Raw genomic sequence first — 106652 nt, forward strand, 5'->3', positions numbered from 1 at the left:
TTTTTACTTCTACCGCACACTTATTTCCAATTCCAATATTATTATCATTACTCTTCAAATATTTAATTTTTCAGATTTTCGAAATTTACAATTCCAAGATCATTAATTACCTTTCTAATTCATATATTCTCATGACGTCTGAAGTAGATTTGACTGTCTGAAGTAGATTTTGACTTGACTGTGCAGACTTCATTCGCAATTCCAATATCATTATTAATACCATTCTTTTATTTTTTTTCTCTGATCTTTTACATTCTAACCATTCTCTTATTTTGGTGTGTTCTTCTACTATGTCAAACTACAACCACACATCATGTCTTCATAAAAGTGAAGTAAATTACAAAGTTCTCATAAGAGCACCTCCGAAGTCTTTGGTAAAATTCAGATATGGATGGAGAGAGTTCTGTCAAATTCATGCATTTCACAAAGGTGATAAGTTGATCTTTGACGCTGGGGTAATCCCTAATAATATTAGGGTATTGTTAGTGTTGTAATACTCAAGAATTTTGGTTTTTTTTTTAAATGTAATTTGGCAATATATTTTTGCTAAGACAATGTCTTCTTTTATTATTTTAAGTTTCGTTCTGTTTTGGTTTGAAGTTGTGTGTTTGGTTTTAATTTGGAAATAAAATTATAATATGAAATTATAATTTAAGGTTTACAATAAAATATAATGTAATAATTATTTTCTGATTCTTATACTATTTATACTCATAATATTAATTTTATCGAAGTATATAATTTAATAATAATTTTATAACATTTATATCTATACTTATGTATAAAAAAAATTATTGTAATTATTTTTAATATGTACAATACAATAATAATAAAATAGAAGTTCGTTCTAATTATAGAAATATTAGGGTCGCATTCATTTTTCATTAAATATTAAGTAATTATTTCATTAAATAAACACATTAAAAAATCAATTTTTGAATAGAATTAAAAAAATAATAAAATTAATTCGTGTATTATTTATTTTAGTTTAGGATTTAGGCTTTAAAAAATAAAAATAAAAATACACATATATGATAGTAGTAAAAAAAATAGAGATATAAAATAGTGATAAAAAAATATAGAAATACACATGTTAATAATCTATATTTTTAAAATACATGTACATAAATTATACTTATAATAATATGAAATTATAATTTAATGTTTACGTTAAAATAATGTAATAATTAATTTTTGATTCTAATAGTTGTTTAAGGTAATTACTTCTTCATTTTTCTTCTATTTCTGAAAGTACTGATAGTATAACCTTTTATGTATGCGTTTAGGATTTTGTCCATTGAAACAAATTTAATTACAATAGTCAACATTTGCTTCCTTTTATTTTTGATAGCGGAGGATTTTCTAAGATTTTTTGGACAATCGTATAATAATAAATAAAAGAAACAAATAAATTTTAAATTAAATGAATATTAAATATAAAGATAAATATTTAAAAGAAATAAATAAATATTAAATATCAAGATAAAAAATAAATTTAAATATAAATATTAAATTATTAAAATCAATTAGATTAAATATTAAATTAAATATGAAATATTAAATAAGCAGGGTATGAATGGATATTTGAATTAGAATTGATTGAAATGACTTGGTATGGGTAATATTTATGTGTATTATGTGTATAAGTGTGTATTGGTATTTAGAAAAAATTGTAAAATAAAGCTATAGCAATAGGTATAGATAAAATAATTACAGTGCAGTGTAAAATAAAAAATAACAATAGTAATAATAAAATAAAAATAAATTATTAACAATATTAATAATGATCATAATAAAAATAATAATCTCTTAGCACATACTATCTTAGACCATGTATAATAAATAAAATTTTAAATAAATAAAAAATTTAAGTTTTTCAAAATTTTAAATAAATACAAAATCTTAAATTACTTTATTTTTAATTTAAAAAATATTAAATGAGTAAAATTTATAAAATTTTCAAAATCTTAAATAAATATAAATCCATAATTTTTTAACATTCCTGCTTAAATAATAATCTAAAATAAATACAAAATCTAAATTTTACTTAAATAAGAATATGGAAAAAAAAAATTTCTAAATTATTCAAAATCTGAAATAAAAAAAATCTAAAAATTTATAATGTAATTCTTAAATAAAAATCAAAAATCAATAAAATTTCTAAATTATTCTAATTTTAACTAAATACATATCCTAAATTATTTAATGTCATTATTAACTAAAAATCTAAATTAATTAAAAAATCTAAATTAATTAAATTTCTAAGTTTTTCAAATTTTTAAATAAATAAAAATCCTAATTTATTTTATTCCCTACTTAAATAAAAATGTAAAATAAATATAAAATCTAAATGATTTAATGTTTTACTTAAATAAAAATCTGAAATAAAGTTCATAAAAAAGAAACCTACATTTTTATTCATTCAATTAAATTTAATGTATTTAATTTTACTTTTAAATTAATATTATTTATTTTACACTAACATTATAAGATTATATTGCAGGAAGTACTACAAGATATATTAAGCCCTCATATAAATGTACTGGACGTACTTGGTTGCTGAAAGACGAATATAATTTTATTATTTTTTAGGAACATTTAATTAAATAGTACATGGGACATTTGAAAATTATTGCAATCTTCACTAAAGAAAATTACTTCCGTTTACTTTGGTTTAGTTATGAAGTATAATAGTAATATTATTAATATGTCAACTATAGTAATATTTTTACTTGAGGTGTTAGTCTAGCTGAGATGTCAAGTAGAATAGTGATGTCTAACATAAAATCTTTTTATATAAAAATAATAATAATAGTAGTAAAATATTAATAATAGTAATAATAAAAATAATAATCTCTTACTACATACTATCCTACACAATCGTATAATAAATAAAAGAATTTTGCACAATCATATAATAATAAATAAAAGAAACAAATAAATTTTAAATTAAATAAATATTAAATATAAAGATAAAGATATAAAAGAAATAAATAAATATCAAGATATAAAGATAAATTTAAATATAAATATTAAAGAATTAAATAAATTAAATAATTAAAATCAATTAGATTAAATATTAAATTAAATATGAAATATTAAATAAGCAGGGTATGAATGGACATTTGAATTGAAATTGATTGAAATGACCATTGTTATTGTTATGGTTATGACGTGTATTGGTATGTGTAATGTTTATGTATATGAGTATATATGTGTATTGGTATTCAAAAAAATTGTAAATAAAGCTATAAGTATAGGATAGGTTAATTACAGTGCAGTGTAAAATAAAAAATAACAATAATAATAATAATAAATATATATTAATAATAGTAATAATAAAATAATAATCTGTTAATCCATATTGGCATAATTGTATAATAAATAAAATTTTAGATAAATAAAATTTATAAGTTTTTCAACATTTTAAATAAATAAAAATCTTAAATTACTTTTATTTTAATTTAAAAAATATTAAATAAATATAAATCCATAATTTTTTAACATTCCTACTTAAATAATAATCTAAAATAAATACCAAATCTAAATAATTTAATGTTCAACTTAAATGAAAATATAAAATAAATTAAATTTTTAAATTATTCAAAATCTGAAATAAAAAAATCTAAAAATTTATAATATCATTCTTAAATAAAAATCGAAAATCAATAAAATTCTTAAATAATTCAAATTTTAATATATTTGTTAAGGACAATGTTCTGCTTATTTTAATATTACAAGTTTTGTTTCATTTCCTTACATGTTATGTGTTTAATTTTATTTTATTTTTGAAGTTTATTTAATTTAAGCATATTAACAATATAGAAATTTAAATTCATCTCTAACATTGGAATATTGTCTAATTTAATTTTTTTATTTTTTTTATAAAAAATTTCATGTTAGACATCACTATGCTACTTGACATCTCAGCTAGACTTACACATCAGGTAACATATGGTCTAATTTAATTATAACATAAATATTTAACCTGAGTATACAACACATAATGAGAAAGATACACAGTAGATCTTTAAAATGATGGGTTATCTTTAATCTATTGTTTTTTGGCAACATGTTGTAATTGTTGTAATCTCTACAGGAGAAAATTAATTATGTTTAGTTTAGTTTTGAAGTTTTGTTTACCTAAAGTTATGTAATTTCATGTTAAATGTTATTATGACATGTTATTTTGTATTTTTTTTATTTCAATTTGTTACTTTATAATTTTTACACTGTATGAACTATTATAATTTGTTTAATTTAATAAAAAATAATTTAAAATTTATAAATGTAAAATACCATAAAATAAATATGTAAGAACTTTGAAAAAGACATAAAATGTGTGTTATTTTTTTAAACAGGAAAGGTCAAGTATAATAATCTAATAATATTATTAACACTATTTATATAAGAATTGAAATAAATGTTTGTTAGCTTTGAAAATGAATTGAAATATAAAAGAATTATGTTGGTTAGCCTTGAGGGTAATGTTTTGTCTTTCTATAAATCATAACAATTTATATTTTATTTGTTTTATTTTTAACTGATATTTACTGTAATTTTTTATATTTGTTTTGATTGTTTTTTATAATGTAACATTTGTTGAGAACGGTTGATTCGTATTGTTTTTTTATATTTATGAGTTTTATTTTAATTTAGAAAAAAAATTCATAATAATATTTTTATATTATTAGACATTATATTTTTTTTGTTTACTTTTGATGAGAAAGGTGGTGGTCTAATTTAATGTGTCATTCACCGAAATCACGTTTCTGAAAAGAAACATGCATTTTTATTTATTCAATTTAATGTATTTAATTTTACTTTTAAGTTAATATTATTGATTTTACATTGATATTATAAAATTATATTTAAGGAAGTATTACACTATATATTAAATCTTCATGTGATGTACTAGACGTACATGCTCTCTAGGAGATAAATATAATTCAATTATTTTTTGGAAACATTGTCCCATTTTGAAGTTGTTGTAATGTTCAGTGGATAAATCTAACTCTGTGGAGATATATAATCCTTTTTACTTTAGTTTATTTATGAAGTTTTGTTTACCTATATTTTAGTTTAGTTATGAAGTTTCGTTTACATACATGTTAAACTTATGTAATTTTTATGTTAAATGTTATTATGGAATATTATTTTGTATTCTTTATTTTAATTTTTAATTTTATAATTTTTCCACTGTATGGACTATCATACTTATTTTAATTTAATAAAAGTTAATTCAAAATTTATAAATATCAAATACCATTAAATAAATGTAACTTTCAAAAAAGACATAAAATGTGTGTTATTTTTTTAAATGAAAAAATGTCAAGTATAATAATATAATAATATTACTATCACTATTTATATAAGAACTAAGAAGTGTTCTTGAAAATGAATTGAAATATAAAATATTTTAATGTTATTTAACATAAAATAAGAATAATAACATGGTCACATTAAATTTGATTTGACTGATGAACTTTTCTGAAAGCATGAAATACAACATTAGTTTGCCAATTCATTTTACTTTTTTAACTCCTCGAATAGTTTATTCATTGTCTTGTTCAGCTCTTGCAGTGGTTCATGTATTGTCATTTTTTCAGCTCCACAAATAGTTCATTCTTTCTAATTTAAAAAAATATTTTTTATAATATGTTAACAAATGTACAAATAAAGTCACAAATTAAAATCAATGTTACTTTTACAAACTCTACATAAAAAAAAACATGAATACTCATTACTTTTAAAATAAAGATGGTTGCAGCAGTAAACATTGTTAATAATGACTTCCACTTACTACATTAAGAATTTATTTATTTGAAAATTTGAATTATTTATATTTAAAAATTATTGAATTATTTATAATAACTAATATGTAATGATTTGTTCACACGTACAATTTATTTAATACGTTTCAAAATCTACACATTACATTATATCAAATCATTCTAAAAAATGTTAATTAAAATTAATATATACAATTTTATACAATTTTTATTATAATTATTTTATAATATTATTATTATGAAGGTTGTAGATGAAGAGAACAGTAACAAGCCTTTTGATGGTAAAATTGTTGTATTATGAGGTATTTTTAAGCAAATTCTATTTGTTGACACGAAGGGTTCAAGATACGACATTGTAAAGGCAATAATAAACTTTTCTCAATTATGAAAATACTGCAAAGTTTTGGAACTTCTAGAGAATGTGAGATTAACAAGTCAGGAATCAGTTGAAAGTGCTGGAGATATCAAATAATTTGTTGATTGGATTCTAAAGATTGGTGATGGAAATATGGAGAGGACTCTCATGATAAGTTTAAACACGTGTCCTCTCCAGAAATTTTCACAAAAAAATAAATAAATAACATTTAATACCAAAAGTAGAAAAAATTCCACCAATGAAAACAACACACCTGGACCAATCAAAACGTGACACGTAGCACTTTTTAAAACTCACTTTTTTCTCTTTCTCATTCCGTTTTGTTTTCCTTCGCTCTCTCATTCCGTTTTCTCTATTCTCTTTCTCTCTGAAACTCTCTTTTATCTGAAACCCTAATGGCAGCCCTTCCACCCTCGCTTCTATCCTTTTCCTTTACTCATTTTCACCATTTTGGCAACTGTGTCACTCTTACAAAACTTCTAAAGGGCTCAGTGATTCACATTTGACCCAAAAGCAATGTCTTCATAGGAGGATTAGGGTTTCGTTCTTCTATCAACAAAGCTTAAATTGGGGTCTTTTTTGCAAATGTGTTTGCAGAACAATTTGTAGAAGAATCATAAATCACAAACAAGGTAATGTTTTTTCAAATTCAAATTTGATTTCGGATGAATTGTGACGTCTATTTCGGACTACATATACCTCATCTTCTGGATTGATTTTGCACTGCATTGAATATCTTTTTTTTTTTTCTGCTTCTCATTCGATTCTTAGATTTCTTTGATATTGATGTTCATCCGGTTTAATTGTTTGAAGTGCACTATTTTCATCCATTATTCGGTGCATTTCATATTGATGTTCATTCTCTTTTCGTCCTCTTCTAATTGCATTCGTCGATTTATTTCATATTCATTTGAACCTCATTTCTTCAAAGGCATTTGATTACAGATATGCATCTTATTATAGATACTATTTCTATCCCATGTATTAATTCTCTGTTGTTTGAGATTATTCCAACTGAAACATCTTTGTTCTATTGTATTCTGCACATTGCATTTCATATGGATTTTCATCCGGTTTAAAAGTTTCTTTTGGTCATGTGCAGAATTTTTCTTATGCAAAACATTTATGCTATTTTGTTTTTTTCATCATATTTGTCAAATATAAAAACTAAAAAATCACAGCTCATGTACATTATTTTGGTCATGTGACATTCATATGCTTTTTCCTCTTTTTATTTTTACTTTGATATATTCTTTTATCCAATCTTTTGTGTTCTATTCTGATGTGGATAGGCTATCAGTTGTTTTATTACTGAATAGACTTTGTGGAAATTTTTAGTCAGATTTTTATTTTGTCTCCCCATTTATATGTTATTGACCGTGAATCACTACCTATATTAAAGTGTAGTGTATGAGATTTTGGAAGAGATCATACTGGTGCAATCATTTTTTGTTCTACTTGGTTGGTACTTACAAAAATTGGCAAAGAAAGGAAGGGAAAAAAATTTGTTGACCATGAGATTTTCTATGTCAGGTATTACCCTGTGGAATCAGAACTGGTAAGGTTGAATCAGAAGTAAAATGTTTGTTTGAGAATCGAACCGAATAATCACAAGAATCAAAAGTGAGGTAAACTACATTGTTTGTTACAACCTTGTTGAGAATCCATGTTTCTAAGAGGATAAATGTGAGGAAGTAGGATGCAAGTTCATTTTCCTATACTACTACTTTCTTCTTTGATTGATTTATGTAATACAATGTATTAGGTTTCATGAGCAAGTTAAAATCAACTCATGTACTTTAACTTTTGTAAGATCTCACTCATTTATAAGTTCTTATGGGAAATTTTATCCAAAAACAAATTGGAGAAAATACCAATTATGAAAATCTCTATGGTGCTGTAGTTGGAATGCAACATATGAAAGTTTATTGGGTGACAACAAGAGGGTCTGTATGACTAACCTATACAAGATTGTAGCAGTGTAAATTGGTTTGATCATTACAATAATTATAGTTCTTTCTTTCTTTTGAAGGAAGAGGAAAATTTGACATACTGCAGTTAGTGACTTTGTATATCTATTGTAACTTCATCTTTTAGTTCACAATGACAAGGAATTTTATTGTAATTTTTTCACAACCTGGAGATAGTTGTTAGTTTTGCAAAATATATGTCCGGTGCAAAATCTATTTAAAGATAGAAACAATAGAACCTCATCAATTGTATCTATGCACTGCATTTCATATCTTTTTTCTTCCTAATTGTTTTGCTTATATTGGATTATGCACTTTAGATTATGTGCTTAATATGGTTTTCAAATTGATAATAGTTCTGTCACATGTATTTTGCACTATATTTCATATGGATGTTCATGGTGTTTAGATTTCATATGGATTTCAGATTATTCTAACTAAAACTACTTCGTTATGTGTAGGTTGCATATGAAGAACACTTTGTAGCCGCTGCTTATTAAATATTATATTTGTAGGATTGATATTAAATTTTATATTTGTATGATTGATACCGGATGAAACAAACATGTAATTGTGTAAATACACATTTTGTATAGTGTGATCAATTTCCACCCCTGATGCAATGTTGTATCTCTGTAAATTTTATATAGTTCAATAGACATATGAAAAGTTGAATCTGAAAAGCATCATTGTTAAATGCATTTTGAAATTCTGCAATACATAAATGTGAAATCCCAATTTTACTTAATTAGTATAATTCAGATAAAGTTATTTTCATAATCTGCACATAATAAAATTTCTAAATTATTTAAAATCCTAAATAAACACAAATCCTAACTTATTTTATATCTTACTTAAATAAAAATCTCAAATAAATAAAATTTCTAAATTTTTCAAAATAACCTAAATAAATACAAAATCTTAAATTATTTTATTTCTTATTTAAATAAAAATATTAAATAAATAAATTTATACATTTTTCAAAATCCTAAATAAATATAAATCTATAATTTTTTAACATACTTAAATAAAAATCCGAAATAAATTAAAATTTTAAATTATTCAAAATTTCTAAAAAAATAATATCTAAATATTTAATGTCATACGTAAATAAAATTATTAAATTATTCAAAATCTTAAATAAATACAAATTTTAAATATTTAATGTCCTACTTAAATAAAATAAGAAATAAATAAATAAACTTGGAGCGAAATGAAATGATTTTGGTTATACTTAAAATAATTTATTTATTCGCGTGTATTATTTATGTTATTTTATAAAATGACTTTTTTTTCATGGGTGTTATTTTTCCAGAACATCAAAATCCGAACACAACATCTTTATTTGAGACAAGCAATGGTTTTATCTATAATTTTTTCTCTAATTACTTTTGTTTTAGTTTTGGATCCTGATGATGCAAAATGTGATAGAAGAAAAAGAAAAAATATACCGTCTAAATTGCGCAGCAGAAATATCAAGTAGAGGAGACTCTCGTAGAAACTTTTGACACATGCCAACACAAGAAAAAACAGTTCAAAATAAAAACAATGCAAATTTAACTAAAAATAGGAATCTTTAATGCATTCAGGAAGTGACAAGTAGCACGCTCCATTGCTTACACATGGCAAAACTCTCATTTTAAAACCCTTCACCATCTTTCCCTCTTTTTATTACTGTTTTCGTTTCTTTCTCTTTCATTTATTCTGACACTGTGTTTTCATTTTTTACATTTCATTACCTTTTTTCGTTTCTCTCTCTTTCATTTACTCTAACGTTGTATGCCCTTTGTCTCTCACATTTGACCATCTCTCATTTCATTTGAGCTATGCTATTCTGTTACAGCCACCGGTACTATGATAGATTTTTCTTTATAAATTTGGGTTAATAAATTCAAAAAATGAAAATACAAATTACATATTAAAGGGGAATAACATTAGAGTTAAATGAGAACAAAAATACAATTTTTTTTCATTTATGAACATTTAATAAAATGGAATAAAATTGTAATTATAAATGAATAACTGAACTTTAAATTTCGTAATTGTATTGCACTAAATCATTACTACTTGAGAAGGGTTAATAAATTTCAGCAAAAAATTGATAAGTGTCCCTTTTTCATTATAAGTGTCACATTTTCATTATTATAATCACTACTCTTTTATTAATTTTTAAAAAATAAATTGAATTTAAACTTATTGTCATGTCATTGATTTATGGCCTTATATGTTCTTTTTGTGTGTTTTCTTCTGCAATTTTATTTAATGTAATTTAATGTTATTTTCTTATTTAATATTATTTTTTTTATTTAATTTCATTCTCTTCTCTCAAGTCCACTAAGAGAAACAACTTGGAAAATATAACGAAGAAAAATGGTATAAAAATAGAGAAGAAACCTATGTTACACAGACACTGATACGACACAGACACGAACACGAAGATACGTAAAATCTCTAAAATGTAGGACACGTGGACACAAATCTATATATTATATAATTATGAATTATATAAATTGATAATAAAGATTTATGTGCACACGTATGTTCCAATTACTTTTTGAAGCAGAAAGATGTTTTTCATGACTGATTTACAAGGATTTGTTTCTTATTTTTATAATCATAATAACAATTTATACAATAAAGTTTGAATTTTTAGAAAATTAATGTATTTTTCCTTTTTAAAATTGTGTTAGAACTGTACTAAAATTGTCAGAAATCTAACAAATACTTTTTAAATTTGACATTTCACGGATACGTGTCCTACAGGTGTTATATGAGTGTCAGCGTATCAGACACCGACACGCCATTTAAGATGAGTGTCTGAGCTTGATAGGAAGAAACTCAATAGACAATAACTATTAGAGTAAAAATGGGAAAAAAATTCCAAATATTGTGTATTGCACAAATCCAAACAGATATGCATATAGCCATAAATATTTTTTCTGATTTTTTTAAAAAGTTAATTAGTAATAAAAACGAAAAAAAATAAATCTGTGTGGCTTATAGAATATTTTATTTGGCATTGTTTCCTGTTTATCATTTAAATCCATTTTTTTAAAACAAAATTTCTTCAAATAAATATTGCAAATACTTTTGTCTATCTATTGCAAATAATTATCATTCTTCTTTAACCATAATCAATTTCAATAAATTGAAAATTTCAGGTACTTATTTTTAGTATCTGATATTATTTGGAACAAAATAATTTTGTCATTATCTTTTTATTTATTTCAATAATCAAGTTCACATTAATACAAAATATTACAACTATGTCTAATTTAACAAAGTATTTCTTAAAATATGTTAACAAATGTACAAATAAACCCACAAATTAAAATCAATGCTACTTTTACAAACTCTACATAAAAAACATAAAAACTCATTACTTTTAGAATAAAGATGGTTGCAGCAGTAAACATTGTTAATAATGACTTTCACTTACTACATTAAGAATTTACTTATTTGAAAATTTGATTTATTTATATTTGAAAATTATTGAATTATTTATTATAACTAATATGTAATGATTTGTTTACACGTGAAATTTATTTAATACGTTCCAAAATCTACACATTACATTATATCAAATCATTCTAAAAAATGATAATTAAAATTAATATATACAATTTTATAGTATTTTTATTATAATTATTTTATGATATTATTATTATGAAGGTTGTAGATGAAGAGAACAATAACAAGCCTTTTGATGGTAAAGTTGTTGTATTATGAGGTGTTTTTAGGCAAATTCTATCTGTTGACACGAGAGATTCAAGATACAACATTGTAAAGACAACAATAAACTTTTATCAATTATGAAAATACTGCAAAGTTTTGGAACTTCTAGAGAATGTGAGATTAATAAGTTAGGAATCAGTTGAAAGTGCTAGAGATATCCAATAATTTGTTGATTGGATTTTAAAGATTGGTGATGGAAATATGAATTTAAATGAAATGAGTGAACGCATAATTGAAATACCCAAACATCTCTTAGTCGAACACAACGATTCACCTTTACTTAGCTTAGTTGAATTTGTGTATCCTAAATTCTTGGATAATATGAGCAATGCTAACTTTATTTATGACGGTGCAATACTTTGTCCGACAACTGAATGTGTAGATCAAGTCAATGAATTTATCATATGTTTAATGCCTAGAGAATAAGTTACTTACTTAAGTTCAGACATACCTTGCCAATCCGATGAACATGAAGACATTTAAGCTGAGTGGTTTACATCGGATTTTTGAAACGATATTAGATGCTCAGGATTCCTAATCATTGCCTAAAACTCAAAACTGGTGTCCCAAGAATCCTTTTAAAAATATTGATCAAGCTAATGGACTATGTAATGACACAAGATTACAAGTTAATGAGTTGGGGAAGAATGTTATTGGTGATACAATTATTACATGCAAAAACATTGGTCATAAAACATTCATTCCTAGAAGGACTTTATTACTTCATATTCAGGATTGCCTTTCAAGTTTCAAAGAAGATAATTCCCAACATCTTTGTGCTTTGCAATGACTATAAATAAAAGCCAAGGTTAAACACTTTCCAAATGTCTACTTTTTTTTCTTGGTCACATAAGCAACAGTCAGTAGATCATTTGTTTTTTAATAACAGTTTCTTATTTGAATTTGCAGAGTAATATTGTTGTTTTGATCATACTTATGCTTCTGCTACAAAATTGTAATAAATATAATGTCTTATCAAAATATTTTATTCCTATATTTGCATTTGGACAAAATAATACTTCTACTTCCTGTTTTTTTCAAAGACTTAATAGTAAGTATGACACGTAGAAAATTAGTTTCTTATCTTTCATATATTTCCTTCCATCAGTTCTACATTTAAGTTATTTGCAACGGTGATTGAAATGTGTTGATATTATAACTCAATATTGCTCAACACTCAATTTATGTCAGCTAAAGTAAGAAAATTATGTTATTCAATTCCCATTGTTTGTTGCTTGGCATGCTTTGTCAATTAGATTGTCAACTAGATGGACTCCAGTTCAAAGGTTGACTTTTCATCTGTTATACGAGGAACCCATTCTATTTAAAGACAACAAAGAAATTGATGAAATATTGAACACAAATGAACATAAACGAACAATGTTTTTAGCTTGGTTTGAGACTAATAAAATTTATCTAGAGGGACAACATTTGACCTATTATGAATATCCTTGCCAATTTGTTTGGATGGCAGAACGAAGAGAATGAAAGCCAAGGAAGATGAATGTTAGAATTGGAAGGCTTACATATATTCCTCCTGGTTCAAGAGAATTATATTATCTTAGGATATTGTTGAATTATAAAAAGGGTGTTGTAATTATGATAACATCAACATTGTTAATGGGGTAATTTACAAAACATATAAAGAGGCTTGCTATGCGATGGGGCTATTGGCAGATGATACAAAATTTACTGATGCCATTATAGAGGCCATCAACCTTACTTCAAGAATTCAGTTAAGAAGATTGTTTGTTACACTGTTGAGAAGATTTTAGACAATATTGCCTGTTGTAAAAAAATGGATCAAGATATGACATTGTGAAGACAATAGTAAACTACGTGGAATTATGAAAACATTACAAAGTCTTGAAACTTACAGAGAATATGAAATTAAGCAGTGAAAAATCAATGCAAACTACAATAGAAATAAAAGACTTTATTGATTGGATACTTCATATTGGAGATGGAGATATGGACTTAAATGAGTTGGGATAAGCAACTATTGAAATACTAGAAAACACTTTAATTCTACATGTTGAACAACCTTTATTCAACTTGGTTAAATTTGTTTATCCAGGCTACATGCAGAATCTTACCTCTGATGGATTTTTTGATGATGGTGCAATTTTATGTCCTACTATAGAATGTGTGGATGAAGTGAATGAGTTCATTTTATCTTTAATCCCGGAGAAGAAGTTAGTTATTTAAGTTCAAACACCCCTTGCCAATCTGATGAACAAGAAAATGCTCAAGCTGAGTGGTTTACAACTGAATTTTTTAATGATATCAAATGCTCGGGAATTACTAATCATTGTGTTAAATTAAAAGTTGGAGTTCCAATAATGCTTCTAAGGAATATTGATCAAGCCAATGAATTCTGCAATGGAACAAGATTACAAGTAATTCACTTGGGGAAGAATGTTATTGGTGTCAAAGTTATTACTGGAAAAAATATTGGTGATAACATATTTATTCCTATAATGAACTTGACTTTTTATGAATCAGGCCTACCTCCTGCCTTTTAAGTTTCAAAGAAGACAATTCACAATATCTTTGTGTTTTGCTATGACAATAAACAAAAGCTAAGGTCAAACACTTATTTTTAATTTGAGTCATAATATTTTTACTTTTGTCCATTTGATATATTCTTAAATTGTTTACTAATAATTCATATAATTTTGATTTATAATTGTAATTGACTCTACCATCATTCTTAATTTTGATGTATAGATTTATTATTATAATATTATTATTTAAATATTAAATATTTAAAATATTCTCATGCGTTGACGGGTCAACATACTAGTTTATATAATTCAAAATTATATAATATATAGATCTGTGTCCCCGTGTCCTACATTTTAGAAATTATACGTATCTCCATGTCCGTATCCGTATCGTGTTAGTGTCCGTATCCGTATTTGTGCTACATAGGTTATAGTTAAAATCAGCACATGGTTAATGAATTGGTAACTATTTGTTAATTATAAATTTAAATATATTTTTCTTATCAGAAACTCTTTAAATTCTTTATAATATTTCTTGAGTTAATTTTCTTTAAATTTGTTACCATAACTTTTTCTCTTGAGAAAATTGATGTACATACTAATAAGTTTTTTTAACTGACTTTTAACTCAAATTATTTTAAATGCTTCAACGAGTGAAACAAAATCATTGAAAACCTTCCATAATAGGACTAACTCTTGCAAGCTTGACAGAGAAGTAGAGAACCATGCCAAATGCTCCACATGAATGGCGATTGAGAGGAATATCAGTAAGGAGGGTGCATGATGTAAGCAGCAACTCTTAGAACTGCGTTGTTGGGTAGAAACCATTCACGGACATTCCTCCATCAATACAAATAATCTGGCCAGTGATGTATGACGATGCTGGTAGGCAAAGAAACGCAACAAGAGAAGAGACATCTGCTGGATCTCCAAGCCGCCTAAGAGGAGTTCTAGAGTACACTTCTTCCAGATACTCTTTCTTGCTCAGCACCTAAAACAAGAGGGTAAACTTAGATATCGTTCATATCAGGTCACTACATTAGAATTCTGTGTATTAGAGCATCCAGAAAGTTCCTGACCCAAATGCAATGTTGTTACATAGGGAATGGAACACTACTGACCACTATTAGAATTTTTTACAAAGCTAATGTGCAGCATGAATTATGGGTAAGGACAATCACAAACACTCTCTTCATGCAGTAACAAAGCCAAAGACAATGTCCAAGACACATTTTTTCTTTGATCTCTATGCTTGAAAATGTAATTTGTAGTGCAAGAGTGCTAGCAGTATGTTTAAAGGAAGGGTTTAGAGAGATTTACTGATTTAGACTCTCAGTCAAATCCCAGGACGGCCCAACTATGGGACCAGAAAAAACGTCTTAAAAATACTTTTGTTGGATATTTGAAAGTATCTATTGTGTCTCTGTTTCTGCCATATTGTCTAAATTTGTTTGGTACAGTGGTTGTGCATTTAGATTCGCATTATCATTGGCATGTCATACACGCTTGTGAAAGAGTTACTGCTCCAGACGACTGGATTCAAGTTAAGTAGCTAGGATAGCAATTCACTAGACAATAAATTCATTACAATCTACCTATGATAGGATAGAGGAAAGAGATTGATTACGTATATCTACAAGTACGAAGATGTAGAACCAATTCTGTGCTTTTGAAATATGTTGTTAATCATAAGGAGGGGAATAGAGATCATAGACATAAGACAAATAGAAAGGAATAATTCTCAGGAGATATCTAGTACTGATTAAAAGATGTAAATGAATTACAAGTAGTCTGACTTATGGACTAACGATGTATAACTACTTACCTAATGGTATAGTCTAACAAAAACTTACAAGGGATGGAAGACTTAAAAATCAGAAGTGGTATGTACCTTGTAATTTCAAAGCTGTTCAGTTTGGAAATAATATTTTCATGCACCCAACCAATTTTTTAAAGAAAAAGAAAGTAAAAAGTGATGGTATTACTATACCATCATTAAAATGACACTAATGAGTGTCATAGGCAGCTTATTCTAACCAATGGATACAGAATAAAGCAGAAGAACAACCTGCTCTACCATTGAAGTTCTGATGTACCAAGGTGCCACTGCATTACTCCTTATATTGTCTTTTGCCCACTCACAAGCTAGATTTCTTGTGAGTTGATTAATTGCCCCTATAAATCAGAAAACAAACTAACCTTCAAAATTTGATAAACTCATCAACATCACAGCATTTGTTAAACAATCTGCAATACACCATCGGGCAGGGAAATTACCTTTTGTTGCTCCTTGAACAGACATTGATTTCAGTGAGACAAAACCAGAAACAGAAGAGACAAACACAACACTTCCCATTCCCGATGCTTTCAAAAGTGGATATGCAAGTTGACATATGTGAAAGACAGATCCCAAATTGGTATCAATAAGAGTGGAAAACTCTGCACTTGTGAAGTCTGTCACCGGTTTCCGAATGTTTGTCCCTACATTGTTTATCTATACATCAAATTTATCAGGTTACCAGGGACATCTACATTAATAAGGCTTACTAATCCAAAGTAGACCTCAAAGTAATCGAGAACCACTGTTGTAACAGGACTAAACATCGAGGGGTGGTAAAATAAATTATCAGTGTGGTGTAACCGATAGGCCTAACAGTTACTAGAACAAACTCCAATACTATCTAATGATTTGGTCGAGCCTTGATCCCCAAAAGTTAGTTCATAATACAAGATTAGTCTCCACTTTTATGCACCACTTTACTCATATACCATTATCCAATAGGTTATTTTTAACAAAAACTTACAAGGATGTTGAGTTTCCCGTGAAAAAGAGAGGAAACAGACTCCATGAGCGCCTCCCTCTGCTTTGGAACTGATACATCACAAACTGAGCCAGTGACCTCAAAGCCCGAATCATTCCATTTCTTCAAGCATTCAGTGAGATCGTGTTCGTTCCTGGCACAGGTATGAACTCTGGCTCCAAACCCCGTCAATTCCTCCACAATGGCGCGCCTTTTACATGTCCCACAAGAATTCACAAGTAAAATTATGACGAGATTAAAAGGGTCAGAACAAAAAATGAAACATGGGTGTGAAAGTTGGAATGTCGATACCCTATTCCGCGAGTTCCACCAGTGACGAGAGCTGTCATGCCCTGAAGAGTCCACCTTTGCTGCGTGGACTGGCTCCGAATGCAATTGGACTTTGATATTTTTCTTACATGATTGAAAATGAGAGAGGTGGTGGTGGTAGTGCGGTTTGACGGCAATGGAAGATACGAAGTTGGATTTATGAGGGAAAGCTGATGCATTTTGTTCTAATTACTAATGCGACCAGGATTGTTCTTTTTAAGGTAATTTGGTTTTCCATTACAGTATTATCTACGACTGGGACAACTTGATTCAGAGGATTCCGTGGGTTTACATGGCTGAGTTTTTTTTTTTCTTTGTGGAAAGTCAGGTGGAAAATTCTTGAAATACAAATTGGTTCATGGTTTAACCAATTTCACTCATGAGTTTGTTAGAAATTTTGTATTAATAACTTTTAAATATAAATTTTAAAGTTATTAATATAAAATAAATAATGTAGTTTGCAATTAATATAAATTTTCTTTCTCAAACTTACACTCATTCTCCATTCGGTAATCTCTCTCAACTTCTGTTTCTCAACTCTCATTTTTTTCCTATTTTTGAGTCCCGATATTTCTGACAACTTCAAATTGGATGTGCCTCACTTCCAACATCTGTTTCAGTGTTTTTCTCTCATTCACCTTCTCTTCCCGTCTTTCTCGTTCGTTCTCGTCTTCGTTGGTGTTTGCAAGCGATAACCTTTACATCCCTTTTCATATTGGTTGGGTGGTGATATTTAAAGGTAATAAATTTTTTATTTATTGGTTTATTAAGTAAAAGATTCATCTTGTTTGATTTTTGTTAGGTGATGAATAATATAAAGGGTATGTTCCTCTTATTTCTCTCCACCTTATGTCTCACCCCAATCAACAAGAACACTAACTTCAAATTTTAAAAAATGTGAATCATCACATATTTTTATTAGGGTCATCACATACGGTCATTCTCTAAGTTGACACTCTCATACCCTTATGCCCTCCAAACACTTCACGAAAACTAACTTCAAATTTCAAGAAAACGTATTATCTTTGGTGAAACTAAACATATTCATCCCCCAACAAAAATCAAACAAGATCAATCTTTCACCTAATAAACCAAAGAATATAAAATGTATTACCTTTGGTGAAACTAAATATAACACTTCCAATGTAAGGCCACTAATAGCACCATCCAATCACCATGAAAAGGGATGCATAGTTCCTACTTGCACAACCCCGATGACTACGAACGAGAAAGGATGGAAGAGAAAGACTATAAGGGCATGTTTGCTTCAAGGGAAGTACGGTTCACGAGGATGAAAATGTAGTGATATTGTTGGGAAAAACGGGTAATTTTCCCACTAAAACAAAACCCTAACAGAGCTACCCGACAAATAATATTGAATAAATAACGGAGTTCGGCCTGTTTAGCCTAATCTCCGAGCACAGCAAAAAACAACTCCCTTTTATTATTATGAGAGAAGATATTACAAATTGGGATATATAACAGTGAAGGAGGAGAGTTTAATTTATAACCCTCAAACCTCCTTCCCAAACAATGAACCCACCGATGTGGGACTTGGGATTAAGCCAAAATCAACAAATCTTCACCTTGGCTTAATTTCAAGTCCCACCTAAAACAAATCTTCTCAAACCATAACAAAAACAAACTTTACAGTGCTTCAAATTTGCGCCTCCGGGCGCCAACTTCAAATGTGCAAGATATTAACCAAGTCTAAACAGTGTTCAAACTTGGTCATTGTAACCACCTTGGTGAGCATATCTGCAGGATTCTCCCTAGTGTGAATCTTCTGGAGAACAATCTCCTCTTCTTCGAGAATCTCACGCACAAAGTGATAGCGAACATCAATGTGCTTCGTCCGTGCATGAAAGACTTGATTCTTTGCTAAATGAATAGCACTCTGACTGTCAGAATATAACTCAAGTTGTTTCTGACCAACTCCCAAGTCTTTAAGCAACCCATGAAGCCAAATTGCTTCCTTCACAGCCTCTGTAATCGCCATATACTCTGCCTCTGTCGTAGACAAAGCCACCGTAGACTGCAAGGTAGACTTCCAACTGACTGGCGCTTTTGCTAAAGTGAACAAATAGCCAGTTGTTGACCGTCGCTTATCCAAATCACCTGCATAATCAGAATCACAATATCCAACTATGCATTGACCAAGTGATTCATCTTGCTCAAATGCCAATCCAACATCTAAGGTACTTTGGAGGTACCGTAGAATCCATCTCACAGCTTGTTAATGACCCTTGCCCGGATTATGCATGTACCTGCTAACAACACTCACAGCCTGTGAAATATCCGGTCTTGTACACACCATTGCATACATCAAGCTTCCAACTGCATTTGCATATGGGACTTTCGCCATGTATTCTCGTTCTTCATCAGTCGTCGGAGATAAACGACTACTCAATTTCAAATGAGGAGCAAGTGGGGTACTTACAGGTTTTGTATCTTCGTGTATACCAAAACGTTGTAGTACCTTCTGCAAATACTGCTTTTGTGACAGCCAAAGTTTTCCCCTCTCTCTGTCCCTGTTTATCTCCATGCCGAGAATCTTCTTGGCTTCCCCCAAATCCTTCATCTCGAACTCTTTACTCAACTGAGCCTTTAACCTGTCAATCTCAACTTGGCTCTTTGCTGCAATCAGCATATCATATAGGAGTAAGTAACTGTAGGAACCATCTTCAAGTCTGCGCAAATACACACAGTGATCATATTTGCTTCTCTTGTACTTCTGATCCTTCATGAACTTATCAAATCGTTTGTACCACTGTCTCGGAGATTGTTTCAGTCCGTACAACGATTTGCTAAGTTTACAAACCCAATCTTCTTTACCATCAACCTTGTATCCTTCTGGTTGAGTCATATAGATTTCCTCCTCCAAATCACCGTGTAGGAACGCGGTCTTTACATCAAGTTGAGCAAGCTCCAAATTCAATTGTGTTACCAAGGCCAACAAAATTCGAATGGAGGAATGTTTAACAACTGGAGAAAATACCTCATTATAATCAATTCCCTCCCTCTGAGCAAAGCCTTTAGCAACCAACCTTGCCTTGTAGCGAACATCTTCTTTATTAGGAAATCCTTCTTTCTTTGCAAATACCCATTTGCACCCAATTGCCTTCTTACCTTTTGGTAATTGTGCCAGCTTCCACGTCTTGTTCTTCTTCAAAGACTGCATCTCCTCTTCCATCGCACCTGCCCAATTACCACTCTCTGAACTCAGAATGGCTTCTGGGTAAGTGGATGGAATGTCATCAACAACTGGAAGTGCATAGGCAACCATATCCATGAAACGAGCAGGCTTCTGAATATCTCGTCTTTGTCTTCTAACTGCAATTGGCGCTGATTGCTGTTGAGATTCTTGGGTAGGAACCTCTTCCTCATCTGACTCTTCTTCTACCATAGGAGAGTCACTTGTGGTATTTCGTGTTGGGATCTGATGACTTTTTACGGCAAGTGCACCGCGTTTGTCAGAAGTAATAATTGTTCCTAAGGACGGATATCGATCCCACAAGGAACAGTGAATTATCAAGTACAATAATCGCTAAATATAGAACAAAACAATTAAAAGTGTATTGAGAGTGGTTGTGTTGGCGATGATCAATAAGAAAACAGACAAAGAATTAATTGTTTCAATTGGAAAAATAGGGATTAGGTTTCATCTCTCTCACTCTCATGTATTTTGATTAACATGTCAATATTAAGTTTTTTAATTGAAATTGATGCCCGTATAAAAATCATTTATATCGATTCCTCGCATATAAAATCCTTAAGAATGTTCCCTAACTATCGATCTCTCGCATAATTATAAGAACAACTTAGAACGAAGCTCGGACGTTTAATAGCAATTAACATTTCAAGTCTATTCCTAGCACTCAAATATGTTAAGTATTGTTGTTTAGGTCCGAACCCTAAAAATACCTCCCGGTCAGATTTAAGATTCTCAATTTGTCACGGAAAATTAAAAGTAAAACAACAATACCAATAATCAATCAAGAACTGAATATTAATATATAAAATATCACCTCAATACATAAGAGTTTGAGCAGATTACTCCCAATCCCAAAGGGTAGAATTAGCCACGCATACTTCTATCACCTTCCATTCTCCCAATTGGGTTACAATTCACTCTATGGTGTTTTCCTCTCAATCTGCCACCCTAAGGTTGAGCCTCTAGCCCTCTATTTATCCTAGTTTTCTAGGGTTAGGTTGTTTCCTATGTCGCGCTAATGGGCTAAATGATAAAACATAAAAAAGGCCCAATCTTTCTTTGCATCTTTTCCATTCTGGGACCTTTTATCTTTATCTTTTTAGCTCAAATCATTCATCTTTAATCCAAATCTCCAATCTTCCTTAGAAATCTGCAATTAACACCAAATTTGGGAATAAAATACTCTTATTCAAATAAAGATCATAAAAAATGTAAAAAGGTATAAATTCATAAATTAGGGATTATTTTATATGTAAATTAGCAATAAATCCTCATAAGTGCCTATATTTTAATATGAAATATTACTGAAATTAGACACTTATCACTCTCCCCAACTTAGAATCTTGCTTGTCCTCAAGCAAAGTAAATGAATATATTTGAATTTAAATATCAAACAGCTTAATTCATTAAACAACAGATCAAATTAGAAACTTATGATGCTTCCAAATTCAAATATAGAAAATTATAGACACAATCAATTTCCAGGATCAAATCAAAACAAATAAATGACAATTCATCAAGGAATATCTTCTCATATGCTCACGGGTAAGTGTTTCTCTATATTTTCACTGAATCATAACAAATCACAGTTGCTTTTCATTTCATCTTCAAATCACAAACATATTAGAAACATGAATCTTGAGGTCTTTTCCAGGGTTGTAATGAGGCTGGGCTTCCAAAAAATATTGGTTTTTCTTAGATAACAAAAGCACATCTTAAAGAAGAAGAACATACCTACAATTCAATTATAGAGAACATATATGTTATCTAATTACCACTTTCTTTTGATATCACCTTTTTCCTCATTTTTTTTTCATGATTTTCATGAAATTTTTCTATCTTTCTTTTCTATTTCTTTTTCTTCTTATGTTTCTGTTTCTTGTTTTTTTTTCTTTTTTTTTTCAATAATAGGAAAAAATTCTTCCTATTTTAAACTTTTTGAACTTTCACAATCAGAACCAACCATTCCCTTTTCTATATGTATTGCATCTATGTTCTCCTTCCTTAGACATGCTAAAGGGTAGGAAATTATATCAATAAAGGTTAAGGTGCAATATTAACAAAAAAATTCTTGGCCCAAAGGGGATAAAAAAATGGAATACTAATATAAAGGTTGGCTTTTTGGCCTTGGCTCCTACTTAACACAAACAAATGCCTCAATCATCTTCATGCTCTTTTATGATGCAACAAAAATAAAAATTAAGCAACCACAACTGTCAATTCATCAGTAAAACTCTCAAAAATTGTTTCAGGTTCACACACTCACTTGGTTTAAATGGTCTCATTCCTTTTTGTCTTGTCATTATTTGTCCTAATCAATTATCCTGTTAAATTTTCATGTATCATAATTTTAACTACATTTAAATAGGGATTCAATCATATTTTCTTTTCTAACCTGTGTCTAATTCATCTCACTACTTAATATTTAAACACAAATTCTTTTTTCCACAATTCAAAATTAATATTCTAGTTCTTTTTAATTTGAAAAAAAAAATAAACTAGAAAACAAACAAATTAAAACTGAAATTTAGTCAAGAAAGATAATTCAAGACTTAAAATTACCAAACTAATAAAACAGGAAATTTATTCAAAATAAGCAATAAAAACAAACCAAACAAATAAGCAAATAAACAGAAAACAAAATAACCGAAAAATAAAATAAATAAAATAAGAAAAAATTCAAATAACTGAAAAGAAAAGAGAATTAGAAAGATAAAACCATATTTTTGCTCAATCCTCTCTTCTTAAGAAATCATCCAGCTTTTTGTTAAAAAATTTATCTACAGTCTTGCTTCATTTGCTGGATCTGCCCCCCTGAATAATAGAACCTGTCCCCAGGTCAAAAATACATAACCTACAAAATGATTAGGAGGCATATAGGATTTTTTTTTTATTATTCTTATTTACTTTTATTTTTTATTTTTTATTTTAAATAAAATCAGCAAAGGTAATAAAACAACATAAAACTAAAATGTGGACTGGGTTGCCTCCCAGTAAGCGCTCGTTTAACGTCATCTAGCTTGACGCCTGTTTATTTCAAGATGGACAACTCTCTTTGTTGCATCATGTTGTATGCATTATTCCTCGTTACAAGAACATCTTCAACCACACGATAAGGATCTTTGATGGATCTTTTTGCCAACTGCATCTTGGTGGGTTGAACCTCCAAATCGCCTAAATACAGTGCAGCCTTGTCCATAGATAAAATGCCTATAGACACGGGAAGATTAAAACCTCCTAAGTTCTTAGAATTTTGAAGCAAGTCCCTTTGAGTCATGATACTGCATCTAGCCTCCAACTCTCTATTTCTCTCTTCAATATAGCTCCTATTCTTCAGAAATCTCTCAAATGTTGAATCTTGCTTCAGATTTCCTGCAAAATAATTCCTAGGGAGCAATTTGTCAAAGAATTTTCTGTCCTTCTCTGTTTTTGAAGGAGGATGAGGATATGATAAATCTTTTTCAAGAACACTTCTCTCCTTATTTTTAATTTTTTCTTCCTCACTTCTTTTCATTTCTCTCTCTAACTCCTCAGTCTCATCTTCTTTTTCAGCTATTACCTTATTGCAATGCTCTTTTGGGTTGGTTTGGTTGTCAACTAAAAACTGACCACTTTGTATTTCTTCAAATTGTTTAGCCACTTTTCCCATTTGGATCTCTATATTCCTGATTGTTGCCATGCTATTTTCTTCCATTATGACAAGCTTTGTTAGGGCTTCTTCAACTTTACTCATTCTTTCAAGCATGAATGGATCCTCAACTTCAGGTGAATTGTTCAGATAAGAACAGTGTCCATTAGGATGATCACCTCCACAAAAATCACACATGATTGAGTGACTCTGGCTTTGAGATGAATGCACAACATATAACTGTTGGGACAATTTAGCCATTTGTGCGGTTAGTTGCTCAATCTGTTGTGTCAGAATTTTATTTTGAGCCAAGAGTGCATCTTCTAACGAACCTTCCTTCTGAGTATTTTGTTTATCATGTTGGGATTGATAATCAGTTGACGCCAATGCAGCAATAATCCTTGTCGCTTGTTCTACATCAAGAGTCATCGTTGTGCCGCCAGCTGCAGCATCTAGGAGCATCTTTGTGTCAGATCTGAGACCGGAGAGAAATATGCTCAGTTGAGCAATATCTTCAAACCCATGATTTGGGCATTTTCTAAGTAACATTTTAAATCTTTCCCATGTCTCACAGAATGATTCATCTACTCCTTGTCTGAACACAGAAATTTCAGACTTTGCTTTGATGTAGCGAGAAATTGGAAAAAATCTTTGCAGGAATTTTTCCTCTACCTCCTTCCAACTAGTGAGACTCTGATTTGGAAGTGATCTGAGCCAATCATTAGCCTTTCCTGCCAATGACAAAGAAAACAAACGCATATAAGCATTTTCAAGATCACTTGATTGAAAGCCCATTGTTCCCACCAATTCATAAAATGTAGACAAATGTGAACATGGATCCTCATGATCCATTGCTTTGAATTGATGAGTAATGATGATAGTGAGAAAATTAGGATTTATTTTCAAGGCCTTAGCGGTAGCAGGTATTGCGATACTAGAATAATGCCTTGGTCCTTGGTACATGACATAATCTCCAAGTGTCCTCTTAGGAGGTGGTGCTTGCTCTTCTGCCATGTTGCTTTCTTCCTAAAACATATTAGTGAGAAAAAAAAAACAGAGTATTTTTTTTTTAAAAAAATAAAATAAAATAAAATAAAAACAAATCTGCAAAATAAAATAAAAATAAAAATAAAACACTAAAATGACGTTAAGAGAAAAATAACAAAAATATTAAAAACAATATATACAGATAAAACCAAAACTAAAAACAGAATAAAAGAAAACATAAAAACAAAAAATAACGTACATAAAAATAAAAAATAAATACTAGGAATAAAATAATAAATAAAATAAAGCTAAACCAGAATAAAACTAAAAAATATAATTGTAAACCACTAACAAAATTTCTAACTAACTTACGTAAAAATAAAACTTAAGACTAGTAAAAATAATAATTAAAACAAATAAATAACAGTTACGTAAATCTAAATAAAACTACGTAAACTAATCCTAAAAAAAACTAAAATAAAATATAATAAAACAAAATCAAAATCAAAACAAAATAAAATAAAAATAAACTAAATTAAATAACGTAAAGAAAAGAAAAGAAAATAATATAAAATCAACAACTTTCTTTTTTTAAAACAGCAAATCTATAATAAAATCAAATCAAATCTAATTTTAATAAAATAAACAAAATCAAAACAAACAAAAAAATAAAAATAAAAATAAAATATTTACAATATTTAGGAAATTATACTCAACAAATCAATTCTGTTCCCCGGCAACGGCGCCAAAAACTTGATGACTTTTTACGGCAAGTGCACCGCGTTTGTCAGAAGTAATAATTGTCCCTAAGGACGGATATCGATCCCACAAGGAACAGTGAATTATCAAGTACAATAATCGCTAAATATAGAACAAAACAATTAAAAGTGTATTGAGAGTGGTTGTGTTGGCGATGATCAATAAGAAAACAGACAAAGAATTAATTGTTTCAATTGGAAAAATAGGGATTAGGTTTCATCTCTCTCACTCTCATGTATTTTGATTAACATGTCAATATTAAGTTTTTTAATTGAAATTGATGCCCGTATAAAAATCATTTATATCGATTCCTCGCATATAAAATCCTTAAGAATGTTCCCTAACTATCGATCTCTCGCATAATTATAAGAACAACTTAGAACGAAGCTCGGACGTTTAATAGCAATTAACATTTCAAGTCTATTCCTAGCACTCAAATATGTTAAGTATTGTTGTTTAGGTCCGAACCCTAAAAATACCTCCCGGTCAGATTTAAGATTCTCAATTTGTCACGGAAAATTAAAAGTAAAACAACAATACCAATAATCAATCAAGAACTGAATATTAATATATAAAATATCACCTCAATACATAAGAGTTTGAGCAGATTACTCCCAATCCCAAAGGGTAGAATTAGCCACGCATACTTCTATCACCTTCCATTCTCCCAATTGGGTTACAATTCACTCTATGGTGTTTTCCTCTCAATCTGCCACCCTAAGGTTGAGCCTCTAGCCCTCTATTTATCCTAGTTTTCTAGGGTTAGGTTGTTTCCTATGTCGCGCTAATGGGCTAAATGATAAAACATAAAAAAGGCCCAATCTTTCTTTGCATCTTTTCCATTCTGGGACCTTTTATCTTTATCTTTTTAGCTCAAATCATTCATCTTTAATCCAAATCTCCAATCTTCCTTAGAAATCTGCAATTAACACCAAATTTGGGAATAAAATACTCTTATTCAAATAAAGATCATAAAAAATGTAAAAAGGTATAAATTCATAAATTAGGGATTATTTTATATGTAAATTAGCAATAAATCCTCATAAGTGCCTATATTTTAATATGAAATATTACTGAAATTAGACACTTATCAGGATCACCACTGTCGGCTCAAACTCCACCTGCTTCCGGGCACACTCCACCTGTTGCGGAGTACTATCAGCTCCTTCTGGATTTACCTTCTTTAACATGGCAGATTCATCAAAGGTAACATCCCTGCTGATAATCGTCTTCTTTGCCTCTAGACACCACAAACGGTATCCCTTCACTCCAGGACTAAAGCCCATGAAAAGAGCTTTCTTTGCCCGTGGATCCAACTTTGATTCAATCACATGATAATATGCAATAGAACCAAAAACATGCAAAGAATCATAATCAGTTGCAGGTTTTCCAGACCATACCTCTAACGGGGTTTTGCCATCTATAGCAGATGATGGCAAACGATTGACGAGATGTTGAGCGTATGTCACAGCCTCAACCCAAAACTCTCTGCCTAACTCAGCATTAGACAACATACAACGAACTTTCTCCACAAGTGTCTTGTTCATACGCTCCGAAACCCCATTCTGCTGTGGTGTTTTTCTAACAGTGAAGTGCCGAACTATGCCACAATCTTGGCATACCTTCAGGAACGGATCACTCTTGTATTCTCCTCCATTGTCTGTTCGGAGAACCTTAATCTTCCTTCCTGTCTGGTTTTCAACTTGAGCTTTCCACTTAAGGAAAATTTCAAGCACATCATTTTTGTTCTTCATAGTAAACACCCAAACTCTTCTGGAAAAATCATCAACAAAAGTGACAAAATAATGCCTACCTCCGATTGACGGAGTCTTGGCAGGTCCCCACACATCTGAATGCACATAATCCAGAATACCCTTGGTATTGTGAATTGCAGTGCCAAACTTCACTCTTCGTTGTTTTCCCAGAACACAATGCTCACAAAATTCAAGTTTGCAAGCCTTCGTACCTTTCAACAGTCCCTGCTTGGTAAGAATTTGCAAGGATTTCTCTCCAGCATGTCCCAACCTCATATGCCACAACTTCGTTGCCTCAGCATCCTTCTTAGTGCTAGAAGTTGTTGCCGCTACTGTCCCCACCACTGTACTACCTTGGTAGTAATACAAATTGTTCTTCCTCACACCTTTCATCATCACCAGTGCTCCTGAAGTTGCTTTAAGAATTCCATCTCGCATCGTCACAACTAGGCCTTTAGATTCTAAAGCCCCCAATGAGATGAGATTCTTCTTCAACTTTGGCACGTACCGTACATCCCGCAAAATTCTGGTGGATCCATCATGATTCCGCAACTTGATTGAACCTATCCCGATTGTCTTACATGGATTATCATTACCCATGTAAACAACTCCGCCATCGAGTTCTTGAAAATCAAAGAACCATTCCCGAATGGGACACATATGATAGGTACAACCTGAATCCAATATCCACTCGTCTGGATGCAATGATGCTGAAAGCGAGACAATCAACACATCACTTTTGCTTTCTGCAACATTTGCATCTTGCAGAGCCTTCCCTTCTTGATCTTTATTTGCCATTACAGACTCACAATATAATATTCAATATTACAAATAATTTCAAACAACCCAAGGCGAACCTTCGGCTCTTGATACCACTTGTTGGGAAAAACGGGTAATTTTCCCACTAAAACAAAACCCTAACAGAGCTACCCGACAAATAATATTGAATAAATAAAGCGGAATAATAAAAGAGATAAAGAGGAAAAAAACACACCCGAAAATTGTTAACGGAGTTCGGCCTGTTTAGCCTAATCTCCGAGCACAGCAAAAAACAACTCCCTTTTATTATTATGAGAGAAGATATTACAAATTGGGATATATAACAGTGAAGGAGGAGAGTTTAATTTATAACCCTCAAACCTCCTTCCCAAACAATGAACCCACCGATGTGGGACTTGGGATTAAGCCAAAATCAACAGATATCCCCTATTTGGATCAAGTGGTGTGTGCGGAAGTGTGAAGAAGGATATCCACATGAACAGTGACAATCATATTCCTCTTATATGCAAAAATTGTTGTAGAAAGACACGTCAGCATTGATAATTTTTTCAATTTACCTCAGATTTTGTTTTGACATGCTGAAGACAAAGGAAAAATAAACGGAACATAAAGATAAAATCATATTACAAAACAAAAATATTAAGTATATTTATAATAAAAATAAAATTATATAATCAATTATGAAAAATATATAATTTCTATAAATTATTTTTTTAAATATTATTATTATTTTAATATTTTTTTATATTTATATTATTATTATTTAATTTTAAATAAATATATTAATTAATTAATTATTTTTTTTAAATATAAGAATAAATTTATAATCTTAATATTTTATTAATTAAAAAAATTAAAATTTTAATCACACTCGTCACATAATTTACAAACTTATTATATTTATAAAAAAATTTCATGTTCAAATAATGATAAGAAACTAATGTTTTTTTTAAATAATTATTCATCGGTATTGAATATAATTTACAAAATTTTAATTAACTTAAATTCACATAAAAATATTTCATATTTCATTATTTAAATATTTTTAAAAACAAGGATAAATTTATAAACTTACATTTTACACTTTTAAAAAAAATAAAAATTTTCTAACAACCATTCCATCAATCACAAACTTCCATAAACTTTCCTCAGAAATACATTTTAACATACCCCAATCCAAACAATCTCATTTTCTTCTCACATCCTCACACATTCACTCCCTCAACTCCTCACACATCCACTTCCCAATCAAAACACCTGATGAGCCTTGAAAAGAAGCTTGAGGAGGAGAGTGAACAAATGATGATGAGAAAACGATGGTACAAAAGTGGAGCAACAAAATTTACACCCCCAAAATGTTTAAACCTAAAATCCAAAGCACCAAAATTTTCTCCATTTTCCAACACATATCGTAAGTCCCGCAAACCAATTAAAATATTATTATTTTTTGCCACATGCACGGTAGTATTCTAACACACCCAATTTTCGATTGTTCAACTAACATTTTTTATTTTGTCTTCTTTCATATCAAATTGTTAAAGAAGAATGAAGCAAAAACAAGTTTTGTTAATTTGTCCATAAAACAATAAGATCGGAATTTTTTTCAATAAACTATATTACGAAATGGACTTTAAGTCTAACTCAACCCCATAAAACCGGTTCATAGGATTGAGGTTTGCACCACTTATATACAATGAAAGGCGTGGGACTATATATTATGGGTGGTTCGATAGCGGCCCGATAGGTCCAACAAATACTCGCTAGGATAAGTTCGAAATGGCTCTGATACCGGCTCATAGGATTGAGGTTTGCACCCACTTATATACCATGAAATACTTTAATCTCTCGTCGACGTGGGATCTCCAACAAACTAAATAATAAGTTTGTCTAAATCTCTTATTCAACTTAATTGATAAATATTTATATTTTAATTTTACTAAATATCGTAATAATATAGGACGCCAATTCTAAATAGAATTAATAATAAGAATCTAAACATAAGAATTTTAAGAAACTATTAGTCAGCATAATAATCTTTTAAGTACTCTTTTGAATATTTATTCGAAAATTATTTTGACTCTTGAGGTACTATATTATAAAAAATTCTAAGTTTAGGAATTCAAATAGTAATGATTTTATTTTGACTTCTAAAAAATTGACATGATTTTATGAATTTAATAGGATTGTATCAATAAGTATTTTTTTAGTCGAAGTTCAAAATTGGTATTTGAAATATAAGAATGTTATATAATAAGTTTTGATTAAAAAAATTTAAGTAAATAGTCTTTAGAAATCCATTTATTTGCATAAAAGTATTTTTTTTATCAAATATAAAAGAATTATGCTTATTTATGAAATATTACATATTTATAAAAAGACTTATATACAAATATATAGAGTTTTTTAAGAAGTCATTTATATAAAATTTTGATAAAAAAAAACTTACTCGTTTTTAAATACCAATTTATTTATTTTTTTTCTTGCACAAGCTCTTACACTTGTATAAGACCCTTCATAAATAACGAATTGGCTCATAAATAAACTGTAATTAACGTGTAACAACTAAAGTATAATGACCTGTATAATCAATTATACATTATCCACTTACGTAGGTTAAAAATACTTTGTTTAACATAAATAATTAATTATTCTATATAGTTTTCAAGAGAAATTATCAATTCAAACACACACTAAATATTAGTATTTCTTTTGATGGAAAACGAAAAAAAAAAATACTTAGGTCGTATCTAACGATGATTTTTATTGGAATTCTTAAAGAATGAAATCTGTTTTTAAGTATTTTCCGTCGTTTTGTAAAAAAGCACTTTTGTCGTTAGAGTTTCTTGATGTGGAAATTAAGTGCAAAATAAAATCTTATAGAGTTAGCTTTTTTTAAATAAGGTTGTATTTGAAATTTATTTTATTTTAAAATTACTTTTCAAAATGCAATTAAATAAGATTTGTGTTGGTGGAGATAGTAGCTTCAAAGTAGCGTGTGAAATAGATAGAGATAGGTTGAATAAGATTGAAAAAAATCTCTTCATTATTTGTTTCTTTAATAATCACAATTATGTTATGATGTATGTTTTCTCGTGGGATTTTGAAATGTCTTTAAGTTTTAATCATATAAATTGACTATGAAACTAAGATAAGATCTGAATCTTAATCATACTTAAATTATTTTTTAAAATTTTTCTAAATAATTTCAAATTTTAATAATATTATTAGATGAGAAATTAATTGCTAAGTAGAATGAAGCCGTTTTAAAATTTAGTTTCTAAATTAAAAAAGTAAAAATAAAAATAACTAAAATATTTTTTTCATTGTCATAATAAACTTACAAATATAAAGATAAAAAATATATAGTAGAATTCACATGAAGTTCTTGAGAATTTTATTATTGCAATGAAAATTGATAGGACTTTCTAAAAAAATTCCTTCTTCCTACCTTTGCACCCTCTTATTGTGGGATAGTTGTAGTTGCTTTTGCTTCTTTTTTTCATTTTATTTTTCAATAGTGTAAGAAACTCTGGATCCATTTAAAAATATCTTAAAAAGTCATAAATGAATTCTTGACCAGATGCTTTTCGGATGCAAGGAGAGAAAAGAAGAAATTTGTGTGTGAATCCTACTATAAAAGTTTCTATCTATGACAGCCAACAATTTACTTAGAAAATGGAGAAGAAAATTATGAAAATAAATTAATTGTTATTTTAACTCAATTAAATATAAAATAATTTGTTACAAGAGTAAACAAATATTTATGTCACATTTTATTCTTTTATTCTTTCAAATTTAAAAAAAATATAAATGTAAATAATGCTTCTTGTAGATCAAGCCCATCAAATAGTTAGTTACATTAATTGTGTTTTTGGTGAGGAAAATAGGTTTCAATAAAGAGGTATATGATGGCAAGGATATGAAACTGTAGACATTTTTTTACAAACTTTTCTGGTTAAATGAAAACCCTAAATCCTTTTGAAATATAACAAACTAAGGATTGTGTATTTGCATTGCAATATACAAAGTGATTGAAAATTTATTAGAGTTTTTATTTATTTTTTTATGTTATTAAGTATTAGACTTTAAATTTAACTCAATCTTATAAAATTGACTTATAAGGTTAAGTTTATGCTCACTTATATGAAATATTTTTATCTTTAGTCGATGTAGGATTTTCAAGACACCTTTTTTTTCACTAGAATTGATTCTAAATGATTTTGGTATTATATTAAGAACTGGACTTTAAACCTAATTTAACCTTATTATAAAGTCAATTTTATAAGATTGAATTAGATTTAAAAGTTCACTTGTTAACTTATCTTAATTTGATTTTTTCTAAAAAAACCATATATTTGAGACTTCTTACATATCACACATCAAAATGTCTATATTAATATTATTTTAAATAAGTGTAAAATTTGGAACATTCTCACTACTGAAGAAGTGTACATAATGAAAATTTTACCTAGATTTCTTATTACAAAATTGTTGTGGAAGAAGTTCCTATTAAGATTTTTATTTTTATTTTGTTTTTCTTCACGTCTTGTTGCATATCATTAAATTTAAATGAGACTATACTCACAACTTGCCATCCTATAATTCATGGCAAAATTGAATCTCCATCCTTAAACCTTTGACTATAAATAGATCATACGATCACATAAACATATAAACATCATTTTATAAAGTTTAGACTTTTATCCTCCAAGCTTTATATATAGTTATCTATTATATATAGGATTAATAAATTTCAATAGTCCAATATCACTCTATTAAAATATATATATCATTATGTTAAAATGACATATAAAAAGAATTTGTATTTTTTCTTTTCATTTAATTTTTTAGATAAAAAAGGTAAAAATAATAAGGATATAAACATATTTGTTCACACTTTCTCTTTAACTTTACTAACTTGTATTAAATTTCATTGTCTAGTGTTGAATTTCATTCTCTAGAACAAGCATGATGGATTACAAAATGTTTAGAGCGTCATATATACTAAACAATATAATCATTATTTTCAACAATTTTCATATATCATTTATACCATACATTACTTTTTATGAAATGAAATTGAAATAGTTAATTTTTTATCTTTTTTTTTAACTTAATAAATATTCATTCTTCAACTTTTTTTGAATCATTTTTACTCTTAAAAACATGAAAGAGACATAACTGAAGTAGATAAATGATTGTTTCACATGTTTGTTTCACCTTCTAACCTTAATTACCTATAAAATATTAACACTTTTGTATTTTGAAGTTTGATGGTCTCAAAAACATTAACACATTTGTATATAAACCCTAAATCCTAAATATATATATATGAAGTTATTGGAAACTCCACGTCGACTAAAAATTGAGACAATTTATTATATATAAATGAGTACAAAACCTCATCTCATTAGTCGGTTTTATAATATTGAGTTAGGGTTAAGTACACTTTTAATACTTCTTATTAAAAGTAAAATTTGAAACTGATTGATGAGGTAGCAATTTCCAAGTGGAAGACGTTCATGGCTGGCTATGGATGGTTTTCCAGCTATGAATAATAATCCTCTGCTTCTTTTCTTTTTGCTTATATATTGGCAACACAAACAACAATTACCAAGTCAGCTTCAAATTCAATGTTCAGGACGGCTAAACACGAAAACATACAAGACTCTGTTTGACTAAAGACTTCGGAAACACCAGTATCAAATTTTAAATTAATTAACTATTATTACTATTATCAAAATAATTATATTCTTCATTTTTAACCGGGATTCAAAATCACTGTTTCTAGTTCATTGGTGTCAACAATCCACACGATCAATATTCTTAATTTCTAGTTTACTTAAGTGGTTCAAGGGCTTACGACAAATATGTGTGCAAACTAAATTGTATTACTAGTTTTGATGAAACTAACTAGTTTTAATATGGACGGGTGAATAAAATAATCAAAATTTCTGACTATTTTCTAAATCAAATGGTCATATATTGTAGACAATTGCGTGATTTCTAAGGTGGCCTTTTCATCTTTTGGAGAGAAACCAATCTGACTTGAAACAAATATTATTTTAGTCTTTCTCCACAGCTCACAATATCTACTGTTCTCAGAAAACATTTGTCATCTCCTCTTAACTTTCTTCATTTGGATCTTTCTAAGCTAGAACAATTATTAGTTTTTAAATTATTAATTAGTAGCTTCTAAACTATTTAAGAATTGTTAAAGAGATTCTTAAACTAAAATAATAATAGTTGAGTCCTTAATTGTGTACTTTTCTTACCAATTAAACTCTCAGAATATTTAAAACTGCTACAAAATATTATTTTCTGTCAGTTTCACTGTCAGAAACTAATCTATCTAGACTACAAAGGACGTTTCCAAATTCTACATGTAAAAGCTACATTCTGAGAAGTTCCTTTGGCAGAATAACTTTTTTTTCTTACATTTCAATAAAAAAAAAAAACTTCTGTTTTGAGACTAAAATCATTGTTTCTTTTCACTTGGAGAAAAAACATGGTACAAGTTTATAAATTTATAATGAAGTTGTTTGATAGTAACATGCATTGCAAGTTTGTGAGACAAGATTTGAATCTAACGTAGGCCGAAAGCCAGAAGCCAAAATGCAAGTTGTGTTGAATATATATATACTTGACCCAGTAGTTTTTGAAGCCTTAAGCTATTTTGTCCTTTGCAACAACTCAAGCTGTAAAACATATTCAGGAAGTTACATTCTCATTACATGCCACTTTCATTAAATAATAATAAGATGAAAGCAGGCCTTTCTATGTGCCACATTCAACTTCAACATATATAAAACCACCCATCTGCTTTTGTTGACCATCTCTTTTCCTATCTACACACTATACTTCATATTCATATTCTTACATATTTCTTCAGAGTTGAAAATAATCAAATGGAATCTGATCATGATCACCAAGCAGCAATATCTGAAAATCCCTCTGATGGGGAGGACCAAGGTGCAACTCACGTGACATCCAGGTCCTACGAGTGCAACTTCTGCAAGAGGGGCTTCTCCAATGCACAAGCACTGGGGGGACACATGAACATCCACAGGAAAGACAAAGCCAAGCTCAAGCAACAACAATCTTCAAATCAAACTCAAGTTCAACCATCTTTGGACAAGGTTGTCCCTCCACAGGATCAGACCAAGTCTGGTGAAGAACGCAACGCACCAAAATGGAATTGGAATGTGTCTCAAGAAGAACATGTACTCTCTTCTGGAGCCACTCACACAAGGCAGCTTCCACTCTTTGAAGAATCACCAACTAGCAGTGAAACACTAAACCCACAAGGTCAAAATACCACTGAAGGAGCTTTGTTATCTACCCGAGATTCATCATTGGAGTTAGACCTTGAACTCAGACTGGGACCTGAACCACAGGATTCATCAGCAGAAACGGGTACAAGAAATTTTTTTTGAGTTCGATCCTCGTCACGTTATTGTTTGTAGATTTCCACGAACCCCTTTTTTTTCTTGGTGAAAAGAGTTCATAAACTGTGTGATTTTGTTCTCGCAAGTTTACTCTTTGAATTGATTTTGAGCATTTCTTGTAATTTATACATGGTTGTAAAATTTACTAGTTTTATACAACATTTTCTGCTTTCTCTGCAAAAAAAAAATATATGTGAACTGCTTTTGATTAGTTTTGTTCTGGGTACAATTTTTTGAGTCTTGAACTAAATTCATTGCACCACATTCCAAATATTGCCTCAAACCCTATATACATCTATTCTATTCATATTCGACTCAGTCCACACAGATAAGCAGAAATTGATATCCCTTTGCCTTTGCCTGATGCATGAAAATTATGGTTTTCTAATTAATATGATGTTGGTAATTAAGGAGTTAAAACATGCATATCATCGCTAACCACAGAACAAATTAAATGTGTATTTTGTTTACATACAAGATTTTATTCTCGATTAGAACCAAGTGATGAACTAGCCTTGTTCTCATCAACCACATAGTGAATCGATAAGAACAAGGCAATTTACTTGCTCTACTGTACAGTGTCTTATATATTTATTTATATATATATATATATATATATATATTTTAAATTCTCTCCATTGACATTTCAATCATGCTTAGTTAATCTACCATTTTAATTTTTCTTCATCCATAGTCTCTATTGGTTTCAATTTTTCCAATAACTCATTTTAAGCTTGTTAACATAGTAAAACATAAGTAATCTTTTGTAACATTCAGTTTAACAAGTTTCTCCATTATCTTTATGATTCCAGAAGTGCTAAACTTCTCGTTCTCTGCATATAGCCAACAATTGTCATCACTTTTCTTTGTGATTTGCGTAATAGTAGGATCTGTCTTAGTGAGCACATTTTGTTTGAGAATATTATTTTAGACCTGCAAAAAGAAATAGTTTACCTAGTGATCACTTGAGACAATTATTTTAGAGACATCAACCTTGTTCTTATTTTAGGGACATCCCAAATAACTTTACCTCAACTTCCAGCTTTTAATTACTATATAAGCACCTCAAATACTACTTAAACGCAATTAGCTTTTCTCCTCACATCAACATATATGATTATTAACTTGATTACACTAAATAGAAGCCAATATATGATAAAGAGAGGAAATTGATTAATTGTTGATAAAAAAAGAAAGGGAATTCATGTAAACCTATTCAACTAGATGATATCCTACAAGTGCAATGCAGTTTAGGTTGTGCAATGCTTCGGAGTTGGTAAATTTAGGGTTGAAGAATATTTGGATAACGGTGATTAGTGAGTTTTGGCGTCATAAGAATAAGATTATTTTTAAATGAGGAGTTTTGGACTTTTCTGAGATATTTGTTCTGACCCAATTGGAGGTTTGGTCTTGGATCACATATAAGTTTCTTTCAGCTTGCTTTTCTTTCTCTGATTGGTGTTTCGACCCTCTAGTATGTCTTTACTCGCTTTAGTTTTGTGATGGAGTTCATTTTTGTCAGGATTAGTATTTTTAATAATTCTTTGGAAGGTGTTAAGTGGTCAGGTCATTCCTTCTTTTTGTATAAGGATTGAATCACCCTGAAGTGATTCATATGTATATAATCTTTATTGTTGATAAAAAAAAATTCACAACAAAAGTCTTTCAAATAGCATTTGTACGAAGGACTCACATCTCAAGTATATAGAAAAGTACTTATTTTCTATTTTTTTTCATCAAATGCAGACATTTTTACTTTGGAGTTTTTATAGGTATTGTAATATGAGATGATCATTGGTTGAGTTTTGTTGAAGATCGATCATCATCATTCACGTGTTTCACTTCACAACAATACATATGAATCCTTAACACCTTTCTACTATGAAGTTGGCAATCTGTTACGGTCTCGTGTAATGGCTGATAAAGAAAATATCATCTAATGTCTTACAGACAAAATTATAGTGGGAGTTGGGGGTAATCTCTTTCATTTTTTCATATATAGAATATTATATAACATACTAATATTAAGCCTGATAAAAAAAATACTAATATTAAAGATTTGAATTGAATTTGAAAATTAAACAATGGTATTTAAATTTTATTTTTTGATAAAATACATAATATTATTTTTTATCTTTGTTATTATTGAGAAGACAATATGTTTTTTACATAAATGTTCTATTTTTTTGTACCTCTTAAAACATTGAGATAATAATAATTTTCTTAATTTTAAAACAAAATAGTAGTCTTTTCTTTTATTATATAATTTTATCACGAATGATATATGAATTAATTTAATTTCATATATATATATATATATATATATGTGTGTGTGTGTGTGTGTGTATATTATAAAGAAAGAAAATTTATCATCCAGTTAATTATAATCAAGCCCTTTAACATTTTTTCCCTCTTCTAAGTCCATATGAAGAATGACATTTTAAGAATGTATATAACTAATTATATATGTTCTTTCCACAAACTTTGTGTTTGTTTCCTGAAATAGAAAGGAGTGAATGTATTATTTAGTATAATTATTTTTTTTTCTTACAGGTTAATATTCAATTTAATATAATATTTTTTTTGGAAAAAATTAATTTGGTTTAAAAAAATTTAAAAATATTCTATTTAATGCTTTATGTTAAGTTTTCACCAAATTGTTGATGAGGTGACCCAAGAACGGTATTGGTCTGCATACATAGGGGCGCTGTGACTATAGTCTTGGGTCTCCATTAGATCTTCACCCTCTTCTTGCTGTAAAGGTCCTCAACCACCTTCTTGATGTGTCTTTTGGCTCTTGATATGGAAGCTACAACGAGCCGGTGACGGTGGAGGATCCGGCGATGAAGGAACCAGTCACAGTTGCAGCTCCGCAGGCTACTTCGTTACCCAATGTGGAGGTCTATGGGCCTTCCTTGAGCTCGGTTCCTAAGTCAGTTGTGAGGAAGGTTTGGAATATTTTGAGTTTGCATTCAAAAGGGATATGCATTACCAATCTTTGCGCTGAGTTGGTGAAAAGTGATGTCCGTTTGGATAGGAATTTGTATTGACATAAAAAGTTTTCCTGCTTTCTGTTGTCGTTGCCATGGGTAGATCTTCGGACTAGTGGTGATGGTCATTTTAGTGTACATTTGGTTCCTTTGGAATCCATGGAACCATGTGAGAACAGCTCTTTGGAATCAACAATTTCTGGTGTTAAGAATGAGGTGAAAGGATGTGCAGCGGCTCCAAAGCTAAATGGTGAGGATAAAGGTAAGGTTAGGGATGTTGATGGGAAATTGTCAATTGCTTCCGTCTTTGAAATGAGTATGGCAAACGATTTAAAATCAGTACAACCAAGGACTTCAGAAGGGAGACTTGTTGAGGAAAATGAGTTGTGGCAACTATGACCGATTCCTTCGTCGCCGGATCCTCCACCGTCACCGACTCCTTGTAGCTTCCATACCAAGAGCCAAAAGGCCCATCAGGAGGTTGAGGACCTTCCCAGCAAGAAGAAGTTGGGTGAAGAATTAATGGAGACACATGGCACGAGTGCAAACCAATATCAGCGTCACGAGCATCAATCTTAACATTCTTGGTGAAAACTTAACTCCAAAGATCAAATTGATTTTTGTTAAAACCATTATATTATATTAAATTGAATATTTACTCCAAAAGACAAAAAATAATTATACTTAAATTAAAAAGAAAAAGAAAATATATATACTTAAAATGAAAAAATATTCTCATCAAACTACAAAATTGAGAAGATTTGAAGAGAAAGTTAAACTGGTCCATTAGGTTAAACATAATAGATTATATATTTAATATTTTATTAAAATTTATCTTAATAAGATAAAATTTATCACCATAAGTATATTCAACTAGATGGCGTGTTACACAACAATTAATCCCTTTTAACATTTTTCTCCTAAAAGACAACAATTAAACTAACATTTTTTCCCTAAAAATATTTTTTATGAAGGATAATATAGTACGTAGATAATTACAAATTTTTTAATTTTTTTTTATAACATTGTATAATCATTATATAGTATCATTTGAAATTTGTTAAGAGATATTATTCTCGTTATTCATGTCCTGTGTTATAGAAATATTTATGAATCTTTAACACCTTTTTAATATGAAATTTTGTAGTCTATTAAGATTTGAGATGATACAAGAATAATACATAGATAATCATTCCTAACTTAATTTCTTCATTTGCTAACTTTAATAGTAGAATTTTTTTAATGTGATAGGATTACCTCTTTGAAGATCTCATATTCAATATTCATTATTTATATGTTTTACTTCACAATAACACCTATTAGTAGCTTTTTAATTTGAAGTTGTGGTAGCAAACTCGCATCCTAACACATTATAATCACTCAATCTCAAACATTTTTTTCATATATTAATTTAACATTAAAATTTTAAAAATATCATTAAACAATTATCTTTTTTTATCAACAAAGAATTGAATAAATAAAATGGAGCATTTCAGAGATGAAAATAAGATCAATTTATAATATATAAGTGAGAATAATCGTCATCTTACAAGCCAATTTTGTAAGGATGAGTTAGACTTAAACTTACTTCTTAATATGATATCAAAATTTATCCTAACAAAATTTAATAGATCTATCATGTCACCCAATTTACAATATATAAGTGAGGACACTCATCTTACAAGTCGGTGTTGTGAGAATAAACTAAGCTTAAACTCACTTCTTAATACTAATTAATCACAATAATTTATCAATAAAGTATGAGATAAATTATTCACACTAATTAACTAATAAGTTAAAAAATAAGAATCATGGTAAAGTAACTTTTTGAAAAAATGAAAAGAAAAATAAGAGTGTCATTAAATAATAAAGTTGTGATAAAAATATTTTAAAATTTAAAAAATACATAAAATGACCTTTGAAAGAGTACAAGTCGATCTCATAACATTTTAATATTATTGTCAGATTATTGATTGACTTGTATGATAGTCTTTTCGTTTGTACTCAAGATTATTGTCAAGTTTGAATTTTTTTTCATTTGAAGTCGAGACTCTTCTACAACATTTTTTTTAATTTCTTTTTTTCTTTTCTTTCATTATTCCTTATTTCTTATTTTCAGCCGTTGATGAGAATGAGAAAGTTCAATGTTACTCTAGAATACAAGTTTTTTATTGAACTATTTATATTTATTCTCCAAGTTGATATCATTAAATATTGAAATTACGATAAAAATACCTTAAACTTTTAAAATTACATAAAATGACCTTTGAAATGTTACATGAAAAACAAGTCAACCTCGTAACATTTTAATATTATTATTTCGCTTGTACTCAAGGTTAATGAAAAACTATATATTGTTAGGTTATTTATAATTTTTATAATAGTAATTTCACTTCTTACTCGAGAGTACAAACTTTTTGTTAGACTATTTATGTTTGTATATTCTAGCTTGAGGTTATGTAGTATTGAATTGTTTGACTTGTATAATAATTTTAATACTAACATGATACTAATCATATAACATCTACACCTTATATACTACAAGAAAAATAGAATTATTATACTAATTAAGCTAATTAAGGATGAATCAAAGCTATTAGCAAGACTACAGTAGTTCCTACTTTTAGGTATAACTATATAATATAATAATTAAAAGAATCAATCAAAGATTGCAGACCCTTAATTAAGAAAACTTAATTGCAATCTAAAGACAACAACAATAAATAGAAGAGACAAAACCAAGAAAATGGTGAACATTCAATACTCTTAACATAAGTGAACTATGATAGGTTCATCACTTATGCTTAATCCGAGGGGTTTGTGTTCTTTTAGATTATAAACCATCCATTATGGTAGCATTAATACCAATGTGGTATTTTGTCCTACACACCAAGAGAAGTTTAGAATATCTGTTCCATTAGATTATTAACCCTCCAGTATGGAATACCAATGTGGTATTTGGTCTTATACACCAATAGAAGTTTAGAATATTTGAGATTACATGTCTAGGATTACTTCTACAACAGAAGAGATTTATGATTCACCGATAAATGTTAGTTAACAACGAATGAGAGACATTATTAAAATTGAGGAGATAAAACCAAGGAAATGACAAATACTAAGTGATCTAGCGCTAGGATCTCATAAGGTTTTGGTTATAACAGAAAAATGAGATTGAAATGATAATTTTGGTTATAACAGAAGAGATAACTCTATTCTAGCATGAAAGTTAATGTGGTCCTAAACGCAACTTTTTCTTACCTCTGTTTAGAAATAATTCGAGACCAAAATCTCGTTGTACATCTCAAAATTTGGTCAAACATGCTAACTTGAAGATAAAATCAATTTTGCCCCCTTTGAATTATGATTTGAGATAACTACAGTCTAAACATGCACAAGTTGTTAATGAAGCAAGAGAGAATAGATAGAAGATAAGGGAAAACCCTTTTATTGTTTTCCCCGAGACCAGGGTTCTGAACCAGTAAACTACATAGATATCCTGCTTCAAAATGTAGAACTTTACAAGACAATCAATACACATGCAACCAAATTATCTACGTCAACAAATACTCAAACAACACAGTTTTATGCCGTGCAAGATAATATGTTCCACTTCCTCTAGTCGTCATCAACATAGATAGTCTCCTGTTTGAACAGGCCACCAAATACATTTCTCACCTCCTTAGCTGTCTCTGCCTTCTTCGGTTTTTCTGGTTTACTAGCAGCTCTTCTCGGAGGAGTTTGTTTAACCACGGCTTTGTTTGGCGCGAGGTTCCGAGCCTTGGCCTGTCCCCTTACTGTGGCTAGCTGAACCTTTGGTTTCTCATCCTCCTCAGGCTTTTGGATTGAAGTAGTAATCTGTGAGCTCAACTTTTCCCAGGAAAACCCTGCACCAAAGCCTTTTGCCTTGTTCAAGAGGTTTTCCACCGAGGCTCCAGCTGCCTCTGCCTTCTCTTGAGCCTCTTGGGCCAGACTACCAGCCCGTGCTTCTTGCTGCGAAAGCTTTTTCACCTCTTGTTCCAACTTCTTTGCTGATTCAGCAGCTTCACTGGCCTTTTCAGCAGCCACTCTTGCCTCCTCCTCTGCCTTCGCTTTTTCCTGCAATTCAGAATAGGCTTTCCTTCTTCCATCCTCGGGAATAGGACTGCAAAGGAACTCATAAATCAGATAGAAAGACCTACTGATCCTCCTCAGAAGGAACCAACTAAAATATCATTGTTCTGCTACAGATGAAAAAGAGACACAACTAGCTATACATCAACTGTTTTACCTAAAAAGTTCATCCACACGCTTCAAAGGGGCATTCGGATCCGAGTACACTTTCACAACCTATTAGATTGAGAGAGAGGTGTATTGGACAACGGAAAGCTTCAAAGAGTTCTTGTTCTCGTAATCATAATTCGCACATTATTAAAGATTGTGATGAAATTACGATCACAACTTAATTGCACTTTAAAAACTGTTTAATATATTCAATGTCTTGAAAACATTAAAATCATTCGATGCCTTCTTTATTTGATGAAAGAAGGAGTAGTATAAAGATTTTATAAGAAATTCCAGCAAACACTAGATGCATAATCCGTAAAAGAATACCTTGTTTTCTGCTACCTCAGTATTGGCGAAGACATCAGCCACCAACGATGCAATCTTGGACTTGGCTACCTAGATCATTTTCTAAAAATCTATTATCCTCAGGTATGGGGAGAAAACGGTGGGGAAAAAAGAAAACAATATCATTCATCGCATACATTACATTACTTTATAGTCGTTCGCACTAGTGGTTTCTTCGCCCAAGACGACCACATTGTAGGAACTCTCGGGTGTGAAATCATCGGTCAAACTTGTCTTGATGAAGGTGTATTTGACGTCAGTTTCAATAACTTTCTGCAGGAACTCTTGTATGCTCAAGGATTGAGACCGGGAGAAGAGATTGTTGAAGAAGGAGGAGAGACCATCCAGTACATTGTAGGTGGAGGCCCCGGCGCTGCTCTCGTCGTAGATGACAGCCACGTGGCTCACTCCTGCCAACTGTGCTGCCTGAACCACTTGCAATGCGTCTGATGCAGACACCTCTGCTGCTGGACCGTTCTCTGCGGAACCAATGGTGACAACCACTTTGCTGGCATTGCCTATGGCTTTGGCTATTGAATCAGCATCGTCAAAGCTTGATTGCACAGCGTTCAGACGCTTTGCCTGCTCATTTGATATAATCTGTGTATTTACCATGCACGCATTAGTTTCCCAAATACACTCCAAATCGAAATTTCATAGAGTAATGATACGCAATTTGGTATAATATTTATGTTTTTTATTTCTCCTCATCGCCCATTTTCTACTTATCTATTAACCAGAAAGATTTTTCCTTTCATAAAAGGTCAACACATGTCCCATTGTGTGCTCTGTAATACTAGTGATTTCTCCAGAGTTTTAGAACTTTCGTAAACCATGAAATTAGAATTAGTACGCTTTCTTGCCACATCACATCCATCTCATTAAGTAATCTTAATATTTTTTTAAATATGTATTTCAATCTAAATATCTTATTTGCAAATTGCATTTTTTATTAGTATAAGTTTACATGGTACTGACCAATTTTTGTGTGTCTGATAGCAACAGAATTTTTGACGTGATGTTCTAAAAAACCGTCAACAATCACCATATTTTAAGATGATGTTGTAGATCATGTCACAAATCTCGATTTCAAGGTGATTTGTATAATGACGAAGTTGATCATATTCTTCTTCTAAGAGTAGAACTACTTATGACAAAGAAATATGTAATTTAGTAGAAAAAAAGTTTGGTAACTGATCCTTGAGACGGTCAGAATTTGAAAATTTGAAATAGGCAATTAAAATTTGAAGTGGTGAGTGATGAAGAGGGTTAACCTTGTATTGAGCAGCAAGACGAGCCAATTCCTGTGCAGAGGCGAGTTCGGGGACTCCAGCTCGTACACTAAAACCTTCCCTAAGCAGCGTTTGTGCAATGCGAATACCAGACTGGCCTGTAGCGCCAGCAACAAAGACTGTGGAAGGATCCTTGCGCCTTGGATTTCCAAATGAAAAGCCTGGCGAAGAATTGTTGGTTGGAAGTGGGATCAAGGAAGTGACATCAGGTATCTTTCCAAAGTCCAAACGAAAGGGGTTGGAATTGGAAGAGGTATCTTTATCTTCAGGAGAAGAATCATCTTTGGGTTTGCCTAGCCCAAATGATGGGAATGATCCGGACTTCTTGGCAAAGACTCTGAGCCTTGGATTCCGAAGGGTCAACCTTGAATGGGGCGTTGTGGCTAAGAGGGATGAATTGGACGTAAGAGTGGGAGTCATGGATGGATTTCCAAGGTCACCCTCACCTTCAATAGGAGGGAGTATAAGTCTTTTGGATTCTCTACTTCTACCTCTACCTCCTCACCCTTTGAATCATTGCTTTTTCTTTCTTTCAATTATCTCAATGGGAGAGGCAACCGGAATCTAGCCAATTGCCTCCAGCCACGTACTCATACTTTATCCCTTTGCGGAAATATCCAACACCAGACGTTCCAGTAGCACAGAAAATGACGTTCCTTTTTAACACATGAATCGAAAATCGTATCCCCTCTAGCACTGTTTTCGTCCATTAATGCAGCACTGTGCTAGTTACGGAATTATTTTACGCTGAAAATTATGGATAAGGGACAGTGTCCCAACCCAATATAAGGTAGGAAAAGCTTTCATATGTAAACAACTATCGGCTAAAAAAATGGTTTCGAAATTTTGTTTTTTCTTTTGTGAACCATTTACATATTACAGACACGTGAATATAGTAAGTTTCGAACAAAATATTGTATGAAGGACTTCACAATTAGTAAGTGCAAAGAAATATGCGTGAGCTTGGGATATAACTAGTTACTTAGGCATAAAGTGAATAGCATAACAAATTTTATTTAAACACCACGATAAACAACATCTAATTGTTGCACTTTGATTTACTTGACTCTGATGTGTATGATAGAGGTAGTGAAAGCATCTCTCCATGGGGCGTGCGTTGAGCTACCGTCACCAGACTAGCCAGATTTGGTAGGGGAAATACGTTAACTCTTCAGTAAAAAGCTTAATATTGAGTATAGTTTAATACCAGTATGCTTCTACGGTTATTTAGTAATTACTCGTAGCCCGAGTAAATTCATATAAACTCCAAATACATGCCATTTAAAACGTTAACCCAAAACCAGTTCTTGTTTACTCGCTCCCTCTTTCTTCAGAACAATAATAATTTCATAATGATGAAATAAGTATTAAACAGTAATTATATTCTGCAAAACTAAAGATTTCTACTTAAAACATATATACCGAATAAAAAATAATTGTATATCTCCAAAAAGATCGCGTTAATACATTTTAAAACACTAGAAAAATTATCTATCACAATACACGGTTAATCAAAACATCGTCTACAATTTAAATGCTACGTAACAAAAATGACCCACTGTTGATCGTTTTTTTTTAACTCCTATTTTCTAGAAACTTCTATTACAATTATTTGACAAGTATTTTTAAAACTAGTCCTTCAAAAAAATAGGCCAGAAAATGCTTTCACAACTATCTACAATATTTTTAAAAAAAAGTTGCATTAACATACCAAAACCTATTTTTAAAATTAGCATACGTGATTCTCGTCATGTGCTCATAACATTCATGCAACACGCGACAACGAGCGTTGGAAGTTTACACAAGCAAAATAGGTTTATGCATTGAAACCAAGGTAAACTGGAAACAAGCACTCGAATCATAACGTAAAAATAAACAAGGCGTTAACGTTGCAACGAAGCGGAGAAATCAAAAGCAAATTAACTCCCTACACGAAGCAACCATAAGACCCACTAGACTGGAATGCTTTTAAAGATATCGCCAACTTATTGCACACAATCACAGGTAAACGACCACACATTTGTACAACAAAGCATACAGCTACATCAACCTCAATGGACCCAACAAATACATCAAGGAAGAATTCCGGGAAACAGCCCAGGAACAACTCCTGAGATGCAAACGTTAATCATGAAAAATATACAGCGGTAAAGAACCGCCTATGTCATATACAACAGATTCACCTATGAAGCTCTTCTAGAACTAGAAAATTGGCTAAAAGAATGAATACTTCACCTGAATTGAAGTTCAAAATAAAGATCTGCACATGGTCTTCTCACCAGGTCATCTAGAGTTGACATAAAATTCATCTACCAATTGACCAGAAAGCTAATTTAGTATAAACCTCATTAATAATATTACCAAGACCTTCAGGATTAATCTGGTCTAAATAGGAAACTAGTCAACATTACTGAGCACATCAATGCCATAGGGATAAATCAAGAAACAAACGTGGAACAAACCAAAAAACAATAGAAGATAGAACCAAGACGCACCACCCAAAAAACATGAAATTCCCAACTAAGGGGAGACAAATATTACCAGTAAATATAGGGCAATGTCTGCATAGAGTTGTACTCAACAGATTTGCTCAGTAAGCGTCATTTATCCATTTCCGCTGCCAGCATTGAAGATAGATAACATCAAACAGTTACCAAAAAATAAACAAACATAACATTTGTAAAGGGTTCTTAAACAAGCTAAGATATTTCTCAAGTTTTTAAAGCATAAAACAACTTAAAAACTCAGAAGTGATGCATTTAATTATTCATGCCCCTCTTTGCTTTGAGGGATTCAAGAGCCTTGTTCCGTAATTCAATCTCAAGCTTCTTTTGCTCAGTTGGTGTCTCTTCACCGTCACTTTGATGATAATCTCGTTCAGCTTCCTCATCGTCTGAACTATTGTTTGTTTTACTCTTCAGCTTCAGCTTCTCTGCACGCCGTTCCTCCCTTCTGCGACGCCTCTCTTCCCGTCTTTTACGCTTATCCTCCTTCCGCAACTTCTTCTCCTCCTTTCTCCTCTTCTTAGCCTCTTTCCTGTCCTCTATATCAGAATCATAACTATAATCCTCATCAGAAGACGCATATCTTTTCTCAGACCTTTTATGCTTTCTCCTGTCCTTTCCCTCTCGTCTATGTTTACCACTTTCCTCAGAAATAGAATCATGTGATGCACTCTGATTGACACGATCATCTCTTCCGACTAAATCTGGAGTGGCTTCGGATTTGTGGTGACGATCACTACTTTTTGCATTGTTTGAACGGGATTGGTCATTGTCATCTGACTTTTTAATATCTACAGCATAAGATTCACGAGTCTTCTCCCTGGAAAAAGTTTCCTTGTTCACTGATGGCTTTTGTTGAGAAGGAAATTCATTGCCTTTTCCAGAAGACTTATCCCTGCCAAAGGAGTTTACCATTATCAGATATGCATGCAGTGTAGAAGCATTCGAATAGTTAGAACAGCTGCAGTAAGCCAACCATATTACCGTTTTATCTCCCGGCCTTTCTTACTCCAATCATTGTTTTGTTCAGAAGCTGGATGACCAGCAACCCTTTCAGGAGAGAACTCATCCTCATGACCATATTTTGCAGGTGAACCTTTTCTCTTACTAGCTGGGGAGTGTTTTAATATCTTTTGTGATGAGTTCATTTTAGGATCTCTCCTTTCTCTAACAAAAAAAATGCAAAGAAAATGAGAGAAAAGAAAAATAAATGAAAAACATTAAACAAATCTATAATAGTAACTTGTATTCAGTGTTATTGATATCAGATAATGGAAAATATCAACGACACCAAAAGCCCTTTATGAAAAACTATCAAAAGCCATAACTGAGTTATGGTGGAAGCACTGCAATAAAAAAGCAATAAAATATATACATATTGGAATTTTATTTTTTTTAAAAAAACAGAAATATGTTTGTAATGCTAAAAATAATGAAAGACAACCATATAATCAAATATTATCATGTCCAGAAATCCAAATAACAAAATCAAATTAAAACATTAGCAAATTCAAGCTCTAAACATAAAGTAACAACAAAATATAAGATAAATGTCAGAAATTTCTAATTATGTGTTGGATGTTCTTAATTTGCCTTGTTCAGTTGCCATTGCGGTTGCTAGAAAATAGGTGATTAAATGTTTCAGATATCTAGAGAATAATTATTGAGTGGAAAAGAAGACAAATAATTTAGAGAGGGTGGGTGGCACTAAAAAACAGAGAATATAAAAGGGAAAAAAAAAGGTGACTGTTGAGGCAGGACAATGATAGCAGGAGACCGGTGGTGGGACAATGACAGTGCTGTAGTGGGACGACAGGCTTTGGGTCGGGGTCGGGGAGGAGGGGTGTGCGTGATAAATGTACTCATTTGGTTTTGGGGGTCCGAGTTGTAAGGCCCAACTTTTGTTTTTAAAAAATGCTATTGGGCTGACCTAATATGAACTAGCCAGAAAACAGAAACAGAAGAAAGAAAAATTGGGGTTTTAAGTGCATTAAATCAGGTCGGTTCCTGCTGTCCCAAGGCTTCTTCGGCATGGTTTGCGATTCACCATAGCTTCTCAGAACCGCTACTCTGTGATGGCCAACACAGACTCTATGAGCCACCGTGCAAAACCTGATTTGGCACCACCATGTTGTGACAACCGGCAATAAGTCCAGCACCAGCAGAATAAAGTCCACCACAAAATTTGCCATGGCTGTTTATGAATAACACTACTTGTGTTCCTAAAATAATTAAACCAACTAGCTAAACAGTTATCTAAATCAATATCAAACCTGGAATAGTACGCTTCTTCTGCTTCATCTCTAGTCTTTGGGCTTTCATGGCTAGGTTTCTGGGTTCTTTGTTTCTTTACAGGACTCAAGCTTCTTTTACTGGCTAACTTTTCTCTTTGTTTCATAGGGCTCCCATGAGGACTAAGCATTTGCAAAGGGCAAAAAGTAAGTGTGCATAAACATTCCAAACAGTGGTGAGATAAGAATATAGCTTGAAGTCAAGAAAAACTACCTTCTACCTTCACTGCTGGTCTCACTCCTTGCTTCTTCAGATACAGAACGATTTGGAGAGTTCTCAGGAGTGGACATTGACTCTTGTGATTTATAGTTTGAAGTTTTGCCTCTTCGTACAGACCCCACAGGACTAGATATGTTCCTGAATATTTTATAAATTTAAATGCAGAACAAAGCATGTCCAAACTATCACAACTTAGTTTTGGAGTCCCAGACAAGATGTGGGGTCATTATAAAATTCCTAAGTTGAAACTTGAAACCTACTTCAAAATTGAATAACCAATTATGTATTTGAAATATGTCTTTTAAAACACTTTAACATTATCAAATTAATAAATTCAAGAACGTCAGAGACAAAAACAGACAGCAATATTACACAAGCACTTCTTAAATGTCACTATACCTGACTCTCCTTATAGAAGACTGCAAGGGACTTCTTTGTTGTCTTTGAGAATTTTTCCTATTTGGGGAGATTGATACATGTCGTATTGGAGACTGAGAACTCCATTCATCTCGAGGAGACCTCTGGGGAGAGATACTGGGAGATCTATTCTTGCTAGGTACAGGTGACCTATGTCGCAATGGGGATGGAGAGTGTGGAGGAGTTCTACTACCATACCTTCTTCGTATGGGAGAGGAAGATTGCATGGGAGATTCTAATCTATTTCGTGCACTAGTTGGTGGAATTCGACGCACTGGAGAAGGTGACCTATGCTGAATGATAGGAGACCTTCGTCGCCTAGGTGAAGGTGATCTCCGTAGTCCAAGAGGTGATGGTGATCTATGCCTATGGCCTGGTGATCTTCGTAGTCCAAGTGGAGATGGGGATCTATGTCTGTGCCCTGGGGAAGGTGATCTATGACGAAGACCAAGAGACGGTGATCTGCGTCGTCGCACCAGAGGAGATCTATGTCTTCTCATAGGAGAAGGAGATCTGCGTCGTCGCACTGGTGAAGGTGACCAACGTCGTCGCATGGGAGAAGGTGATCTTCGTCTCCGCATGGGAGAAGGTGATCTTCGTCGTCGCACGGGAGAAGGTGATCTTTGTCGTCGCATAGGAGAAGGTGATCTTTGTCGTCGCGCGGGAGAAGGTGACCTCCGTCGTCGAAAAGGTGAACTTCTACGGACTGGAGAATGCATTCTACGTCGTATAGGAGAAGGAGATCTATAACTTGAGCGAGATATGGATCTTCTCCTCAAATAAAGTGGCCTCCTATGAGGAGAACGTCGTGGTGAATGCCTGTGAGGAGAAATAGATCGTCTTCGTGGAGAATGGTGAATCTTTTCAGATGAAAGAGAGCGTCCTCGAGCTACAGGAGATCTAGATATACTCTTTGACCTGTGCCTACCACTAAACAATAGACACCCATTAATACAAAATGACAAATCTAAATTAAAATAAAATGCACAGTATTATACTTATTAGAAGACTAAAGGGGTGGGGAATGAAATAAGATCCAATAGCTGGCCAAGTTGCATTTAATTAAGCATCAAATTTGGATACCCGGAATATAAAAGCATACCCTGAATAACTTCGGGAATTTGAAAATGATTTGCTCATTGACCTTGAGGGTGAGCCTCTGCATGAAATAGCAAATACCACATATTGGCAGCCTTCCAATTCAATACAAAAATGAAAAATGTATTTAAAAAATAGTTTTTAATAGTGTTACCGATGAGGTGAAGTAGAAACTGCAGGTGAATGTGGGGACCTAGAAAGCCTATAATAGAGTAACAGCCAATTAGTACTTAAGAATTCAACTTTAAAGATTGAAGGAGGGAGACAGTCATGTTCATGTAGATTCTCTACACTCACACCAACCAAACACTCAATAACAGAGTAAAACTTCGGGAAAAAGTTGAAAATATATGTGCTTGGCATGATTGACATCACTTCATAAACTTTAAAGATGTAATTCCAACCACATCAAACGTAATATTCAAATATAAATTTCACAAATATAAACTAATATTCATAATGCCAGAAGTTTCAATAAATTTATGTAGATTACAAACTTACGTAGATTACATTGCGATTTATTTTAATTAAAACAGGCAAATTTTTTAGGGTTGCCAACTGTCATGATAAAATATGAGCTCTAAAAGGATATAGCTTAGGATTTAAGAATGCCATTTTAAGTTTGTTGGCCTGTTAGACGAGTTTATACTATAAACAGACCTCTTATCAATATGGCGATGAACACCTTATATCTCCGCTTGGGCATATTCATGCAAGGGTTTTAGGTCATAATATAACATAATAATTCAGTGACTGTAAGAAGCTAAAAAAATTAGTTTATATTCTGAAGCCTAACCCACAGGGGAACCATTAAAAAGTAAAACAAATACCATAACATGTAATTATTAAAAGAAAGAAAAAAACAATCCATTTCACCTGCTCCTTGCCCTGACACCATTCCTCTTGTCAGGTTCCTTCCCATCCCGGTCAAATCCTGAATCCTTCGACTTTGAATTTGGAGCTGATGCACTATCATTATCCTTGGAATCAAATCCACCGTCCTACAGTAGTTTGAGGTAAAGGACATGAACCCAAATAATTGCAGAAGCTAGCTGAACGCCATGGAAACACAAATGAAAGTTAAAACCAAAATCAAAGCTCTATAAAATGTAACTCCAGCATGTACAGAGTAGTATTACCATTTTCTTAAACCTCTCTTCCATAATTTCTCTACCTTCCTTATCCTTTTTCCTCTGAATTTCACTGGTTATCCGATCATTTTCAGCCTAAAACATCCACAAGAAAAACCCTTAATTTCAGAAACCCCGAAGAGTAAAGAGAAAAGGTATTTTGGGACAAAATGAATGGCGCATTGAGCCTCAGTAGCACCTTCTTCTTCAAAAGTTCTTCCTCCTTGGCATCCAAGAACTGCTGAGGAACACCACTGGCATTTTTCTGTGCACTGAGAAGAAGTGTCCAAAGTTCTTTCATGAACTTTCCAGTGTTTTTTTCCATAAATCCAGTAATTTGTATTTGAACTTCCTTCCCGTTCACCTCCTGCATTATAATGAATAGAATGTAACCAAATGGAGAAAAAATAAAGCAATATGGCAAAACGTTAGCAAAAAACCAAGACAACAAAAAATGCATGACTATATGTTTATTACTCATAGTTCAATTTAGGGAGGAGTAAGACTTCGAAATCACAACCTAAAAGCAAATAGATGTTAGGTAAATAAATATAATATAATTATCAACAAACACGCATTGTGAGGGGGGAAACAAATTACAAAGGTGAAAACGCTTTTTCATCTATAAAATTAAAAACATGAAATTACCTTAACATCCAGAAGACTGTGTATGAAGTTAATAAGCACTTCATCCTCGAAACCAAGAAGCTCGGTCACCCTTCTGGTGACCCAAGGCTTAATTACTTCCATATTCACCTTCGTCATGTCCACCTACAAACAATGCATCAAGCATATCTGAATTCGAAACAAAAAGAAGCAGAAAGAAAGGAAGTGACTACTAACTAGCGCAAACTATATTTATCAAGTTGACAAAAACAATAACCCTCGTCGTCCCCAAACAGTAAAGGCGTTTCAACAAACCCTACAAAATACGGATAAAATCTAATCAAGAAAACAGACCAGATGCTCCAATTCCGGAGCAAACTTCTGTGATTTCATCAGCTTCGCTTGCTTGTTCGAAAAACGAGTGTCCTGGTCGGCAGATGTGCCCTGAATACAAAATTCAACAAACCTAAGAATCACGCTGCAATTAAGGTAGCAAATAATGGAAGAACAGAGAAGATCTGAGAAATGTTGAGGTAAGTTAGGTGGATTCAACAGGGGAAAGAGTTAATTGCAAGCTCAAAGGCGCTGGTGTACTAACTCGAAAGAAACCGCCCGACATCTTCGGATGCCAATCTTTTCCGAACGGGGAGAAAGTGTGTGACGGAGACTGCGAGCGAAAACCCACACGCGGAGGAAGGTGGATTCGGAGCAGAAGTTAGGTTTAAACTATGGGAGGCGCCGATACAGCGATATAAATAGGAGACAGAAGATGGAGAGGTTCTGATTCTGAACACTGGTTGAGAAGAGAAGAAGAGGACCAAGTTCCAGCGTTCGAGCGCAGACTCGCTATGCTTTCCCGTAGAACTGTGTTGCGTTTCAGAACCTACTGGAAGCGTGCCCTAATTGCACTGACCCAATTACAAAATCATCCTTCCACTGTGTAATTACAGTTCCACCCATCGGTGTATTGTTGCCCTTATACAGGTGCGGATAGATAATTAATTAATTGATTAAATAGAGATGAAGAAATTTGTCTTAATTTCCACACATATATTATATTATCAATATAAATTTATAATTTTTTTAATAAATATGAATATATATATATATAAGATGATATAAAAAAAATTAAGTATTTATTAATATATTTTGATTGAAACATAGTTAACATAGTAGTTAAATAATGTCATCCAAAATTATAACCTATATTTCTATATAGATATGTTATATAGAAGATGGTGCATGAAAAAATAAAAATAAAAATAGTGAAAGGATCGCATTCACATGTTTATGTTTTATTCTTCATTTTCAGCTACTCTTTCTTTCTTCATTCAAACACACTTTCTAACCACAAACTCTCCCACCTTGTTGTCCATTGTCCATCTTAGGATAATGTTCTATTTTCACACTTTTGTTTACAGTCCACATAAAGACAGACACAGAATATAAAATAAAAATCACATCACATTCAAAGTATACTACCATTTGATTTATATTACAAAATCAAATTGTGTAATGTAATGGGGATGAAAAATTATTCTATGTTTCCATTTACATACACTCAATTCTCACTCTTAACACATTATACAATTTGATTTTGTAGTCTAAATAAATTATAATACATTTTAGCTATAATACTTTTGTCAAATATGTTTTTAAAAGCATAGATATAAAGTTATTAAACTATAAGATCTTTAGAGTTTAGGGGTGTCAAGTCTAGTCAACTAGTTAAATACTAAATTTAAATTTATGAAAAACATAAGGATTGCAATGTTTGTATTTAAACAAAATTGTTGTAATATCTACATTTATTTACATCATTATTGTTGGAGATCTCACGTCTACTAGAGATAAAAATATTTTATTGTATATAAGTGGGTGCAAACCTCACTCAGTGAACTCGTTTTATGGGATTGAGTTAAATTTAAAATCCACTTCTTAATAATGATCACAGTTTAGCACAATCACACTACCATTAGAATACAATGTTAATGAACACCGCAACACCTCCACTAATTTATATATTAAAAAAAATAAATAAAGTGACGGTCTAGTTCAACTACTAAAAAAAAATTATAGAAATATAAACTTTAGTAGGCTAATTTAAAACATAGATTTAAAGTTACCAAACTGATTGTGTCTATATTATTTTTATTATTAATAATTTGTTTCCATTTATTTATCATGCATAATAGGTTGTGATAAACTTTTGAGAATATTTAAGATGCATAACTCAATTTAATTATAATATCTAGACTAATAATTGATTCATCTATAAGTAGATTTAAAAATTAATCCTTACATATGTTTGTGCTGGTAAAAAAACTATGAACAATAACACCTATGTGTATTTTATATAAGTAAAATTTCAAAAGAACATTTACCTATAAATATTTAAACAGTATAAGTTTATTAAGATTATTAAATAGTATAATAAATCATGTTACAATTCTTTTTCCACGTAAATACAACCATAATTGTATTTTACATGAATAAATTATAATAACAATCAATTATTGAAATAATCTATAAAATCAATTCATCTCAATCGAACGATCCAACATATACTTGTTCATTCTCTCATCTTAAACATGATCTACTTTTATATTATAGTATACTATTTAAAAAGTGACATTTGCACTTCTCTAACTTTCTTAATTTTAAAATTTTATTATTCATCTTTACTTTTAAGTGTAATTTATACATTAATTCCATTATTAATTATGGAATATGTCAACCATCTTGAACTATCTTGCTTGTCACGCATCATATTCTTAATTGTTTAACCTTTTCAGTCTATATTTTTTCAATTCTAGATAGAATTTTAATAATTTTAATTATAGAGATAATTAAAAATAATCCTACATCACACCTAAAATATATCCATTTAATTATAATATAATTTACATAATTAAAAATATTTATGCATTATAAGTTTAATCATGCAGTAACTTTTGAAGCCAGTGAAGATGCTGAAACATTAATTGTTCTTGAAGATGAAAAAGCTGGAACTAACTCTGCAATTGATTTTTTGGTTTCTTCACTCTATCGGTGAATTTGGAACACAAGCTTCCAAAGTGAATGATTATTTGAAAAATATCTTTGGTACACTGATCGTGCTCCATATATCACTTCACGCTTCATACCCTTACTCTTTCTTCTTCTAGCTGCTCGCATGGCGTCAACTACTCTCTCCAACTTCGGACTCTCCCTGTTCAACCCACTGCACCATCAACGGAAAAAGAGGCCAAAATCTCTCCTCTCATCTTCTCGCACCAATCCACGCCTTGTTTCTTCCATTAATGATCATTTGGCCCTCACACGTGTCACACATCCGCTTCTCCAGTCTCATTCTACTCCCAAGCGCAGATTCCACGTGAGGACTCCCCCAAAAATTTCATCAAAGTTTGATGCTTTTACTCTAATTTGGCTAAATATTCATATGGGCAGGTTGGAGTGCAGAGAGAGTATTCTGATGGGGAAGGCTCTGAGTCGCTTGTTTCTGACGCAACATACCAAGAGGAATTCTCTTGGTCTTCTGTAATTCTTCCGTATGTTTTCTGTCACTGTTTCTACAAAGGAGAGGAGTGACGGTTTGGAGGGAAAAGTGAAAATTTGTCTCTCTATGAATGTGCGGACGAGAAAAGCAACCTATATATCAATTCTACTCAAATGATCAAAAGTTTATAATTTCAAAATGTATAATAAGTTGGTTTCATGCTCCAATTAATCAGAATTTTATTTCACAATTTAGGTTTCTGTTCCCTGCATTGGGTGGCTTATTATTTGGTTATGATATTGGTGCCACCTCGGGCGCTACAATCTCACTGCAGGTAGTTTTGTTATTCAGTGTCTTTAAATTACAGCTTAGTTCTATTTCAGTAAACTTTTATATATGCATTTCTAGAAGAAGATAAGAAAGTAAAATACATTGAACTTCTTCACATGTTAAAATCAACTTTTGTATCTTAGCTTTAGTAAAAGTTAATTGAAAAGTTTTAAGTTGATTTTAGCTTTTTGCGAAAATCACAACTCGTTTTACTTTCTCATTTTTTTCTTTAAGTGTTTATAGAAATTTTTATTCAAACAGGATTAAATTTATCTCTTTCTACTCTCAGTGCAGAAATGTAATCAATAATTTTTCATTTTGTTGATTTGGATCCACAGTCAGCCGACCTTAGCGGAATAACATGGTTCAATCTTTCTGCCATTCAGCTTGGACTAGTGGTATGATTTCAGCATTGAAATTCGAAAACTTATTGCAATTTCATGGAAAATTTATTGTCATCAATACATTAGAACCTAATTGCTGCCATGAAAATAGGTTAGTGGTTCCCTATACGGGGCTCTTCTTGGTTCACTTCTTGCGTATGGCATAGCTGATTTCCTTGGTAAGAGCTTTTACTAATTATATTATCCCACAACTGAATCTTCTGTAGATTGTTTCTTATTGAATCTATTAAGTCTACTAAAACACCAGGGAGGAAGCGACAACTCATTGCTGCAGCACTGTTGTATATATTTGGTGGTGTGGTTACTGCCAATGCACCAGAACTTGGTGTTCTCTTAGCAGGAAGGCTGCTTTATGGACTTGGTATAGGTTTGGTAGGGTACTTTGACCAGTAATAGTTTTTGCAATGTGGATGATTCTTGCACCATCTTACAAATGAATTTATTACAGGCCATGCATGGGGCTCCTTTGTATATTGCAGAGACTTGTCCATCACAAATCCGTGGTACCCTAGTATCATTAAAAGAACTCTTCATTGTCCTGGGGATTCTGGTATTGCATTGTCTTTTATGTCTCTTATCAACTAAAGAATTTACTGTGGTGGGAGGGAACTGATCTTTTATGTTATGCAGTTGGGTTATTTTGTAGGAAGCTTTCTGATTGATTCAGTTGGGGGATGGCGGTTCATGTATGGATTTAGTGCTCCAGTTGCTGTTTTAATGGGGCTTGGAATGTGGACTCTCCCCCCTTCTCCACGTTGGTTGCTTCTCAGAGCAGTGCAAGGAAAAGGTTCTTTTCAAGATTTGAAGGAAAAGGCCATTATTTCCCTGAGCAAACTAAGGGGTCGACCACCTGGTGACAAAGAATCTGAGAGGCAAATAGAAGATACCCTTCTCTCATTGAAGTCTGCCTATGGACAACAGGAATCAGAGGGGAATTTCTTAGAGGTGTTTCAGGGTCCCAATCTGAAAGCTTTCATAATTGGTGGAGGACTAGTCTTATTTCAGCAGGTAGGTCAACTTTGGTGCAACAAGTCTCTTCATACTGAAGGAAATGTAGTGAAATTTCTCTGTTTTTTGTCTGATTAGTCACCTTATTACAACAGATAACAGGTCAACCAAGTGTTCTGTATTATGCAGGCCAAATTCTTCAGGTACATAATCCTTATACTCATTTCTTCTTGCTGTGTTTTGACTGAAATCCGTTCTTTTCCATCTAGCTCACTTCATATTATATTTTGTCATTAATAACCAGAGTGCTGGATTTTCTGCTGCATCTGATGCTACAAAAGTTTCAGTTGTTATTGGCTTTTTCAAGGTATACCTATTTAGATTTGTCCTACCGAGGATTAGGGATCACTTTGTGACACTGATGATAGTTTTTGTGACTGATGAGCGTGTAGTTACTAATGACTTGGGTTGCTGTCCTAAAAGTTGATGATTTGGGGAGAAGGCCTCTGCTGATTGGAGGTGTCAGTGGCATTGTAGGAATTCCATCTCATATTAAACTAAAAGATTCCTAATATACTGCAACTTGTTGTATGCAAATGGTTATTTTGTTTTCTTTAATTTCTGCAGGCACTCTCTTTAGTTCTCCTTTCTGCTTATTATAAATTTCTTGGAGGGTTCCCATTTGTTGCTGTTGGAGCTTTACTTCTTTATGTTGGTTGCTACCAGGTAAATGTCTCCTGGCCAGTTTTTGTCATTGGTCCTGCTGCTTTCATTATCATATTCAACCTGGAGATGACCTTCTTCTGCAGTATTAATTAATTTTAGCTATACATTTTGGATACTAGGACGAACATAGGTTAACATGCATTCAGAGACCTCTGCTTCCAGAAAAATCTCCTGGCCACAAATAAAAATTCTGATTTATTGCTATTGTTTATGAGATCAATTGGATTGATCCAAATACTGTGGTTATTTATGTCAAATTGCATTTGCATTGCAGATATCATTTGGGCCGATAAGTTGGTTAATGGTATCAGAGATCTTCCCAATTCGCACTAGAGGAAAGGGGATTAGTCTGGCTGTTCTTACCAACTTTGCTTCAAATGCTGTAGTCACTTTTGCATTCTCTCCATTAAAGGTTTTAGATTCTTTACTTTTGTTTTATACTTCTATTCAGGTTAAATTTATCATTTTAGTATGAGTGCTCTTGTAGTTTATAATCCGCACTGATGTCTGCTGCAGGAGCTTCTAGGAGCAGAAAATCTTTTTCTCCTTTTTGGGGCTATTGCTATTCTATCACTTCTGTTCGTTATCTTTTCTGTCCCCGAGACAAAAGGCTTGAGTTTAGAAGATATAGAATCCAAAATCTTGAAATGACAGCTAATCTATCTTTTTATGTGAATGCTGTATATTTTGGTGAGTCTCTCACCTTGTGTAAGTGTGGAATTTGATAGCCATGACAGCGTTTTCAGTAGCCAAGATACTCAAATCATGGTTTTAGTATTCATGATTCAATTGCCACGAGGGTTCCCATTCTAATGGAGGACCTATAACTCGGCACTAATCTTTTCAAGACATTACATTACCACAGTGCTAATGCGCTACATCTGTTGTTTCTTACGGTTTCCGTCAGTATGGCTCCCCTCTTTCTTAGTGATGCTATCAGTGTTTATCACTAATTTTATTCTAAAAATTGACTGACAAAATTTATCAATACTTCCTAATCTTCTGATGACGAACTTGTATTTCTTCTAATTTTGGAGGTCAAGTTTGATTCAGGAATTATTTTGAAAAGATAAATCTAGTGTGGCTTTGTTTCTTGATTTGCTTGTGTAATGCTGCTACAGTTTTGATGCTAACTTGCTCTAACACATATGAATAGGATTCAGAACATATACACACCTTATTTTTTATTTTTCATGGCTAACATTTGGTGCGATTTCCACACGGGTAGGACTATTTGGTGGATATCATTTCATTCGAGAAAATATACCGTGGAAAACTCCTTATCTAGCCTTAAATTTCTATTTTCACATGCATGCTTTTTCATTTAAGCTTGAGTAGCAATAGGTTCTATTTGCATACCTAAAATTAAAATTAAGCAAATATTTTGACGTTATGGTTGTTGCAGTGAATGCAAAAGCTGTCCAACAAAATTTAAAAAAAAAACTAGATAGTCATTTAGGGGGAAAAAGGTAAAGAAGGTGAAAGGAAGTTTTAATCCATTGCATTTGAATATACGTGTACCCTAATGAGTCATAGTTAAAATTCCCAGAAACAAGTATTCAAATTCGCAAAAATAGTAATTAAACAAATACTAGTACTGGTGAAGTGAGTATGAAAAGGTGAATACTTTTCTTATTCATCATCATAAGAATGCTCTGTGGCGAAAATGAAACTGATTGTATGATATGTAAGATAATACATATGTACAACACAATTTATTACATACAAATTAAATTTACAAATATACTGAAATTACACACGATTGTCGGGTACATATACATGCATACATACGTAAAAACGCTGAACACAAAAATGTGTCGGAAATACGTTATGGAGGCTTTGGCTTTCAATTTGTCTGAAGAATTCGGCCATGGTTTTCTTCCTGGGCCACTGTATACTCTGCATTTTTAGAACAACAGAGACCAAAGCGTATGATATTAGAAAATTGCATGAAGAGGAGATAAATAAGTAATGGGCTGCTATTGCTATGTTACCTTGCTGGGCGTTGTAAGATACAGGGATTTGAGATAAAGTGCGAGAAACACCGGTAGATGCTGGCATTTGAGACGAAGCACGAGAAGCATTGGAAGATGATGGCATTTGAGAAGAAGCGCGAGAAGCGTTGGTAGATACTGGGCTTTGAGGTGACATACGAGCAGTACTGGTAGTAGTAGCCGCAGTAGTTTCGTCTGCATATTTTGCAGGCTGCTCAGTTCGGAGCAAAGAAGTGACAGCTTCTCTCACCTTCTCCATCACGCCTGCATCACCAGGAGTTCTCCTAGGACTCATTGCTTCAGATATCACCTGAGACAGCGCCTTCTCATCTTCCCCCGGCTCCAATTTGGTCAACAAGTACTCTTTCATGGACACACCCTTATCCCATATCTGCGCGGTGGGGCTTGTGCTCTTCGCACTCAGTGGGGTAGCAGGTGATGGTGCTGGAGTCACTGGAGCTGATGTAGTTCGCGGAGTGGTTGTAGGAAACTGGGAAGTTACTCTTACAGGGGGAGTACGAGGAGCAGAATAGGACAAAGAAGTGTTGCGAATTGTTTTTGGTGCAACTGTTGATGTTGGTAATGATGATGATGATAATGGTGATGATGATGAAGAAGGATGATCATGAAGCTCTGAGGGTTTGGACACAGTAAGACCTTGAAATTTGGAGGTTACATGGGCGGCATCTGGTTTTTCAACTTGAACTGCTGACAGTTTAGGGGCTACTGTTTCAGTGGTTGTCTTGATTGGACCGGAAGGAGTACTAGTATTTCTTCTAGTGTTAATATTAATATTAGAAGCAGGGGTGGCATATGAAGTGGTGGTTGCTATTGTTGCTGCAGGTTGTGTTGTTCTCTTGGATAAGGAACGGGTTAGTGACTTTTCATGATCTTGTTCGACTACATGTTTGTCACTGCTTGATATAACATGCTTCTCAGGGATCACATAATTTGCTCTTGGACTTATAAGCGGCTTTGCATTTGCTTTGTACCCTATAGGTGCCTTCTCTGATTCGTACACTGAGATGTTAACAATGAGACAACAATTTTAGATTTTTAAGGATTTTAGGAAGAAAAGACAAACGTTTGTGAAAAATAATGAATGAGGGGTGTTGTATGAAGATGTATATTACTAGGAGCTCCGAGAAATTCAGCATCTTCTTCTACTGCATCAGCTTCTGCGGCAGTAGCAGATGAGGGACTACTGAGGCTCCCGTCCTCATGCTTTTTCTTGCTGAGGCTGTGGCGTAGCTTTTTGGCCTTCTCCTTGACTTTGGTGAGAACTGATTTCTTCTGATTCTGGGAATGGTCGTCTTCTGAGTCATGAGACCTCAACCTTTGGAAGAAAGGGGAGTTTGGGGAAGACAAGTTGGAGGAGGGGGAGGTTGGTGACTGCCTACTAGACTTGGAGGACTCCCCTGATATCAACTTCAAACTAAGAATCAGATTGTTCCATCTCTCATATTCAATCCGAACCATAAATAGTAAACAAAACACTTTGATTTTTTCATACCATATCATCACAAACTTAACAAATATGCCATATATCACATTCTGATATTGAGTGAATGTGTAAAATGAGTTATACCTCGGAGGAGTTGTTCCATGGTGTGGATGGTAGGTGGAGCTTTTGTAGTTTCAACCTGTCTCTGAGGGCGTTCGAGTTGAGCCATTTATCTCTTCACAATTTGTCTCAACCTTGGAGTAACTCTGCTTTTATATTTTGCTGTATCGGTGGACAATAAGAGGCAGAGATTTAACACAGAAATGAACCGTGCTCATGCAATTACTTCCGAAGTTCATGCACTACAAAATGTTTAATACCCCAAAAACACACCATTGAGTTCCACCAGTGGATTCTCTTTCTACTGAACCTCACAAATAAGCACTTCCTAAATTAGTAATTTGATCAGGCAAGGACGAGAAAAACTATTGAATCTCTTCCACTCTTACGGTAGATCCATCAACAAACACTACATATCAGTTAAATATTTCAAACTCATAACGATGATAATGCATCTTCATATTTATTTTAAAAGTTGACAATATAAATAAATTATTTGTTATGATTAGTTAAATAAATGATGAAATATAGAATATAAGAAAATCTATACAATATAGAAAGGAAAGATAGGATTTGATTATTTATAATCTATTGACGAAAAAATTATTTTGTATTCTACTCTAATTAAAAGAGAATAACTATCAAAATTTTCTATATATGAATAGGAAATTTATGTAAGGTGTGACAAAAATACTACATATAAACATTTGGTTAAAATTAAATATGAAAATGACCGAGAGAATATTAGTATTATTGTTCTCGTTTATCAGTTTTTTGAATTTGGTTTGCAAGTTTTTACTTCTTTTATGTTCCATTTAAAATCTCAAGTAATTTGTACTTTACAATTTGTTTCCCTTTTCTCTTAGACTTAACTCTTGCACTTTACATTTTTTTTTATGTTTTATTTACTTTTATAATCACCATTTTTCTTTATTTCATCAAATTTTCTTTTATGTTAACTTCACTTCCAAAAAATTTACCTTAAAATTTTCTTTTATATGTATGTTTATCTTAAAAATCAAACATCTAAAAAAATTTAAAAATAGTGTTGCCAGAACTATTTAATTGATTTTTGCAATTTTTAACGTTATCTAATAAGTTTCATAAAATATTTGATTTACTTCATTTGGAAACTTTTTGAAAGTTACTGGTTTGAAATAAAATATTCACAAATTAATTACTTCTATTACACTCCTATACTAAAATTCATCCAAAATAATAGTTTGAATTTTTTCTCCTTTGTTTTGTAAAAATATAATTATAATACTTTATAAAATTGTACTTTCAGGTGTTTCCACATTTTATGATTTCCAAAACTAATATTTTGAAAGTATTTTTTAAAATTGGTACAGAAAAAATTGATAAATTTTATGGAGGGTAATTGGGTAGAAAGAAAAGTTTGTGAGAAATTCATAGAAAGGGAAGAAACTTGATTTGGAGTGATAAAGAGAATAAAAGAAGAACTCATAAGTGGTGAATATTTGAGGGCAATTTAAGGTTGGGTTTATATTTTTGCAGATTTCTCAAAAGAAGAAGAAGAAGAACACATTCTGGTATTTATTTCAGTTACTGCTATGCTATGCATGGTCTCCTCAGAAGCCCAACATTGCTCAGGATTACCACCACAAATGGCATCATCAACAGTCGTTTTTTTGGATCAGAACACCAAAGATTTGCTGAACTCATTGATGTATACGCTCGCGATCGAGCGTTGCACCTTGGCAAGAAGCTTCACGCGAGCTTAATCACCAAAGGTTTCTCTCGTTTCAACGTAATTGCTTCTAACCTCGTAGCCTTCTATGTGTCCTGTGGCCAACTCTCCCACGCGCGAAAACTGTTCGACAAAATTCCCACAACAAATGTTCGCCGCTGGATCGCCCTCATTGGCACGTGCGCTCGCTGCGGCTTCTGCAATCTCGCGCTCGCAGTGTTCGCTGAGATGCAAGCCGTTCAAGGGCTTACACCAAACTATGTATTCGTCATCCCCAGCGTTCTCAAAGCTTGCGGTCATGTTGGGGATCGAATCACGGGAGAGAAAATGCATGGCTTGATTTTGAAGTGTTCGTTCGAACTTGATTCTTTTGTGTCCAGTGCTTTGATCGTTATGTACTCAAAGTGTGCGAAAGTTGAGGACGCGCGCAAGGTGTTTGATGGGATGGTTGTGAAAGACACGGTGTCTCTAAATGCTGTTGTTACTGGGTATGTTCAACAGGGTGCTGCAAATGAGGCACTGAGTTTGGTGGAAAGTATGAAGTTGATGGGTTTGAAGTCAAATGTGGTGACTTGGAACTCTTTGATATCTGGGTTTTCACAGAAGGGTGACCAAGGAATGGTGTCTGAGATTTTTAGGTCGATGATTGCAGATGGGTTGGAGCCTGATGTGGTATCATGGACTTCTGTTATATCTGGTTTGGTGCAGAACTTTCGGAATAACGAGGCATTTGATGCGTTTAAGCAAATGTTGAGTCACGGGTTCTGCCCAACTTCAGCCACTATAAGCACCCTTTTGCCTGCTTGTGCTACTGCAGCAAGAGTTAAAATTGGGAGAGAGATTCATGGCTACGCTCTGGTAACTGGGGTGGAGGGAGATATATATGTAAGGAGTGCTCTTGTTGACATGTATGCAAAATGTGGGTTCATTTCTGAAGCAAAGAATTTGTTTAGTAGGATGGCTGAGAAGAACACCGTTACTTGGAACTCCATCATTTTTGGTTTTGCGAATCATGGGTATTGCAAGGAAGCCATTGAGCTCTTCAATCAGATGGAGAAGGAAGGGGTAGCCAAGTTGGGTCATTTAACTTTCACGGCAGCCCTCACTGCATGCAGTCATGTTGGAGACATTGAACTTGGACAGAGCCTGTTCAAGACTATGCATGAAAAACACGGTATTGAGCCACGGTTGGAGCATTATGCGTGCATGGTGGATCTTCTTGGTCGAGCAGGGAAACTCGATGAAGCTTATTGCATGATAAAGACAATGCCTATTGAACCTGATTTGTTTGTGTGGGGTGCATTACTAGCTGGATGTAGAAATCACGGGCATGTGGAGCTTGCGGAGGTGGCTGCTCTGCATTTGAAGGAATTAGAGCCCGAGAGTGCTGCAAACCGTCTTCTGTTGTCTAGCCTATATGCTGATGCAGGCAAATGGGGAAAGGCTGAGAAGATCAAGAAAAGGATGAAGAAGGGAAAACTCAGAAAACTTCAAGGTTTGAGTTGGATAAATAATTTATAACATTATAGGTCGGAAGAGGCCATAGGTTTTGCTTCATGAAGAGAATGGTGCACCTAAAGATATAATTTTGGATTTATCGTTTTGAAGCTCCTCTGAGGCATTTCCATAACATGATCCATTGGGCCTAAGCAATATGTTGTCCAGATAACTGCATCCTTTTTAGATATTCAATACGATGGAAGGAAAAGGAGAGGAGTAGCAGTACCATTTCATTCTAGATAGATATTTTGAAAGGAATAGATAGCTCCGTGAATACCTTACAGAAAAAGGTGTTGAAATGGAAGTGTCATTCCACTCTTTCGTCGTTTAGGCATTTTCCATTTTAGAATGATAGTAAAAAAAGGGGATGAAAACAACTGAAATGAAGTTAAGTATGGATAGAGGTAGTTATTTCCATTTTATTATAAAAAAAATATTAAAATAATTGTACTCTAAATTTATTGACTTTTATAATAAATATTTTCATTGACTGTAATTTTTTAAACTAGTAATATGGAAATATTAAACTCCAAAAATATTCAAATATGAAATGGTAACTTCATTATATTTCATTTAATTTCATCTCATTTTCATTTCATTTGTGAACATTTAATAGGGAGGACAGGAATATTGACAGGATTTCAGTCCCTTTCTAAAATGCTAAATATTAGCATATAAAATACCGGTGAAACATGTGAAATATTTCTCTTAAAGAGTGATTAAAAAATATGTTGCTCTCAGGTTATTTGGGCAACACATGGCACAAGTTCTTCTATTGCATATCACATACTTGCAATGGAGTGAAGGAGCAGGGAGAAAGATTAGTTCTTGAAAACATGTAACGAATAATTTGCTTCATTCTTCACCAAGTTATATGTTGAAGCGAAAACGACCGGTGGCTCACTTTTTATATCTAAAGCATTACTCTGGGACCCTAAAACTTTAATCTATTTTTTCCAAGAAACCTAATCCACTAAAAGCATTTGCCCCTTTTTGTAAGATTCCAAGACCCCCAGTATTCTTTTTTATTTATTTTAAAGGAGAATGTCCCCATTGGATGCCTTTTCTCTTAATCCATACAACTTTCCTTTAATTGACCTCCAACGAGGTGTCCTTGCGCTTTGAATCTTTAGCTACTTTTTATCTTTTCCTTAAGTAATTCAATTCGCAAAGCAGCTCCAGGAATTTGCAAATTTAAGTAACTTTTCACTGGGACTTGTCACTCTGGGACTTGTCACTTTTGAAATGAACGATTCAATATATAACTTGCCCAAAAAGTGAAAAAAAAACCCTACATATCCTTCTTCTCAAAACACCTATTTATTTTGCTCAAAATAGACTTGTGCCTTACTCGTAATCTTTTAATCGATTAAACCATAGATGGTAAACGTTTGATCATACCACCAAAAAGACAGCAGTGCCCAAGAAGTGAATTGTGTTATGGGTTAAACAAGAATTCTCCAGGTTGGGATGTGTGTGTTCTGCCTCTGTATATACAAGGTACAAATCCCCGTTCTATTCCCAGTGCCCATTTAACATAGAAACCTCACCACCCAATTTAAGAAAATGAAACATCTCTATCAAACGAAATAATGATATCATGAGCTTTAAGATAAAGAAAAAACATTTAATGCCAAATCATGGTATAAATGTTTGCTGTCTGTTGTTCAGTCTCTTTTATTCAGTGGTTCTGAAAAAGAGATTTAAAACATTCAGGATTACACAATATAATAGAACCTATAATTTATGAATGAGAGAACTAGTTAAGAATTTACTTTAGAAACAGCTGCCTAGGAAGGCCAGAAGAAATAAGCCAGAATTCTCGTCATATAATTAGGTGACAGGAATTAGATATGCGTGCCAAGAAGTTTGCAAATCTGCGCACAAGGTACACACTACTGACTCAGATTGTAATCTAGCACCGTATAGTATTCTTCATTTACTTCCTCAATATTCCATTTGTATGAATTACAGGGTAAGCGTCAATGCAGCTATACCCCTTCTTAGAAAGCTACAAGAAAAAATCAAGCGGTCCAATCTACAAAAAGAAAATTCATAAGTATATTTTCACTGCCATAAAAGCAAATTTGATGGCATTAAAAATGCAATCATTCACCAACAACAACTGAGAATGTCGTAGAATCTAAGCAGTGCAATATAAATTGAAATGAAGATATGCACATCAAACCTCCTAAACGAAAAAGAAAGTATCACACGAAGATCCAACGAATAATACTTCCCACATTAAACAGTACACATATTACTACTCTAAAAAATCGGTTCAAACACCATAAAGCTAGTTCATATTTCAACAAATTTGTCATGGCCAATTTGTGAGGAGAATTATTACATGATCCAGAACTACTAAATTCTGTGGTTTCAACTAATCTCTACGTTACACGTAACTGAACATTTCAATTAATGAAAAAGAGTTAATAAACTTAGTCATGTGCAGATCATCTAAAGATCATAGTAGTCTTAGATCATGTAATAATAATTTCTCTAACAAGTAGTTCTAGAACATATAATAATTTCTCCATGGAGTGAGAGCCATCGATCAATCATTTGCTTTAAAGTTGATGTCATAGAGATTCAGTACCTCCATAGAACACATAAACAAACAAACACTCTTATTGCCAAGTTCTAATATAATTAACAAGCCACATAGAAAACAGAGTATTCAATTTGCTCTCAAGCAAGATGCAATTTAAACACATAACATGTTCCATAAAGAGTATTGAAAAATCAATCAATTGACCTAGAATATGATGGTGATGGCTGACCTTAGAGGTTCATTTATCACTGGGAGCAAGGTGAGTCCAATCCCTTTGGTGCAGCATGTTGTAAGGATGGTAAGCTGAGGTGGCGGAAGAAGTAGGCATAGTGATGCCCATGTGACCATGGGCATGGGGCATGCCGAGGACAGGCATGGACATCATGGGAGGGGGATAGGGCATGGACATCATGGGAACAGGGAGATGAGCACTGGCATGGCCATGGGAGTGACCATGGGAATGGGCACTGGGAGGAGCTGAGTCGTGCAAACTCTGAGGCACAGGTGTGGAAGCAAATAACTGATCCGATGAAGAAGGACCTTCGTTGGAGAGACCCTGCATCCGCTTCAGGTAAAGCCGATACTTCTGAAGATGGCTCGCCACATTCTCCCGGGTCAACCCTTCCACGTTCATCAACTGCATAATCGTCTTCGGCACCGCGTTCTTGATCCCAAGGTGCGCCACCACGTCCACGAACCGCTTGTGCAGCTGCGGGGTCCACACCAGCCGCGGCCGCTTCACCGCCGTCCGCTCCGCCGAGTTCTCAGTCCGCACAGCCGAGTCCGCCTCCTCCGCCACGCACTCGATCTTCCGATGCTTCCGGGAATCGGACCCCGAGCCGTCGCGATCGGTGTCCTCGTCCTCGTCCTCCTCCTCCTCCTCGTGGTGGTGATTGTTGGAGGAGGAGAAGGCCTGGTGCACACTCCCGCCGCCGCGGATCGTAGAGAGCGTGTTGCGCGAGGCGCGGTTGACGTCTAGGGTGGTGCGGTGGGGCTCCGGCGATATGCTGAAGGCGTTGGCAAGCTCCGGCGGAATCAGCGGCTGAGAGAGAGGGGTGAGATCGTTGGCAGTGGGGAGACCCACCTCCCACTCCATTACGCGCTCTTCGTCGTACTCGCTCGTCTTCACCTCTTCGCCCATTCAGTTAGTTGTAACCGTCAAAACAAATTTAACCGCCTCTGACACACTCTATCTCCCCAACCCAAACACAAACACAGATATATAAATATCTGTCTCTGAAACCCAAAAAGTGTATTGGATTTGGATCCAAAGAGTGAAAAAAAAGTGAGAGGATAGAATTGGATAATAGATAGACAATAGAAGATTCTGGAAAAAAAAGGAAAAAAGAAAAATCGTTGCAATTGTCTGAAGATATTTGGCAGATTCCGCCGTGTGTGGTGGCGACAGGGAAAGTGAGGGGGAGGAGGAGGGATAATGAATAAATTATGATAAAGATGAATGAAATAATGCTGCTAATTTTTTTCAGATTTTTAATTTGATGAAATTCTGAAAAGGAGAGAAAAAGTGCAATATCTTATTCCAGATGGGTGTTCGTTTGGTGCCACCGTGGACGACTTAGCCAGATATTTTTGATCCTCTAAATATCTTTTCTCTTTTATTATTATTTTTATTATTAAGATTTAACCTCCCTTCAAATCAACCACACACACGTGCCCCTCCCACCACTCACAACCCAACCCACGCATTCTCCATTCATATATAAATAAATATTATTCATTTCTTCTCTATTTTACCACATTATACTTAATAAACTTATACACACCAATATCAATAACAATAATAATATGATACCTTTTTTCTTTAAAATATTTATATATGACAACTTACTTTTTATATAGGAAATGTGTACACTGTTTTTTTCTGTAAAATATTTATTTATTGCAAACAAACTTTAAAGTTATCCACTTGTTATAACTTTTGATTCTGTTAAATTTTTTTATTAACACTTATCTAAAATATAAACCTGAATTAAAATTGGACCTAATACACTAATTGAAGTTAACGCATGAGATGGACCTTTGCCTTATCCACACCCTTAAATATAGAGACAAAAAAAAAAACAAAAACAAAGAACCGACTTTAACTAAAAATCTGAAGCGATGCAAATTAAAAAAAGATGCACTTTATAAAATAATCTTCAAAGAACTGTCTTTATAAGAGTATTTTACTTGTAGGTCTTTTCAATATAAAGATTATTTAATGAAATTTTAATTTACCTTTTTTTAGGTTTTATTTTTTCTCTATCAATTTAAAATTTCATTATAGCTTTTACTTCAAAGTTTACACTCACATTTTAATACTGGTTATTTACTTTTTAATAGAAAAGATGATTTCAAAATAAAAATAATAAATATTCTTATGATTTAGTATTTTACTTAAGATTCTATGTTTCAAAAATTTATATTATATTATCATTTTTTAATGATTTTTTTTATAAAATTTCAATCTTAAATTTATGACCTTAAACATGAATACAAGTTTATATTGAGTATAACAATTAGAAAATTGAGTTTCTTTTCACATATGATATTATGCGCTTTCCAACAATCATGTTGATAATATATTAGTTGACTAATTTTTTTTTTATGTATTAAATTTAAAATATTTTAAAGATAGTATAACAAAATTAAGGTTAAATAGGCTCTTAATTACATTACAAGCCACTTAAGTTTAAATCTTAATCAATGTATTTAAAGAATTAACTATATATACATGAAAACAAGGGCTTTCAATAATATTTAACATACAGAACAAATTATACATATATTTAATATAATCATGGTAATTAATTTAATGTAATAAATATTTTTACTTTCCTTGTCTAAATAATAAAAAAAAGCATTGCATAGCAAAGTTTTGTCCCATTGAGAACATGTCACGTCAAAAAAGTAATTGGGTGTATGAGCTTTTTTTTCTTTTTTGGCAAATGAGAATGAGAATGCGTAAAGTTTCCAAAAGCGTGGTGGCAAACAGCTGGAAGGGTGATTCAACGAACGGTGCGATCGGTTTTGATTTTTTTTCAGACGCGCTTTTTTCTACAATGAAGGTGATTCAACGGTGGTGATTGGTTTTGATTTTTCGGAACGCGCTTTTTCCTATGATGAAATGGATCAAACGGATTGAGAATCATGGGACGTCCATCCAATGATCGATCCACGACGGGGACAGCTCCCCAGCCTTTTAAGCACGTTGCTAAACCACTTTTCTTAGAATTCTAATTACGAAAATAAAAATATATATTGAAAAATATAAGAAATTTTCTTTTTCCATTTTACATTTCAAATAACAATAATCATTTTTCATCACATAAAAAATATTATTAAAAAAATATATAAAAATATGAGAGAATGTAAAATAACAATAATAATTTTTCATCACATAAAAAAAAATATAAAAATATGGAAGACTAGATCAAAAATTAGTATGTTAACAAAAACGTACATTATATTTATTTATAAAGAATTTTAAAAACAGACTAGATGATAGTTTATTATATTAATGAAAAGATTCTCTATGAATAAATCTTAAATTAGTCAACCCATCAGCACATGCATTTCCTTCACGAAAAATATGAGTAACCTGAACCTGATTTTCCCAAAGTAATTAAGATAAATATTTCATCAAACTCAACTCTAAATACGCAAAACATTAGAACATTCAAAAAATAAATACTGAATAGAATTTTTGTGTTTTTTACAAAGCGTACCCATAAAACAAATATACAAACCTTTATTTTGAATATGTTGATCTATAAGGAGTCATCCATGAAAAAATTTATAAATAACAATAATTTTTTGAAGACACCAAACGAATTTACTCCAAAGGAACTCCTCATCCAAAAAAGATGTCCAAACCGATTAACTACTTAAACTTAGAATTCATTTTTAATAGATGTAAAAATAAATAATGCTGTTATTATAAAAAAAATATTACAGTAATACTTTTGAGACATGAATTAATATATTAATATTTTGAGAGTGACGAGGGAAATTGGTGGGAAGAGTTGCATTATTGTATGTGCAACTTGGCTTGTGCCACCTGGTAAGGCCATTATAAAACTATTAAAATAAAAAATAAAAAAAGAGATAAGAAATAGTAGATAACGTTGTTTATTTGATGTGCGTGGAAGATGCAACTGCCACAAATAAAATAAGTAACAGAAATAATTTCAAATCTTTTACTTGACGGGAATAGGATGCGAAGTTTTAATGTGATACTATATCTTAAATATTCCATCAAGAGAAGATCTACGGTGGAGTACAATTTCGGACGGTAAAGAGAACCACATCTAACAATTTCTCCTACTAGATTACTAGTGTATATGACTTTTAGGAAATGTTATACTATATATTATTTTGGATCACCATGTTTCAACCCCTCTTTACATAGCACATAGATAATTGTTTTAAATTAAATATCTTTGATTATATACCAAATAAAAGGTAATTAAGATCATAAACACATAACAATCTCATTATATCATAATTTATTCAAATCATCTGATATATGAAAAAAATATTCTTTTAAAGACTTATCACTTCGTGATGTGTTGTACAAATCTTTCAATGTACAACAAAAATTTCTTAAATAAAATGGAGTATCTGACAACTAACGAATAAACACTAAACTTCTAAGAGTAAAAGATTACAGGACTATGAAAATAAAGAGAAAGAGAAATAAGAAGTGAAAAAGAGAAAAAAAAAAAAAAAGGTTAAAGATGTGTGTTTATAGAGCAAACTAGAGACACCTATTTATAATGTATAAGGAGAAATCAAACCAACAGAAAGAAGAAAAAAAAAAAAAACCAAAATATGTGTGTAACTTTTTGACCGTGACAACATCGAGCCTAAGTGTATCTCATGACACTAAACCTAGACGCATTTGAGAAAAATAGTCACGCGTGCCATTTTTGGAGTACATCCAGTCTCCTCTGCAACGTTTCACATCGTTCTGAGATCTTTGACAACTTCTTTAACCTAAACCCTAACCTCTTGCAATATTTTTGTTCGAATTTACAACAATTCCCCACATATACCAAATGTTAAAAGAAAGAATAAAATCATAGATTCATATAAGATGTAATGCGTTAGAGTTAGTATAACAAACTATATGAACCAATCCTAAATTGATGAACTTAATATAAAAAGATATATGAACCAAGACACTTAGTATGTGTTAACAGTCTATCAATTACAATACACCCCACAATTCTTTATGTTATAGTTGTATTGCACTTACCAGGTCCCGTACATTCGACATTAATGAGTGCTCTAAAGATTTTGCTAAGAACTCATGCAAACGGCTTCACTTGTATAGATGACCTCGTTAAATGTATGCTGCAAATCATATAATACCCGTAAAAGATATAAAAATTATTAAAAACTTTGTTTAAAACTAAAATTCTTATGCCTCATGAAATTTTAGTTACAATATGTATCCTCTCAATAATGCAATATCTAACACTTTCACACGAATGACAAAATTGATCTTAAATTAATTTTAGCAACACTAATAAGAGACTTATTTTTACCTATATGAACCTTATTCATGGGATTTTCAATCATAGGTTTTGTCAGGATCCACTAGATTACGTTTTGACTTAACATACTCTTTAGCTGCTGCTTCACCAAATTATATTTGAATTGTATATATCTCTTCTCTTCATAGTAAGTTTTATGTTTAACCATAGTTATTGCTGATTGTCAATCATTATGCACTGATACAGATAAAATTAATTTCTAACGGAATGTTTGCTAAGAAAATTTTCAACCACTCAATTTTCTAACGGAATTTTGTTTCATCTAAATTAAAAATCCGGTTACCACCCTTTTAGCACAACAAGAAATCCACTGTATTCAGTGACATACTCTATTGTATCCCTTAAGTACATCATAACGATCATGACTAAGACATTGAATGTATCTACTTACTACATAAACAATGTCTATCATTAAATACAATAAACTCTCAATTATCATACTAAGACTGAAATTTATTCTTCTTTATTTTAAAGTTAACATCATAAAAGATTGCTCAATAATTTAATTAAAATTATAATAACCAAACTTTTTGTTATTTGAAATAATAAATAATATAATATTTCTCTTTATTATAATTTTAACTACTAGAATAAAACTTTGACATTTACTAAAATGTTATAATATATATTATTTCGTATCACCATGTTCCAACCTTATCTTTACATATTACAAATTAATTTTAGCTAACTGTTTTAAATTAAATTCTTTGATTATGTTTTAACTTAAATATCCTTGATCATATACCAAACAGAAGGTAATTAAGATTATAAACACATAACAATCTCATCTAACATAATTTCTTCAAGTATAAGAGACAATACTACAAACAACTTAAGAAAGTTGAGATTAGTGGATATATTATAATTTGATTTTTTACAAGTTTAATTTGTAAAATGTTGGAATATAGAATAAAAGGTCAATAAAATACACTAAACATACCGTGTTCAAACCAAGCCTGCTATTATATGTAAAATAAAACTCACCTTAATTGCTTTCAACGTGTTTCATTAAAAACTAAAACCTCACTAACCAACTCTTAATTTTTTATAGAAAAATTACACCAGAAGAAAGCAGAGACGCACTTAAATTTTACCTAAAAAGGAGCTTAAAATAGATGATTAACTTACACCAGGAACGTTGAAAACGCACTTAAGAGTGTTTAAAAGTACTTGAATAATAATATAATCATTTTATAACACTCCTTTCTTGCGAATGTTTATCCTTTTGGAGATCCTTTATGCAAGTGCTCATTTCTTTTCCCATTTTAGACGTAATTGAATAAAAATATAAACAATGAGGACTTATTATCGCTATCACAGAAGAAAAGGGAAAGGTAAACAACTTGCAACAAAACTTATACTCTTGAAAAGGGAAAGGAAGTCAATAACCATACATGACCAAAAGAGAAGAAAAAAAAAGGTTGTCCTCGTCTACACAAGAACGTCTCGACATGGCATCATTTTGTACAGTCACGTCCACTTAGAAACTACCTCACCATTTTATAATCTTTACACCATAAAAAGGCTTGTATAGTCATATTTCATTTTATCTCCTCTGCAGGGGCCTCAGGTGCATTAAAACATCTGTTCAGCCTCTTCTCGCTTAAATTCTTTGTATAAACTTAAAGCTACAAAATGTACAGTTCTGCAGTACACCGACAACTTTATTTCCAACTGGCTACAACCCATCTTCACAGACAGGAATCATAACCTCTTCATTTGGAAAAAGGAAGAAGAAGAAGCAGCAGCAGCTCACACTAGCCTCAGTTAGCTGTACAATATTATTTTTCTAAGCCACCTAAGCAGGTTGGGGAGACTGAGCAGCAATTCTCCTTTCTGCAACAAATCATACACAACCTTTCAGAAACCATGTAATACCTCAACACATCATAAAAATAGCATTCATATTAAACCAGCACAATGTCTTGGTCTTCATGCATGTATCTCGTGTATGCATGTAACATGTGGGAGCCCGATTTCAGATGAAAGTGCTCCTCTAAGATGTACAAACGGATGGTAAATGCAAAAATGTGAGCAAGGCAAAAACGTGAGTACCTCCAGCAGCAACAAGTTTTTCTACACGTGCAACGATGTGCTTTCCATAGGTGTACTTCTTCAATGCATTTAAATGAACCTTAATTCGTGAAAGAATCAGTTCACGCTGCTGATCATCACATGTTTCCAGCACCTTTTGTACAACGTAATTTGCAAACTGATCTTTCATCATGGCCTGTATATGGAGGAATCTCATTTAGAATTTTGCAAAACTGGGAAGAGGAAAGAGTCTCATCATGCAACAAACAATTATGAATTTCAGTAAGACAGGTAGTGAGAATTAGCTAAAGCCTTCACAACACCGACAAATAACAATTTTATTGAAAGAATTATTGAGGAGATATAGCCTTCTCCCATAACTGAAACAGTTTGACCAAAGTTCAAGACTGGAAATGTGAGAAATTTATGGTCAATCACATGGAGGAGACATTGGATAGAAAAGAGTTCTACAGAAGTCGTGAGCTGAGTTCATGCAATTGCATTAGAAATCATGAAAATAACTTCCGATCACTTATCATGGTATTGAACTTAAAAGTAGGCTACACTGCTCCTAACAGGATGCATTAGCGATTCCTTGTAATTTTGCATCAAATAGTGGTAGAGCCACGTATATTAGAAAGAGAAAGTTCAACAAACCTGAAGAGGCTCATTTTCATCTGTGGAGCCAAGCATCTCATGCACTAGTAATTGGCGCTCAAGAGGACCTCCAAAGGTCAAACATTTTTCCACAACATTGGACGCAAACTTCTGTTGACTCATTTGAACAATCTTGCCTGCTAATTCCTTTATTATAGAAGAACGCTCATGAGGCTTCCCATGCTCTAGAACATGCTGTTATCAAAGAGAAAAGAAAGCAAAAACGTAAAAATCAACCCACTTATTTATTAAACAGTAGCACATTTTAGAGGTAAAGTAATATTAGTCAGTAGGGAGGGACCATAAGCATCTATCAAACGTGAAAGAACCAACCTTGATGTCATTTTAAAAGCATAAAATGAATACGGCAGCAAGCTATAACATAAAGTAACAGTTTAAAAAAAGGAATTAAAATACAAACAATTGTCACTTAAGTATTATATGAGTTCCAAAGACATGCACAATAAACTCAGTTGGAAATCATAAAAAAGAAAAATAAATTTAGTTGGAAAGTTTCACAGTATCATTGGTTGATAACGATAACACTGTGTGAAGACTAGAAGCCTGCCAAAATAGAAGACATTCACTTTTCATTGTCAATTAACAAATTTGCAGTTAAAAAATAAACATAAAGGAGAATAGTTTCAAAACACATTGTGACAAGAGGAATTGTTAGGACAACAGTCAATCAAGGTCCAAAAAAGAAAACAATTGCCATAACTATTTCTCAGAAAAAGCTTGATGACAGCCTTGCAGCCATGCTCAAGTAAACCCAACAAACATTATAAAAACACACTTTCACAACTATGTCAATAAGCAACACTTTTTAAAATTGTCTAGTCCGAAAAATTATAAACCTGTACAACGTAGTTCCCATACTGATCCTGAGCTAACATGCTAACTGCTCCTAAAATTTCATCCATAACTTTCTGCTGTGTTGTGAGATCTTCGCAATGTTCCAGAACTCTCTGTCGTGTTGAACTCAATATTATGAGACAAATGATCTTTGGTAACGTAATAAGAGTGGACATAACCAGTGAAGATACCTTACCTGTATAACCCGGCAACCATATGGATGGGTTGAGAGGGTCACAACTTGATCAAAAAATGTTGAGACAATAAAATTGATTGCATCTTCAGGGACACATTCAATACATTTCTGAATGACATGATTACCGTTTTGATCACGTACACAGCGCATGACATTACCATCAAGCTCTAGCACCATCTCTATCTTCTGATCTAGATCAACAACTTCGATGGCCTAAAGTGGTATAAAAAATTGAAGCACAAAAGAAAATTGATAACATGCTCAGAATATTAAATAGGCAGCAAAACATATATACCCATCAACTAATGCCATCTGATATTGCACATACCTTCTGGATGACCCGGCAACCATACATTTGAAGGCTAAGTGTCAGCACATGGCCAAGAAGTTTGTTGGCCAACTCTCTTCTCTGGGCTGCAAGTCCATGCTCAAAAAACTACAATATACCATATAACATTACCAACTATTGCTCAAACAAGATTCATGAAAGAAAATATTAAATTAGGAGTAATTACCTTTTGAACCACATAATTACCAAAGACATCAGTCATCAAAGCAAGGGCATGTGGCATGATTTCCTGATAAACCATGTTCTTTTCTTCTGTAGAGGCCGTTTCAAGCTTTTGTTGAATAAATCGGCTCCCATATTGATCCGCACTGCCAATGATCATAAATTAATCAAAATTGTTTTGTCAGGATGGCAAAAAAATAATCCATAAGATCAATAGGAAAAAAATACCTGAATTCAACAACATGACCAGCAATTTCAGAAAGCTCAAAACACTTTGTTTTATTGCCTTTAAACTCCTCCAACAGAGAAGAAGCAAAGCTTTCATCAATGTTCCCAGTATCTACATGCCAAGGTCCCATTACCCCAGCTAAATTCCTCATTCCAGAAGCAAAACGCATATTCAGTTCATTGTGCCTAACAGGACTTCCAGATCCTACAGGGGTGGTGGATACAACAGAGTTTGCCATTGGACTTCCTGGATAAGACAGCCCAACACCATAAGCAGGATTTCCATAATAATTATGAGGAGTGGAGCTGCCTGATTTACCACCCAGTGGTACATTGTATTGAGATTTCTGAGGTGAGAGCATAGACCCAAGATAAGCTTTCTGGAGCTCAAGTAAACTCATGTACGAATTGCCCAAGTAGTTCCTGTCGACAGAGGGGTCACTAAGAGCACCAAGTTGTGCTGCATACTCAGATGTCCTCAGGTACTGAAGATACATAGGATCAACAAAAGGGGCCTGAAGAGCACTACCCGGAATTTGATTTCCCATCCTACCAAGATTATGCACATCAGATGGAGCAGCAGCACGAGATGCCAAACCACCTCCAAGAATTCTTGAATCCATTCCAGGGGCTGCTATTGCAGATGCTGCAGCAACATTTTCAAACAAGGGTGGAAGATTACCAGTGCCAAGTTGGTTAGTCATCAAGGATGCCAATGCTGGATTCCCGGCGTACCCACTCAGATCATAGTTAGTATACGATGAATTTGAACCATCTATAGTCTGGTACTGAGGTGGGAAATTACCTCCTCTAATAAAATGGGAGGTAGGAGATGTTTTGAAATATGGATTATTGGAAGGAACATTAGACTTTTGTAGCTCAACCTGCCGATCCAAGGATGCATTACTAAGATCAGAACCATCCCTGCTCTTACTTGAGTTTTGCAAGTGAGCTGATTCAGATTTCTTTAAATAAGCATGTTGCTTCCCGTGATCTTGACCACCTTGCCTACCAAAATGATATCTCTGGTGATTATCAACATCTGATTCAACCTGTGATGGCAAACGGTTATCACTATCTAATATGTCATCTGCAGACAAGTTCATCACTGACAATGCTGCCACAAGATCTGATGACTCATTGATGCCAGATGAAACACTATTAAATCCATCTGGACTCGCAATAATTCTCTTGTCAGAAGGTGTAGCTCTGCCACCACCAATAGGTGTGATGCAGGGACTGGGAGCCCTAGCAACAAGCTGTGGATCAGGAGTAGTGCTTCTTGACATGGAAGATCCAACCGCAGCAGCATAAGAATATGAAGCTGGCAAGCCAGTATTTTGGGATACAGATGATCCTTGAATATTTGATCCTGACCTCAGTGCATCAGTTGTTGTGGACTCACGGCGCACATGAGCTAACTCTGCTTCAGCAGAACTAATGATATCATTGTCATCAAATGCATTTCGACTGGCTGGACGAGAAGGAGGGCCTGTGACAGAGGTATTACGTACCAAATCATCCTGCACAATTACTGTTTGTAAATGACGAGCAGAAGAAAAAAGGATATGAAAAAAAAAAGCCCAAGAAAGATATCAAAGAAAAAATAATATAAATTCACTACAGAAATGTCAACAATTGATATTATCAAGAAAAACAGATATTGCTACATAAAATCTTTTAAAATTTAAAGGCATACAAATAATTATCTGAATATACAATATATTCTAAGTTATACCAAAAATCACAGACTTCAAGATCAAAATCAACACGAGTCACTTCAATACTCGGGTAATATATTGATTTTTCAAAATTAACGGGTGTAAGCCAAGACAAGCTTGAGGAAGAAAATGTAACTGGTGCAGAAGCATGAAGCATTGTTGACGACAGTATGTCAGAGAAAAGAAGGGCTCACAAGAGCAAGAAAGACTCTCCACAAATTTGGTTGAAACAGAAACAGAAATAGGTAGTGCAGTTACATAAGGTGTTCGTGTACTTTAGAAGATTTGCTGAACTAACAGGCTGATGGGCATGAATCCGTTATAACGGAAAATCTAGCAGTCACTTCGATTAAAACACTATATTTAATATATTTTATACAATAAATTAAATTTTAATAGCAATGATGTGACATCATGTGATCAACTGACTGGAGACTGTAAAGTATCTCAACCCCAGACATGCTACAGTTGACAATATAGTACTACAGTTTACAGTGCAGACAGAGATACACTATGTATGCACTACAGTATGCATTATAGCATACATGTATTGTATGATGCATAGCTGAAATTACAAAACTAGACACAAATGTGGTTAATGAGCCTAATAAAATTTTATGGTAAAAGCAACAAGTCAACCAGATGTAACTAAACAATCAGTATAAATACTTAGAACCAGTATAAAACTAAAAGGATAACAACTAGAGGACACTGATAAAGGATTGGCAGAACTCTAATGACACTTTTTTTATGAATTCACAAAGTGTTATGCTGTCATCTTCCATCACGATGAGCACTATAACTAACAATATAGGAACCGAAATTCAACGACTGACGCATGTCATCATTTAGCATTCCCTTAATCAAACTTGGCTACCCTCAAGAATTACAATCATTAATCAGAACTTTTGAACAATACCACACATCAGAATATAAAAAATTTATACTCAGCATATACTACCAGAGATCATACCCAACCTCACAACATATGCATCATCAATTAATCACATGTCAGAGATAACACATAACACCAAATTACAAAATCCAGGAAAAATACAAACAGATGCAACACGGGATCAATTAGTCAACCAATGACAGAAGAAGCAAGCCACCTGGAAAATTTCTGCAAAACTCTTCTGTTTGCTCAGCCCTATTCCGGGCAAGCCAATCAGTCCATCACCACCCCACTCCGCAGCACCTCTTGTTTTTTCATTATCCACTTCACTCTCTTGTTTCCTCATGTTAAAACCCGGTGGAGTAGAAAAGAAGGATCTACCACCAATATCGTCAGCCCTGTTCACTTTCCTCCTATCTCCAATTCCACCCAGAACTGAAACACCACCTTTAAGTCTTTGTTGAAACCTCCAATCCTCCTTTGACAGCAAAGGAGGTGGCAGCCTAGGATTCAAATTCACATTGGAGTAATAGTATGAAAGATAAGCTGGATCAGACCTTAGTTCCTCCTCGGAAGCAATCCCATTCACATCCGTAGTCCCATGAAACTCCGAAAAGGCACCAGCATCACCACCACCAGCACCGGCAACAGCACCGCCACCAAACAACCCTCCTACAGCACTTAAAGAACCCTCCACAGTTGGAGGCGCTGATCCACTCCTAAAAATATTAAGCTCTCTCTCACGATCATCAGCCTCTTGTCGGCGTTGCTCACGAAGCAACATCCCTATCTCCTTCTCCAGTTCATCTCCAAAAGAACCCTCGTTACTCCCAAGCATCGGTCTTCTTTCCAATTCAGACAACATTTTTTCAAAGTCCCAATCTGATCATCAACCTCATCATATAGCTAAACTATAACACCACCCACCACCATAAATCAAACCCTAACCTAAACAAACCCAAAAGCTCAAACGTTTTCCACCGCATAACGTAAGCCGCCACGCTCCATATTAACAACTTCACAAAATTATAACTGGCAGTTACCGGAAGGAATTGAAAAACAAAACAAAAAAATTCAAGCTTTCTGTAAAAACTGCACCGAAGCCAACTCCGCAGCTGAAACCCAATAATCAAACACAAAACCAAACTGCAAAATTCACTCTATGTTCCCCAGAATTAGTTTCCATAATTATAAAGAAATTCCTAGAAGAACATGATTCCCCAGAGGTTAGTATATACAGAACAATAAAATAAAGGTGTGAAAGAACAGGAGAGAAGAAGGAGTGAGGGATGGTGCAGTGAGATCAAAAAAAAGAAACAGTGAGAGAAATCAATCTGGCGGCGATTGGTTCTTACAAGAACCCTTAGGGTTTTGTTCCATTTAGAGGAGGATTAAATACAGTTGATGGTAGGAAGCAAACCAAACTAAACATATTGGGTTTCTATTTTTCCTTTTTTGTTTTTGTATTTTAGGTTAAAAAGAGTTCCCATTTATTTGTTTAATCTCATAAATATCCTGAATATATTTGATGTATTTCCTAAACATTAGGGGTAATTGACCAAGTGATAACCGACTAATGCCATTGCCAAGGAAAGAGAAATGCCTTATATTTATTTGTTTATTGGGTTCTCTTCCAAACCAGAACCTGTCACCGACTCACACTTCCCTCTGTTACATTCTCTACATCACCAAAACATATCCCAAACTACACTAAATTTCTCACCACTTTACCCTATTTCTTCACTTCAGTTAAACTCTTATCATATATCTCTGTTACTGTTACTTACTGAGAGTACTATCATCATTCTAATTTTCACATTGTTTCTTTTAACACTGCACATGTCAAATCTGTTCCTCCTCTTTCCTACTTTACATGCAGCAACTACACTCTTTGGTTTCTAAGTATGTTTGAGTCTTTCCACTAGTAACTCCAGTTATTAGTTTATCAGAGACTTTTGTTCAATTCATGTATAAGTACTGTGTTCAGTAACCTAGTGTACATCAAAACAGAGGTTACTAAAAGTAGCTTTTGTATTTTTTCCTATGTTATCAAAATGTTACTTTGTTTTTGTTTTTGTTTTGCCTATGTTATTGCACACAGGTTGTTTGAGTTAGGGTTACTGGACTCTTGGGTTTGTTATTTCTGTAGTGCAGTTTGAAGAAATGTTTTAGAATTAGATGAAAACATTATTTTTTACAGATGGAAAAAAAGGAACCTGTTAGGTAAGTTTATTTTGAGGTGTGTTTTAAGAACATGTAAAATTATATAATTGATAGAAAATTCAATTCATTGTATTTTTTCTCTTCGTCATGATTTTAAGAAACCAAAGGAAGGGACATATGAATAGAGAGGACAGATAAAATAATTAGTTCAACAACATCAGTTTTACCTCATTTGATAAGTTTATAAAAAAATGTAATTTTAACTACCCAATTCTTAAGTTATAAATACTTGATTGGAAAATTTGATTTGATATAAAATAAATAAAAAACATTAAATAAATTATATTTTTTTAAATATATGTAAGATAAATTTGATAAAAAAAATCGTACTGACTAGTTATCTAAATTAAATTTAAATAGAATTTTTTCAATTCCAAATATAATTAAATTGAAAATAATTTTTGGAAAGAAACTACAGGGAAGGTCCAGTTTTTATTTTCTCTTAACATTCGACTTTTATTGTTGTTCACATTGTCTCTAGTTTATTTATTATAAATAATGTGAAGATTTATTCACGTAAATAAAAAAAATTAAATTTTAAATGAGCCAACTAAATTTTACATTTCTATAATTTTCTTACCCTGTAAAATAATATATTAATACATTTTTATTTAGCGAGCCATAAAAAGGGCATCTGATAAAGACCTTGTTCTTAAAATATATTAACATACTTAAAATAATGTGTTATAAGAATAAAAAAATATTTTTATGTATAAAAAACAAATAAAATAAAATAAAATAGTAATTAAAATGTAGATTTTGTAAATAAATCTCTATTACGGAGATTTCTTAATAATATTTGATAGTCTTGAAGATTTAAAAATTACAAATATAAAAAATATTATCGTGCAAATTTATAAACATTTAATATGTTTACAAATTTAAACATTTGTATTACACACACCTAAAAAACTACTGAGTATCTAACAATTACACACATAAAACAATTTAGTGAAAATGTAAAATTTATAAGTTTCTAAAATTAAACACTTTTTTTACTAAATCGGTAAATTCCAATTTATTCTAATTGAATTTCATGTAGAGAGTATACATATTTGCTATTAATTTTTTTTTACAAAAGTTCATACAAATTAAATTAAGACCTGACTGTCGATAGTTTTAAGCATAATACACGTAGAAAATAATTATTATGCAATTTATGAATAAATGTTTAATATATGTGTTTATAAACCCAATTCAATTTCAAAATATAAAAATTCATCACCGTGGTGTTACAGTTGTGAACTTGTGATTGAGTTTGGCCCCTGCAATGCAACTACAGTCGAGTTCCCTGCATCTGTAAGGTTAGTTCAACTTTTTAATTTATTATATTTCATATTTTAAAATTAGTACTTTATTTAAAATTTAAAATATGTATGAAAATGTTGGAATTAATTTTATTTAAATTAAGGTAAATTAAAATTAAAAAAGTAAGGTTAAAATGAATAATGAAAATTTATTTCAAATATGGATGATATTTATGTTGATTTTATATTCTTATTATATATTAATATTAGGTTTGAGGATGTCCGACGTTTCATAGACTATTTTTTTCTGCATCTTCATAACTTGAAAAATACTTTTTTAGTCTTCTTGTGCCACCTTCATAGAGTAGCTTTCGAATAATGTAATTCGGATACACATTTAAAAAAAGACTTTCAAATTATGTTATTTGTAAGCTAAAAAGGATTTCCAGATTATATAATCCAGAAACTAATCATGCACATGAAAAAAACCTTCGGATTATGTAATCCGGAAGCTAATTACAAATTTGAAAATAAACTTCCAGATTATATAATCCAAAATATTACAAATAATACTTTTGAAAATATAAAAATATATGGAGGTTGAAGAATAAACAGTCTGTTTCATAACGTGTAATGTTTAGTATTAGATTTGAGAATGGTCGACCTTTCCTAATGTATATTGTTTAATTTTAGAAGTTATTTTTTAAATGTTGTGTCGTAATTGTTCTGTGTCATATATTGAGTGAATCTTGAATTTTTACTTGAGATTTAGTATAAAGATAGAATAATGTTTTTAATTTAAATTATTCGGTATATTTTTATTTAAAAAAAAATAGTCAGTAATTAATATATTGAGTTTGAATTGTCCGGATATATTGGAAAAATTAAACATTTTTTTTTATAGTTTAGTAGTATGTATATTTAAATCATATTACATATATTTTATGAATTTTTTATTAATTGCATTTTGTATTGATTTTATGATGCATATATTTAATTATAGTGATTTAAGGTTGTCAATTTTATTTTGTTAACCTAAATAACAATACAAAATGTTGTCTAATGAAGCAATATTGGTTAAAGTTTATGTACTAATGAAGTATAAAAAAAAAAATTTTGTTATCACACATTGCTTTCAAAAACAATACCTATTTATGCATAAACCAATTTCTTCTCTTACGTAGTAATTAATTAAATTAAAGTTAGATAAATGTAAGTGGAATAAGTAAGTTGTATGAGAATAGCATTGAAGAGTTTATAACAAAATGTAAGATGTGAATGAAATATATTATTATACATGTATTAATTGTTTAATGGAAGACGTTTATAAATTCACTTGATACCAAAACATTTTTTTTATGATGGTTTTTAAGAAGTTATATGACATAGTGAATTTCTATAGGGAATTTATAGACCTCCTAATTGTATCTCAATCTTAACAATAATAATGTATTAAATTTTATTATTTTTAGACAAGTTAAGTTATTAGTAAATCTGAATAAATATAGAAATTTATTTCATTGGTAATTTGATATGTCTTTTTTATTTATAGTCAGAAAAAAAAAACAAATACAATAAAATTGTTTAAAAAGATTGAACATGTAGAGCTGATATCTTAATGGATATAATAACATCAATTCACATCACTTAAAACAATAACATATACAAAAATAACATACAAATTCACTCATAAATATTTATGTAGCACAGACACTGACACTAATACGATACGGAGATACGTAAAATCTCTAAAATGTAGGATACGGGGACACGGATCTATATATTATATAATTATGAATTATATAAATTGACAATAAAAATTTATGTGTACAAGTATGTTCCAGATTATTTTTTGGAGCGGAAATATGTTTTTCATGACTGGTTCATAATGATTTGTTTATTAGTTTTATAATCATAATAATAATTTATAAAAAAATTGAATTTTAAAAAAATTAATGTATTCTTTCTTTTTAAAATTGTGTTAAAAATGTACTAGAACTGTCAGAAATTTAACAAATACTTTTTAAATTTGACATTTCACGGATACGTGAGTGTCGATGTCCGACACGAGTATCGAACACCGACACGCCATTTAATCCAATCGGATATAACATCAGTTTATATATTACATACCAACTAATACTCACAAAAATAAACTATGTATCCTTTTAGAGTGTCACTACAAAAGTGTTTGTTATTAAAAAAATATTATATCAGTAAATCATAACATGTTTTAATAGGAATTATGAGAGTCTTTTATTAAACAAAGCTAAATTTGGTTTGGTAGGTAAAACATATTTTAAAAATATTTATATACTTTCTTTAGAAAAAAAATTGTTATTTTATAATATTTTTAATTTGTTACTACATTATAGATTTATTTCGAGAAACTGTGTTTATAAACATTTATAGAAGAAAAAAATTAAGAGAAGAAGTGAAATAACTTGTCTTATCAGCTAAACTTAGCTTATATTTAATGCTATGATTTATTTAATATTAATTTTTCCAAATTTCGATTTTTAACTGATGTTTTAAACTTATATTAACTTAAAAACTAAATGTTTTCTTTCTTCGTATTTTTTATTCTAAGAGTAATTATTGAGAAACTTCCCCTAGAAAATTTAAAATATTTGGTTAGTCACACATGAAAATGATTGAGTGATGATATTTTTATATTTTTACAATTAAAGATTTTCATTTGTATTTTTAACACTAAAAAAAATTATGAAATAGAAACAAATTTTAGAAAAAAAAAATGTTGTTATACTGACTAAATTAGATACTATTTTTTAGACTAAAAAATATTAATTTTTAATTAATTTCTATTATTGATAAATAATTTTTAAATTTGTATCTAATTAGCTACAAAAATTTTAAATTTGGTAGAAAAACCTTGATAGACAATTAGAGACCAATTTAAAAACTATTTATCAATAATAGAAACAAATTTAGAAATTAATAAAAAAATTAATCTCTAAAATAATATATAATTTAATCAACATAACAACCAATTATTTTTTTTTTAAAATTGATTTCTGTTTAATGATTTTCTAGTAGTGTAATTAACCATACTTTTCACTAAAAAAATTATTAAATAATAATTAAATTTAGATTATTAAACAATAATTAAATTTTTAAAAAATAATAATTAATCACTATATTAACCAAATTAGATAATTTAGAGATTAAAAAAATTATTAGTAGTTAAAGTGATTTCTATTATTCGTAAAAATTTATAAAATAATTTTTAAATTGATAGTTAAATTAGCTATCCAATTCTAAATTCTTTAATAATTTAATAAAAAAATTAAATTATAAATTAATTAATAGTTAAATTTTGGTAAGTAATGATTAGATATTAATTTATAAATTATTTTATAAATTCTTCTTAAATATTAATATTTTTTTAATTTATTAAAATATATTAATTAATTATTTTGATCAATAAAATTATTTTTTATTTAATAATGTTCTTATATTTAATATTTAGTATTTATTTGTGTTCAACATTTATAAAACTACTTTAAAACACAAAAGAGATGAGGGTACACCAGGCTCAATATTTTTTATTTGTTTGTTTATACTACTAAAAATATGTTTATTTTTTAGTTAATCCACCGAGTTTAATTAACCACAACTAAAATACATAATTATTCCTTCAAAAATCATTATTAACATTTTCAAGTATTCTTTTCAAACTGTTTTTTTAAAACCTCTTTAGGTTTTTAACGTACTCCCCAATTAATCCTTCAAAAATTATTATTAACTTTCTTTAAGTATTTTTTCAATTGTTTATTAGTAAACCTTTTTAGGTTTCCAACGCACTCCCCAAGATAAAAGAGTTTTATTAGTCTATTGATGGACTTTGATGGCATTGAACTATTCTCTTTTATGATTTTTGGGTGGTTTGCGAAAGCTTAATGGTTTATTGATGGATCAAGGCCCTCCTAGGAGGTGTGGCTGCCTTGGAGGTGCATGAGAATAGGGAAATTGAGGAAGATTCGGCCAACCCCTTTTGGTAGGTGAAAGGATTGAAGATTAAGACCTAAATCTTAGGCAAGGGAGTAAAGTATGACTCAAGTTTGGCAGCATAATAATACTCAATTTAATCTTACAAAATGAGAGTCAAGCACCTCCTTATATAGGATTGGAGGGCTGAAATTTGAAGAGGCAAATACAAATGAAATGCTAGCCAAATTACATATAAGTGTAAGCACATGGAGCACATGGCCACCTAGCCTTCACATGGCCGGCCTAGATTAGTGTGGTAGGTTCTAGAAACCATAACTAATCTAGGTAATCCAAACTTAATCCTAATTTGCACAATTAAACAAGGTTCACAATGCTATGCTATTTGCACCACAAATAAAACTATGCTAACGCTTGATGGGCCTTCTTGGAACATCAACTCTCTTGATCATGGATCTTGTTGTCCTAGACGCTCTTGTGGGTACCCTTCATGTAAGGTTGGTCATAGACGCTCTTTTGGTTGTTTTTCATGCAAGGTTACGCTCTTGTGGTTGCCCTTCATACAAGATTGGTCCTAGACGCTTTCCATCAGACTTAGTGACATTTTTCTTTTTTTTCTTTTTCAAAGGATTAGCTTCATAGTATAAATAATTTCTTATATATCTTTAAAGATTTATTATCTTCAATGTACAAGTTCTATGAAATAGACATTTGGGTTCTTGTAAGTTATTCCATTTTTATTATTAGAATTCCATTAATAATTTTTTTGTGATGCTTAAATTACATTTAATATATTTTATAATTATATCTCTTCGACAAGATAAAACAAATTGTTTATCTTATTAAAATGGGTAGGAAAACCATAAATGTATGACTTATAAGAGGAGTTGACATAATATATATTTCATCTACTTTTATTCTCATTTTTAAATTACTTAGATTAAGAGTTTGACATTCATCTTCCTTTACTAATCCTTCCTCACAAAAACATAGTAAAGTAAAAGAAAAAAGAAAAATCAAAGTCACAACAATTACTTCACATCATAAAATCGAGAGATGATAATTTTTTTATAAATTTACACAAACTATATGTTAGATGAACCACGTGTTTAGATACTTCAAGATTTAATTTATGTTACAAATGTCGAATGAAGATTGAGATTAGAATTTTTGAAGTATCAACATATCTTAACAAATAAAACATTAAGTGTACATTAGAAAATGCTTCACGCCAAACCTACTCACACACTGTGTTCACACCCGTGTATAGGACCAAGTCTACTATAAAACTCGACCTCAAAGTCAATGAAAGGACTCAGAATTTTAAAACAAAAACTGAAGGCCATGTTTTAAATGCAACATTTTTCAATTAAGAATAAAACTTCTTTTACCAACGCAGCAAAAACTCAAACCAGCATCAAACCTTTATTTTAATAGAAATTTACACCCAAATGACATTAGGCAACACATAGATTTTATCTAATGATTTAAAAAGGAGCTGTAAAATGGTGCATGATTTGCACCAGGAACGTTGAAACGCAGTACGTTAAAAGAGCCTTTAAAAATACTTCTTCAATCACTTTATATCCTTCTTTTCCATATGTTTGTCCTACTTTTGGAGAACCTTTATGATTTTTGACTTGATTGAATAAAAAGATGGAGAGTGAGGAGTTATTATCGGTATCACAGGAGAAAAGGTAAAGGTAAAGGTAAATTTGCCACAAAAATTATACTCTTGAAAGGGGAAAGAAAGTCAATAACCATACATGACCAAAATAGAAGAAAAAAAAAGGTGTCCTCGTCTACACAAGAACGTCTCGACATGGCATCATTTTGTACAGTCACGTCCACTTAGAAACTACCTCACCATTTTATAATCTTTACACCATAAAAAGGCTTGTATAGTCATATTTCATTTTATCTCCTCTGCAGGGGCCTCAGGTGCATTAAAACATCTGTTCAGCCTCTTCTCGCTTAAATTCTTTGTATAAACTTAAAGCTACAAAATGTACAGTTCTGCAGTACAACCGACAACTTTATTTCCAACTGGCTACAACCCCCATCTTCACAGACAGGAATCATAACCTCTTCATTTGGAAAAAGGAAGAAGAAGAAGAAGCAGCAGCAGCTCACACTAGCCTCAGTTAGCTGTACAATATTATTTTTCTAAGCCACCTAAGCAGGTTGGGGAGACTGAGCAGCAATTCTCCTTTCTGCAACAAATCATACACAACCTTTCAGAAACCGTGCAATACCACAACACATCATAAAAATAGCCTTCATATATTAAACCAGCACAATGTCTTGGTCTTCATGCATGTATCTCTTGTATGCATTTAACATGTGGGAGCACAAAGTGCTCCTCTAACACGCACGAATGGATGTTAATAACAAAAATGTGAGTACCTCCAGCAGCAACAAGTTTTTCTACACGTGCAACGATATGCTTTCCATAGGTGTACTTCTTCAATGCATTTAAATGAACCTTAATTCGTGAAAGAATCAGTTCACGCTGCTGATCATCACATGTTTCCAGCACCTTTTGTACAACGTAATTTGCAAACTGATCTTTCATCATGGCCTGTATATAGAGGAATCTCATTTAGAATTTTGCAAAACTGGGAAGAGGAAAGAGTCTCATCATGCAACAAACCATTATGAATTTCAGTAAGACAGGTAGTGAGAATTAGCTAAAGCCTTCACAACACCGACAAAATAACAATTTTATTGAAAGAATTATTGAGGAGATATAGCATGCCTTCTCCCATAACTGAAACAGTTATGTGACCAGACTGGAGATGGAAAATTTGTTATGGTCAATTACATGAAGGAGATGTTCAATCAAAAGAAGAAGTCCACTCATTGTTTATTGAATTGGGTACAGGATTTTGGTGATGAACCCAACCACACCCATCCATTAATTTAAACATTTTATTTTCAATTTCAATTTATAATTTGTGCATATGTTTTGTTAAAAACAAAGATTTGAGGAAAATCACATGCAATAAAAAAATGAAACTGATTCATCAACCCTACCCAAACTACTTTAATCAGGTCATATAACAAGTTAGATGAACTCAATCCAACTTTACTCATAAACACTCCTGATCCTAAGCTCAGTTAATACAATAGCATTGGAAGTCATTAAAATCAAATAAAATTATGATGGTATTGAACCTGAAGAAAGAGAGTGGATTTGAAAAAGAAAGTTCAACGAACCTGAAGAGGCTCATTTTCATCTGTTGAGCCAAGCATTTCATTTACTAGTAATTGGCGCTCAGAAGGACCTCCAAAGGTCAGACATTTCTCCACAACATTGGAAGCAAACTTCTGTTGACTCATTTGAACAATCTTGCCGGCTAATTCTTTTATTATAGAAGAACGTTCATGAGGCTTCCCATGTTCTAGAACATGCTGTTATCCGGGAGAGAAGAAACCGAAAGCAAGAAATCAATCCACATACATAATAAAGAGTAACACTAGAGAAGTAGTAATTATGGACAAAAAGCCTCTATATCACATGTGAAAAGAACCAATCTTGACGGGCATTTCAAAAACATAAATAAATAAAGCAGGAAGCTGTAAAATAAATTTAGAATTTCAAAAACAAATAATTATAAATGAAAACAATTTTCACTGAAGCGTTACATGTGTTTGAAAGAAATACACATAAAATTCAGTTGAAAATCATAAACAAGAAAAAAAGAAGCTTCCAGTTTAAAAGTTTCATGATAAACCTATAGATAAGGAACAACACTGTAGGCAAATATTAGAAGCTTGCCCAAGGAAAATGCATATATTTTATTCCAATTAACAGATTTGAAGTAAGAAAATTCAATATAAAGAATAATAGTTTCAAAAAACATCTTGACATAAGACCTTTGGTTGTAGTCCCAAAAATTCTTATGTAGATGTTTTTTGAAACTATTATTCTATATATTGAATTTTATTACTTCAAATCTGTTAATTCGAGTAAAATATATGCATTTTCCTTGGGCAGGCTTCTAATCTTTACCTACAGTGTTATCCTTATCAATAGGTTTATCATGAAACTTTTCAACTAGAAGCTTATTTTTTTTTCTTGTTTATGATTTTCAACTGAATTTTATGTGTATTTCTTTCAAAAAAACATCGTGACATAAGAATTTTTGGGACTACAGTCAAGCAGGCTTGAAACCAAGAGTAAAAGCATGCTAAAGTATACCAAACAATCATTAGAACCATAAAAATACACTTCAACTATTATGGCAACAAGAAAGAAGTCCACATTGTCTAAAAAGAAAAAATTATAAACCTGAACAACGTAGTTGCCATACTGATCCTGAGCTAGCATACTAACTGCCCCTAAAATTTCATCCATAACTTTCTGCTGTGTTGTAGGATCATTGCAGTGCTCCAGTACTCTCTGTTGCATAAAAAGCCTCTTATATGACAAATGATCTTAGATAAAACATAAGAGAGACATAACCAGTGAAGAGACCTTACCTGTATTACTCGACAACCATATGGATGGGTTGAGAGAGTCACAACTTGATCAAAAAAGGTTGAGACAATAAAATGGATTGCATCTTCTGGGACGCATTCAATACACTTCTGAATGACATGATTACCATTCTGATCACGTACACAGCGCATGACATTACCATCAAGCTCTTGCACCATCTCTATCTTCTGATCCAGATCAACAACTTCGATGGCCTAAAGAGGGATATATAATTAACAAACAAAAATTCATAACAAACTCAGAAATTTAGAGTGACAAACATACACACATCAGCTAAATGCCAACTTTTATTGTTCATACCTTCTGGATGACTCGGCAACCATACATTTGAAGGCTAAGTGTCAGAACATGGCCAAGAAGTTTGTTGGCTAATTCTCTTCTCTGGGCAGCAAGTCCATGCTCAAAAAACTGCAATATACCATATAGCACTACACTATTAGAATAAAAATATGAGAAAAATGCTTAAGAGATTGTTTTGTCCCTCAGCCCATTCATGTATCTATATATGATTTCTAACATTAGAGATACAAAGAAGCTAATCTGAAAAAAACTACACCTAGGTGACAGATAGACATCATAAAAACAGATTTTGTATCAATTACAAACCATTATTCAAACAAGATTCATGAAATAAAATAAAAAAATATTAATGATTACCTTTTGAACCACATAATTACCAAAGACATCAGTCATCAAAGCAAGGGCATGTGGCATGATTTCCTGATAAACCATGTTTTTTTCTTCAGTAGTAGCTGTTTCAAGCTTTTGTTGAATAAATCTGCTCCCATATTGATCAGCACTGTCCATGACAATAAATTAATCAAAATTATTATTTTCAGGGTGGTAGCATAAGACAAAGATCAATAGGAAAAAAATACCTGAATTCAACAACATGACCAGCAATTTCAGAGAGCTCAAAACACTTTGTTTTATTGCCTTTAAACTCCTCCAATAGAGAAGAAGCAAAACTTTCATCAATGTTCCCAGTATCTACATGCCAAGGTCCCATTACCCCAGCTAAATTCCTCATTCCAGAAGCAAAACGCATATTCAGTTCATTGTGCCTAACAGGACTTCCAGATCCTACTGGAGAAGTGGATACAACAGAGTTTGCCATTGGACTTCCTGGATATGACAACCCAACACCATATGCAGGATTTCCATAATAACCATGAGGAGTGGAGCTGCCTGATTTACCACCCAGGGGTCCATTGTATTGAGATTTCTGAGGTGAGAGGATAGACCCAAGATAAGCTTTCTGAAGCTCAAGTAAGCTCATGTATGAATTACCTAAGTAGGTCCTGTCGACAGAGGGGTCATTAAGAGCACCAAGTTGTGCTGCATACTCAGTTGTCCTCAAGTACTGATGATACATGGGATCAACAAAAGGGGCCTGAAGAGGACTACCTGGAATTTGATTTCCCATCCTACCAAGATTATGCACATCAGATGGAGCAGCAGCTCCAGAAGCCAAACCACTTCCAAGAATTCTTGAGTCCATTCCAGGGGCTGCGATTGCTGATGCCGCAGCAACAGTTTCAAACAATGGAGGCAGATTACCAGTGCCCAGTTGATTAGTCATCAAGGATGCCAATGCTGGATTTCCAGCATATCCACTCAGACCATAGTTACTAAATGACGAATTTGAACCATCTAAAGGCTGGTACTGAAGTGGCAAATTACCTCCTCTACTAAAATGGGAGGTAGGCGATCCTTTGAAATATGAGTTATTGGAAGGAACATTAGACTTTTGTAAGTCAACCTGCCTATCCAAGGATGCATTGTTAGGATCAGAACCGCTCCTGCTCTTACTTGAATTTTGCAAATGAGTTGATTCAGATTTCTTTAAATAAGCATGTTGCTTCCCATGATCTTGACCACCTTGCCTACCAAAAAGATATCCCCGGTGATTGTCAACATCTGATTCAACCTGTGACGGCAAACGGTGATCACCATCTAACATGTCATCTGCTGACAAATTCATCGCTGACAATGCTGCCATAAGATCTGATGACCCGTTGATTCCAGATGAAACACCATTAAATCCATCTGGACTGGAAATACCTCTCTTATCAGAAGCAATGGCTCTGCCACCACCAATAGGTGTGATGCAGGGACTGGGAGCCCTAGCAACATGCTGTGGATCTGGAGTAGTGCTTCTTGATAAGGAAGACCCCACTGCGGCAGCATAAGAATATGAAGCTGGCAGACCAATACTTTGGGAAGAAGATGATCCTTGAACATTCACTCCTGATCTTAGTGCATCTGTGGTCAAAGACTCACGGCGTACATGAGCCAACTCTGTTTCAGCAGAACTTATGATATCATTGTCATCAAATGCATTACGACTGGCTGGACGAGAAGGCGGGCCTGTGACAGAGGTATTACACCTCAAATCATCCTGCACAATTATCGATTGTAAATGATGGGCAGAAGAAAAAGAATATGAAAATAAAGAAATCCAATAAAAACATCAAAGCAAAAATATTATAAATTCAGTTCAGAAATGTCAGCAATTGATAGTAGCAAGAAAAAGAATAAAAATATTGCTACAAAAATACTTTCAAAATGCAAAGGGAAACAAATAATGATTTAAATATACTTTATCCAGATCTAGCAAAAAACATAGACTGCAAGATCAAAATCAACATGTACACCACTTCAATACTGTGATATGTCACATTCATCAAAACTACTGGGTGCAAAGACAAGTCAATCTCCAATTGTTAAGAGTTGATAGCAATTGCGTGAAATAATGTAACTGGTGAAGAAACATAAACCAATACTGAGAGAATGCAAGAGAAAAGACAACATTGAGAGAACATTTAGCAAGGAAGAGTGTCTAAAAAATCTGAATATAAAATGAATGGCACACTGTACTATGAGTATATACAGTGAATCGTGTAGAAGAGACTGTTGTAACTAAATTACTTCAATTGAATAGATTATTTTATAATCTGCTTATAACAGAAACATGTAGATTATATTTTGTAGAATAACTTAAATTCTAATGCCCATGACGTTATACAGTGATAAATTGACTGAAGACTGGAAGGTGCCTCAACCACAAACATGCTACAGTTTACAATATAGTACTACAGTAACGGTAAAGATATGCACTATGTGTGCAGTATTACAAAACTAAACACAAATGGGTTTTGGAAACGTGCCTAAAAGATTTTATGGTGAATGTAACAAATCAACTAGATGTAGCTAAATATAGAGCCAGTATGAAACACAAAGGATAACTAGTACAGGACAATCATTCAGGATGAACAGAAGGATATGAAAATAAAATAAAACTGATGAATTCACAAAATGTTAATCTGCCATCTTCCCATGACAAAAAGCATTACAAACAACGAAATCCAAAACTCAAAGACACAAATTCATGACATCATTTAGCATCCATTGATCAATACTTCACTTACCTCAAGAATAACATGCATTAATCATAACGTTTGAACAATACGACACATCAGAACATAAAAACCACACTTAAAAATAAATTACCAAGTCACAACATGAGCATAAATTAATCATATGGTACAGATAAAAGTGAAAACACAAAATGCCAAATTACACAATCCAGGAAAAATAGAAACAGATGCAGCGTGGAGTCAATCAATGGCAGAAAAGGCAATCCACCTGGAAAATTTCAGCAAAGCTCTTTTGTTTGCTCAGCCCTAGTCCAGGCAAACCAATTAGTCCATCACCACCCCACTCCGCAGTACCTCTTGTTTTTTCATTGTCCACTTCACTCTCTTGATTCCTCATGTTAAAACCCGGTGGAGTAGAAAACATCGACCTACCGCCATTTTCTTCAGTCCTGTTCACTTTCCTTCTATCTCCTATTCCACCAAGAACTGAAGCTCCACCTTTAAGTCTCTGTTGAAACCTCCAATCCTCCTTTGACATCAAAGGAGGTGGCAGCCTAGGATTCAAATTCACATTGGAGTAATAGTACGAAAGATAAGCTGGATCAGACCTAAGCTCTTCCTCAGAAGCAATCCCATTCACATCTTTAGTCCCTTGAAACTCAGAAAAGGCACCACTAGCACCAGCAGCACCGCCACCGCCACCAAACAACCCTCCAACAGCACTTAAAGAACCCTCCACAGTTGGAGGCGCTGATCCACTCCTAAAAATATTAAGCTCTCTCTCACGATCATCAGCCTCTTGTCTGCGTTGCTCACGAAGCAACATCCCTATCTCCTTCTCCAGTTCATCTCCAAAAGAACCCTCGTTACTCCCAATCATCGGTCTTCTTTCAAATTCAGACAGCATTTTTCAAAATCCCAATTTGATCACCACTCTCCAATCACCAACCTCATACAGCTAAACCACATCACTACCCACCACCCCAAATTAAACCCTAACCCAACAAACCCAAAGACTCAAACTTTTCCCACCATGAAACGTAAACCGCCACACCCCATGTTAACAACTTAACAAAAATATTACTGGCGGTTTCTGGAAGGAAATGAAAAACAAAAACAAACAAAAAAAACCAAACTTTCCTCGTACAAACTGCACCGAAGCCACTTCTGAAGCTGAAACAAAAACACCCCAATAATCAAAAACAAAACGAGCCTGCAGAATTCACTCTCTGTTCCCCAGAATTAGTTTCCATAATTACATACAGGAAATTCCTAGGAGAACATGCTTAGTGAGAGGATAATATATACAGAAGAACAAAATGAAGGTGAGAAAGAAGAGGGGGAGAACAGGGAGAAGGGAGGGAGAAAATGGTGCAGTGAGATCAGAAAAAGAAAACAGTGACAGAGATCAATCCGGCGGCGATTGGTTCTTACAAGAACCCTTAGGGTTTTGTTCCATCCACTTAGAGGCTGATTAAATACATATGAAGGTAGGAAGCAAAGCAAGGCAAAACCAAACTAAAAACAACATATTTGGTTTCTATTTCTCCTTTTTAGCTTTTTTTTTTAAAAAAAAGTTTGCAAAGTTTCCATTTATTTATGAATCTGAGAAATATCCAAAAAATATTTGATGTATTTCCTAAACATTAGGGGTAATTGACCAAGTGATAACCGACTGATGTCATTCCGAAAGAAAGAAAAATGGCGTTTATTTTCTTTTTTTGCTGCTCTTCCCAAACCAGAAGCTGTCAATGACTGACACGTTAGTTTCTTAGATTCGCTACATCAGTAAAATATAACAGTAAATTTCGTCTCTCTCTTCACTTCACTTCAACTCTTCTGCTATGTGTTAGTCTTATTATAACTAACTATCATCTTTTTCTTTTTCTTTTTCATTTTCACTACTTTTTATTACTCAATTCATTACGTATAAATACTGTATCTCCTCAAATTTAGCTCTAATTTAGTGTACATTATAACAGACTTCCTTAAAACTAGTTTATTTACAATTTTTACTTATCACATCTTTATGTCATTTTTAGTTTTTTTTTCTCTCTCTGTCATTACACACTACTCTGTAAAAGAATATTTTTAGAACTAAATAAACAAATCTGTTTAAAAAAAAAAGAATGTGTCTTAAAATTATATAAAAATAGAGGATTCAGTTTCACGGATTCAAACTTTCTTTTGTGATTTTAAGAAACCCAAGAAAAAAAATTATATTTTATCTCCATTCTAAAACCGTGGTCTTTTTATTTTTAGACTTTTTTTCTGTTTCAAAACAGTGATTTTTTATGTTTTGTAAATTATTTTCCCAATTATAGATCTTCTTTTAATTAAGAGTGAATAATATCGAATTAGTTACATTGAAGAAAAAAAACATAAAAGAACTAATTTTTTAAAGAATATTCTTTGCTAAATATGTCGAGATTTTAGAAGGATGTTATTTTTAATGGATGGAAAGTATATTGTTTTTCAAATAGTAAGGATACGTCTAATCATTCATATTACAAATTTGAAGCAAATAATCTTTTTAAAAGATAATATAAGAGAAATATAATCCTGATGCAAAATATAATGTATATATGTATATAATGAGTACTATAAGATTTAACATTTTATGTGAGAGAGATACATGTACAGTAAATAATTAATTACTAAATTTTAAAGTCGGTAATAGTGTGTATTGTTTGATGGAAATGGTTTTTTTTAAGTAAAATGTTAGAATGTTGATTTAACCTCCTAATTAAATGATCATGTTTATATGAGATTCTAACACCCTTACAAAAATTATATATTTTACTATATACTAACAAAGCTTTGTATAAAATATATAAATATAAATATATATATATATATTACGAAAATAAAATTATAAGTACATAGTACATTTATCATTTATCACAACAATATATAAGAGTAAATTATTAAAATACTTTTTTTTAGTAAAAAATTGAATATAAAAAAATTAGTTAATAAATCACATCAATTTAATTTGATTCCAACTTACAATAACCATATAACTAAAACATAAATATATACATTAAGTAAATTCAACAAATTGAATATCAACTAACGTTTTTCATAATATTTATATTGTAACGTCTTTCTTAATATTCATATTAAGAATATCTCACCTCAAACTAACATTTGATTCAATAATATATATATATATATATATATATATATTAATAAGTGAATCCAAGAGTAATGAATCAACTTAATATCAATACAACACAACATGCACATCTACATATGTCATTGTGTGAAGGAAACGCTTTCCTTAACTTCTCCTAATTTGATATTTTAATTTGTGTGACATATACCATCAGTGAAGTTATGAGTTATCTATTATAACATAGTTGTCATTATTTAATACACAAATCAAACAATGATTCACCTATCATCTTACCACAAATTTACACTCTGGAAATAATTTCCATATATCATCTAAAAAAAATTACAAATCAATCAAACTTACAAACTAATATTTAGTTTATATTTATAATAAACTTTCACATACAATCCATTAAATATGGACAATAAAACAAATATTTTTTTGCTTCAGTAAACATTTGTTATTTTTTGGAGAAATTTGACCAAGAGCAAAGGTTGAGTTTCAACTTTTTTTTTTTCACTTGAGAGTAAAATCCTTTGGTTGAGTAAAAATAGGATTAAGATTAAGTCTTGGATTTCTATTTTATTTAATCTCAATCTTATTTTCCGCTTGAACAAAAATCTTTTGTTTAAGCAAATATATTAGAAAATCAACCTCGTCTAATGGAATCAAACATATTTTTAAAGCTTTACATAAAATCAATCTAACAAATATAACTTTCAAATATATTCAAAACTATTAGTACGATCTATGATTTGTTGAAACACCATCCTCCACTCATTTCAATTCAATCTTAATCATTCAAACTCAACACATATTTCGTTCACATCAAATTTGTAACTAATATCTGTAAAAAATATAGGAACTAACTATACTCGTCAAAACTGTATTTAAAACTCAGTTCAATAAATTATATACCTTAACTTGCATAATTTAGTCACTAAATCAACTTCTCATCGAAAATATCCAACTAAGATTATTTCAAAACAATCATCTGTTATACAAAACCCAAATAACAGTCAATTTCAAAACATTCATATTATGTTCAAGTCAACACAAGTACCCTACATAGAAATTACGATTTTTGTGATCAAGTCATCTAGATAATTCATCCTAAGGTTCTTTAAAAAAAACATAAATAATTTTTCTTACAATTCTTTATTCCAAATAAAATTTCAGACTAAAAAACTAGAGACTTGAAGTATAATATCCAAACATACTCAAATTTGAGTATAAGGTTAATCAATTTTTAGAAGATAATTTTTCTCAACTAATCATAATTGATAACAAACTCACAAAGAAAGAAAGAGAATAAATAATTTTTATAATAGATAAAAGCTTATTTTGTTTAAAAATTTGATCAGTTAAAAATATCATTTACTCTCTAATTAGTCTGAGGTGTGATGAAATTGTCATGTGATATCACTAGTGAGAATTTAGAGGCAGAGAATAAATAATTTATGAAAGAGGGAGAAAGAGAAAGAAAGGTGAAAGTGAAATAATGGACATAGAGATAGGAGATTAGATTATTTTAAAGTGAATGAATATTTACATCACAATTTTGTTGGACTTATAGGAAAAAAAATCAATTGTTTCATTCATATTTGAAGTTTAATTTATAGCACACGCTTAAGGTTATAAATTAAAGTTCATTGCTTACACTTATAAAAAAATATTAAACACTCGAAATTACATACGTAAAAAAATAGTAAACATGTAAAAATTAAAAATATGAAAATTAAATATAATTTTTACAAACTTGGTAAATGCTTGATAAATTTTTGCAGATATAAAAAAGGGAGATTATCCAACGTAAGAAAGCGTTTGATACCAGTGAAATTTCCAAATTTTATAATCATCAAAACACAAAAATTATAATTTTTTAAATAGCTAAATTTGGTTTGGTTGGTAAAAAAAATTCTAAATATATTTATATAAGTTTTCCGGAAAAAAAAAAGAAGTAATGTGTCACTTTTTCTAAAACATTTATTTTGTTACCATCAAATAGTTTAATAAGCATAACATAGTGTGTTTCGGTAACATTTTTATTTAAAATCAGAAAAAATTGATTCTCATATCCATGAATATGTTTTGTCGAAATTCTGGTCAAAAGTTTTAAAAATATTATTGCATGATTTTTTTAAAAATATAAATTTAGTATGGATAAATTATTTTCCAACTTCAAATTAACATATTTTTTTCTACTAAATGATTGAGATTAGAAATTCTTAAAATGAACATGGTTGACAAGATATCTGAATTGTTATCGAACAAATGATTTACCATGGTATGTAATAAAATTATTAAATAGAGACTACTTTTAAAAATAAAAAATTATTAATTATTATATTAATTAAATTAAATATTATTTTAAAAAATCAAAAATTATTAATATATAAGGTATTTTTTATTATTAATAAATAATTTTTGAATTGATATTTAATTAGTTACCTATTTTAAAGTTATGTAGTTAAAACATTAGTAACTAATTAGGTACCAATTTTAAAATTATTTATTAATAATGAAATTTATTTTATATATTAATAATTTTTTTAAGTATATAAAATAGTGTCTAGTTTATTTAATAATTAATTTTTTGTTTTTAAAATGAAATTCTATTTAATAATTTTTTTAATAAATGAAATATGGAGATTAACTAATTCTTTAACTGTGTTAGTAAACAACCAGTGGACAAAAAGGCTTGTGGAATAGTTAAGTCCAAGAAGGTTTGCCATTGAAGCTTATTTTGGTTGTTTTGATGAAGGAGTGAGGAAGATTATTGATCAATCTTTAATAATAATAATTACAAACTATATTGAGTTTTTACATATACATAAAATAACTCATGCACAAAAGACTTTTATGTTGGAAGGAAAAGAAAGACTTATGAAATGTAGCATTTCTAGAAATGGTAATTTACTATTTGGTGCAAAACAACAAAAAATGTAATACACTTTTATTATATGAATGGTCACTACAAATTTTTGTTTGCTATTTCAAACAAAAATCATGTGGCTTATTGTGCAATAAATAAAAGCAAGTGAGTTTTGAATAAGTATTAATAAGAACAATGTAGAGTGAAATAGGGAGACACGCCTCAAAATTAGTACATATATATTATTTATAGTGTTAGGTGTGCCAGATTTGAACCACTTCCTTTTATTAGTTGATGTGCCTCTTTGATTTGATTTGATTTTATCTATTTTGGTATTGAGGAGTAATAGTTCAATTTCTATATAAAATCACAAATCCAAGACTAGTTTTGGAAAACGATTTGTTGAGTTGCAAGAATCTAGTTTTAGTTAAACTGGAAGTAACTATAAAGTTGCATATATGTGGACTAAATTTGTTCATAAAGATTTAAAGAAAAAACGAGAAAAAAAAAGATAAAATAATTATCTTAGTAAGCTAAAATTTGTTTATGTACAAATTAAAAATAAAAATTAAGAAAAAGTTATATAAAAAAGTTTGTACAAACAAATCTATGTATGAGTTAATCCTCCCTTGTAAAAAAAAAGGTTTCATTTTTTTACTTATGATTATATTAATATTTTATATGAAAAATACTCAACTACCTAATATTTTTAAAGTATTTTTTTATGTTCAAAGGGGATCATCAAAAAGTAGAATATGGATCCATATGGTTGATAAAGTGAGATTGATTCTCATGATTATAGGTCAAGTCATACGTCTGCATTTGTCTTAAGTTGATTAAGATTGATATTTAAAGCTTATAAATACCTCACTTTTTTGTGTTTTTCTTTTATATGTGCATGTTGTATAAGTAGAAATATAACTTGCTTAGTAAAATATGTTCAGGAAGATTTGGAAAGATCTTCTATAGAACATTGACTCATGGAGAACTTAGTAAATGTATAAAATATATGGATAATTCTCTATCTAAATGTATAACTCTTATTATTATATATTTTTGGAATATATTGTGAATAATTACCAAAAATGTAAAATATTAACATATATCAATGAGGTTATGTTATGATTAATGTTTTCTCTATGAAAAAAAAATTTACGAAAAAAATTTACTCCTAATAACAATTATGTATATAATATAATTGAGGTGTTATAGCATAAGCATCTCAACTTCATCAACAACATTCCTTGAGTCTAGATAATTTTATGAGGCATAATCCACCCAAATTTAATGGGAGAGTAAATCCAGATTAAGCACACCAATGAGTGAGAGACATTGAAAAAATATTTGAAGTCACACAATGCCCTAAAGAGAAAATTTTATGTCATTTATAAGTTTACCGAAGACGTTGAGTTTGGGTGGATAGATATGAAGCATATGATGAAAAATAAAGGAGAAAAATGTCACTTGCAGAACATCAAAGTAAGATTTATGGAGGAGTATTTTCCTAATAGTGTCATATATGCAAAAGAAACTAATTCATGCAGCTGGAATATGAAAAATCTTTTTTTAATTGAGTATGCTACCAGATTCAAACATTTGGCTAGGTTTTGTACCCAAACTATGATTGAAGCTTAAAGGTGGTTTGGTTTGAGGCAAGAACTTAAAAAAACGGTAGTCTTAATGTCCATTAAAGAAATTCCTGCTCTAGTGGAGAAAGCAAAAATAATGAAAAGTCCGAAGAGTAGTAGCAGAGTTGTTAAGCCACAAATTGTGGGAGGACCTTCTAGAAGCGAACCTATATATGAAAACAAGAATAAGTCTTACTCTATACCTCAATTCTTCAGGAGTGAATGACCGACCCACTTCTCAATTACCACCTAATGTTAGATGTTTTAAATGTGGTGGACCACATTTTATTAGATTTTTCCCATCTTCCAATGCCAAATGTGACATGTGGTAGATGCCACAAGTATGGTCATGCAACAAAAGATCGTCGTATCCAATTGGGAACCTTAAATATTAGTGGAGCCGAGGGTTTACAATGTGATAGTCTTATTGTAGGTATTTGTTTCATCCTTTGAACATATTTATTTGTATTGTTTGATTATTGGACAACCCATTCTTTTATATTTGTTGGTTGTGCTAAGAAACTCAACTTACTAGTTCGTGAATTAGATATTAAGTTAGTGGTATCTAAACCAACAAAAGGTGTTATATTAGCTTTTTATATGTATGTTGAGTGTTGAATGACTATAATGAATGAAGGTACAAGATCAATATGATTTGTATACCTCTGAAGGATATGGAGGTTATCTTAGAAATGGATTATTTGTTTGCTAATCATGTTCTTATAGGTTGTGGTCGGAAGAAATTGATTTTTCCTAAACCAAGAGGAAAGGGAGGTGCATAATGTTTCATGATTTTTGCTTGTTTTATAAATGATAATAAAACACAAAAGGATATGTATGTAGCTCAGTAGTTTATAGATGTATTTCCTAGTAAGATTTTAGGACTTTCACCTAAAAGAAAGATACACTTTACTATAGACTTAATTCTTATAGCAATTCCTATGTCAATTTCTCCATACTAAATTGCACCAACAAAATTAGCTGAGTTGAAGAAACAACTATAAGCTTTATTGGAGAAACAATTCATTAGACTCAATGTTTCTTCATGGGGATCTCTAGTGCTTTTACTAAAAAAGAACGATGATTCATTTTGATTATGCATAGATGATAAACAGTAGACCAAACTAACCATTAAGAATAAATATCATCTTCTTATAATTGATGATCCGATGGACCAATTGCATGAAGCAATTGTCTTTTCTAATATAGATGTGCGTTCAGGCTATCCCCAAATTTTAGTGAAAGTTTAAGATGTTCGAAACACTGCTTTTAGATCAAAGTATGGTCACTACGAATTTTTGGTTATGTGGTGATCAGTGTTCTGACCATCTTCATGAATTATATAAATTGAATCTTTATACATTTTCTTAATAAAATTGTGGTGACATTCATAAATGATATTTTGATTTACTCTCGTACACATAAGAACGTCCATAACATCTTAGAACTATGTTAAATTTAACTCGTCTCATGTTATATGGACTTTTATTTTCTTTCATCAAATAATTTAATTATCATTTATCATAGGTGTATATATAAATAAAAGAAGTTATATTGAACATGAATTTCTAAAACATAATGTAAATGTAAGTGTGATAGTAACTATATGTAACTTTTTATAATTGAAAAAAAAAACATTTTAACGATACTCTATGAACACCAAACTAAAAATAATGAAATGAGTACTTTTTAGAGTATTATTTAAATTTCAATCATTTTTCTCATCTCTTTCTTTCTATTTCAAGTTAAACTTTTTTTTTATCGCTGATTCATAACTTATTAATTCCTAATCATTAGGATTTATCATTTAATGCTCCGTTTGCTATTTTTTTTTTAAATTGTTTGGTTACATTTATCATTGTACTTTATAATTATCTTCCAAAAACTCACTGTCTCTTAATTATTGTTCAGTTATTGCTTTCTTGAATATAATGAGTATATTTTAAATTATTATGTTTTTCAAAGATCAGATATTTTATATTAAAATAATCTTTAAAAAAATCACTTGGATCGTTTCGTGTTATAAAGTTATTTGTTTTTAATATCTAAAATTAATTTAACATATTTAAATTAAAAATAACGTTTGATTACTATCTTAAAAAGTCCACAATTTTTTTGGGTTTTCGAATTGAAATAGTTTATTTTAATTATTAAATTGTCATGGAAAATAAAACTATAAATAAATAAAAAACGACACTAACAATGATGAAGTTTATTAAACAACAAAAAAAGTTTGTTAAAAACAAGTGTTTCTGTATTGCATGAACGTTATTTACACTTCCCCGTGGTAATAAATGAGCACATATCAAATTCTTACACTTTATGATTATAATATGTTGTTAAGTATTATTATTTTTTTGTTTGCTAACATAGCAACCATAATATTTGAACCATTTAAAAATTATATACAAAAGATAGAAACTAGTTGTTCATGTTTATTATTAAAACAAATAAATAAATAAAACATTCTTCATCATCTACTGTATAAGAATTGGTTCAAAGTTTACATTAAACACAATTTCCAAAACTTTAGTATTATTAACGTAACAACCATCGTTGTAATATTTCAATCGCATGTAA

The 106652-nt window shown here is 31.6% G+C and overlaps 10 protein-coding genes and 1 pseudogene across 12 annotated transcripts; 4 read left to right on the plus strand and 7 right to left on the minus strand.

Moving 5' to 3' along the window:
- Positions 1–14972: 14972 nt before the first annotated feature.
- On the minus strand, positions 14973–17859 carry LOC137807286 (tropinone reductase homolog At5g06060-like). Its single transcript, XM_068607891.1, has 5 exons — positions 17494–17859; positions 17185–17392; positions 16658–16874; positions 16449–16555; positions 14973–15371 (listed from the first exon to the last, which is right to left on the minus strand). Exons 1-5 carry the CDS (start codon positions 17688–17690, stop codon positions 15180–15182), a joined length of 921 nt encoding a protein of 306 aa, XP_068463992.1. The 5' UTR covers positions 17691–17859; the 3' UTR covers positions 14973–15179.
- Positions 17860–24870: 7011 nt separating this feature from the next.
- On the plus strand, positions 24871–24976 carry LOC137812098 (small nucleolar RNA R71; annotated as a pseudogene).
- Positions 24977–35473: 10497 nt separating this feature from the next.
- LOC137826747 (transcriptional regulator TAC1-like) lies at positions 35474–36656 on the plus strand. The gene has a single exon (XM_068632884.1). The coding sequence runs from the start codon at positions 35542–35544 to the stop codon at positions 36067–36069; it is 528 nt and encodes a 175-aa protein (XP_068488985.1). The 5' UTR covers positions 35474–35541; the 3' UTR covers positions 36070–36656.
- Positions 36657–42492: 5836 nt separating this feature from the next.
- LOC137807505 (protein PLASTID TRANSCRIPTIONALLY ACTIVE 16, chloroplastic) lies at positions 42493–45721 on the minus strand. The gene is made up of 5 exons (XM_068608221.1): positions 44957–45721; positions 43830–44282; positions 43665–43733; positions 43342–43400; positions 42493–43215 (listed from the first exon to the last, which is right to left on the minus strand). Exons 1-5 carry the CDS (start codon positions 45392–45394, stop codon positions 42690–42692), a joined length of 1545 nt encoding a protein of 514 aa, XP_068464322.1. The 5' UTR covers positions 45395–45721; the 3' UTR covers positions 42493–42689.
- Positions 45722–47559: 1838 nt separating this feature from the next.
- On the minus strand, positions 47560–54226 carry LOC137807432 (uncharacterized). The gene is made up of 13 exons (XM_068608114.1): positions 53839–54226; positions 53595–53684; positions 53283–53405; positions 52834–53001; positions 52644–52730; positions 52381–52505; positions 51659–51706; positions 51509–51565; positions 50389–51336; positions 49984–50127; positions 49752–49892; positions 48463–48645; positions 47560–48373 (listed from the first exon to the last, which is right to left on the minus strand). Exons 1-13 carry the CDS (start codon positions 53857–53859, stop codon positions 47734–47736), a joined length of 2775 nt encoding a protein of 924 aa, XP_068464215.1. The 5' UTR covers positions 53860–54226; the 3' UTR covers positions 47560–47733.
- A 2033-nt stretch (positions 54227–56259) lies between these two features.
- On the plus strand, positions 56260–60041 carry LOC137821398 (D-xylose-proton symporter-like 3, chloroplastic). Of its 2 annotated transcripts, none has more exons than XM_068625972.1 (14): positions 56260–56616; positions 56691–56791; positions 56995–57073; positions 57408–57467; positions 57565–57631; positions 57721–57845; positions 57922–58023; positions 58104–58481; positions 58577–58624; positions 58726–58788; positions 58874–58954; positions 59049–59147; positions 59422–59559; positions 59664–60041. In XM_068625972.1, exons 1-14 carry the CDS (start codon positions 56416–56418, stop codon positions 59796–59798), a joined length of 1677 nt encoding a protein of 558 aa, XP_068482073.1. In that variant the 5' UTR covers positions 56260–56415; the 3' UTR covers positions 59799–60041. The 2 variants fall into 2 exon arrangements, with proteins under 2 accessions (XP_068482073.1, XP_068482084.1); XM_068625983.1 differs by having other exon boundaries at positions 56406–56616; positions 56691–56871.
- A 712-nt stretch (positions 60042–60753) lies between these two features.
- LOC137827592 (flocculation protein FLO11-like) lies at positions 60754–62834 on the minus strand. The gene is made up of 4 exons (XM_068633795.1): positions 62730–62834; positions 62275–62559; positions 61142–62161; positions 60754–61046 (listed from the first exon to the last, which is right to left on the minus strand). The coding sequence occupies exons 1-4, from the start codon at positions 62812–62814 to the stop codon at positions 60994–60996; spliced, it is 1443 nt and encodes a 480-aa protein (XP_068489896.1). The 5' UTR covers positions 62815–62834; the 3' UTR covers positions 60754–60993.
- A 1246-nt stretch (positions 62835–64080) lies between these two features.
- Positions 64081–66452, plus strand: LOC137830596 (pentatricopeptide repeat-containing protein At5g59600). Its single transcript, XM_068638038.1, has one exon. The coding sequence runs from the start codon at positions 64285–64287 to the stop codon at positions 65935–65937; it is 1653 nt and encodes a 550-aa protein (XP_068494139.1). The 5' UTR covers positions 64081–64284; the 3' UTR covers positions 65938–66452.
- Positions 66453–67529: 1077 nt separating this feature from the next.
- Positions 67530–70043, minus strand: LOC137829029 (transcription factor PCL1-like). 2 transcript variants are annotated; one of them, XR_011084006.1, is made up of 3 exons: positions 68700–70043; positions 67692–67954; positions 67530–67606 (listed from the first exon to the last, which is right to left on the minus strand). XR_011084006.1 is itself a non-coding variant. In XM_068635828.1 (2 exons), exon 1 carries the CDS (start codon positions 69609–69611, stop codon positions 68709–68711), a length of 903 nt encoding a protein of 300 aa, XP_068491929.1. In that variant the 5' UTR covers positions 69612–70043; the 3' UTR covers positions 67530–67954; positions 68700–68708. The 2 variants fall into 2 exon arrangements, 1 of the variants encoding a protein (XP_068491929.1); XM_068635828.1 differs by having other exon boundaries at positions 67530–67954.
- A 5331-nt stretch (positions 70044–75374) lies between these two features.
- LOC137820997 (pumilio homolog 2-like) lies at positions 75375–82861 on the minus strand. The gene is made up of 9 exons (XM_068625384.1): positions 81346–82861; positions 78513–80035; positions 78289–78430; positions 78102–78209; positions 77774–77986; positions 77580–77690; positions 76723–76917; positions 76087–76261; positions 75375–75867 (listed from the first exon to the last, which is right to left on the minus strand). The coding sequence occupies exons 1-9, from the start codon at positions 81991–81993 to the stop codon at positions 75830–75832; spliced, it is 3153 nt and encodes a 1050-aa protein (XP_068481485.1). The 5' UTR covers positions 81994–82861; the 3' UTR covers positions 75375–75829.
- A 7420-nt stretch (positions 82862–90281) lies between these two features.
- LOC137821007 (pumilio homolog 2-like) lies at positions 90282–98283 on the minus strand. Its single transcript, XM_068625395.1, has 9 exons — positions 96720–98283; positions 93950–95472; positions 93729–93870; positions 93372–93479; positions 93053–93265; positions 92862–92972; positions 91787–91981; positions 90974–91148; positions 90282–90780 (listed from the first exon to the last, which is right to left on the minus strand). The coding sequence occupies exons 1-9, from the start codon at positions 97356–97358 to the stop codon at positions 90743–90745; spliced, it is 3144 nt and encodes a 1047-aa protein (XP_068481496.1). The 5' UTR covers positions 97359–98283; the 3' UTR covers positions 90282–90742.
- Between the last annotated feature and the right edge of the window lie 8369 nt (positions 98284–106652).

Source organism: Phaseolus vulgaris, chromosome 11 (assembly GCF_000499845.2).
Source record: "Phaseolus vulgaris cultivar G19833 chromosome 11, P. vulgaris v2.0, whole genome shotgun sequence".
Taxonomy (NCBI): Eukaryota; Viridiplantae; Streptophyta; class Magnoliopsida; order Fabales; family Fabaceae; genus Phaseolus; species Phaseolus vulgaris.

Excerpts from the sequence above, each read along its gene's own strand:
- LOC137820997 (XM_068625384.1), bottom strand. The coding sequence starts at position 81,993 with ATGTTGTCTGAATTGGAAAGAAGACCGATGCTTGGGAGTAACGAGGGT. Across the intron at positions 78,210-78,288 it reads GTAATTATGTGGTTCAAAAG|TTTTTTGAGCATGGACTTGC; the intron begins GTAATTACTCCT and ends GGTATATTGTAG. Across the intron at positions 76,918-77,579 it reads ATGGGAACTACGTTGTACAG|CATGTTCTAGAGCATGGGAA; the intron begins GTTTATAATTTT and ends CTTTGATAACAG.
- LOC137807432 (XM_068608114.1), bottom strand. The coding sequence starts at position 53,859 with ATGTCGGGCGGTTTCTTTCGA. Across the intron at positions 52,506-52,643 it reads AAGAGAGGTTTAAGAAAATG|GACGGTGGATTTGATTCCAA; the intron begins GTAATACTACTC and ends AAACTACTGTAG. Across the intron at positions 49,893-49,983 it reads ACCAGCAGTGAAGGTAGAAG|TCCTCATGGGAGCCCTATGA; the intron begins GTAGTTTTTCTT and ends GCAAATGCTTAG.
- LOC137830596 (XM_068638038.1), top strand. The coding sequence starts at position 64,285 with ATGCATGGTCTCCTCAGAAGCCCAACATTGCTCAGGATTACCACCACA.
- LOC137821007 (XM_068625395.1), bottom strand. The coding sequence starts at position 97,358 with ATGCTGTCTGAATTTGAAAGAAGACCGATGATTGGGAGTAACGAGGGT. Across the intron at positions 91,982-92,861 it reads ATGGCAACTACGTTGTTCAG|CATGTTCTAGAACATGGGAA; the intron begins GTTTATAATTTT and ends CCCGGATAACAG. Across the intron at positions 91,149-91,786 it reads ATGAAAATGAGCCTCTTCAG|GCCATGATGAAAGATCAGTT; the intron begins GTTCGTTGAACT and ends CTCTATATACAG.
- LOC137827592 (XM_068633795.1), bottom strand. The coding sequence starts at position 62,814 with ATGGCTCAACTCGAACGCCCTCAGAGACAGGTTGAAACTACAAAAGCT. Across the intron at positions 62,560-62,729 it reads CATGGAACAACTCCTCCGAG|GGGAGTCCTCCAAGTCTAGT; the intron begins GTATAACTCATT and ends AGTTGATATCAG. Across the intron at positions 61,047-61,141 it reads ATCTTACAACGCCCAGCAAG|AGTATACAGTGGCCCAGGAA; the intron begins GTAACATAGCAA and ends CTAAAAATGCAG.
- LOC137826747 (XM_068632884.1), top strand. The coding sequence starts at position 35,542 with ATGGAATCTGATCATGATCACCAAGCAGCAATATCTGAAAATCCCTCT.
- LOC137807286 (XM_068607891.1), bottom strand. The coding sequence starts at position 17,690 with ATGCATCAGCTTTCCCTCATAAATCCAACTTCGTATCTTCCATTGCCG. Across the intron at positions 17,393-17,493 it reads GGTGGAACTCGCGGAATAGG|GCGCGCCATTGTGGAGGAAT; the intron begins GTATCGACATTC and ends GACATGTAAAAG. Across the intron at positions 16,556-16,657 it reads TGTTCAAGGAGCAACAAAAG|GGGCAATTAATCAACTCACA; the intron begins GTAATTTCCCTG and ends TCTGATTTATAG.
- LOC137829029 (XM_068635828.1), bottom strand. The coding sequence starts at position 69,611 with ATGGGCGAAGAGGTGAAGACGAGCGAGTACGACGAAGAGCGCGTAATG.
- LOC137807505 (XM_068608221.1), bottom strand. The coding sequence starts at position 45,394 with ATGACTCCCACTCTTACGTCCAATTCATCCCTCTTAGCCACAACGCCC. Across the intron at positions 43,401-43,664 it reads CTGAGGTAGCAGAAAACAAG|GTTGTGAAAGTGTACTCGGA; the intron begins GTATTCTTTTAC and ends TCAATCTAATAG. Across the intron at positions 43,216-43,341 it reads CGTGTGGATGAACTTTTTAG|TCCTATTCCCGAGGATGGAA; the intron begins GTAAAACAGTTG and ends GTTCCTTTGCAG.
- LOC137821398 (XM_068625972.1), top strand. The coding sequence starts at position 56,416 with ATGGCGTCAACTACTCTCTCCAACTTCGGACTCTCCCTGTTCAACCCA. Across the intron at positions 57,632-57,720 it reads TGGCATAGCTGATTTCCTTG|GGAGGAAGCGACAACTCATT; the intron begins GTAAGAGCTTTT and ends CTAAAACACCAG. Across the intron at positions 57,846-57,921 it reads ATGGACTTGGTATAGGTTTG|GCCATGCATGGGGCTCCTTT; the intron begins GTAGGGTACTTT and ends AATTTATTACAG.